The following is a 144,179-nucleotide window of genomic DNA, read 5'->3' as shown; positions in this document are numbered from 1 at the left end:
GCCACTGATTTTATCAAAATCTCTTTGCCACCTGCGGATAAGAGTTTTTCCATCCACCCCTTAACCTTATTCCATACTCTGTCTTTTAAGAACTTGAAAGCACCATTCTTGCAACTACCCACATCTGTCGGCATACCCAGGTATCTATCTGAAAGTGACTCATTTGTAATATTAAGAGCGTTCTTTACCTCGGTTTTGAGGAGGGATGGGCAGCCCTTACTGAAGAACACCGAGGACTTTGATAGATTAATCCTTTGACCAGAGGCATTACAATAATTTTCCATCAAGGAAGACATCTGGTTTGCTCCATAAGAACTGGCTTTGACAAACAGCAGGCTATCATCTGCAAAAAGCAAGTGGCTCACCGGCGGTGCCGACGGAGCAACTCGGATTCCACTGAGGCTAGATGATTCATCTTGGGTTTTTAAAAGGCACGAAAGGCCCTCCGCTGCCAGCAAAAACAGGTATGGAGAAATAGGGTCTCCCTGTCGGATTCCCCTTGAAGGGAGGAATTCCTCTAGCTTGCTACCATTGAAAATAACTGAAAATTTTACCGAAGTAACCATGCGCATGATTGTAGCCACCCATGAAGGTGCAAATCCCAACTTGGTCATAATAGCTTGAAGATAGGTCCACTCGACTCGGTCATATGCTTTCATCATGTCCAACTTAACTGCACAAAATCTGTTCTTTTGGGCTTTGTTTTGCTTCATGAAGTGTAAGCACTCGTAGGCTATTATGATATTATCTGTAATCAGTCGTCCAGGAACGAAAGCCGACTGCTCCTCTGAGATTATATCAGGTAAGATCTGTTTCAATCTGTTGGACAACACTTTTGAAGCGATCTTGTATAAGACGTTGCACAGACTAATTGGCCTGAACTGAGATAAATTAGTGGGTTCCTTCACCTTTGGAATCAACACGAGAATCATTTCATTGATTACCTCCGGGCTTTCTTCTCCTCGCAGGATGCGCAACACCACATTCGTTACCTCCTCTCCACAAAGTTCCCAGTGCCTCTGAAAAAAATGGGCCGGGTATCCATCCGGTCCCGGGGCCTTGGTAGGGTACATCTGGAAAAGGGCCTTTTTCACCTCCTCATCGGTGTAAGGCGCTGTCAGGAGCATGTTCATCGCATTAGTAACCTTCACTGGGACTGCATTCAGGACCGTATCCATCCCATCGTGCCTTCTGACGCGAACAGGTTTTTATAGAATTCATTTGTAAGTGATGCCATCTCTGTAGGATCGTGCGTAGTCGTTCCATCCAACCTCTCTAGGCTTTTTATGGTATTCTTTCGTCGACGAAGGCTAGCTCGCCGTTGAAAGAACTTGGTATTTTTGTCCCCCGCCGTAAGCCAATCCACACGCGATCTCTGTCTCTGTTTAATCTCCTCCATGTGGTAGAGCTCCACGAGCTTGTCCGCAATTTTCGTCTCTGCATGTGAGGGTGAGATCCTCTGAGGGTCGTTCTGCAAAATCGCCAGCTCCCTTTTCAGCCTTTTGATTTCCTTACCCACTTGTCCAATCGTGTCAGCACTCCATTGCCTCAGCGAGGCCGCCAAGTCTCCCAGTTTTTTACTCATCTGCGTAACTGTTTGTCCATCTGGTGACCCGGTCCACATCGCATTGAGAGACGAGCCAAAATCCTCGTTTTGTTCCCAGTACACCTCATATCTGAATAATTTCGTCTGAAGTTGGACAGGGTGAGCAGGTTCCATTTGCACCCTGATAGGACAATGGTCCGAAGATGTTGCCGTTTCGTGAGTAAGAATTGCATGCGGGAACCTTGCTGACCAGTCCATATTAGACAAAGCTCGGTCTAGGCGTACCCGGCAATACCCGCCTCCTGCAGTTTTCTTCTCAAAAGTCCATGGTTTGTCGTGATAGCCGATGTCCGCCAGAGCACACACGTCCACGGCTTCCCTGAAAGCTTGTATTAGTGCATGTCTCCGCTACCCCGTACCTACATGCTCATGTGGATGAAGTACTTCATTAAAATCTCCGATACATAACCAAGGTAGATCATTTACCGATGCAAGCGACTTAAGCAACTCCCACATTCTGTATCTCTCCCCAACTTGAGCTTCACCGTATACACATGTGAGCCTCCACTCGCCCTGATCTGAGCTAGAAACTATTGCATCAACATGGTACTCAGAGTAACCAAAAACATCAATTTTTATTCCATCATTCCAGAACAATCCAATTCCGCCACTGCAGCCTGAACTACCAACAGCATATGAGTGATTAAAACCTAAAGTACCAGCAAGATTTTCGACACGTGCCTTAGATATTTGTGTTTCTACGATACAAAGCACTGTCGGGGCAAATTGCTTCGCTAATTCACGAAGCTCACGAATTGTCGCAGCTTTGCCCGCACCACGACAATTCCAACTTATGATACTCATTGTGCCCGGCGATCCTCCACAAGGGAGGTCGCCGATTTTGCATCTTGTGGTTTCTCTTGGGCAGTGTTCTTCTTCAGGCCATTCTTGTCAAAACTAACCCGGGTTCTCTTCAGGTCCTGCTTCGAGGATGGACTTGCAGGCACCTCAGGAGGAGGCAAGGCTAGTGTGCTTGACGATTCAAGGGGGGCCGCCGACTTGGCTCCTCCATCCGATCCAGCTAAACGCTTCCTGTTATCTTCCACCTCCACCATAACCACATCAGGGTCCTCATCTCCTGACAGCTCTGGGTCTACAGCACCCGACTTGCTATGCTCAGTTCCCCGTCCAGATGAGCGTCCACCACGACGACCGCCACGGCGTCCTCGTCCACGGCCAGCCCCTGGACCTGCGCCAACACGCATATTCCAGTCCGCTCTGAGATCCTTAAAGTGCAGCACAGATGGGGGATGGATTCCATTGCCATGCTCCTTGTAGACATGTCCAAGATGCCCACATACCGCACACCAGTCCGGCAGGCGTTCATACTTCACACGATAAATCTGTCGCTTCCCATCACGGACCATGGTGACCGCGTTTTTTAGAGGCTTGTGCACATTGATCTTGACCCAGACCCGGTAGAAAATTCCCGGCAAAATCTTGCGTCATGGTTTCAGTGAACAGGACTTCGCCAACTCTTGCCGCTAGGGGCTGAACTAGATGTGCATAGAGATCAGGCAAATCATGGATCTGAATCCAGATATTGAGAGTGTCCAGGTTGACCTCGGTTGGCTTCGTGATTCCATCATATGGGGTAATGATGACCGCATGACCTCTGAAGTTCCATGGCCCTTCCTGCATCACCCGTTCCCAATCACCAAGGCATTGGAAACGCAGGGTATAGAGGTTATCCTTGAGGGGACGAAATTTGACGTCGTGAGCCAGATCCCAGGCCGCCCTCATGTTCTTGAAGAACCAGTATTGGCTGTAAGGCTTGTCTATATGAACCCTAGCCACCGCTGTCCACCTAGTTGCCTCTGGTGGCGCATCCTTCTCATCGAAGACGACATCGTCGAGATCCTCCTCACGGAGACCCAACTCAGCCATCATCTTCTCAACCTCAGACGCGGAGGACGAGCCAGACGCTCCCGTAGATCCCATCTCCGAAAAGGGGACATGATCAATAGAACCTGGCTGGATCCGGGCTAGGATAGTGGCGTCCTTTTCGAAATACTACTCCATCCCATAATGTAAGATATTAGTGTCAAAAAATGTCTGAAATTATGGGACGGAAATACTAACAAAAGGTCTGCTCATGTTGGAGATACTAACAAAAATCCGGAGAAGTTATCACGTACAAGCCACACGCAGGGTAACTTGAACGTGTGGATCTGGCTACCGATAGCTTGCAGTAGCATTGGGTTGACAGACTTCCTCGCGTCGTGGCCTCCCCTGCATGGACACATGCACCGACGGGCTACGACGACTGATTGATACGCGTGTGTGGTGAGGTCGCACTGGCACGCGACACACGGCTGAACGTAAACTGCCGTCGAGTTGGACCAACTAAGGTAGTACTACGGCAAACGGTCGGGAATCAGGGTGCGTGTTACCTCTTCCTTTTTCCCGGGCCCTCTATCTCCTCCGTATCTCTACTCCTAATGTCTCAGTTGGTAGGTCACGTTCCGGGTTTATTTTCGTCCCACCTCATCCGGTCTTTTTTGGTACTTCTTTGGTACTTCCTCCCACCTTCCTCTCAGCCGCGAAAAACCAAGGAAAACCCCGCGGTCGAGTCCCGTACAAGCCCAACCTCCCGTCTCACGCTAAGCCGCATAGAACCAAAAAAAATCTCAAGCCGAGTCCCCCGCCCGCCCCCACGCACTCCAGGCCCTAACATCCCATCGCACCAAGACAGACGAACCAAAAAAATCTACGAATAGTCCGCCGGTTATTTTTCGCTGTTTTTATTTTGCCTCACCACTTTCGTTGGTTTTATATCGCTGGTTTTATTTCGTCTCCCTCCCACCTGTCTTTTGGCTTCACCACCCACATAAACCCATCAGATTAGTTACCATAAAAAAATCGCAATCAATCAAGTATTGATGATCAGATTAGTTACCATATAAAAAAATAAATCGCAATCAATCAAGTATTGATGGGATATTTCCTTATATTCATATGATTTCCCCTTTTTTATCATCAATCGTCTCTACTGCCTAAAAAATGCGTAGCTTTCCTTTTCGCTTCACCACCCACATAAACCCATCATTAGTTACCATATAAAAAATAAATCGCAATCAATCAAGTATTGATGATCAGATTAGTTACCGTATAAAAGATAAATCGCAATCAATCAAGTATTGATGGGATATTTTCTTATATTGATGTGATTTTCCCTTTCTTATCATCAATCATCTCTACTGCCTAAAAAAATGCGTAGCTTTCCTTTTCGCTTCACCACCCACATAAACCCATCAGATTAGTTACCATATAAAAAATAAATCGCAATCAATCAAGTATTGATGATCAGATTAGTTACCATATAAAAAATAAATCGCAATCAATCAAGTATTGATGGGATATTTTCTTATATTGGTGTGATTTTGCGTAGCTTTCCTTTTCCTGCCAACCGACCGTGTCCCGTCTCCCTACATCCGCCCTCGTTGCTTTGCCTCCCGCACGAAAAAAACCCTCTCGTTTGACCTCCCACAAACCCCGCATGATGGAAAAACCCAGCCGCCTGCTTCCCCTCCTCTCGACCGCTCCATACGTCCAGATCGCGGCCCCATCCCCATCCTCCTCTCACGTCACGGCGGCCGATGGACTGCCGCCGCCACCCTCCTACTCTCTCGCCGCCGCCGTCCTCCCGCTCGCTCGCCGCCGCCGTCGCCACCAATCCCGGCGAAGGCGCCGTTGCTGCTATGTCGCCTCCTTTCCCCATCCAAGCCTGACCATGGCAACGGCGCCCTCTCATGTGTCCCGCGGTGAGGTTTGGGGAGGCGCGACCATAATCCAGTAGGGATCTCACCGCGGACCCGTCCGCTGGGATGGGTGTTGCCTCCGTTGCGAATGGGATCGAAGGGAGGGACTACTTCGTCGTCAAGGTCGGCGAGGCAGCGGCCGATTGGGAGCCCGGTTGTGAACATGGGAGTTTGTCCCCATGGAGGCGGCGGCCGTGGAGATTGGATGTGAAGCAACCCCACTTGCCGGTGGTGGAGGCGTGCCGTCCATGTGATCCTTTCTTCTCCCGGTATCCCCATTCCTTGCCTCCCATTACAAAAGCGAGCATAAATGAGAGCAGGGGCTGATTTTCATCACTTCATTTCTCATATTTTTAGTTGCTTTTTTGAAATTATACAAGATGCTCGCGATCTGTTTTGTCAAATTACTTGGATCGTCTTATGGAATTGACAGCCATCGCATTTTTCACCTCATGTTATTTCTTAATCCTTGTCCCACTAGGCATCCACTACATGTTTGGTAATGCCGTGATATTGAGGCGGCTAGGAGAAGCTCAGCATCCAGATCAAAGGCTATCGAGATGGATCTGGGAGCCAAGCAGTAGTTCTTCTGTTAAATTTTGGTTATTATCTTTTCTATTGTTACGATTGTGGGATGGTTGATTTTGATTCGGTGTAACATTTGCCTTTGTTTCCCCAGCTTGTTGGCGTAGATGCGTGGCACTGCGGCAACTAATCAAGAGCGAGGGCAGTGCACATCAGAGCTATGCTAAATGTAGCGAGCCAACCACGAATTGGGTATGTTCACACGAGGGATGGGAGAGGAGAGGAACATTAACATTTTTCATGATTTGGATGAAAATTTCAGTTCATAGTTTCTCCGTACGTGGCAACACACTAACGGTACTCATGGGCTTATGATGAAAGTAGCACCAACAGAATCAGTAGGTTGGATGGGAAGGCGGTTGTTGCCCTTGTCCCTTCGCGCTAGCCTACCGTGGTGGCCTCACTAACTTGCTCATTACGAATACGAGTTCGTGGGGTCGCGAGTTGCTGCAGATTTGTTTTTATCACTTTTTACAATATTTATTGATGTATCCCTAACTCATCGAGTCATTTTTAGCTTTGATTTCCCATATACGCCAGCCTAAATATCCCATGGTCAGTATATTTGCATGGTTAGTGGATATTGTCTCTTTTTTTAATGTTTAATATTTTATATTGCCGATAGAAATAATTTTATCCGCTTGATTTAGGAAGTGCACATAGATGGGTCAACATATTTTGTAGCTCTTTCGGATGTAAAAGCATATGTTGCATAAGAAATTATTATCTTCCAAGCATACTCACATTTCACTAACAAATAAGGGGGAGGTTCAGACTTCGGAGCAATGATAAAAAGGTTTATTCCTCACTCTTTTGTTGGAATTTTAGTTCCAAGTTAACATGATTTCTTATCCGCTTAATAAGTCATGCATCTGCTTAATTAGGTGATAAGTAGGGCTATTGTGGGGTTTGTTTAAACTCCAGCATAAGGAATTCTGGTTTAAGAAAAAAGACTTTTGGCTTCTTTAATTACAAAATGATTGCAACATCGTGTTAGTATGTGATTTCTCACATCTGGTTGTAATATTTGTGAAGACGTGCATTGCACGTGCACTTGGAAGCGGGCCCGTGGCCCGCGCCGGACGGCGTCGACGCTGACCCGGGCCACCTCCTCCGTGTATTCTTGGAGCTGTGGCTGGCCAATTTACATGAAATTAATTCCCTCAGTTCTGGTGGCAAATATAATACACATAATCGATATTGTTATGCACTAACGTGTGTGTGTGAAATAGATGGATTATGGTCCCGTACCCAATAAGATGGATATGTGTGTGTTAGAGAGAGGGAGAGGGGGAGAGAGAGTGAGGAAGAGGGAGGGAGTGTGTGTGTGAGGATTTGATGGTAAAAAAGGTCGCCAATGTCGTAATATTGAACTCTTTAAGTTAACATGGCCCCGTTGCAACGCACGGGCGTTCTTCTAGTTGGACTAGCACGGCAGGCAGGCATGCATGGTGGGCCCTCCGCCACGTCTCAAGATTCCATGCATGCATGCATTGGGTGCCCTTGTGCATGGTAGCTGATGCATCTCGGTCGGCTGCCCGCGACGCGACAGCCGATTCCTTTTCCTGTTTCGGCAAGGATTGCCCTTGCTCCCAAAATCGGCAGCGGGGCTGCCCTCCCATTTTGAGGAGCATCACGCCTCTGTCTCTTGGTGGCCCGCCTCGCTCCTCAGTTTGGTTCAGCTGCGAGTGGGATCTCCTGCTCCCGGGTGGTCCACCGCGTAGCATCTCATCTGATCTGAGGGTGGCACGCTAATCTCCGCCCATCAACGCGGCATTAATTAATTTTACATCACGACTATACTATCCTACGCTCGTTAAGCTAATCAGTGTTTCTGGCTATGGTATGTGCATTTCGGGCAAGAAGAATCATCGAAGACTAGTTTCCCACATTTCGGGCATCTCAGGGACACGTGCCTAGGCACCGAACACATCGCCTCCGAGGCTTGCTACTCTGCATTGCACCCAAAATATTGTAGGCTATCGTCTTCTCTCGCCGGGCCATGGATCATAGTCTCTCAAACTAGACCAGTTTTTTTTATACTCCTCTGTTTCTTTTTACTCCACATATAAGAATCATCCTTCACAATATGAAACTAATATCATTAGATGCATCATGAAATTAATTTATACTTCCTCCGTTCCAAAATATAGCGCGTCCGCCCTTCCCGAGGTCCAACTTTGAGCATAAATTTAACCAACGAGACCGACTGCGGCGGGAGCAAAAGTTATACCAATGAATTCATATTCAAAAGAAGTTTTCAATTATATAATTTTTTTCTCCCGCCGCAGTCGGTCTAGTTGGTTAAATTTATGGTCAAAGTTGGACCTCGAGAAGGACGGACACACTATATTTTGGAATGAAGGGAGTACTGTGTAACTTTAAGGTTGTAGATGTTGATATTTTAAACATAAATTCGATCAATTTTTACAAAGTATGACACCAGACAAATTTTATATGCGGAGGAAAAAAAACAGAGGGAGTACGTACAACTTTAACTTCAAGCATGCTTCTAAAGCGAGAAGATAAACCTCTACCCTAAGCCAAGAGGAAAAGGATCGCTTAAATTTATTTCGGATCTGTTGGAACCGACAATTTATTTGAGAGAGAGGTAGTTGTTGGAGTTGCTCTAAGATGGAACCAGACAATTCTACCTTAAATCTCTAGGGCAACTGTGGAATCTGGCAAGTGTATCTTAAATACCCGGCAAAGTACACTTAAGCGCCTACTAAAAATTATGCTAAGATCAACATTTTAAAAAGTGATTTACTATTGGACATGCTAAATCCAAGTCTTTGCAAGCAGACTGGCGCATTTGAAAAAGCCAAGTGATGGCGATGTGTTATCAACAGTCGCACTCCTGTAGCTATATCTTTCAGCGTCACGCCTATCACCATTATGAACAGTCAAAAGTAGAGTACCACAGCACTGCTTTGGCAGGGATAAGAGCTTTGTCTTCGTGCATAGTACTACGAGTGTGCTGCTTTGCTGTCCGCAGCAGCGCCAAAGACTACAGCTGCCTAGCCCAGTCCTTTCAATCCGTTGGGCGTCTCGGTGTCGCATGCTGCCTTTGATCCGCGGAAGTCACATGCGTGTATTTTTGGACGTGCTGCTGTATCGTGTGGTTTCAATCCGCCAGGCGTCCAGACGTGCACTCGATTTTTACCATTTTGTTCCCGTTTAGACCCTTTGCTGTCGTATAAAGCATGCAACGTTTTTTTTTAAAGCATGCAACGTTGCCTCTGCCCTCGCTTAAGATGTGCACGCAAATAAATCGACAGGTAACCAAGTACTCCCTCCGTCCGAAAATACTTATCGGAGAAATGGATGTATCTAGACGTATTTTAGTTTTAGATACATCCATTTTTATTCATTTCTTCGACAAGTATTTTCGGACGGAGGGGGTAATTGCAAAGTGAAAAACAAAACTGACCATTTGGGACAACATGGTTTACATCAAACTGACCATTCTCAAGTTGCAAAAGAGAACAGTAACACATTCCGAAGTTACATCCTGTTGATCATACACGATCTCATGAGCAATGTACAAGAACAAACTCATTGACATTCGCAATCTTCTCTTAATTATTTTGCACCATATACATGATTTCTACCAAAGTAGTCATCCAATAGCTTGTCGTGTCCAGCTTGCTTGTTCGGACGGAGCACAAGATGACCAAGCACTGAACCTCCCCATTACGGCTTCTTGTTTGCCATCGTGTATGCATATAAAGCCATCAGAAGCTCGATTCTTTATCTTCGTCGGAGGATGAGTCGTGGAAAAAGATTGAACAAGAGTGTTCGTCTACAATGAATAAAAAAAACTATGATCAAAGACATTGATACAAAATAATTCGAAACATAAAAAAAATTGGGTGAAGAACATCTTCGAATACCATTCCCATGTTGGGTTCTTGAGCTAGGACTTGCAGACTGCGGCTGGACCGGGGCAGCGAAGGAGGCGAAGTGGCCTCGCAGCGATGGCGCAGCGGCACACCAAGGTCATGGCAGGAGCCGACGGGGCACTCGGACCGCGCCTTCCCGGTGTGGCTACTGTCGGGGGGGGGGGGGGGCATGGCGGCACATTGGCGAGTATGGCGCATCGGCAAGGGACAATGCGGCGTCGGGGGGGGGGGGGGGTTGGCACTCGAGAGAAATTGAAGCTGATTTCACCCACTCCCCCCGCGCAACCCACAGCGCAATACCCGCCACCTTTCGTCTCACTTCAATCTGTGCGCTGCTCGTTGTCACCATCGCATCGTCTTTGTTTAACTCATGGCATCGTCTTTGTTCATCCCAAATGTTTTGTTCTTAATACAAATTTCGTGTCACTCCGGTTCTTGAATCTATAAGTTTTCATGTGCAATTTAGTGAATCTGTAATAGTCTACTTGCCTTTATTTTCCTAGAAAGAGATATGTTTTTTGTTTTTTGGTTTGGTCAGAAACCATTCGAAAATAATTTTGTGATATGAGAATTTGTCTTCATTATCTGATTTGCATTTTGGCAAAAGAGTGTAACCAACTTCTGTTGAGCAATGCGATGGCTATATAACATAGTATTATGAGAGACGGATCTTGTGCTGGCTATGGTTGGCATGGAGTGAAGCTCGGTGCCGCCAGTGCGCGCTCTGGCAGTGCCGGCACATCAAGTGACCTTCCCGGAGTGATCGATTGAATGTTGTGGCATGCCACGTTTATGTGGGTCGGTCCTGTATCAACTTTTCCTTTTTATGTTATGTTGCATTTTGATTTTATGTTTTGAATGTGAAGATAATATAAGACTGTATTCATGTATTTTTATAAAATGATCATAACATTTTAAAAATATGTTTGTGTGTTTTTTGCTAATTGTTCATAGACTCTTTAAAAATATACGTGAATGGTTCTAAAAAATCATGAAAAACTAAAATGTTATACAATCTTTATTTTTAAAAATTGTGTTAAGATCATTTAAGATTATATTCAGATATTTTTATAAAATGATCATAACATTTCAAAATTGTGTTTGTGTGTTTTTTCTAATTGTCAGTAGACTTTTTAAAAATATTTCTGAAAGTTTATAAAAAATCGTGAAAAACTAAAATGTTTTACCATCTTTTGAAAGATATTAGTGTATTTAAAAATATGTTTTTTAAAAAAGTTTCTTGTATGCAATCAGGAAAAAGTGCTCATGAATTTTGAAAAGATTTTAATAGAAATTTGAAAAAGTGTTGGCATCTTTAAATGTTCATGTGATTTTTAAAAACTATTGACCCACTTAAGAATATTTAATTTTAGAAAGTGCTCCATGTAATTTGACAAATATTCATACTTTTAATAATATATTCATGTATTTTAGAAAATGTGTGCGCGTTTAAGATATAGTCTCCTTGTAATTTAGAAAATTCTCCCTGCTTTAAAAGTTTCATGTATTTGAAAAGATGTTAAATGTACTAGTTAATATTAAATTGAAAAAATCCAGAAAACCGGGGATACAAATAAAAAATGGAGAAAGAAAAATGGGTAAGACGAAAAAGCCTAAACTCAGAGAAAACAATAATATAAACTGGAATTTCAGAAGAAAAAATGAAAAGGAGAAATCAAGAAATCAGAAAAAACCTAAAAAATAAAATTTGAACCAATCATAAAGAACCGGACGTGGCAACCAGCACGAGCGTCCCGTCCTTCCGCTGTGCGCTGCTGTATAGCGGTTGTGTTTTTTTTTTGAAACCACATATTCATCGTTACAAAAAGTTCAAAAATACAACATATGTGGACCACACTGAACAATATCAGTGAGGACAGCCATCTTGGCACATAAACAAAAAACGCCTCACATAAAAGAAAATTATAAATAGGCTTTTAAGGGAGTCGATTGCTGAACCAAATCGTCGCCATCCACCAACCACTAGCAACACCATTGACATTGCCATCAGAGGAGGAGACATGCACCGCAAACCGAAAAACTGTCAGAGCACCATCACATCACTGCTTTGTGAGCCGAAGAAAGCACTGTCGTAGATGACAGAGCACTTATCGCTGTGGCGCGTCAACCGGGGTTCAACCCCGTGCTCCTTGGGCCTTAGATCCGCCGTCTCCGGTCGACGTAGTTGATGAAGAACATCGGATCTGCCTGCCTGCAGTGTGCAACCCAATGCGTAAACAACAACCACACTGAAGAAACCATCGTCGCCTAATGAAGCAACATCCGATGGCAAACTCCTGCACAAGACGCTTCCCGCAAACTCCTCAGAGGCTTTCGAAGAAGAAGCCCTGCGATGGGACCGGAGTGAGGAACACATTATTCTCCACGGCCGCATCGTCGCCATCAGGATTAAAAACGGAATGTTCTTCCTAGTCATTTCAGGCAACAAATTTATTGTTTGTTAGACTGGATATACTTGGACAAACAAAACAATGGCATGTAGAGTGATGGCTGATGATTATATTTTAAACGACAGGGCAAGTGATGGCAAATATTCACAGGTTCTTGGTAATGTGGGAACCCGGCGCCTTTGCTTGGCTGGGTCTCTCTCACCCTCCCTCTGCTGCTGCTGCAGCAGCACCAAACAAGCGAGTAGTAGATGAAATCCACAATGGAATCCCAACTTGGTTGCCATCCTCGCAATCCCGGGTTCTCGTGGACGAACTGCACCTCTGCTGCACTCGCGCAGACAAGGCTGGCAAGCAAAGGAGGGCTAGAGTACGCCATGCACGTGACCTCAGTAACTACGCAAGGATCACGGGGCAGTAGTACTACGCGGCAGGCGTCACCACCAAGACCAACTTTTCACTTCACAGTCAAACAGGTAAAACCGGCAGAGCGGAACGAGGCTGTGTGCGCTCAGAGTAGTCACACAATAATTTTTTGCTCATGCGACTAACTTTATGTTTAACTCATGGCATCGTCTTTGTTCATCCGCAATGTTTTGTTCTTAATACAAATTTCGTGTCACTCCGGTTCTTGAATCTATAAGTTTTCATGTGCAATTTAGTGAATCTGTAATAGCCTACTTGCATTTATTTTTCTAGAAAGAGATATGTTTTTTGTTTCTTGGTTTGGTCAGAAACCATTCGATATGAGAATTTGTCTTCATTATCTGATTTGCATTTTGGCAAACGAGTGTAACCAACTTCTGCTGAGCAATGCGATGGGTATAGAACATATCATGAGAGACAGATCTTGTGCGGGCTATGGGTGTTGTGTCGTACTTCCTCCGTCCGAAAATACTTGTCGTACAAATGGATAAAATTGGATATATCTAGAATTAAAATATGTCTAGATACATACATTTCCCCGATAAGTATTTTCGGACGGAGGGAGTACGTCGAATATAAAATAAAACTACCATCGAAGCTGATGGTTAACTAGCTTGATCGATTAGCTAATTTTAAGTGGCACACTAAGACAATACTTCAAGTATACTCCCGCATCTATTCTGTTTGAGTATTTTCCTAAGAGGGGGCATCAACTCGTCATTAGATTTTCAAGGAGCCTACTAAATCCTGGTGTATGGGACATCATATAAAGCTTCCGTTATACCGATTTACTGCCAGTAAAAAAAAAATGCACCATCGGAACATATCACGATGTGAAACAGGATTCCCAGCCCCAATTAACTTTTTCGTACTACCGGGGCTATGACTAACTACCCCTTCTGTCCCAGAATATAAGACCATAGTGTCAAAACTGATCTCATATTTTAAAACGGAGGGAGTAGTTTACGTGGACGGTCTAAATGTTGCGACAGAGTCTCGCTCGTCGTGGCCTCCGCTGCATGGACGCATGCACCGACGGGCTACGGTGACTGACTGATGTGGGTGCGACGCACGCTGGCTATTTACTGACGACCTAACGTACTACTGCTTGGCCTAGGCGTGGTCCCTCTGCCCACCCGCCACGTCTCAAGATTCCATGCATGCAAATGCAGTGGATGCCCTCGGTTTGTGCGCCATGCGGTCAGTGAACCCCCCTGCCCCTCATCAATCGGCAAATTTGACAGATTTGATCTATAGACGAAATCAAATCACAAAATGAACTGTCCGTGAAACTATTTCACCTCTGTGCTGCCTGATGCATCTTGGTCGACTGAGCCGATTCCCTTCCCGGTTTCGGCAAGGATTCGCCTGCCTCCCGCATCGGTGGAGGCGCTGCCATCCCATTTTGACCGGCAGCGGCCTTTCGGCGCAGCACGCCTCTGCATCTTTCTCTGGTTCAGCTGCAGCGAGTGTGATCTCCTGTTCCCTGATGGTCCACCGCGTCACAACTGACCGGCAGCCTGCGCCGTGCTACGCTCCGTCCCTCAACGGTGCCTTAATTTTACATCACGAGTGCTGCAAACTCGTTAAACTAACCAGTGTCTGTGTCCGGCATCCCTATGTGTATTGTCGTGTGTGGAGCAGTTTCGTCAGGCAAATCATTCAAGGGTGATGCAATTACGACTAGCCATCATCAAAACAAAAAGAATGAATTGACTGCTAATTAGGCGTAGGCTTTTGTCCTAATCTTGATAGTTCTCTAGGCAAATTTGGTGTTGAAATCTTGTTCAACATCTAGGGCTAATCCTTGCTTTGGTTCCTATTTATCTCTCCACATTCAACCCTGAATCTGTGAGATCTATCTAGCTCCCATTAGTCGGGTTGCGCTTGTCGAAACACTACAAACTTGTACACGTCCACCTATCTGTCTAACTTGAACAAGAAAAACAATGGAAAAGCTAGCCATCAGGTAGCATACCATTGTTCCTTGCATGAATTTCAATCGGCAGCTACAATCCTATCATATACTCCCTCCGTTCCTAAATGTAAGTCTTTTTAGAGATTGCATTATAAACTATATAAGGATGTACATAGACATATTTTAGAGTGTGAATTCACTCATTTTGCTCCGTATGTAGTTCATAATGAAATCTCTTCAAAGACTTATATTTAGGAACGGAGGGAGTACACAATAATTAAAGGGGCTAAGATAGCTTGCCCGCCATGCATTTCAAGTGTTAGGCATGAGCTCTTGTGTGATTGACACGTGTACCTTTTTCTCAATCTGCTTCACTTCTGGTTTTGTGATGGTTTTTGTCTATATTTCCTGTTCTAGGACGGTTTTGCTGATTTTCTGTTATTTACTTTCCCGTGTCCCATGGTTAGTAAGACTCCAGGTAAATATATGACACCGCCCGCTCCATCGCTCTACACATATATAGAAAGGCTCTTTCTTTCAACCTCCTCATCGAGGGCACTCCAATTATGTCTCCCCGGATATAGCTATAGTAGAAATCACCGCCGCAAAAGATGCGTCCGGTAGTCAGTCATTGATACGTTCATTTTGCATCATGTTTTCCTACTGTTATTTATGTTGTTTTATTGTATAATAATGCTTTTTGGAGTAATTCTAATGCATTTTCTCTCATAATATGCAAGGTATGCACAAAGGGGGAGAATTCTGGTAGCTGAAAATCTGGACCTGAAAAAGCTACGTCAAGCTGCCTATTCTGCACAGCTCCAAATGAGCTCAAACTTCCCGAGGATTTTTATGAAATATTTAAGAATTATTGGAGCAAATAAGTACCAAAGGGGGGGCACCAGGTGGGCACAACCCACCTAGGCGCACCAGGAGGCCCAGGCGTGCCCTGGTGGGTGCTGCCCTCCTTGGCCCACCTCTGGTGCCTCTCTTATGGTATATAAGTCATTTTGACATAGAAAAAAATAAGGGGAGGACTTTCGGGACGAAGCGCCGCCGCCTCGAGGCGGAACTTGGGGAGGAGCACTTTTGCCCTCTGGCGGAGCGATTCCGCCGGGGGAACTTCCCTCCCAGAGGGGGAAATCATCGTCATCGTCATCACCAACAACTCTCCCATCTTGGGGAGGGCTATCTTCATCAACATCTTCAACAGCACCAACTCCTCTCAAACCCTAGTTCATCTCTTGTGTTCAATCTTTATACCAAAACTATAGATTGGTGCTTGCGGGTGACTAGTAGTATTGATTACATCTTGTAGTTGATTACTATATGGTGTATTTGGTGGAAGATTATATGTTCAAATCCATTATGCTATTTAATACCCCTCTGATCTTGAGCATGATTATCATTTGTGAGTAGTTACTTTCGTTCTTGAGGTCACGGGAGAAATCATGTTGCATGTAATCATGTGAACTTGATATGTGTTCGATATTTTGATGATATGTATGTTGTCATTCTCTTAGTGGTGTCATGTGAACGTCGACTACATGACACTTCACCATATGTGGGCCCAAGGAAATGCATTGTGGAGTAGTTATTAGATGGTGGGTTGCGAGAGTGACAGAAGCCTAAACCCCGGTTTATGCGCTATTCCGTAAGGAACCGATTGGATCCAAAAAATTAATGCTATGGTTAGAATTTATTCTTAATACTTTTCTCGTAGTTGCAGATGCTTGCGAGAGGGTTAATCATAAGTAGGAGGTTTGTTCACGTAACAACAACACCTAAGCACCGGTACATCCACATACCAAATTATCAAAGTAGCGAATACGAATTAAGCCAACATGATGAAAGTGACTAGATGAAATTCCCGTGTACCCTCAATAACACTTTGCTTATCATAAAAGACTGTTTTGGCATGTCCTTTGCCTCAAAAGGATTGGGCTACCTGGCTGCACTTTTGTTATTACTATTGTTACTTGCCCGTTACAAATTATCTTGCTATCAAACTACTCCGCTACTTATAATTTTAGCACTTGCAGACATCACCTTGCTGAAAACCACTTGTCATTTCCTTCTGCTCCTCGTTGGGTTCGACACTCTTACTTATCGAAAAGGCTACAATTAACCCCATATACTTGTGGGTCATCAGTCACCAACTGTGGCGCCTCCGGATTCCTAACATCCCTGATGACCCTCCCGCCCACACAGTGGCGCGCCTGGGTGAGCGCACAGGCTTAGGGTCATGGACAATCATGGACGCATCATTTCATGCCGAAAATATGTCAGGAGCTTGTGGTGCTGTAGCCAGGGATGAACACTGTAACTTCCTTACAGTGGCCACCAGGACATTACCACACGTTCCGTGGGCAGAATCCGCAGGAATCAAGGCCATTTGAAGTGGAATTACTCTAGCGTCTAATATCGGTTGTACCAAGGTCATAATGGAATATGATTGCATGAACGCTTTGGAGGCAATTGCGCACCCGGAAGCATATATTGGCCCTGATACACCAATCATTACAGAAGCCACTCTTGTAGATTTGGAGTTCTCTGCTATTACTTTCGTCCACTGACAGGAAAGCAAACCTAGTGGTGGATAGGTTAGCTAAGCATTGTTTTAGTATTACATTTGTCTGAACTTTGGGACGAGAATGCCCCTGACTTTATTCTTCCTCAGATTGTAAATGATATGACTATTTTTTGAGGAATAAAGTTTTGAATTGTTCAAAAAAAACACCCTATGAATAGTAAAATAAAAAATAGTAGAAAGTTAAAAAAACATTTTTTTCTTGTCCAAAGTGCTATGTGTGATGTACGTGCAATATTTCTGGGTGTTTGGACATTTGAGGAGCTTGTGGCTGCTGGAATGTCCAAACTTCGCCAAATTTTGCACGGACATCACGCACAAGAGCATCTTGCACTCCAGAATAATCTGATTTAATTATTTTTTCTATTTATTATGATTTAACTGTTCATCTCCGGGCCCTTCTGAGCCCTGGTGCAGATTAGCTGCGTCCAATATCGATAATTCAATTCCAGGCATCTATCTATCATGAGTATGTATACTGTATCATGCATGAAACATATGCCGCATGCCACAAAGCTTCATTTCTTTAGAGCACTATTTTCTGGTCAACTAAATAGTGCTCTGAGCAAATTCACTCAAATGTGTTTTTTTAGCATAACATAGTGAGGATGGCCCATACTGGTGGCCCAAATGTGCTAGCGAATATAACAAAACAACCAATATAATCAATTCAAAAGAACCTTCAAAATTCACATGAAGGAATAGACTTTTATACAAAAAATGCTTACTTTTTATTACAAACATTGGTATACCACTTGGCATTTGCTATCTGTACTATGTTTTCCATCCTTCAAGCAATGCTATGAATCTCGGCTAATTTATTTGTAGTATCTACTTTCATCTGTGTATCTTAAGCACCTGTCTTCTAGGTTGATTTGTTTATATTACAAGCAACATATTAATCCCACAATTGGGAAATATATAATTAAGTGATGATAGGTCGACTTTCTCTTTCATAACATGGTACTTTATAGTTAACATTTGTCTTGACTCCTATTAATTATGTTTTAAAAAGTTATCTCATAATCAAATATTTTATATTGTTACATGGCAGATGTTAGTCACATTTTAGCCTAAAATGGCACCAGATAATTTAGTTGTGGTATGTTCAGATTAAATATTATTGATGTTCAGCTTTTAATTGCGATCATTAGTTGGTAACAAATTATACTCCACTCTGTTTACTCCTCCTATCTAAAGGGAATTTTTTTAAAGTTTTGCCACATTTATATTTGAATTATCAACATCTACAACACCAAATAATAATATATGAAATCATGCACCTTGATGGATATTGATCTCTTATTGTGAATGTGAATACTCCCTCCGTTCCTAAATATAAGACCTTTTAGAATTCCACTATCGACTACATATGGAGCAAAATGAATGAATCTACACTCTAAAGTATGTCTATATACATCTGTATGTAGTCCATAGTGGAATCTCTAAAAGGTCTTATATTTAGGAATGAAGGGAGTATTATTTTCTAAAAAACATGAAGAATTGACTTAAGATAGAACTAACATCCGAAGAAAAAAAATGGATGGAGTATGTCGATACAGACTAAGAAAATCATATTCAAATATTATAATTCTCAGTCCATTTATAATCAACATTCTTGAAATATTTTATGAATATATTTATCTTTTATCCTTTTCTTTCATGCTCTTCCATAAAATAATGTTGAAGCATTACAATCTTACTTACTCTTACTTATCTAATTTAGCTACAAAAATTAAGACATTTTGAAAGAATTCTATAAAAATAATCTTTCAAAAAATTGTAATATAATATTTCTCTCTAATAATTTTTGAATGTCGAGAAGCCAATACAAATGTGTTCAACTGTTTCCAGGAAACATGATGACACATACTTGGCTTTCATAAGATTTAAAGGTTAGCTAGAGGCATCCATATATTTTAGGTACTGTATTCTCAATCATACTTTAGCATTTGTATTTTTTCCCTTTTCAATAGTATTTTGCTAAAGTAAGTTATTAGAGATGGATTTGGTTATGTATTGTTTACCATTTCCAATCCAAGTTACATGTCATTTCTGAATATTACCCGACAAATACTTTTCTATGTTTGATCATATATAAGGGAATAAGTACTTGCGCCTAAAACATCAAAAGGATGTCGCTATATTTATTTTGAAATATACTTCTGTAAGATATAGCTATATTATGTGACGGAATATGTTGGTTGAGAAACCAATGATCAGCATTTGATCATGAAGGATGTGCCATGTCATATAGTAATTCGATGCGATTTTTCTTTGTGAGGGTACAAATTTTATTGTATTGATGTTGTCATGTATAATGTAGCTCAAAATGAGAAGGTGATGCGATGAAATGACCAGCAACTTAGGTTATTAGTATTTCCATGCCAACAAAACTACATCGTATAAGAGGAAATTTTAAAATAAAATGAAATAATTGTGAGTGCTCCAGATGGAGACCCCTGCTATTTGTCATTTTCCATTATACTTGATTTTTTATGGCAAAAGCTAGGATGTATGCAATCAACTTACACAAAAGGGAGGAGACATGTGACACAGAGAACATTGCATTCTAAGTTGCGTGACATAGCTATTTTTCTGAAATCACATGAAATTTTAGTCATCCATCTCTTCTTGCAAAATGATAGTTTGAAAATCCATTATATTTATACTTGATGTTGAATATTTATCGCCAATAGGTGGTTCCTCTTTTGGGCATACTTAGGAAAACAACAACCATGTCTTTATTTCACAAATTATGATCTCTGGAAGAAGTGGTACCATCAAATGTGTGTATTCTATATATGTATTTAAATCTATTTAATATTTATCAACATGCAAAATCATAGAAAAAGTACATGAATATAATTATGAGAGAAGTGAAAGGCAAGATCCAAATGCATGAAGATATATTTTGGAAATGCATTGTTTTCAACTTAAATTGACCACCATTAATCCAATTCAATAACATACTATTGGTAACCTTTTCTTTTTGATATTTTAAAAATTAAACTCTAAGTGTGGAAAATTATGCTACACATCTCTATGTAATTAACAACCATTTTATGCCGCATCTCATTAAATAAAACAATTAATATTGTTGTGCACATGCGAGGATCTATCTCCACAGACCTATGCAATGTCACACACTAACCAACTCCTACCTTGGGATCTAAACTTTGATTGTTTATGTACAAATAAATCATCACACCCAAATGAATACAACCAATATTATTATCTACAAAATACTCTATTTATTTCTAAACACTCGACATGCTAAAGATGATGCCCTCACATTTGGTTCAACATTCTAAAGATGATTCCTCACATTTGCGAGGGCAACTATGCTAGTAATAAAAACAGGAATTTCAGAAGAAAAAAGAAAAGGAGAAATCAAGAAATCAGAAAGAACAAAAGATAAAAAAAGGAAAAATTGAACCAATCATAAAGAATCAGCCATTTGATGACCGACTGATGGCAGATTAAAAACGGAATGTTCTTCCTCGTCATTTATGGCAACAAATTTATAGTTTTTTTTAGGGTAACAAATTTATAGTTTGTTAGACTAGATATATGAGGCACAAACAAAACAATGACATGTATGGTGATGGCTGATGATTATATCTAAATGACAGGGCGCAATTATATTTATAGGTTCTTTTTTTGAGCTTCAATGCATTGCATTAAACAGTGTGTGAAGCCAAATCGCTCGCCACAAAGAGAGATACACACGGATCAGGTCCGTCCGTTACACAGGGAGCCATTCCAGCCATCAGCGATCCCTTGGTCGCTAGGGTGTGAGCAAGCTGATTACAAACTCTAGGGCAGTACACAGTTTTACACTCAATAAAATTACCCCTAATGAAGTCTTTCAAGCGATCGGCCACAACGCCCAGATCAGAGGAATCAACGCCCTTGTGTGGGGACCCCGACTCATAAGTCGAGATCACCGAATGCACGTGTACAGTGATCCCAGAGATCAATGCTCACTGAACACACACAGAAGCTGAATAACAAGAGACTTACATTCATACATACCGTTTTACACAAGAAGGACCATTATGGTCAAGTCTTGAGTATATCATCACAGCGGAAATCTTCAATAACAACTTGGACCCATGCCATCTGCCGTAACCCAACAGGCATTCTGACTGGGAAGCGTCCTAGCTCGCATGTACGTCACCAAGGTACTCTTCATTACATCCTGTTCTTTCATGCCTGGCCAATAAAATAACCAGTGGCAAGCCAATGAGTACTTTGAATGTACTCGCAAGCAACCCATGTTTTGGTTCAAGATACAACAATGCATGATATAGGTAAATTTTTGCAGAAAGCTAGTTTTGAGTGCAATGACATGTTCAACAACTTGTAAGACATGCATCAAGAGAATTTAAGTAACCATGAGGACAGGTTACAGGTATCAACATAAATAGAGTGGGCACCAACCCATCTCAATCACGTCAAGTCCTTTGACTTGACCCAAGTAGTTATCCAAACACACTCACTGGTTTGTAAACTCTGGACATAGTTTAAGCAGCACCACCCAACTGTCCTTGACCGTGGACACGGCTATTCGAATAGTTTTACATTCTGCAGAGGTTGCACACTTTACCCACAAGATCCGAGGAACTTCCGTGTCATCCACGACCCGCGATACCTCAAGTACCCGGGGTAAGCACCCGATCACTACCTTTCCCTAGACAACACTAACATGCAGTCCACTCGATTGGTAGTAACCCCCGTTCCCAACATTATCACATAACATTTTCGTGGAGCCACACTCCATAATCATATCACATAACAAGCATGGGGTACCAACGGTGTGTCCGGTGCCCCATAAAAATGTTCTCGGCCGCCCTACCTGGCACGACCCCGACCCGAGAGAGAGCACCAACTCTCCCCCGTCACTAGTAATGCAGGCTCCAAGCTAGTATCGGCCTAGGTAATCAATAATGCCCTTTCCCATATAAGGGTAGAGTGGTTGCGCATGTAAGGTTGGGACAGTCAACAAATCTTAAATCTAATCCGTTTTCGAAAACAACACACACTCTTGCCTCGGTACACCACTTCGTCATCAAGTGGTTACCCATCTCATCATCTCCCTCGGGCATAAGTGGCACCCGACGGGGTTTTCGAAAAAGTCTTTTGAAAATACTTTGTCTCCATCACCATGCATATTCCCGTCCCTTTTTGCGTAGCACTACTTTAGCATCCCATCTACTCCCACCGTCATAACCCTCATAATAAGGTAGGGTCATGCACAATGCTAGTATCAACGAGGAAGTACGGTGGCAAACCATCAAAGTGGATACCACCTCATCATGATTCTGTTGCAACAACAATATGGCGCTATATGACATGCATAAAAAGGGTTTCATAGACATGGTCAAAGGGCTGCTTGCCTTGGTCTTCAAAGTCTTCAAGTCCTTCTCCTTCTTCTTATCCAACTACTTCATCAAATACGGGATCTATTCGTCGCAAAAGAAATGACGGGAAAATAAGGTAATAGTAAAACAGAGAAATCAAAGTGCTCAGAAAAATGTCAACTTATTTTTGATAAATACTAGGGGGAAATCTAAGAATGGAAAAATTCCTAGTTTTGGATTTGGAGTAGCAGAATAGGAGAAATGGATTTACAAAGGTATATTTAAATGCTTAAAATCACATTTAAATATTTACATTGGAGAAAAGGTTGTGGGATTTGAATGAAAGTTGCACCATTAAATAGGTGGGATTTTTACAAGAATTTAGGATCTGGAATTATTTCATTTGGATTAATATTTAGCCCAGAGGAATTTTTGCAAGTCTGACAGAAAAGAAAAAGGGGAAGGGGCACTGTGCCTCCTGGGCCAGAACGGCCGCAGGGCAGCGGCCCAGCCAGAGAGGCGGCCCAACGCACTGGTGCACGCGCGCGCGCCAGGTTTAAACCTGACGGGCGGGGCCTAGGCGTCAGCGAGAGAGAGAGGGGCGATGGAGGGGAGAGGCTGACAGGCGGGGCCTGCCTGTCATCCCTAACCCTGCGACAGAGGGCCGACGAGCTCACCGACGACGTTTCCGGGCACGGTAGGGTGAGCTGATGGCACCGTTGGACTCCTCGTCGTCGCCGTTCGGGTGGTGCCGGAGTTGGCCGGAAGGGAGTAGTGGTTCGCCAGTGACGAGGTTCGTGGCGGAGGAGCGTTGGGCGTGGATGGCTCCGGCTGTTTCCGACTGCAAAACGAGCGGGAAAGAGGGAGGAATGGATCGGTGAGCTATGGGCGTTCCAGAGAAGCAATAAAGAGGGCCGGGGGTGGCCTGCACCGTGAGATCGATGGTGACCCGAGGCAGCGGAGCTCGAGCTCGATCTCGAGCTCGGGCGCTTCTGGAGATGAACTGGGGTGCGGGGAGGCCTAGCTGGAGTGGGATAGGACGAGTGGCGGTGAGGGAGAGGTTCGGGGAGGCCTTTAAGTAGGCGAGTCACGGCTCACCGTAGACCCGTGCGCCGGCGAGGTCATTGTCGTTGCTGTGGGTCATGGGGGCGCGCGTGGGCATGTCTCGGGTGCTCGTGGGTTCGGTCCAGAGCGAGGGAAGGAATAGAGAGGAAGCAGGAGGGGCCAGAGGCGCCGCGCGTGTGAGGCCGCTCATTGGAGCTCTCGGGCGGCTGGTGCGCGTGAGAGCAAGGGCAGAAGGAGGGAGAAGGAGGAGGTGGACAGAGGCGTGGCGTGCTGAGGACGTCGAGGAGCATCGGCTAGCGTGAGGGGGAGAGTCGAGGTGGCCGGAGGTGCTTGGCAGGGGGCGGCTACAGTGCGGGAGCGCACTGTAGCACGCTCCAGAGCATGCATATGGCTGGCATGGCCATTTTTATAGTGCTCTGGGCTTGGCCTCTAGTGTCTGGGGGCTCTAGGGGGAAGTAAAGAAGTGGGGAGGGGCATTGGATGCCCTGAATAGCCAGTAGGAGAAGAGAGAGGTAGAAGAATAGGGAGAGAGGGGCTGTCCAGGGGGGGGTAAATGAGGTGGTTTCACCCCTCAATAATTGAGCTGAGATGCAGCCATTGTTACTGGAGGTAGAGGAGGACGTGGAGGGGCTGTGGTAAAAAGTGGAGGCCATGGAGAAGAGTGGAAGTGGTCAAAACAGGGGTTTTAGTAAAATGGCAGAAGGTGTTTGTTGCTGGTTTGGGCAAGAATATGAACTCCTCTTGTCATGAGGCTTGACAGGGTGAAATGAGACATATAATTAGGGCCTTCCACCAATTTGGAGATTATTTGGGCAAAGTTGCCAATGCAACTTTTGTAAACCCTAGAAATTAGCAGAAATGAACTTGTGTAGATCTAGTTGAGAAAATCACTTCTCCTTGATGCACCACTTGGTGTAGTGGCCTCATTTGGTCATGCGAATATGCTCACCAAATTTGGGGGCAAGGAGACAAAGTTGGTAGTACAAAGTTGTTCAAATTAGATTCTGGTCAGAGAGGGTTTTGGGGCACTTTGATCAATATAACATTTTCTCTAACTTGTGCCATTTGGTCTAGATGAATTATTAGACCATTTGAGCATGTTCACAAGATTTGAGAGCATTTGGACATGTTTGGCAATGTAAGGTTGCTCAAACTTCAAAATGGCCAGAAATGGTTTTGAGGGGATTTCATGGGGTTATACTATTCTCCATGATATGATACTTGTCAAGATCATCCAACATGTCATATGTGACATTCTAGAATTTTCTTGGAATTTTTGGAGAATACTTCCTTTGTAAATATTTCAAAATCCTGAAATATCCAGAAAGGGTTTTTGAGGGATTTGACCAATATTTTGAACATGACCATGTGTTGAAACTCTTATATATGGACAATATATGTCCACTGAGTTTCCCTAACTTTTTTTCAAATATTTTTGAAACAATAAAATAATTTTTCCCTATTAAAGACCATTTCTGGCCTTAAGAAAAAGCTTTTAAATAAAATAGGTAAATGACTTTTAAAATTATATTTTTGTGGTTTATGGGAGTCCTATATCTAATAGGTCTCAAATATACTCTTTGAAATATTTTTCACACCCCAAATCCAGTACTTGCAGTGCAAACCTCAATTTAGGAGTTTTTGGCAAACTAATTTTAGAAAATACTTTTTGGCCAAATTATTTTTGTAAGAAAGTACTATATTGCTCTATACACATGGCATGATCGTTGGGCAGAAGTTTGTGGCAAGGAGATGAAGTACAGAAGGTGGAGTTGTGTTGACTTTAAAGAGCACATGAAAAACACAGACAGAAAACCAACTCAAAATAAAAAGTCAAATAATGCAAAAGTTTTTGTCAAACCATATTTTATCATGATTTATCATCTTAAGTGTTGTGCCATGAAAAACAGGGTGTGACACCTTGTCATCAATAGCATCTTTCAGTAGAAGTGCATCCGTTTCCAAGTACACCCTGCCCATTCCCAGGTCTGAAGCCAAATGAAGTGCAGTTTCAGCAACAAGCATATCTGAATGTAGAGCATTCAGCATATTAGGTAGAAAACCTGACGCACAAACCAGCACATCGCCCATATGGTCCCTGAACACTGCACCCCAGCCCCCATTTCTTTCATCTGGCCTGAATGAACCATCAATATTAATCTTAATCCACTCCTCGGGTGGTGGCATCCAACGCTGTTTGGGTAATGAACAAGCGTTCTTTTTGGTTTGCTGAAGAGTGCAGAATTCATGCGTCTGATGTTGGATAATCCATGCTAGTTCCTCGTTCAATTTGCCTTTGCCTCCTTCTCTGCGGTTATTTCGCTCACACCACCAGTTCCACACGAGTGTAGCGATGAGAGCTTGCTTCTCCATAGGGAAGGCTATCAACTTCTCCACCATTGTCATTGCCGTTCGCTGGTCCATTAATAGCAGCCTCTCCGCCTCCAGTCCACAAAGGCGCCACACCTCCTTGACTTGCTTGCATTTAAAGAGGAGATGGCTCCCGTCCTCCTTGTGAATGCGGCAAATTGGGCAGAGCGGAGAAATCTCGAGCCCTTTCTTTGAAGGTTCACGCAAAAAGCCATCGAGTTGTGCGCCAGTCTCCACATGAAGTGCCTAATTTTGCTAGGGACTGTCAGCCGCCAAATCATCTTCCATGGGGACAATCTGTTTGGCTCCTCCACCCCTAAAGCAACACCTCTTGGACCCTCCAGAGCTCTATCATGCATATGAACCCAATAAGCCGATTTAATTGCAAAAATGCCCCTTCTATCAAAATGCCATGCAGGGAGATCCTCAAGCACATTGTTTATAGGTATGGCAAGGATCCAGGATGTGTCATCCTCATGGAAAGTGGCCCTCACCAGCGGTTCATCCCACACACCCTTCACCGGATCGATCAGATCACTGACTTTTGATAGTAAGTTGGTGCCCCTTGGTGTAGCTAGCAGCCGTGTCGTTCCCCTAGGGATCCATGGGTCCCTCCATATCTTGATAGATTGGCCATTTCCCACCCACCAAATGAGGACTTTTTAAAATAACTATGCCTTTCAAGATACTCCTCCATGTGTAGGACATATTGCTTATCTCCCTTGCATTCAGCAGATTTCCACCAGGAAAGTATTTCGCCCCAAGCACCCGAGCACACAGGGACTCCGGATTCTACAGCATTCTCCAGCCTTAACGTGCGAGCATAGCCATGTTGAAGCTGTAGATGTCACGGAAGCCAAGCCCCCCCTCTCCCTTTGACTTAGTCAGCTTCTCCCATCTCAGCCAATGGATTTTATTTGTTTTATCCTGCTGGCTCCACCAATATTTGCACACCGCAGTGCTAATCTCCTCACAAATTGATTTCGTTAGATCAAAGCATGACATGGTAAAGGTGGGAATTGCCTACGCCACAACTTTAATCAATAGTTCTTTCCCTGCACGTGAAAGCATCTTCTCTTGCCAACCACTAATTTCTGTAATATTCTATCAATGATGTGTCTGAAGGTCTTGGTTCTTGACTTACCCACATGAATTGGCATGCCCAAATACCTTTCATCCAGGGCCTCCTTTGTAATTCCTAGGATGCTCATGACATCCTTCTTATCCTCAACCTTCACATTGCCACTAAAAAAAGCCGCTGGCTTATCCTTATTTACGGTTTATCCCAAGCTAGCCTCATACATTTGTAGGATACGCTGGATCTGCATTGCGCTCTCTTTGTTTGCCTTGAAAAGGATGAGGGAATCGTCCGCAAAGAACAAATGGGACACACTCGGGGAGCTCGGACACACCTTGACCCCATGAATCAGATTATCCTCTTCAGCCTTAGTCAGCAAACTAGAGAAGGCCTCCGCACACAATACAAAGGGGTAAGGGGACAAAGGGTCCCCCTGGCACAACCCTCTCCCTGGTACCACTTCCTTCGTGAGGTCCCCATTGATCTTTATCTTGTATTTGACCTTCTTCACACAGTTCATAATCAGCCCCACGAACCTCCGATGGAAACCCATTTTAATCATCATAGCTTCCAAAAAGTGTCGCTCCACCCAGTCATATGCCTTGCTCATATCCAATTTTACTGCAGCATAGGCCTCCTTGCCCCTTTTCTTGTTTCGCATGTAGTGGGTAACCTCATTGTCGGTTAGGAGTCTGCCTGGTACAAAAGCACTTTGAGTCGGAGAGATGATTTCTAGCAGCAACAGCTTTAGCCTCTTAGATAGAATCTTGGAGATGGTCTTATACACAACATTACAAAGACTTATTGGCCTCAGGTTTTTGACATTGTCCGGGTTCTTAACCTTTGGGATTAGGGTTATCAATGTGTTGTTCCAGTCAGCCGGCATAGGCCCTCCGTTTAGGAATGCTAGCACTTCCTGTGTAATTCTTGCCCCCACATCATCCCAATAGTGCTTGTAAAAGATTCCCGGCATGCCATCCTCCCCTGGGGCCTTCAGATCCCCAATTTCCTTTAGTGCCGCCTTGACCTCATCTACACTGAATTCTGCCACAAGGGCCGAGTTCATTTCCCTTGTGACTCTGCACTTTACAGATTGTAACACTGCTTCATGTTCAGTTGCGCCCTCTGACCTGAAAAGCTGCGAGAAAAAGTTAGTGATAAGCTCCTTTTTCTCCTCTTCCTTCACCGCCCAACTCCCATCTTCTCTTCTCAGCCTCTACCCTCGCCGTAAACTCCGCTACACGTTTTTACTGTTTGCGGGGGAGAGAGAGGGCGAGAAAGACCAACTCCCCACGATACTTTGCTGCTGCTGAGTTGCTTGCGCTCGTGACTTAGTTGAGTAGGAGTAGTAGTGTAGCATCCGCCTATATAAACGCTCATACAGTAGTGTAATCTCACCGCAAGCCAACAGCCTAGCACAAGCACAATGGCCACTACCTTCCGCCACATCTTCCTTAAAGCCGCTGAGGCCTTTTGCTGGTTGATTTGCACAATTTCCGGCATGCTTCTCTTAGTGCTAGCACTGACCCTTTTTGCATCCACTAGTTCCACTCATCCATCTCCTTCTTCCGCTCCCACCGCTAGTTCCACCTCCTATCACGGCACTTGCGATGAAGATGAGTTGCATCGACTCATGGCAACTCATGTGGGCTATGTAGTTTGCGCTATGGCCATTGCCATGTTGTTGATGGTCTTTGTTCGGAAGGTTGCGGACGGGGCAGCCAAGGACCACGAGCGGGTCGCCGCCTCGGAGGACGCAGCTTACAAGGCTGCGTACGATGCCGCGGAGGTGGCCAAAGAGGCTATCGGGCGCGCCGAGAAGGAGGTCAAGGAGCTCAACGACCCGCGTCGCGTCAATCTTGCCCTGGGCGTTCTCGAGGGCGACCAGGCTTTGGCCGACGCCCGGAAGAAGCTGGATGCGTGCGTCCAGGAGTATAGGCGCGCCACCGATAAGGTGGAACGCTTGAAGCCCAAGGAAGGTATTGCTCGTCTCAACAAACGGTGGAGAATTGCTGCGCGTTCCGCTTTCTCTTTGGCTATTTGTGCACATTACATAGGTTTGGGCTGTGTAGGATTTGCATTTTACTACTCCTTAGAGATAGAGACCAAGTGCATGACGAGCTTCCTGACAATCTTGCTGTTCGTGCTCACTGGAGTTGTATCCACCACCATTCATGGTCTCTTACTTTGGGTATCCTTGACCCAAAACTGATTGGTGTCGAGAGTTTGAATCCTACTTAGATTTCTGTAGTTTAGTTAAGGTTAGTGCTTCAAAACTGATGCTCGATGTATGAGAAAAGATCAGTGTTTAGATTAGTGTTGTTCGTGCTTCAAAGCTGATGCCCGTCTGTGGGCAAGATCAGTTAGATTTATGTAACTTCGATTTATGTAAGGGAATGGTTCAAACTCGGTTCAATCGAAAAACGGTATTATCCTTAGAGAAACTTTGATTATTTCACTTTTAAAATCTGTGAGATGTCGGAAAGACCCGATCCTTGATGGCAGAAGGCTGAAGGCCCCTTTTGTGTATGCAAAGACGCAGTCTCTGCTCCACCAACGCTGTCGATTGTCCAAAAAAAGGAAAAAACGCTGCCGAAATTTGCCTATATGCAGGTACTCACCCGTCCCCAGCCCCGTCTGATTGCATCCCCCCTGTCTCACTTCTACTCCTATTTTTGATTTAATGCCGAGAACGTCTATCTCTTTCTGTGCAGATTTGTTTTTACTTTTGCCTACAAGGTGTTGGGTGAAATGTCCAAGCAGCCGCTGGTGGGAAGATTAATACGTGTAGTGATTTATGCTCGATTATCTACTCAATATATTTTTCCTGAGATGTAGCTCCAGTCCTTGATAACAGGTAGAGTACTATGTGCCCTCTGTCAAAAAAAGGTGTACTATGCCTACCTGTTCCTAATTTTGCAATTCAGGCATTGAAAGAGATCAATAAGTTTCTATTCGGGTTACCTCTTGGATTCTCATTTATGTGTCTGACCTCCATTTATTCAAGGAGTTACGTCGTCATTTCTGAAGTATCTTCTTAATAATCTACCTTTATCATATTGCACATGTTAAACCTAACACATACCGTAGGTTGGACTCTTCCTTTACAAACTAAGGCTCTGTTTGGTATCTCTCCGCTCCGCGGAGCCGGGGAGCTGGGTTTTCGCTGCTCCGTTAAAATAAGCTGTAGGCTGGTCCGCTCCGGGAGCGGAGTCAGAGGAGCGGAGAGAAACCAAACAGGCTCTAAGCATCTAGTTTTGTTTCGTTGACATGATAATATGTACATTCTCTTGGATATAGGTCCAACAGAACAAATCCAGAGCATTTGTAGACTTCAAAATTGTGGTACGTGAAAAAAACAAATCATATTTTGTGATGGTTGTAGTAACTGATCGAATTTGTAACTTCTTAGGATGCTTACATGAAGAAAGCAGAGAAAGTAATTGTTTACATGCCATGGATATTGCTGCATCCTCCATTGTTTCATTATTTTTGTGCATTGCAGATTTATATTTACAATCACCCATAAAAAAACTTTTCATGATTGTGCGTGACTGTTTTGACCCGATTTGTCTTTTTTGCCGAGAGCTGTTCAGATGTCCAAATAAGTTGAATTTTGGGGCGCACCTCACGCGTCAAATTATCTACCACCACAAAAAAATTGGAATTTTTTGAATTTTTCTAGTATTTTTTTTGAATTGTTTGCTGAGAGGGAGCAGATGAGCCCGGGCACCGTTTTGAGTTTTCGCATTTTGTACAACACATTTTGTGTAAAAGCAACTTTGATGTGCATCTTTCCACTGTGAGAACAAATATTCACTTGGTTTTGCAATTATAATTAACCCTTTTCCGGTGTTAGGAACAGATGTCTATGATGGCCTTTAAAATTATGTGCTCCCTTCGTCTATGGCCACTAAAATTATGCAAGTCTTTACTTTGCTCAATTACTTCATGTACGCTCCTGCAGGGCATATTCCGAGGTGTTTCTGTGGCCTTGATCATTCTAGGTTTTACCATGATTCTGAACATGCTTTGGAAGTAAAAGGTGGTAGCTACAGAATGATTTTCAAATTATATCCATATATATTCAATTTGGTTGTATTTAGTGACTTGTCCCTTTACTTGTTTCCTTGTTCAGTTTGAAACCAGCTTTCTGGAGCAGATCAAGTCAAAATGGATTGGGAAATGTCTAATAGCTCCCGGGTGCCCCTACACCCTCATGAACAGTAAATTCATAAATAATCGAAAAATAATCAAAAGAATCTAAAACTTTCAGGGATCAAAGATTATCGAAGGTTTGATGTTCCTGAAAAGTTTCAGCAACAAATAACCTTTGTGGAGCCCTCACCAAAACAAAACAAAACCACTGCTCAAAAATGTACATAAACTTTGAACAATGATTTTGTTTTTTTATTTGAGTGCTCTTCGAATGTTATTTTTAGCTGAAACTTTGCAAAATCATCAAAAGTTTCATGATGTTCAATGTCCCAAAGTTTCAGAGTTTTTTGATATTTTTTGAATTTGTTTTGAATTTACTGTTCATAGAGGGTGTAGGAGCACCCCGGGTGGTGAAAATCCTGTCTCGCATGGATTCCTGTCTACACTATTGGAATCTGGCATTTTGCCGTCTGCCTCCTCTTTGTCGTCTGCCAGCTGACGGCAAAGAGGCTCTTTTCCGTCCGCTTCCACAAAGCGGACGTCAAAGAATGTGCAGATGGCAAAAATGCTATTTGCCGTCAGCTTCTTCATTGCCGTCGGCCAGCTGATGGCAAATAGCTAGAAGGCAGACGACAAAGAGCTAGGTGGGCCCCACAGGGCATGGCGTGGATAGGTCAGATTCTTTGCCGTTCGCTTCTTCTTTGCCGTCTGCTGGCAGACGGCAATGTTAGTCATTTGACGTCTGCTTGCGGACGGCAAGGAGGCCAGCCCTAACGGTGGCATCTTTGCCGTCTGCTAACAGACGGCAAAGAAGCCCCACTTAACGGGCTGAGCCGTTTCCCCCCTCTCTCTCTATCCCTCCCACGCGCCCGCCTCTCTCCCCTGTCGCCGCCGCCGGCCATCCCCGCCCCGTCGCCCCGTCGCCCCGCCGCGCCCCGTCGCCCCGCCGCCCGCCATGCCCCGTCACCCCACCGCGCCCCGTCGCCAGAATGGCCTGCGCCGTGCCGCCCCGGTGCCGGACCCCTCCCCGAGGTCCCTGCGCCGTCCCACCCCACCGGCCGACCTCGCCGGAGCAAAGGTAATTTTTGCTTTTTTTTTCCTGTTTTTTGTTCTCTATTTTCTTGATTTGTTTTAGGTTAGTGCTAGGTTTAATTAGGTGTACTTTTGAGTTTTTAGGTTTAGGTGTAGTTTTGATTTTTTAGGTTTAGGTTAGTGCTAAGTTTAGGTGTAGTTTTTTCCTGTTTTGTTTTAGGTTAGTGCTAGGTTTAAGAAGAGAAAAAAGGAGAAGAAGAAGAAGAAGAAGAAGAAGAAGAAGAAAAAGAAGAAGAAGAGGAGGAGGAGGAGGAGGAGGAGACAGAAGAAGAAGAAGAAGAAGAAGAAGAAGAAGAAGAAGAAGAAGAAAGAGAAAGAAGAAGAAGAAGAAGAAGAAGAAGAAGAAAAAGACACCCTAAATAGGGGGTTCCTTGGTGTCAATGGTACCCTAAATAGCAAGTATCATCAGTGCGAGGTACATGTGTCCGTCGGTGTTGAAGACTACATCCACGTCCCACAAGTGACACAGGGGTCCTGCGTCCAGCAGCAACAGTTCTCGGCGTCGATGGCGGTCGAACACCATTGCGAATTTGTCTGGCAGCCTCAGATATGACGATTGAAAGCTAAGTGTTGAAACTTGAAACACCCAAACTAACTCAAGTCGGTTTGGTTGTTTGAAATTTCAAAACTTGGCTTTAATCCTCATCGCAGGGGCTGCCAGACAAATTCGCCAAGGTGTTCGACCATCATCGGCCACCAGAACTATTGTTGCGGGACGCCGGGCACCGGCTTCACTTGTGGGATGTAGATCTAGTGTTCAACGCCGACCGCCTCATGTAACTTGCACCGATGGTAGTTCTATTTAGTTTACCCGAGGACGAGCGGGTTAGGGGGTTCCTCGGTGTCGATGGTACCGTAAATAGCAAGTATTGTCGGTGCGAGGTACTTGCTATGTTACTCATCTTTCGATTTAAATATGCAGTTATTTCGTCGCTATGAGGGTATAGTGTTCGACGAGCTCCGCCTCTGCGTTCGTTGGTGAGCACAAATGACATCTCGTCCTTCACCCTTCATTTGCTCGGTTCCGGTCTTCGTGCCGATGAAACTTGCTAGCTATAGGTGTCAATCATCAATATGCGTAACCACTATGCGTCTCCCATTCGAAAGGGTTACATCTATAAATATGCATGCATTTGCATCTTATCTTATATCTTATATATATATATATATATATATATATATATATATACACACACACACACACACTAATTGGAGGCACCATCTAAAGCACCACGTTAATCCTAGAAATTAAACAAAACTGTCCATCAGATCACCTAACTAGTTATTTATGACCGTCGGATGATGTATCTCAGAGTCCTATCTCTTTTTCCCACCTCCCAGGCGAACACCTCTTCTTTGCAGCGAACTAATCTACATATGGCAAAAGAAAACTCCGCCTCCCTGCGTCCTGCACTCCTGCCCATGGATATGTCACGTAGTTATAGCCGCCGTGTCCTCCACATGTGCTTGCATGGCCCCAAGGAAGATTTGGTCCTGCCCTCCTCTCCATCTCCTAGGCTGCTCGGGCACTTCAGCAGGTGCCTCACTGACGACGAGGGGAGTATCCAGATTCGGTAAAGAGGCAGTAGCAGGCTGCAGTGCTAGGGAATTGGAAACCCTAGCGGCCGATGCGGCGGCAATTTCACCTGAGAAGGACTAGGTGAGAGAAGAGGCCAACTTTGATCATTTATCCAATGAATTTGTCGTCGTTAAGGTTACATGCGTCTTCCTCCTCGCTGGACATAGAAGAAAGGAAATTTTGCCTGCGACAATTTTGTTTCCTGATTGCTAATCCGTTCCATTGCTTCACCCCACAGTCTCTCTCACCTATTAAGGCCATCTACAAATATAACAGATCCGTTTGGTGTCATCAACAATCGGAAATCGAGGTACGTCATGGTCGACTAATAATCATACTAGGTGAATAATGTAGGAGGCACGAGACTCCTTTTAATTATGTATCTCCTAATCGTTCTTCAATAACAGAGAGTGTTTAAACGTATTTGCTACATGCCTACAGGTCTACAACTCCGTCCTTGGCTCTGGCATTTCATCAGGAAACTGAAATACTGTAGGTTGCCAATGCACAGCCCATGTTGTGGTCGAGGTGAACTATTCCCTGTAATACCTCCATGGAAAAATTAGACAGGCTAGACGGCTACATGTAAATTCCATCGATTTCTCAGGGACGAGATCAATGAAGCAGTTTGACGAATGGTCAATCTAGCTCAGGAATAATTCAGTAGAGGTAAATATGATAAATATATACTTATAGTCTCAACCGATGACTCCACAAGCATATATATGAATGGCCCAGCAGGGAAACAACAAGAGTACCTAGCTCATCTCTTCTGCTTTTTTAAGCAATCATCATGAAACAGCCGTGATTCGTTTCTTATTTCTTTCTTAGAGTGATCCCCACATATTCCACATGGTAGCCATTGTTTCTTTCTTTGTCACTGCAAACACCATACTCGAGGGTGAACATGCATATTTGAGTACTGGCTGCATTCACTGTGTCTCTGCCACGCCTCCATTCCGACTGGTCCAAGAACCTAAACCTTTTTTAAGGGTTTAGCTGTATCATATTTTGTAATTTCCATAGATAAATATTTGTAACCTTTTGAACCTCGGATACACGTGTTAGATACATCCATTTTAAGTGTTACAGATTTGACCTGACTACTGATCATCTTTAGCACTTTACACGTGAGTCTTATATTCTGTTTGAAAGGTAGTTTTTCTTAGAATCAACATTTTGTCAGGTTAGCCCCATTTGTGCAAACCATAGGATACATAGCATGCTGATGTTTTTTCAGAATACAACACAAGAAAAAGGATAGATAGACTCAGAGGAAAACAAAATTACCACATAGCAACAAGCAGATTGTAACCACTACTGTACCACATCTATAGATACTTTATAGGTACAACACAAGAGAAACATGCTGCTATGTTAATATGAAGAACATGTACGTTGTTGTTTCCTGTACGTCACACATATGATTGGTTGGATGCTCTTTATATACTCATTCGTATCTGTGAGATAGTTTTTTTGAGTTACAAATGATATAGATCAGTGCGTATTAAAATACCAAAAGGTAGATATAAAACATTCAGTTAGTAAACCCAGTAGGAAAATTATATAGATTTATACATGTAATATAAGTACACATGTTTATCAATTGCAAACGACTTCAAGTTTCCATCTTTTTGTTTCATAAGAGAGACAGCAAACAAGGTTATTTAAAAACCACAGAAAATTGGGAAACAGTTATACAGGTCCAACTAGATGTATAGTACGCACGCACAATTTTTTTGTGGCGAATATATGAATCAATACAAAGCTACAAATTTTAATTTTGGTGTAGCCTACAAATTTAGTCTTTCTAATTTAAATTTAAAGATGTGTAGAAAGATCTATAAATTTAGGGATTCTTTTATCTTCTAAATATATGATTCAACATTTTTGAAATACAAGGCTGCAGATGTATCTTTTGAAATGAATAATAGAGCATGTGTACATTGCGACTTCTCCAGCTGCCTAATCAACCTGTTGTCATTTCCTTCATATGTGCCACACTGTTTTATATGTACTTTAGTTGTTTGTAGGTTGTTCAAACCATGACTGACAATACGTTAATATATTGGGTGAATTGCACTGCATTGATCAAGATGCATTTCAAAATGCATATAGTAGCCATTGATGGGTATCATGGTTGAAGAAAACTTAGTGAGATTTCTGCATAGTGTTAGTACCAACATTTGTGAACCGTATGCTGAAGTTTTATTGTGACAACTTTTCAAAGGTGCATGCTCATGTTTTGGAAAACTCTCACTATTTCATTAGTGTTTTCCTATATAGATAGGACTAGACCGTGCTGATGCACGGGTTGATGACTAGTATTTATAATCGTGATTCTTCCGAATTGTCCAACGTTATCCATGGACAGTCCGAGTATGTGTAGATTGGGTTTGTTTTCCCATATGCTTAGCTCCGGATCCGATGCAGAATTTCGTCAGTGCCTCCCTATTGTTCTCCGGGTACACATCATCTCTGCTTATAGCTGAGACGTGTATCAGGAGAACAACGGGGAGATGCTGCCGAAATTTTGCGTCAGATCTGGAGCAGAGCATGGGAAAACGAACCCGATCTACACATACTCAGGTGGGATTAGGACCTATCCTTACCTATTAGCGTGTAGATTGCATGGACGTAATAAAACTGACAAATTCCATTAACTGATGGATATGGTTTGCTTAATTATGTATATATTTCTTGTGTGTTCAGTAGGAAATCAATATGAGTGATCGTGTGTGGATGTACACAGGTTACACTAGTCAGTATGTTTGGACCGAGGAATGGTTAACAAAAACTAAGGGGTTTGTTAGAGCCGCATTTGCAAATGGCCGGAAATTAAGCTGGTGCCCCAGTGTTCGGTGCGACAACTATAATCAGAGGGACGAGCTTCAAATGAGTAAACACATGCAGAAGTTTGGTTTTACGCCTGGTTACACGGTCTGGACATTACATGGTGAGTCTGCCCAACGTGCCAGAGCCGAGGTGGTTCGTCGTCGCACCGACGAGCATGGTATCGGGACCGCATACATGGTGCAAGACTTTGACGATGCTCGGGACTCGGACAAGGAGATGGAGGAATCTGCAAAGGCCTTCACTGAAATGTTGGAGTCCTCAAAACGTCCTCTCCACGAGCACACTGAGCTTTGTCGGCTGGATGCCATCTCACAAATAATGGCTTTGAAGGCTCAATTCAACTTGGGCAGAGAATGCGACGACGCGATGATGACAGTTTTCGGACGATTTCTACCCGAAGGTCATGTGCTACCTCCAAACCTATACCAGTCAGACAAAATCCTCCGTGCTCTTAAGATTCCCTATGAGAAGATACATGCCTATGAGAAAGGATGTGTCTTATTTAGGCTTCAGTATGAGGACTTGAACTATTGTCCCATTTGCAATTCTTCCAGGTATGTTGTGGTAGACAACGGTATGGGTGAGAAGATGCAGAACAAAATACCCATTAATGTTCTTCGGTATATGCCAATCGTACCAAGACTTCAACGTCTTTACATGGTCGAAGAGACGGCCAGACAGATGACATGACACAAAATGGGCAAAAGAACCGAACTAGATGCAGATGGGTATGTGATGATGGTGCACGCATCAGATGGTGAAGCGTGGAGAAGCGCTTTGATGCATTACATTAGGAAAAAACGGCTGATCCAAGGCATCCTCAAGTCGCCATCAGCACAGATGGGTTCAGTGTGTTTGGTCAGATGGTAGCCCCATACAGCTGTTGGCCCGTGTTTGTCATTCCACTCAATCTCCCCCCGGCAGATTATGCAAAGAAAGAATATTTTCCTGTCGTTGATAATTCCAGGGCCCAACTATCCGGGGAAGAATATAAATATGTACATGCAGCCGCTTAAGGATGAATTGCAAGAAACTTGGCATAATGGGTTCAAGATATATGACGCCTTTAGCAAAGAGAACTTCGTAATGCGTTCCTGGTACATGTACTCGACGCATGACATGCCGGCGTATGCGCTATTCGTTGGCTGGTGTGTACATGGAAGGTTCTCGTGCCCCACATGCAAGGGAGCTCTTGAGTTTCATTGGCTGACGGCGGGGCACAAGTGTAGTTGCTTCAACTTGCATAGTCAGTTTCTAGATCCTCGCCATAAGTTCCGGAAAGACAAGAAGAACTTCATGAAAGGTAGAGTTGTCAAACACTCTGCACCATCTGCGTTGACAGGCCAACAGACCCTAGATCAGTTAAATGCTCTCGAGCCAGATCCAGAGCATCCAGGGTATTTCAAGGTATAATAAGGAACACACCTGGACTCACAAGACATGCTTCTGGGATCTGCCTTACTTCAAAGACCTCCTTTGCCCACACAACATCGACATGATGCACACTGAAAAGAATATCGCCGAAGCCATTTTTGGTACATTGTTCGGCATAGAGGGGAAATCAAAGGACAATACTAAGGCTAGAGACGATCAAGAGGAGCTCTGTGATAGACTGTTACAAAACATGCAAGAACCGAAAGGAAAGGGGAACTGGAAGAAGCCAAAGGCATGGTTCAATCTTGGAAGGCCAGCTATGAAGGAAATTATTTTGTGGGTGAAAATGCAGTTGATGTTCCCCGATGGGTATGAAGCAAATCTAAAGAGGGGAGCGGGTCTTGATGAATTGAAAATATTTGGTCTAAAAAGTCATGATTGGCACATATGGATTGAGCGGATAATGCTAGTGATGTTGCGTGGCTTCATCCCTGAGGATGAATGGCTAGTACTGGCAGAGCTGAGCTATTTCTTCTGTGTTCTTTGTGCGAAAGAACTATTGCCTGCCCTCCTAGAAGAAATGGAATAGTTGGCGCGGGAGTTGATCTGCAAGTTAGAGATGATCTTTCCGCCAAGCTTCTTTAATCAAATGCAACGCTTGATTTTGCATCTCCCGGCCGAGGCACGATTGGGGGGGCCCATGCAAAATCGTTGGTGCTACTCAACTGAGAGGATGCAGAAGACGCTTCGAGCAACATGTAAAAATAAATGTACAATAGAAGCATCGATGGCCGCGGCATTCATCACTGAGGAGGCGTCAAACTTCCTGACAGCACACTACGAAGCCAAAAATCGTCATTTGCATAATCCGAAGCCTCGGTACAATGCTGACGATCCTAAAAAGGTTCAATCCAACCTCAACCCATTCAAAGGGAATCTCGCACCATCCAGTGCTTGGAAACCAGTATCGTTGGATGTTGAAGAATGGCTGACCATTTCGTTGTATCTCTTTAACAACCTAAATAAAGTGCGGCCGTACATCGAGTAAGATCTCGCTACATTGTTTCGCAACTTCTAATTTCTTTGAACTGCTCTTATTCCTGGATATTTGATGCAGTTGATACGTTGCCATATTCTCGTATGGAGCAGTGATCCAAAAGGATTCCGTCGAAGAGTATGAGCTTCTGGCAAAGCAAGGAGGTGAATATCCCGGTTTCATCTCTTGGTTCAAAAAAATGGTAATTTCCATTAGACCCTTTCATTTCTTTGGGTAATTTGCGACTAATGCAACAATCCTTTCGTATTAAACTTGTAGGCTAATTCAGGGATTATGGATGCTGAATTGAGACAAGTAGCTAATGGTTTTTACTATAAGGTCCGTTCATTTGACAATTACGACATCAACGGGTATCGCTTTGGTACCTATGGCAAAGAGCTATCTATGGCTGACGGAAAGTCTACAAATTGTTGTGTGTCTGCTATCAGTGAAGGAGGTGTCGAGTATTATTGAAGAGTTGAAGCAATTTATGAACTTCAATTCTATGGTGAAAACCCACCAAACGTCGTAGTCTTCAGATGTTATTGGTTCCAGCCCAGGGAGACAAGAAGGACTCATGAACATATAGTGCTAGTCGAAATCAAAAAAAGCACCCATTTGGATGTTCCCGATGTCTATATTACGGCTCAACAGGCAACCCAAGTTTTCTATCTACTGTGGGCCTGTCAAAGTCATCCAAATCTCAATGGTTGGGATGTCGTTTATGAAGTGCCACCACATGTTAGACCACCTCCCCCCCCTAATGAAGAGGATTATGAATGTCACATTAACCAAGACACATATGCACTACAAGAAATATGTCAACTAGTGACCTTTTGTCAGTGACCCTGGAAGAATTGGTCATAGATCTATGACCATTTCAGACCAATTGGTCAAAAGCTGTTCGGGGGGGCTCCAAACCCTAAACCATTGTGACCATTTTGGTCAGAAAGGTCGTAATTTCCTTACATGAAATGGTCACAAAGCAAATAGTGCTAGTCCGCTGCCTTATTTCTAGTTGTTAATGACCAATATAGATGGTCATAGCCTTGTAGATTGTGGTGGGTTGTGATGACTAGGTGCCATCTCATCAGTTTTGCCTATGTGTCATGTCCATGTGGCAGTTTTTGCCCTAGGTTGTGAAGCAACCTATATTTCTGTTATTCCAAAAATTCCCAAAAAATTCTCATAAATGTTTTGGATCATATCTTCATCAAATATGTCAAAAACATTCCTTGCTTAGTTCAAAAATAATTCGAAAATATTCATTTTCCTATTTTGTTCAGAGCAGCACTTTGTGAAGGAAGTACCACTTTGGCATGTCCAAATGGTATCCATTTTCTACAGTGCTTTCCTATGCCCAAATAACCATCCTCCACCAAATTCCAGCTCAATCCATTCATTATTTTGAGCCCAGCTTCAACATTCGTATTTATGTCCAGTGTGGTACTTTGTAAAGCAAGTACCACCTAGGCTCCTCCTTTTGAGGTGAAAATTTATGAAGACGGTCTTCTTAGTAGCTGATCATCCTCAGCCAAAACTCACGCCCATTAGTCATGTGCATTTCCCGTACCGCAAATCAAACATTTGGCTGCTTATTCATGTTTGAGCATCGATCGGTCTCCTCGTGAGAATATTATGTTGTGATTTTCTTCCTATCACCTACCTGGGGAGTGCCCAACCCACTAGACATGCCTAGGCCGCCTAGAACACATGGCAACACCACGGTCACGCGGTGACCACGCGGCGGGCATGCGAGCTTACGCGCTCTAGAGTTGGGGCCCTCGGCCACCGTCCAAACCTCGATGTCTCGCCATCAAACCATGTATTTATGATTAAATAGATACTTATTTACCTAGAAATGATTTTTAGAAAAAATAAAGAGCAAACTATGAGGCAGTTGCAGTTCAAATTTGACCCGTTTCCACCTGAATCGACGGTAATTTGTCTTTTTCACCAGAGGTGGATGAAAACTTTTTTCACCCAACCATTTTGTCAATTGTGCATTATATATGGCCTAGTATTTTATAAAATTGATTTGGTCCATTTTTGCAACAATTATTTGGTAGTTCCTTCACAAAAAAAACTCCTTTTGGGCACTCGGAAAATGAAAAATGAATTTTCCGTGCAAAGAAAATGAAAACTTCCTTAGGCAACATTGTTTGGAATTCCAAGATGTACCCTCATGCACAATATGAGATCATTTGAACAAACTATGCCATGAATATGGCCATAAGATTGATCATTTGGCTTGAAAGCCATGAATCTTCACCCATGATAGCTCATTTGTGAGAACACTTTTTTAAAATAATTACTGTATTACAAGTTTATTATTTTTCCTGGAAACTTGGTCACATACAATGACACAATGCGAAGGTTTTCCAATTTTTTGATTTTTTCGAATTTTTTATGCCCGTTTCAAAATGCGGTCAAAACGGCGGGCTTGACCGTTCCTAGCTAGTGGTTGAATCTTGGAATTTTTTTGGTGTTTCTATGATGAAATAGATAATTTTGTACCTAGAAATGATTTTTGGAAAAAATAAAGAGCAAACTATGAGGTAGCTGCAGTTCAAATTTGACTCGTTTCCAACTGAATCGACGACAATTTGTCTTTTTCACCAGAGGTGGATCAAAGCTTTTTTCACCCAACCATTTTTTCAGTTGTGCATTATATATTGCCTAGTATTTTATAAAATTGATTTGGTCCATTTTTGCAACAATTATTTGGTAGTTCCTTCACAAAAAACCTCCTTTTGGGCACTCAGAAAATGAAAAATGAATTTTCCGTGCAATGAAAATGAAAACTTCCTTAGGCAACATTGTTTGGAATTCCAAGATGTATCCTTGTGCACAATATGAGATCATTTGAACAAACTATGCCATGAATTTGGCCATAAGATTGATCATTTGGCTTGAAAGCCATGAATCTTCACGCATGATAGCTCATTTTTGAGAACACTTTTTTAAAATAATTACCGTATTACAAGTTTATTATATTTCCTGGAAACTTGGTCACATATAATGACACAATGCGAAGGTTTTCCAATTTTTTGATTTTTTTTTGAATTTTTTATGCCCGTTTCAAAATGCGGTCAAAACGGCGGGCTTGACCGTTCCTAGCTAGTGGTTGAATCTTGGAAAACTTTTGGTGTTTCTATGATTAAATAGATACTTTTGTACCTAAAACTGAGTTTTGGTAAAAATAAAGAGCAAACTATGAGGCAGCTGCAGTTCAAATTTGACCCGCTTCCAACTGGACTGGCGGAAATTTGTCTTTTTCACGAGAGGTGGATCAAAGCTTTTGACACCCAACTATTTTAAACAACTGATTTTCTGAACCAATCAGAACACTTCCCACGGATTGATGACATGGCGTCCATCCATCCATCCATCTCTCCGTCCCACATCCATCCATCCATCCATCTACAGAAAAGAAAAAAAGAAATGAAAAAGAAAACCCCACCCGCAACCACCTACCCAAACCCTAACTCAGATCCTCGACCCCCTCCTCCCATCGCACTCCTCCTCCTCCCTCCCATCTCCTCGCCGCCACCACCGAAGGCGCCTGACTCCAAGACACCGATCCGCCGCCACCGTCCCTCTGATCTGTCGCCGTCCGCCTCCGCACAGCCTCCACCTCCAACCTCCATGCGTACCTCCACCTCCAGCCCCACCCTCGCCTTCCACTCCCCGCGCCGCAGCTCGCCCTCCGCAGTCGACTTCGACTCTGCCCCAACCTCAACTCCGTCGGCCCCTTCCCTCTCTTCCTAGGACGACTCGAGCTGCTCATGTCGTGGCCAGATCCGACCAGCCATGGCGGCGGCGGCTGGAGAGGCCCCGCGGGTGCTGTCGTAGAAGGAGCAGGACATACATATGATGCTCGCCGCTGACGTCCACCTCGGCAACAAGAAATGCGACTTCCAGATGGAGCGCTACGCCTACAAGTGCCGCTCCGATGGTACGTCCACGCTCAAGCCCTCTTGTCCTACCAAGCGTTTGTCCTCCTCGTGGATCTAGCTTTACCTATGCGCCCCCGATATGCCGTTGGACAGTAGAACTGCCTCGGCATCATGCGCCTGTGCTGGTCAGAGTCGATCTGCTGCGGATCGTGATGCTTGCTCTTGTAGTTGTCGCAAGTGTTCATGCTTCTATACTTCTTTGAGATGGACTATCGAATGTGATGCACTCTTTCTGGTTTGTGATTCCTAGGCATCTACATCATCAATCTGGGCAAGACGTGGGAGAAGCTCCAGCTCGCGGCAAGGGTCATCGTGGCCATCGAGAACCCCCAGGACATCATCGTCCAGTCCGCCCGCCCCTACGGCCAGCGCGCCGTCCTCAAGTTCGCGCAGCACACCAGCGCCAACGCCATCGCCGGGAGGCACACCCCTGGTACCTTCACCAACCAGATGCAGACCTCCTTCAGCGAGCCACGCCTGCTCATCCTCACTGACCCAAGGACCGACCACCAGGTGAATTTCTTTGCCATGCCAAACTACTCCAGTAGTAGGATATACTAGTAGTGTGCGTTAGATGCAGCTATGTTGATGACGGAGTTCTTGCATGATGCATCTACTGGCTCTAGGCCAGGATGGTTCTGCAGATGCCTAGAGATCGACCGTCCTTGCATGATGTACGGTTCTGTTAGTTGATATTCTGAACTTCTTCTTGCTGTGTTTTGCTGCAGGTGAATGGAGCTGCTGCTTGGGACATTGCGTCTCAGCATTTGTTCAGTGGGTTTGACACACAGTTTTAGTTAGTCCAAAGTGATTAGCTGCTTCTCTGAAGCAAAGCTTGCAGGTTTACCTTGTACTGCTATCGTATTCCTACCAACATAGAAGTGAAGTGTGTAGGATTGGTATTATGCCCCTGTATTATTTGTTCAGTCCTAACCAAGCTCATATTCATTTCTCCCTTGCACCTGGTTACTATAGATTACTCAGAACTAGCTGTTGTAGTTGACCAAGTTACTTAAAGTCAGCTGATTGAGCATGCCAAATGATATTTCTGCAATAAATTTCTCGGGACAAATCATGACAGACTGAGAGTGTACTCTTTGATGATGCTTGCTTCAGAAAAAGAAATCATGGATAGGTAGAGTAGGGAAATAGTGGGCTTCCTTTCAAGTTAAATTAACTAATCATCATTTGGCTCATCAATTTTTCATTTCTTGTGTGACATTTGTACCCTGTTAATAATCATCTGTTCCCTTCTATTTTGAATTGACTGCACATGATTGGGCTGTGCTTCCTCTGTTACATTCAGAATAGTTTGATGTTACAGTGATGATATACTAGGAGCATTGCTTTCACCTACAATAATTGTCTCAGTTTAATAAAGTATAACCAGCAGAACATCTACAATTGCACTCAAGGTTTACTACTAATAGTAGAATGTATGTGATTGCTCTGTGCTGTTAAGATCAAAGACTCTCATTTTGACATAGTGTCTTTTTTTTGTTTAAACATGCTTACTAAGTTGTTTACTAATGTTGCTAAGTTGTTTAAACATGCTTGCTGCTAGCTTTGAAGTTGATCTGAAGAACCATTTATGCATTTACACATTCATGCCCCGACCCGACCCCTTGCTCGTCTCCCATCTCGTTTCGTTCCCTTGGTGGTTGCTGCTGTTTCGTGTTGGATTTTGGTTCTGTTTGGTTTGCTGATGTTGTTTCTGTTGTGGCGGCGCAGGCTCGGGGTGAAGAAGAGCAAGGCCAAGCACCCTCCGAGCGCCTTCATCGTCTTCATGTGAGTTCCCCGATTCCATTCGTGGTTCGTCTTCATGTGCTGATAGTTTGTGTGCTCTGACTAGTAATGTTAGATCTTGCGTGTTGAATGGATGGCCGTTGTATTGTTGTTTCAGCACAATGTGTTGAAGTTAAGTAGCAGGACATGCACTTGTGCCATGCATATTCATATTATATCTGTTGTCTTGTATGAATACCTCATTTTAACATGTACTAGCTGAAATGTGTTTATCATTCTATAAAAAATTGTCCTTTACTCCTTTACTCCTTTTTTTGAATGGAATGTTCATAATATATTGGCTCCAGTTTTTCTAATTCTTCTAAGCTGATTCATGTAACAGGGTGATCATGGAAGGCATGCAGTTGTTCTGTTAGCCCAGTCCTGACTATGGCCGTCCAGTGAGTCCGGCATTTGATCTCTATCGAAGGAGCTCCATGCTGAAGAAGAAAACACTAGTAGAGCTTGTAACATTACTTGGAGAGGTTGTAAAGTACTGTAGAGCTTTGCATTTGTAGAGCTTGTAAAGCACTGTATATGTTACAGCTTGTATTAGGTGTCATTTGTAGAGCTTGTACTGAATCTGTCTATTGTTATTTGAATTATTATGTGTGTTTTCTGCTTGCCTATTTAAATACTGGTTATTTTCTTACTATCAAATTCAAATATGATGTCAAATTGAAATATGAAGAATCTGAGCCTAATAGCTGGGACCCACTTATCAGAACCTGACAAGTGGGACCTGTTTGACTAATGGACCTATTTAAAAAAAGAAAACTAAAACTATTGGTGCAAAAAGGCCATGGCCCAGACAATAAAAAGGCCGAATTGTAGGGCTTGTCCCGTGTAGTTCACCAAAATTAGTAGTGAAAAAAATACAAATGGGCTGAATTGTTGGGCTCGGCCCATGTAAAACGCCGAATCAGATCGGGCTGAATCTTGTGCCACATCAGCTTGCCATGCTAGATGCCTACGTGGCCTGGGGAGGTTGCTAGTGACCAAAACGCCACAGTGGACATATTTTGGTCATAAACGTCTTCGACCATTCCAGAAGAAAGGTCGCTATAGTCAGTTTACGACCGCCAGCTTTTGACCTTCTCTTTTTGGTCACAAAAAGGTCGCAAATGAAAAACCATGAGCTTTCAGTGACCAATAGTCAAGGTCACAAGTTGACATATTTCTTGTAGTGATGACGAAGGAGAATTCTTCCAAGAAACATGTCTTCCAAAAAAAATGTTTCAAGAAACGCTCTACTCCACCCCAGAACATTGAAGTAGACAACGATAGTGAATCCGACCCTGAGCCGGAAGAAGAAGAAGTTACTGCTGCAGATGACCTGTCAATGCTTGAACGATTACGTAAAGGTGGCGTTCCACATGACGATGCATTTATTAATGATGATGATGAGCACGCCATTACCGATAGTGATGATGATGATGCATTTATTAATGATGATGATGAGCACATCATTACCGATAGTGATTATTAGGTACTCAAATTTTTATGTTGTACTTTGTATGATTTATATAGTTGGAATGTATAATTTTGTTACTTTGTATGATTGTTTCTTATACATAGTATCATGGTCTTAATGTCCGTCCCCGTCGGCCCTCGCCGGCTTTATGATTAGGATGTGGTAAATTCTCTTTCATAACTATTTGTTGCATTTCGCATTTATGACAATTATGGCCATCAAGTTGACATAGAGATATTTTAATCTAGGAGGTATGTGAACCGGAATTTGAAACCGACCCTCTTGTCGAGAAGTTAAATTTACTTGAAAAAGAAAATGAGTATTCTAAAGAAAAATTAAAAGAATTGAAGAAGAGAAGATGATATTGGAGTTGTATGTTGCCGATGTCATCGATGATCACAAGATGAAGATGAATGAAATGCGCTTGAAGATGGATGCAATGCGCCTTAAGCTTAAGAAGATTAGAAAATATGCCATTGATAATGAGGCTTGGTATCATTATGTCGTTGGATCAATTGTTACCTTAGTTGCGATCTTCATCATATTTGTTGTGATGAGGATAAGTTTTCTCTAATCTTTTGCTTTACAAATGGATACTTAGCTTATTTTCCTTCTAAATGGCATAATACCTAAGTTAGATAAAAAAATGAGCTATACTTAGCTTATTCAGTTCATTTATGATATACTTAGCATACTTAGGTCAAAAATGGCATGATAATCTTTGTTACCTCCAAAATGATATAGACTTAGCTTATTTTCCTCGAAAATGACATAATAACCTTACTAAGCTCCAAAATGACTTATTTACCTAGCTTAGCTCTAAAATGACCTACACTTAGCATTTTTATCTAGCTTAGTAATAAAATGGCATTTTTACTTACCTTAGTTAGAAGAAGAAGAAGATAAAGAAGAGGAGAGGAGAAAAAGAAAGAGAAGAAAAATTCTTCTTCTTCTTCTTCTTCTTCTTCTTCTTCTAACTTTCATCTTTCCCAATTTGCAGATTTGCTTTACATGAGGAAGGCTTGGATTCATAGAGTGTACTATTCTTATGTGCTTCCTTGTTGTTTATGAAAACTTGTTTGGATATGTATGTCTATATGGATATGTTGTTGGAAACTTGTTTGTGGTTATGTATATATGGATATGTTGGACTTTGTTGAACTATGTTATTGGATTTGATGAAATATGTTGTTGGACATGCTGTTGGATATGTTGGATATGTTGGATATGTATGCATGTATATCTATGTTTGAAACTATGCCTAATTAATTGGATTAAAATAAAAATAGGGGATGTATAGCCTCTTTGCTGTTTGCTAGCGGACGGCAAAGAGCTTTGTCGTCCGCTAGCAGACGGCAAAGAGGACACATGGCAGTCACCTGTGCAATCTAGGAACACTGGCTGCCTATTTGGTCATTTTGACGTCTGCAAGCGGACGGCAAAGTGACCAAATAGGCCTGGCAAACATGGCCATCTATGCCGTCTGCTGGCAGACGGCATACCTGGCCATGTGGCAGCTTCCCAGTGCTGCCCTAGCTAAGCTCTTTGTCGTCCATTAGAGGACGGCAAAGAGCGCTAACTCCCTAACTGCTCTCACTCACCCCACACCGCTGTCGTCCGTCGTCGTTGCCGTCTGCTGGCCTCGGATGGCGGCGACACAATCCTTGGCCGTCCATTTCTGCGAGGCAGACGACAAAGAAGGCCTTTGCTGGCACGTGTTCAGCCGGACTGTTTGACGTCCGCTGGCTGACGACAAATGACTTTGCCGTCTGGGATCTATGCCTTTGCCGTCCACGATGGCAGACGGCTAAAAAGCTGATTCCAGTAGTGCTACTACTTCAGACTGTCCATCTCCATCTGGTAATTCGTTCTACTACTTGGAATCTTGATGTTCGATTTGCATTCCCCTTGCTGGCAACAATTAGTTCACTTAACTGATATTGCAGGAGATTCTTTTGCAAGGAGGTTGAATGGAGAACTGGTGCTACAACTGATTCTTTTGCAAGGAGGTTTCAGTGTTCAACATTATGCATTTCGATTTTCAGGATTCCACTAAAAGTTACTGCAATAGAAGAAAATCAATTAAGATCCCTTCTTTTGCCATATGTAGCAAAAATGAACGAGTAAAAGCTATAGATTCAAATGTCCAGGTTGCAATTTTTCCATGCCCATATTGTTTCCACTTATGATTTTGTTAAGAATAAGATTTCCGGCTTGGGAGGATGCCATACACAAGATATGCATTGTTTCTAATGCATTTTCATTTTAGTTGGCTTCTTGCTTCAGTTATAAAGCAGTCTTCTAGAGCAGGTCAATTTAGATTGCATTGTCAAAAGTAGGCCTAGAATATTTGAATGTTTTCATATAAATGTAATGCTGTGTTACTCTTCTATTTTGTAGCTTCCCAATATCAGGATTGATAGCTATCATATTTCGTAATTAATTCCTTTGCTTAGTAATGAAACTTTTTATGCATTTTCATTTTAATTTCTTCTTGCTCCAATTTGAAAGCAGCCTTCCAGCGCAAATCATTTCAGATGGATATATAATGTCAGGTCTGCGACCGCAGTCTCAAAAACGGGCCTGGGGTATTTGTATATTTCTGCAAGAAACGTAATGCTATTTTGTTTTAGCTTCTCATTAACAAGAACAAAAAGCTATCATACTTCGCCCTGCTTTTCAATTTCCAGGTAGGAGTATTATTTATTTCTTGCTTGTGTGATCTTTTGCTCTTTCTGAATTTTTATCTATCCATTGATGGTGCACAATTTACCTTACGCTATGCTTTTGATTTTGGGAATATAGCAAAGGACCTGCTATGAGCTGGAGATTGAATGTTAATTGATCCCTATTTTAATTCAATCTGATTCGGTTATTGATTTTGGTTAGAGATTGAGTAAGATGCGGGTGTGCTTCTTCCTTGAGATGTCAGACTCAGAAGTACCTGCCCATTCGTAGTCAACTGCTATCATCTGTCACATATTCTCCATTTTTAACTCTTATGTTGCTTGATAATTTCATATTAATGTTACGAGCAACATGCATGTTAACAGCTATTTGGAACATGGAAATTGAAGGCAATGATATCAAAATTGGTCGCACAGGCCACAAGGTGGTGATGATCAATTTGTGCTCCTTTTCTTATTCGTGCTAAATATGATTCCACTGGGTGATGTTGATTCATTCTTTTGTGGTCATATCTATCGCTATACCAGCTGGCATCGCGAGATGTAGTAATAGTGCTGGATTAGGGCGGTAAGGACGTGCTATGGCATGGAAGACAGTCCTGGCAGTGGCATGTGTCCTCAAGTAATTGCTTGCTATATGTATTCTTATATATGTCCTGTTAAGATCTATTTTATGTAAGTGTGATGTTTCTTGGGCTATGTATCTTGCCTGCTCCTCTTGTTAGTATAGTGTACATCCTTAGACTTTACCTTGTGATCACTAGCATGTGATAGTTTAATTTCATAATCTGATTAATAGGGAAATAAGTTTCCACTTATGTATGTTTTGCTATTAAGGACATAATAGATCAGACCAAAGGTTTGGAACCAAGTACTTGAGCACTGAATAAAAATCAAAACCAGATCAGTTAGATGTTTTCTTAGTCATCAGATGATTTCTTTTCCTCGATCAAACTTTTGGGACAAAATATTCTTCAAGTTTTTGCAGATCTTATTTTTATTATGATTCCTTTAGTGCATTATTTCCAGTTCTGACTACAATTCTTTTACATGGTGCTTGGAGCTTACACAAAGTGGACATGCAACCTTCGAAAATAGTTTGGTATGTCCCTTGGGAATAACTTGCATTGAAGGACTTGAGATGTAATCATACTTTTCAAGAGTTTTTCGAGGTCCGGGAACTTTGCAATGCTTATGTGGGATGTCTATTGCAGTAGCAATAGTTGCATCAGCTTGTACTAGCAGACTGAACGATACTTCTATTTTGCACTGTTCTCACTCTCTTCATTTTATACTCCCTCCGTCCCAAAATTCTTGTCTTGAATTTGTCTAAATATGGATATCAAGTCATGTTTTAGTATTAGATACGTTCGTATCTAGACGAATTTAAGACAAGATTTTGGGACGGAGGGAGTATGTAATTAGTTCCCTGACCTATTTTTGTACTAATGATTCATGTATCCTTACCTTATTCATGCATGTTTAGTTGCCGAGCTTGAAGAAATATAGCTCCAGTGCATGCATGTTAATTCATGCAGCAGGTTGCTGGTCTTTAAATATTTTATACCATTTATGAGAACATCTAATTTAAGCTTGTGTTAAAAATTGTTGGAATGTATATGAACATTGGGTGAACTGACACTAGTATAAAGCAGGGCTTTGGTTGAGGCCTGGGTAAGGGCATTAATCCCGGTTCACTCACGAACCGGGACCAAAGTGGGCATTAGTCCCAGTTCATGAGGCCAGGGAGCCGGCCGGGCCTTGAGGGCCATTGGTCCCGGTTCGTTTGACCCCTTTGGTCCCAGTTCCAGACATAAACTGGGACCAATGGGCTTCGCTCCTGGCCCACAACCTTTAGTCTCGGTTGGTGGCTAGAACCGGGACCAAATGTGGTCCTTTAGTCCTAGTTTTAGCTACCAGCCAGGACTAAAGCGAGGCCTACATATATCCCCTGCCCACGAGCAGAGCAGTGCACTGCTCTATTTTTTTGGACGGCCGTGGGAGAGCTTTGTGGTGCTCTAGCTCACCTCCTATGCACATGAGGTGTTCCATGAAATACTCGAGCCACACTTAAGCTTTCTCCTCTCGAATCTCCTTGTCCAAACTCCATTTTCCTCAAGATTTGTCTAGGTTTGGTGGTCCATCCTATCCCGTCCCCGTCCTCACCACCGTCAATCGCCTGCGCCGATCTCGTCGTCGCACCACCGTGGTGCGCCTCTTGTTCTTATCTTCTTTCTAAAAAAAAATTCTTACTTGTATGATTTAGATTGATACTTGTATAGTTTTCTTACATTTATTATTGTTTGTTAATATATAGTGCGATGGTTTTGGTATCCGCCCCCGTCAGCCCTCGTCTTGTCTATGATTCAGATATGGTATATATTATATTTTATAACTATTTGTTCCATTTAGCGACAATTATGCCGACCAACGTGACAAAGATGTTTTATCTAGGAGGTATGTGCACCGTAAATTCCAACCGACCCTCTTTTCGAGAGGTTAAATTTAGTTGAAAAAGAAAATGATTACTTGAAGAAAAAGTTAAAAATAATTGAGGAGAAGATGGCATTGGAGTTGCATGTTGCAGATATCGTCAATGATCACAAGATCAAGATGGATAAAATGCGCTTGAAGATTAGAAAGATTAAAAAATATGCCATTCATACTGAGGCTTTGTCAGGGATATACCCCGCAGCGTAACCCGGCCGGAAGTATAACCCGCCGGACTGGACGACTCACTAAGTAACCCTCCCGAGCCTGGCAACTCATGGCTGACCCAGCGAGTGGGTCAGAGGAACGAGAAGACCCGGTGGCCCAGAATATGGTTTACGGAAGGCCGAATCATGTTATGGTGGGCCGGTTTAAGAGAAAGGCATAAAGAATGTTGGGGAACGTAGCAGAAATTCAAAAAATTTCCTACGTATCACCAAGATCTATCTATGGAGAGACCAGCAACGAGTAGAAAGGAGAGTGCATCTACATACCCTTGTAGATCGCTAAGCGGAAGCGTTCAAGTGAACGGGGTTGATGGAGTCGTACTCGTCGTGATTCAAATCACCGATGATCAAGTGCCGAACGCACGACACCTCCGCGTTCAACACACGTACAGCCCGGTGACGTCTCCCAAGCCTTGATCCAGCAAGGAGAGAGGGAGAGGTTGAGGAAGACTCCATCCAACAGCAGCACAACGGCGTGGTGGTGGTGGAGGAGCGTGGCAATCCTGCAGGGCTTCGCCAAGCACCGCGAGAGAGGAGGAGCACTTGGGAGAGGGAGGGCTGCGCCAGGGGCAAGGGTGAAGCTCCCATGCGCCTCCCCACTATATATAGGGGTGGAGGGGGCTGGTTTCTTGCCCTCCAAGTCCATTGGGGCGTTGGCAAAGGTGGGAGGAAAGAAATCCCATCATTTCCTTCCCCACCGATTGCTATCCCCCCTTTTTAGGGATCTTGATCTTATCCCTTTGGGATATGATCTTATTCCTTCTAAGGGGGGATCTTGGTGCGCCTTGACCAGGGGTGTGGGGCCTTTCCCCCACTACCCACGTTCATGTGGGTCCCCCCATGCAGGTGGGCCCCACTCCGGAACCTTCTAGAACCTTCCCGGTACAATACCGAAAAATCCCGAACATTTTCCGGTGGCCAAAATAGGACTTCCCATATATAAATCTTTACCTCCGGACCATTCCGGAACTCCTCGTGACGTCCGGGATCTCATCCGGGACTCCGAACAACATTCGGTAACCACATGCAAACTTCCTTTATAACCCTAGCGTCATCGAACCTTAAGTGTGTAGACCCTACGGGTTCGGGAGACATGTAGACATGACCGAGACGTTCTCCGGTCAATAACCAACAGCGGGATCTGGATACCCATGATGGCTCCCACATGTTCCGCGATGATCTCATCGGATGAACCACGATGTCAAGGACTTAATCAATCCCGTATACAATTCCCTTTGTCTAGCGGTATTGTACTTGCCCGAGATTCGATCGTCGGTATCCTTATACCTTGTTCAATCTCGTTACCGGCAAGTCTCTTTACTCGTTCCGTAACACATCATCCCGTGATCAACTCCTTGGTCACATTGCGCATATGATGATGTCCTACCGAGTGGGCCCAGAGATACCTCTCCGCTTACACGGAGTGACAAATCCCAGTCTCGATCCGCATAAAACAATAGATACTTTCGGAGATACCTGTAGTGCACCTTTATAGTCACCCAGTTACGTTGTGACGTTTGATACACCCAAAGCACTCCTACGGTATCCAGGAGTTACACGCTCTCATGGTCGAAGGAAGAGATACTTGACATTGGCAAAGCTCTAGCAAACGAACTACACGATCTTTTGTGCTAGGCTTAGGATTGGGTCTTGTCCATCACATCATTCTCCTAATGATGTGATCCCGTTATCAACGACATCCAATGTCCATAGCCAGGAAACCATGACTATCTGTTGATCACAACGAGCTAGTCAACTAGAGGCTCACTAGGGACATATTGTGGTCTATGTATTCACACGTGTATTACGATTTCCGGATAATACAGTTATAGCATGAATAAAAGACTATTATCATGAACAAGGAAATATAATAATAACTAATTTATTATTGCCTCTAGGGCATATTTCCAACAGTCTCCCACTTGCACTAGAGTCAATAATCTAGTTCACATCGATATGTGATTAACACTCAAGGTCACATCCCCATGTGACTAACACCCAAAGAGTTTACTAGAGTCAATAATCTAGTTCACATTTACCATGTGATTAACACTCGATGAGTTCTGGGTTTGATCATGTTATGCTTGTGAGAGAGGTTATAGTCAACGGGTCTGAACCTTTTAGATCCGTGTGTGCTTTACAAATCTCTATGTCATCTCCTAGATGTAGCTACCACGCTCTATTTGGAGCTATTCCAAATAACTGTTCTACTTGGAGCTATACTAAAAGTTGCTCCATTATACGTATCCGGTATTTCTACTCAGAGCTATCCGGATAGGTGTTAAGCTTTCATCGACATAACTCTTTACGTCGAACTCTTTATCACCTCCATAATCGAGAAAATTCCTTAGTCCACTAGTTACTAAGGATAACTTTGACCGCTGTCCTGTGATCCATTCTTGGATCACTCTTGTACCCCTTGACTGACTCATGGCAAGGCACACTACAGGCGCGGTACACAGCATAGCATACTGTAGAGAGCCTATGTCTTAAGCATAGGAGACGACCTTCGTCCTTTCTCTCTATTCTGCCATGGTCGAGCTTTAAGTCTTAACTTCGTACCTTACAACTCAGGCAAGAACTTCTTCTTTGACTGATCCATCTTGAATACCTTCAAGATCATGTCAAGGTACGTGCTCATTTGAAAGTACCATTAAGCATTTTTGATCTATCCTTATAGATCTTGATGCTCAATGTTCAAGTAGCTTAATCCAGGTTTTCTATTGAAAAACAGTTTTCAAATAACCCTATATGCTTTCTAGAAATTCTACATCATTTCTGATCATCAATATGTCAACAACATATACTCATCAGAAATTCTATAGTGCTCCCACTCACTTCTTTGGAAATACAAGTTTCTCATAAACTTTGTATAAACCCAAAATCTTTGATCATCTTATCAAAGCATACATTCCAACTCCGAGATGCTCACTCCAGTCCTTGGAAGGATCGCTGGAGCTAGCATACCTTTTAGCATCCTTAGGATCGACAAAAACTTTCTGATTTGTATCACATACAACCTTTCCATACGAAGACTGGTAAGAAAACTCGTTTTGTCATCCATCTGCCAGATTTCATAAATGCAGCTAATGCTAACATGAATCCGACGGACTTAAGCATCGCTACGGATGAGAAAATCTCATCGCAGTCAACTCCTTGAACTTGTGAAAAACTCTTCGCCACAAGTCGAGCTTCATAGATGGTGACATTACCATCCACGTTCGTCTTCTTCTTAAAGATCCATTTATCTCAATGGCTTGCCGATCTTTGGGCAAGTCCACCAAAGTCCATGCTTTGTTCTGATACATGGATCCTATCTCGGATTTCATGGCTTCTAACCATTTGTCGGAACTTGGGCCCACCTCCACTTCTCCATAGCTCATAGGTTCATTGTTGTCTAGCAACATGACCTTCAAGACAGGATTACTGTACCACTCTGAAGTAGTACGTATCCTTGTCACCCTACGAGGTACGGTAGTGACTTGATCTGAAACTTCATGATCACTATCATAAGCTTCCACTTCAATTGGTGTAGGTGCCACAGGAACAACTTCCTGTGCCCTGATACACACTGGTTGAAGTGATGGTTCAATAACCTCATCAAGTCTCCACCATCCTCCCACTCAACTTTTCGAGAGAAACTTTTCCTCGAGAAAGGATCCGATTCAAGAAACAATCCTTATTGCTTTCGGATCTGATTAGGAGGTATACCCAACTGTTTTGGGTGTCCTATGAAGATGCATTTTATCCGCTTTGGGTTCGAGCTTATCAAACTGAAACCTTTTCACATAAGCGTCGCAGCCCCAAACCTTTAAGAAATGACAACTTAGGTTTTTCTAAACCATAGTTTATACGGTGTCATCTCAACGGAATTACATGGTGCCCTATTTAAAGTGAATGTGGTTGTCTCTAATGCCTAACCCATGAACAATAGTGGTAATTCGACAAGAGACATCATGGTATGCACCATATCCAATAAGGTGCAACTATGATGTTCGACACACCATCAAACTATGGTGTTCCAGGCTGTATTAGTTGCGAAACAATTTCCACAATGTCTTAATTGTGTGCCAAAACTCGTAACTCAGATATTCATCTCTATGATCATATCATAGATATTTTATCCTCCTGTCACAATGATCTTCTACTTCACTCTGAAATTACTTGAACCATTCAATAATTCAGACTTGTGTTTCATCAAGTAAATATTCTCAACATCTACTCGAATCATCTGTGAAGTAAGAATCATAACGATATTCACTGCATGCCTCAGCACTCATTGGACTGCACACATCAAGATGTGTTACTTCCAACAAGTTGCTATCTTGTTCCATCTTACTGAAAACGAGGCTTTTCAGTCATCTTGCCCATGTGGTATGATTTGCATGTCTCAAGTGATTCAAAATCAAATGAGTCCAAACGATCCATCTGCATGGAGTTTCTTCATGCATATACACCAATAGACATGGTTCGCATGTCTCAAACTTTTCAAAACGAGTGAGTCCAAAGATCCATCAACATGGAACTTCTTCATGCGTTTTACACCAATATGACTTACATGGCAGTGCCACAAGTAAGTGGTACTATCATTACTATCTTATATCTTTTTGGCATGAAAAAGTGTATCACTACGATCGAGATTCAATAAACCATTCCTTTAGGTGCAAGACCATTGAAGGTATTATTCAAATAAATAGAGTAACCATTATTCTCCTTAAATGAATAACCGTATTGCGATAGACATAATCCAATTATATCTATGCTCAACGCAAACACCAATCTCGATGGTAGAGGGAGCGTGCGATGCTTGATCACATCAACCTTGGAAATACTTCCAACACATATCGTCAGCTCACCTTTAGCTAGTCTCCGTTTATTCCGTAGCTTTTATTTCGAGTTACTAACACTTAGCAACCGAACCGGTATCTAATACCCTGGTGCTACTAGGAGTACTAGTAAAGTACACATCAACACAATGTATATCCAATATACTTCTATCGACTTTGCCAGCCTTCTCATCCACCAAGTATCTAGGGTAATTCTGCTCCAGTGGTTGTTCCCCTTATTACAGGAGCACTTAGTCTCGGGTTTGGGTTCAACCTTGGGTTTCTTCACTAGAGCAGCAGCTGATTTGCCGTTTCATGAAGTATCCCTTCTTGCCCTTGCCCTTCTTGAAACTAGTGGTTTCATCAACAATTGATGCTCCTTCTTGATTTCTACTTTCGCGGTGTCAAACATCGCGAATACCTCAAGGATCATCATATCTATCCCTGATATGTTATAGCTCATCACGAAGCTCTAGCAGCTTGGTGGTAATGACTTTGGAGAAACATCACTATCTCATCTGGAAGATCAACTCCCACTCGATTCAAGTGATTGTTGTACGCAGACAATCTGAGCACAAGCACAACAATTGAGCTTTTCTCCATTAGTTTGCAGGTTAAGAAAATCGTCGGAGGTCTTATACCTCTTGACGTGGGCACGAGCCTGAAATCCCAATTTCAGCCCTCAAAACATCTCATATGTTCCGCGACATTTCGAAAACATATTTGGTGCCTCAACTCTAAACCGTTTAACTGAACTATCACGTAGTTATCAAAACGTGTATGTCCGATGTTCGCAACATCCACAAACGTCATTTGGGGTTCGGCACACTGAGCGGTGCATTAAGGACATAAGCTTTCTACTGATTGCATAATCGCGACTGTCAACTTTCAACTATATTTTCTCTAGGAACATAACTAAATAGTAGAACTAAAGCGCGAGCTACGACATAATTTGCAAAAGGTCTTTTGACTATGTTCAAGATAATTAAGTTCATCTTATGAACTCCCACTCAGATAGACATCCCTCTGGTCATCTAAGTGATCACATGATCCGAGTCAACTAGGCCGTGTCCGATCATCACGTGAGACGGACTAGCCAACGTCGGTGAACATCTTCATGTTGATCGTATCTACTATACGACTCATGCTCGACCTTTCGGTCTCCGTGTTCCGAGGTCATGTCTGTACATGCTAGGCTCGTCAAGTTAACCCTAAGTGTATTGCTGTGTAAATCTGTCTTACACCCGTTGTATGTGAACGTAAGAATCCATCACACCCGATCATCACGTGGTGCTTAGAAGCGACGAACTGTAGCAACGGTGCACAGTTAGGGGAGAACACTTCTTGAAATTGTTGTAAGGGATCATCTTATTTACTACCGTCGTCCTAAGTAAACAAGATGCATAAACATGATAAACATCACATGCAATCAAATAGTGACATGATATGGCCAATATCATTTTGCTCCTTTTGATCTCCATCTTCGGGGCTCCATGATCATCATCGTCACCGGCATGACACCATGATCTCCATCATCATGATCTCTATCATCGTGTCTTCATGAAGTTGTCACGCCAACTTATTACTTCTACTACTATGGCTACCGGTTAGCAATGAAGTAAAGTAATTACATGGCGTTGTTCAATGACACGCAGGTCATACAATAAATAAAGACAACTCCTATGGCTCCTGCCGGTTGTCATACTCATCGACATGCAAGTCGTGAATCCTATTACAAGAACATGATCAATCTCATACATCACATATCATTCATCACATTCTTCTTGGCCATATCACATCACATAGCATACCCTGCAAAAACAAGTTAGACGTCCTCTAATTGTTGTTGCATGTTTTACGTGGCTGCTATGGGTTTCTAGCAAGAACGTTTCTTACCTACGCAAAACCACAATGTGATATGCCAATTTCTATTTACCCTTCATAAGGACCCTTTTCATTGAATCCGTTCCGACTAAAGTGGGAGAGACTGGCACCCGCTAGCCACCTTATGCACCAAGTGCATGTCAATCGGTGGAACCTGTCTCACGTAAGAGTACGTGTAAGGTCGGTCCGGGCCGCTTCATCCCACAATACCGTCGAAACAAGATTGGACTAGTAACGGTAAGCATATTGAACATCATCAACGCCCACAACTACTTTGTGTTCTACTCGTGCAAAGAATCTACGCAATAGACCTAGCTCATGATGCCACTGTTGGGGAACGTAGCAGAAATTCAAAAATTTTCCTACGTATCACCAAGATCTATCTATGGAGAGACGAGCAACGAGTAGAAAGGAGAGTGCATCTACATACCCTTGTAGATCGCTAAGCGGAAGCGTTCAAGTGAACGGGGTTGATGGAGTCGTACTCGTCGTGATTCAAATCACCGATGATCAAGTGCCGAACGCACGGCACCTCCGCGTTCAACACACGTACAGCCCGGTGACGTCTCCCAAGCCTTGATCCAGCAAGGAGAGAGGGAGAGGTTGAGGAAGACTCCATCCAACAGCAGCACAACGGCGTGGTGGTGGTGGAGGAGCGTGGCAATCCTGCAGGGCTTCACCAAGCACCGCGAGAGAGGAGGAGCACTTGGGAGAGGGAGGGCTGCGCCAGGGGCAAGGGTGAAGCTCCCATGCGCCTCCCCACTATATATAGGGGTGGAGGGGGCTGGTTTCTTGCCCTCCAAGTCCATTGGGGCGTTGGCAAAGGTGGGAGGAAAGAAATCCCATCATTTCCTTCCCCACCGATTGCTATCCCCCCTTTTTAGGGATCTTGATCTTATCCCTTTGGGATATGATCTTATTCCTTCTAAGGGGGGATCTTGGTGCGCCTTGACCAGGGGTGTGGGGCCTTTCCCCCACTACCCACGTTCATGTGGGTCCCCCCATGCAGGTGGGCCCCACTCCGGAACCTTCTAGAACCTTCCCGGTACAATACCGAAAAATCCCGAACATTTTCCGGTGGCCAAAATAGGACTTCCCATATATAAATCTTTACCTCCGGACCATTCCGGAACTCCTCGTGACGTCCGGGATCTCATCCGGGACTCCGAACAACATTCGGTAACCACATGCAAACTTCCTTTATAACCCTAGCGTCATCGAACCTTAAGTGTGTAGACCCTACGGGTTCGGGAGACATGTAGACATGACCGAGACGTTCTCCGGTCAATAACCAACAGCGGGATCTGGATACCCATGATAGCTCCCACATGTTCCGCGATGATCTCATCGGATGAACCACGATGTCAAGGACTTAATCAATCCCGTATACAATTCCCTTTTGTCTAGCGGTATTGTACTTGCCCGAGATTCGATCGTCGGTATCCTTATACCTTGTTCAATCTCGTTACCGGCAAGTCTCTTTACTCGTTCCGTAACACATCATCCCGTGATCAACTCCTTGGTCACATTGCGCATATGATGATGTCCTACCGAGTGGGCCCAGAGATACCTCTCCGCTTACACGGAGTGACAAATCCCAGTCTCGATCCGCATAAAACAATAGATACTTTCGGAGATACCTGTAGTGCACCTTTATAGTCACCCAGTTACGTTGTGACGTTTGATACACCCAAAGCACTCCTACGGTATCCAGGAGTTACACGCTCTCATGGTCGAAGGAAGAGATACTTGACATTGGCAAAGCTCTAGCAAACGAACTACACGATCTTTTGTGCTAGGCTTAGGATTGGGTCTTGTCCATCACATCATTCTCCTAATGATGTGATCCCGTTATCAACGACATCCAATGTCCATAGCCAGGAAACCATGACTATCTGTTGATCACAACGAGCTAGTCAACTAGAGGCTCACTAGGGACATATTGTGGTCTATGTATTCACACGTGTATTACGATTTCCGGATAATACAGTTATAGCATGAATAAAAGACTATTATCATGAACAAGGAAATATAATAATAACTAATTTATTATTGCCTCTAGGGCATATTTCCAACAGTCTCCCACTTGCACTAGAGTCAATAATCTAGTTCACATCGATATGTGATTAACACTCAAGGTCACATCCCCATGTGACTAACACCCAAAGAGTTTACTAGAGTCAATAATCTAGTTCACATTTACCATGTGATTAACACTCGATGAGTTTTGGGTTTGATCATGTTATGCTTGTGAGAGAGGTTATAGTCAACGGGTCTGAACCTTTTAGATCCGTGTGTGCTTTACAAATCTCTATGTCATCTCCTAGATGTAGCTACCACGCTCTATTTGGAGCTATTCCAAATAACTGTTCTACTTGGAGCTATACTAAAAGTTGCTCCATTATACGTATCCGGTATTTCTACTCAGAGCTATCCGGATAGGTGTTAAGCTTTCATCGACATAACTCTTTACGTCGAACCGGGACCCATGGGGGCATCAGTCCTGGTTTGTGTGGCCAGGGGGACGGCCGGGCCTCGTGGGCCATTGGTCCCGGTTCGTTTGGCCCCTTTGGTCTTGGTTCCAGACACGAATCGGGACCAATGGGCCTCGCTCCTGGCCCACAACCATTGGTCCCGGTTTGTGGCTTGAACCGGGACCAAATGGGGTCCTTTATCCCGGTTCCAGCCACGAACCGGGACCAATGAGATGCCTATATATAGTGCCCGCGCGCTCAGCTCAGCTCACTTTTTTGTTTTTTAGAGAGGCATGTTGTGCTCTATCTCACCTCCTATGCACATGAGGTGTTTGATGAAATGCCTGAGCCACACTTAAGCTTTCTCCTCTCGAATCTCCTTGTCCAAACTCCATTTTCCTCAAGATTTGTCTAGGTTTGGTGGTCCATCCTATCCCGTCCCCGTCCTCACCACCGTCAATCGCCTGCGCCGATCTCGTCGTCGCACCACCGTGGTGCGCCTCTTGTTCTTATCTTCTTTCTAAAAAAAAATTCTTACTTGTATGATTTAGATTGATACTTGTATAGTTTTCTTACATTTATTATTGTTTGTTAATATATAGTGCGATGGTTTTGGTATCCGCCCCCGTCAGCCCTCGTCTTGTCTATGATTCAGATATGGTATATATTATATTTATAACTATTTGTTCCATTTAGCGACAATTATGCCGACCAACGTGACAAAGATGTTTTATCTAGGAGGTATGTGAACCGTAAATTCCAACCGACCCTCTTTTCGAGAGGTTAAATTTAGTTGAAAAAGAAAATGATTACTTGAAGAAAAAGTTAAAAATAATTGAGGAGAAGATGGCATTGGAGTTGCATGTTGCAGATATCGTCAATGATCACAAGATCAAGATGGATAAAATGCGCTTGAAGATTAGAAAGATTAAAAAATATGCCATTCATACTGAGGCTTTGTCAGGGATATACCCCGCAGCGTAACCCGGCCGGAAGTATAACCCGGCCGGACTGGACGACTCACTAAGTAACCCTCCCGAGCCTGGCAACTCATGGCTGACCCAGCGAGTGGGTCAGAGGAACGAGAAGACCCGGTGGCCCAGAATATGGTTTACGGAAGGCCGAATCATGTTATGGTGGGCCGGTTTAAGAGAAAGGCATAAGGAATGTTGGGGAACGTAGCAGAAATTCAAAAAATTTCCTACGTATCACCAAGATCTATCTATGGAGAGACCAGCAACGAGTAGAAAGGAGAGTGCATCTACATACCCTTGTAGATCGCTAAGCGGAAGCGTTCAAGTGAACGGGGTTGATGGAGTCGTACTCGTCGTGATTCAAATCACCGATGATCAAGTGCCGAACGCACGGCACCTCCGCGTTCAACACACGTACAGCCCGGTGACGTCTCCCAAGCCTTGATCCAGCAAGGAGAGAGGGAGAGGTTGAGGAAGACTCCATCCAACAGCAGCACAACGGCGTGGTGGTGGTGGAGGAGCGTGGCAATCCTGCAGGGCTTCGCCAAGCACCGCGAGAGAGGAGGAGCACTTGGGAGAGGGAGGGCTGCGCCAGGGGCAAGGGTGAAGCTCCCATGCGCCTCCCCACTATATATAGGGGTGGAGGGGGCTGGTTTCTTGCCCTCCAAGTCCATTGGGGCGTTGGCAAAGGTGGGAGGAAAGAAATCCCATCATTTCCTTCCCCACCGATTGCTATCCCCCCTTTTTAGGGATCTTGATCTTATCCCTTTGGGATATGATCTTATTCCTTCTAAGGGGGGATCTTGGTGCGCCTTGACCAGGGGTGTGGGGCCTTTCCCCCACTACCCACGTTCATGTGGGCCCCCCCATGCAGGTGGGCCCCACTCCGGAACCTTCTAGAACCTTCCCGGTACAATACCGAAAAATCCCGAACATTTTCCTGGCCAAAATAGGACTTCCCATATATAAATCTTTACCTCCGGACCATTCCGGAACTCCTCGTGACGTCCGGGATCTCATCCGGGACTCCGAACAACATTCGGTAACCACATGCAAACTTCCTTTATAACCCTAGCGTCATCGAACCTTAAGTGTGTAGACCCTACGGGTTCGGGAGACATGTAGACATGACCGAGACGTTCTCCGGTCAATAACCAACAGCGGGATCTGGATACCCATGATGGCTCCCACATGTTCCGCGATGATCTCATCGGATGAACCACGATGTCAAGGACTTAATCAATCCCGTATACAATTCCCTTTGTCTAGCGGTATTGTACTTGCCCGAGATTCGATCGTCGGTATCCTTATACCTTGTTCAATCTCGTTACCGGCAAGTCTCTTTACTCGTTCCGTAACACATCATCCCGTGATCAACTCCTTGGTCACATTGCGCATATGATGATGTCCTACCGAGTGGGCCCAGAGATACCTCTCCGCTTACACGGAGTGACAAATCCCAGTCTCGATCCGCATAAAACAATAGATACTTTCGGAGATACCTGTAGTGCACCTTTATAGTCACCCAGTTACGTTGTGACGTTTGATACACCCAAAGCACTCCTACGGTATCCAGGAGTTACACGCTCTCATGGTCGAAGGAAGAGATACTTGACATTGGCAAAGCTCTAGCAAACGAACTACACGATCTTTTGTGCTAGGCTTAGGATTGGGTCTTGTCCATCACATCATTCTCCTAATGATGTGATCCCGTTATCAACGACATCCAATGTCCATAGCCAGGAAACCATGACTATCTGTTGATCACAACGAGCTAGTCAACTAGAGGCTCACTAGGGACATATTGTGGTCTATGTATTCACACGTGTATTATGATTTCCGGATAATACAGTTATAGCATGAATAAAAGACTATTATCATGAACAAGGAAATATAATAATAACTAATTTATTATTGCCTCTAGGGCATATTTCCAACAGTCTCCCACTTGCACTAGAGTCAATAATCTAGTTCACATCGATATGTGATTAACACTCAAGGTCACATCCCCATGTGACTAACACCCAAAGAGTTTACTAGAGTCAATAATCTAGTTCACATTTACCATGTGATTAACACTCGATGAGTTCTGGGTTTGATCATGTTATGCTTGTGAGAGAGGTTATAGTCAACGGGTCTGAACCTTTTAGATCCGTGTGTGCTTTACAAATCTCTATGTCATCTCCTAGATGTAGCTACCACGCTCTATTTGGAGCTATTCCAAATAACTGTTCTACTTGGAGCTATACTAAAAGTTGCTCCATTATACGTATCCGGTATTTCTACTCAGAGCTATCCGGATAGGTGTTAAGCTTTCATCGACATAACTCTTTACGTCGAACCGGGACCCATGGGGGCATCAGTCCTGGTTTGTGTGGCCAGGGGGACGGCCGGGCCTCGTGGGCCATTGGTCCCGGTTCGTTTGGCCCCTTTGGTCTTGGTTCCAGACACGAATCGGGACCAATGGGCCTCGCTCCTGGCCCACAACCATTGGTCCCGGTTTGTGGCTTGAACCGGGACCAAATGGGGTCCTTTATCCCGGTTCCAGCCACGAACCGGGACCAATGAGATGCCTATATATAGTGCCCGCGCGCTCAGCTCAGCTCACTTTTTTGTTTTTTAGAGAGGCATGTTGTGCTCTATCTCACCTCCTATGCACATGAGGTGTTTGATGAAATGCCTGAGCCACACTTAAGCTTTCTCCTCTTTAAGCTCCTTGTCCAAGTTCCATTTTCCTCAAGATTTGTCTAGGTTAGGTTGCCTGTCCTATCCCGTCCCTGTCCTCACCGTTGTCGATCGCCCGTGCCGATCTCGTCGCCGGCACCATCGTGGTGAGCCTCGTCTTCTTTACCTTCTTTCTGAAAGACAAAATTTCTTACTTGTATGATTTAGATAGATACTTGTGTAATTTTCTTACTTATTATTGTTTGTTATTATATAGTGCGATGGTATCCACCTCCGTCAGCCCTCGTCCTGTCTATGATTCGGATGTGGTATATATATATATATATATATATATATATATAAAATCTTTTATAACTATTAGTTTTTTTAGTGTTTATGACAATTATGCCGACCAATGTGACATAGATTCTTTTATCTAGGAGGTATGTGAGCTGGAAATTCCAACCGACCCTATTGTCGAGAGGTTAAATTGAGTTAAAGAAGAAAACAATTACTTGAAGGAAAAATTGAAAAAAAACTGAGGAGAAGAATATGATACTGGAGTTGCATGTTGCGGATGTCGTTGATGATCACAAGATCAAGATGGATGCAATGGGCTTGAATATTAGAAAGATTAGAAAATATGCCATTCATACTGAGGCTTGGTATCATTATCTCCTTGGATCAATTGTTACCTTAGTTGCGATTATGATCGCATTTGTTGTTGCATTGAAATGTTTTAGATAGTTTCAATGTATGGTTTAATTAGATGCTTTGGTGAGCTATATGTTGTTCAATGAGAACTATGTATTTACTTTGGTTTTAATGTGATGATGAACTTCTATTAATTTGGTAACTAGTCTATTCAGGATGTTCTGTAATGGTTTTTGACACACTTAATTATATGTAATGCACACAGATGAACCGGCAATGGATGTATGGTGACAGACGCACCTCCGAGTACATTAAGGGCGTGCATAATTTTCTCGGAGTGGCTGAGGCAAACAAGAAGAATGGTTTTATGTGTTGTCCATGCCCTACCTGTGAGAATAGAAAGTCTTACTCTAACCGGAAACCCCTTCACACCCACCTGCTTTATAAGGGTTTCATGCCACACTATAATGTTTGGACCAAGCACGGAGAAAGAGGCGTTATAATGGAAGACATCAAAGAAGAGAATGATGACAACTATGTGCCCCCTGAATACGGTGATGCTGCAGCGGGGGAAGCTGAAGATCAAGAGGAACCAGACGATGTGCCCGATGATGATCTTCTCCTGGTCATTGTTGATGCAAAGAGAAAGAGCGAAACTATAAAGGAGATGCTGAAGTTCGATCGCATGTCAGAGGATCACAAAAAAGGGTTGTACCCCAATTCTAAAGATGGCAACACAAAGCTCGGTACCACACTGGAATTGCTGCAATGGAAGGCAGAGAATGGTGTACCTGACAAAGGATTTGAGAAGCTACTGAAAATATTCAAGAAGAAGCTTCCAAAGGATAACGAATTGCCCGACAGTACGTATGCAGCAAAGAAGGTTGTATGCCCTCTAGGACAAGAGGTGAAGAAGATACATGCATGCACTAATGACTGCATCCTGTAGCGCGGTGCGTACGAGGATTTGAACGCATGCCCGGTATGCAGTGCATTGCGATATAAGATCAGACGAGATGACCCTGGTGATGTTGACGGTGAGCGCCCCAGGAAGAGGGTTCCTGCGAAGGTGATGTGGTATGCTCCTATAATACCACGGTTGAAACGTCTGTTCAGAAACAAAGAGCATGCTAAGTTGATGAGATGGCACATAGAGGACCGTAAGAAAGACGGGAAGTTGAGAGCACCCGCTGACGGGTCGCAATGGAGAAAATCGAGAGAAAGTACTGGGAGGACTTTGCAGGTGATGCAAGGAACGTATGGTTTGGTTTATGCGCGGATGGCATTAATCCTTTTGGGGAGCAGAGCAACAATCACAGCACCTGGCATGTGACTCTATGTATCTATAACCTTCCTCCTTGGTTGTGCATGAAATTTTCACTCTTCGTCTGCTCTACCTTCTTCAAACTTCCATGCAACCTAAGAAGTTCCTTACGCACCTCCTCATAGGTCCTTTCAGGCCACCCAGACCTACATAATGCGTGAGCCAACTCATTTAGTATGGTGTCACTACCGATGAGTTCGTCTCGTGGAACTATCCTATTGTCCATCCTGAAATCGGTGGTTAGCCTCAGAAGACATTTGCTCATACCAGGGTGAAAACTACATTCAAAAGGATAATAGGACATCTCGACTACACTAAACTGGACTGCTTATCCACCTCCGTGTGAAGGGGGTTTTATAGGTAGAGAGGAGAAAATGCCGGGAAAGAACGACTGCAGTGTGGAGGGAAAGGGTTGGCGGGAACTTATGGCGGGAAACGCGTGGCGGGAACATATGGAGGGAAAGAGTTGGCGGGGAAATATTGAGGGAAAAGGTTGCGCAAAATATATTTTTTCAATGTCTAAGATGGGCAATGGTTGCATAACATTCATAAGTCAAAATTAAAACAAACATTTCAGCCTAACATAAGCCGAAGAGCGCACCAATGCAGCTTTGGCCTCCCGTTCACGCGAAATGGTGGGGCCCAGAGACTCTTTGGCCTACTGCTGACCAAAGAGTACTCTTCGGCCTACTGTTGACCAAAGAGTCCTTTTCGGCCCAGCTACGGATCTCTTCGGCCAATGCGTGACTGAAATGCCCTCTTCGGCCAACTACCGACCAAAAACACCCTCTTCGGCCCACACGAGGCCGATGGGGTCATAGTTTTGAATTTTTTTCACATTAGGTGCTATAGTTTCCGAATTTGCTATAAAAATGTGATACTTTTGAAAAAAATCAACAATCTATGCAGAAAAAATTGTCCAGGACAATATAGAGTGAATGGTAAATCTAATATAGTGTTGATTTTGTATTTTTAACCAACAATACAATGAAAGACATTTCGTCCCAAAATTTTAATAACAGTGCAAAACTTGAACAAGTTTTTTGCTAACAAATTTTATGATTTTGACCATTTTTTAAATAACTTTTTTTAAACTGGTGCGCCTAGCCCATGTTCCATTAGTTCCCCTACTTTAGGGCCTTCCATTTTATGATTTCCCATTGGAGTTCAGTTTAGCAGACGTCGCAGCTTGGGTCACGAGTCTACCCAAGGGCAGCATCCACCATGACATTTCCCATTGAATGACTTCTTTTGAATCCAGTCCTATTATAAGCGCTTGTATTCACAAATACTAATGCTTGATCTCGTCTTTAGCTCGACTGTGTGTCCTATCATATATGATGCATGTGAAAAAATATGCCTGCATATAAAATTTATTGATACATATTGGTATGAAAAGAAATCAAAATACACATGAAAAAGTGGAGTGGATGCAGGGAAAATACCCTAATACAATTGGCTGTATATGCACGTGATCGGATAAATCCGTGATTTCTTTTGACCAATTCAGGAAAATTAAATGTTCTTTTAAACTTTTTTGGCAACAAATTTGACCTACTAATGTACTCGTATAACAATTTCAACAAAAAAAACTACCAAAAAATATCTGAAATACAAACAAATATCCATGAAAGTATAGAGTGAATAGCACCTCTAATATAGCGCTGATTTTGTTTTTTACAAACAACACCACATAAGTCATTTCATCCCCAAACATTTACACTAGTGTAACGATTTATCAAGTTTTTCATCAACAATACCAAAAAAGTCATTTTGCCCCAATTTTTTTAACAAGAGTGTATCCATTTCATAAATTTGTGGCCAACAAATTGCATGATTTTTTTGTCATTTTGGAAATTACCTTTTCTCGAAAAAAAGGGTGCACCTACCTCTTGTTACATCCATTCCCCTCCTATGGGGCCTTCAATTTTATGATTCCCGATGGACAACTTAGCAAACTGAGCAAAAGCTTCAGTCACGAGTCTACTCGAGGGCAACATCTGCCATGACATGACCTTGGGGAGGCTTGTGAAGGACCTTTTTAAAAACCAATCATATTATTACTTTTTGTATTCACTAATACTAATGCATGCTCTTCTCTCTAGCCCGACTCCATGTCCGATCAAGATATGTTCATATATGAAGCACGTGAAAAAAATGAATTGATACATATATAAAAGCTGTTGATACATGTCATGAAAACATCAAAATACACACGAAGGAATGGAGTGCACACAGGGAAAATACCATGATACACGTGGTTGTATATCCAACTGATAAAGTTTCTTGAATTTTCTTTAACAATTGAAGAAAAAGTTATAAATCTTTGAAACTTTTGTGGAAACAAACTTGACCTACTTATGTACTCGTATACAAATTTTGACAAAGAAAAACTACTGTAAAAAATCTGAGCATAAAAAACAAATTGTCCAAGACAATACAATGTGAATAGTAACTCAAATATAGTGTAAAATTACTTCCGTTTTGAAAATGGGTGCACCAACCCCATGTTCCATTTGTTCCCCTCCTTTGGGGCCGTCCATTTTATGATTTTCGTTGGAGTTCAACTTAACAATCAAAGCAAAGATTGGGTCACGAGTCTATCCGAGGGAAGCATTAATTTGTCATTGCATGACCTTCGGAAGTCTCAAGCTGACTTTTTTTTCGAAACCAATCCTAGCATTAGTTTTTGAGATCACTAATATCAATGCATGATCTCCTGTGCAGGGAAAATGCCATGATACACCTGATTGTATGCACCGGACAGAAAATATCCTCGAGTTCTTTTTTCAATTCTGGAAAAGTCAAAAATCTTTCAAACTTTATTTGGTAACAATCTTGACCAACTTGCGTACTTATACAATAATTTCAACAAAGAAAACTACCGTGAAAATTGGAGAAAAAATTCAAATTTTCTAGGAAAAATATAGAGTGAATAGTACCTCTAATGTAGTGCTGATTTTGTTTTTCACAAACAATACCACAAAATTCATTTCATCCCCAAAATTTGTACACGAGTGTGACGCTTTATCAAGTTTTTCTCCAACTAATTTCAAGATTTTTTGACCATTTTGGAACTACCATTGGTTCCCCTTCTTTGCAGCGTTCCAATTTATGATCCATGTTGGAGCTCTCCTTAGCAGACCGAGGTAAGCTTGGCTCACTAGTTTTCCTGAGGCAGCATGTGCCATGGGCATGATTCTGGGAAGGTTTGGGAAGGATTTTTTTTAAAATCATTCCTATTATTAGTTTTTTGTATGAACTAATACTAATGCTTGATCTCCTCCGTAGCTAGACTTTGTATACTATTAAGGTATGTACAAATAGGAAGCAGGTGAGAAAAGTGAGCTTGTACATATAAGCTATAGGGAAAATACACACGAAGGAATGGAGTGCGCGTAAGGAAAATACGCGGATAAATCTGGTTTAATATGCACCTGATAAAAAAATCTCGAATGCTTTTTACAAATTCAGGAAAATGATAAAAATCTGGGAAACTTTTTTGGCAACAAACTTGACCTACTGTCGTACTCGTATAAAAATTTCGACAAAGAAAGCTACCCTAAAAACTCAGAGCATAGATTTTTTTTCCAGGTAAATATATAGTGAATAGCACGAGTATTATATTGCTGATTTGTTTTTTTTCACCAACAATACCACAAAAGTCATTTCGTCCCCATATTTTTACAAGAGTGTAATGCTTTAATAAGTTTTTTGCCAAAAACTTTTCAGAATTGTTGACCATTTTTTAAATTACTTTCACAATGAAAAACGGGTGCAACTACCCCATGTTCCATTCATTCCCCTCCTTTGTGGCCTTCCATTTTATGATTCATGTTGCAGTTCAACTTATCAGACTAAGCAAAGATTGGGTCACGGGTCTACCCAAGCACAGCATCTGCCATGTCATGACCTTGGGTAGGCTCGAGAAGGACTTTTTTCAAACCAGTCGTATTGTTAGTTTTTGTATACACTAATACCAATGCATGATATCTTATGTAGCTCATGTGAAAAATAAGCTTGTACATAAAGGTTGTTGATACATGCCAGTATAAAAACATCAAAATACACATGAAGGAATTGAGTGCACGCACGGAAAATACCATGACACATTTAGTTGTATATCCATCTGATAAAAAAAACCATGAATTTATTTTGGAAATTCAGGAAAAAGTGAAAAATAATTGAAACTTTTTTGGCAACAAACTTGACCTAGTGACGTACTCATATAAAAAAGAAAAACTACCATAAAAATGTGAGCATAGAAAAGTTGCCCTAGACTATATAGAGTTAATAGTACGTCTAATATAGTGTTTATTTTGTTTTTTCTCTTCACAAACTGTACCACAAAAGTCATTTTGGCCGCCAAAAATTTACATGATCGTAATGATTTATCAAGTTTGTTTCCATCAAATTTCATGATTTTTTGAATATTTTGAAATTCCTATTTTTTTGAAAAATGGTTGCACCTACCCTTGTGTTCCATTTGTTAGAGTCCTTTGGCGGCTTCCACGTTATGATCCACATATGTGTTCCTCTTAGTAGACTAAGCAAAGCTTGGGTCATAAGTCTGCCCAAGGGCAGCATCTACCTGGGGCATGACCTTGGGAAGGCTTGAGAAGGACTTTTTTCTTCTTCTTAAACCAGTCCTATTATTAGTTTGTGTATTCACTAATACCAATGCATGATCTCTTATATATCTCAAGTGAAAAATGAGCTTGTACATAAAAGATGTTGATACATGTCAGTATAAAAACATAAAAATACACACGAAGGAATGGAGTGCGCGCAAGGGAAATACCATCATACACCTAGTTGTATATCCATCTGATAAAATCCGTGAATTTTCTTTAGCAATTCAGGAAAAGGTGAAAAATATTTGAAACTTTTGGCAACAAACTTGACCTAGTGATGTACTCGTATATAAAACGAAAAGTACCGTCAAACATGTGAGCATAAAAACAAATTGTCCTAGAAATATAGAGTGAATAGTACATCTAATAAAATGTCGATTTTGTTTCTTTTTCTTCACAAACAGTACCACGAAAGACATTTGGGCCCCCAAAATTTACATGATCGTAATGCTTTAGCAAGTTTGGTGCCATCAGATTTCATGATATTTCGACCATTTTTTAAATTCCTTTTTTAAATGGTTGCACCTATACCCTTGTGTTCCATTTGTCTTTACATGATAGTAATGCTTTAGCAAGTTTGATGCCATCAAATTTCATGATTTTTCGACCATTTTTGAAATTCCTTTTTTTAAATGGTTGCACCTACCCTTGTGTTCCATTTGTCCCCCCTCCTGGCACCTTCCATGTTATGATCCCAATTAGAGTTCCTCTTAGCAGACTGAGCACATCTTGGGTCATGAGTCTGCCCAAGGGTAGCATCCGCCTGGGGCATGACCTTGGGAAGTCTTGCGAAGGACTTCTTTTGAAACCAGTACTACTATTAGTTTTGTATTCACTAATACTAATGCATGATCTCCTGTGCAGGGAAAATAGCATGATACACGAGATTGTATATGCACCGTATAAAACGAATCCTTGATTTTTTTTGCAATTCAGGAAAAAGTCAAAATCTTTCAAACTTTTTTAGTAACAATCTTGACCTACTAATGTACTTATACAACAATTTCAACAAAGAAAACTACTTTAAAAAAGTGGGAGGATAAAAAACAATTGACTAGGAAAATATAGAGTGAAGAGTACCTCTAATATAGTCCTGATTTTGGTTTTTCACAAGCAATACCAAAAAAGTCATTTCACCCCAAAGTTTTACGCGAGTGTAACGCTTTATCAAGTTTGTTGCCAACCAATTCCAAGATTTTTTTTACCATTTTGGAACTACTATAATTGTTTTTAAAAAAATGAATGCACCAACCCCCGTGTCCATTTGTTCCCCTCCTTTGGGGCCTTCCATTTTATGATCTACACTGGAGTTCTCCCTAGCAAACTTAGCTAAGCTTGGCTCACTAGTTTGCCCGAGGCAGCATCTGCCATGGGCATGATTTTGGGGAGGCTTCAGAAGGACTTTTTTAAAACCATTCCTATTATTAGTTTCTGAATGTATTAATAGTAACGCTTGATCTCCTCCGTAGCCAGACTCTGTGTCCTATTAAGATATGTGCAAATATGAAGCACATGAAAAATGAGCTTGTACATTAAAGCTACTGACACATGTAGGTTTCAAAAACTTCAAAATACACATGGAGGAATGGAGCACGCGAGGGGAAAATATGCAAATAAATCCGGTTTTATATGAACTAATCTCTGAATAGTTTTTTAAAAATTCAGGAAAATACTAACATCTTGGAAACTTTTTTGGCAACCTACTGGACCTATTGTCGTGCTCGTATAAAAATTTCTACAAAGAAAAGCTACCCTAGAAAATCAGAGCACATATTTTTTTCGAGGAAAATACATAGTGAATAGTACCTCTATTATAGTGCTGATTTTGTTTTTTCACCAACAATAACGGAAAAGTCATTTCAACCCTAAATTTTTTACAAGAGTATAACGAAGTAAGAACTTTGTTGCCAACAAATTTCATGATTTTTTAAACCATTCTGCAAATACTATTGTTACGAATAACGGGTGCACCTACCCCATGTTCCATTCGTTCCCCACCTTTGGGACCTTCCATTCTATGATTCATGTTGGAGTTCAACTTATCGCAATGCGCAAAGATTTGGTGATGAGTCAACTCGAGGACAGCATCTGCCATTTCATGATCTTGGGAAGGCTTGAGAAGGATTTTTTTAAACCATCCCTATTATTAGTTTTTGTATTCACTAATGCCAATGCATGATCCCTTTTGTAGCGCATGTGAATAATTAGCTTGTACATAAAAGTTGTTGATACATGTCGTTTTAGAAACATCAAAATACACATGAAGGAATGGAGTGGGCGCACAGAAAATACCATGATACACCTGGTTGTATATCCATCTGATATAAAATTCAGTGCATTTGCTTTAGAAATTCAGGAAAAGATGAAAAAAAATTGAATTTTTTTGGGAACAAACTTGACCTAGTGACGTACTCATATACAAATTTAGGCAAAGGAAAACTACCGTAAAAATGTGAGCATAAAAATAAATTGTCCTAGACAATATTGAGTGAATAGTACGTCTAATATAGTGTTTGTTTTTCTTTTCTTCACAAACAGTACCACTAATCATTTGGGCCCCCAAAATTTACATGAGCGTAGCGCTTTATCAAGTTTGCTGCCATCCAATTTCATGATGTTTCGACCATTTTTGAATTTCCATTTTTTTTTGAAAAATTGGCTGCACCTACCCTTGTGTACCATTTGTTACCCTCCTTTGGCACCTTCCATGTTATGATCCGCATTGGAGTTCCTCTTGCAGACTGAGAAAAGCTTGGCTCATGAGTCTGCCCAGGGGCAGCATCTGCCTAGGGCATGACCTTGGGAAGGCTTGAGAAGGACTTCTTTTTTGAATTAGTTTTTTTATTCATTAACACTAATGCTTGATCTCCTTTGTAGCTAGACATCGTGTCCTATCAAGATACTTGCAGACAATGAGCGCGTGAAAAAATGACCTTGTGCTGAGGGGCGGACGCACATTAGAGGTTGTGGGGGCAGCTGCCCCCACTCGATTTTCTCATCCACATACACTTGATCGTGCGTATACTTGTCTGCCCCCACTTGGGCCAGTACCCTTCCCCCACTCAGCCCATTTTCTCGTGTATTTTTATTTTTTAGGAGCACATGGAATCTAACTAAACTCTGAGGAATCAGACGACCAAAGAATAAGAATTGCTACAGCCCATGGCTTGTGCACGTTTCGCACATTGCCTTCTCGATCGCAGATTTTTGTTAGCCTATTTGACTCATTGCATCCCTAACTTGTATACACACGCACGCCCCCGCCACGCAGGAGGCAGAAGCCCTGGCTCCGCCCACCTCGCCGCCCACGCGGTCGTCAGCTTGCCGCCGATAATTGCCGACTTGTCGTCCTTCATCTTTCCTGGTCTTGCATGAAGGCGCCGCAGCACATCTTCCATCTCTAAATCCTGAATATGCAATTCCCTAATTTTAATTGACATCAAGGTAAGCCGTATACGTCATGTAATTTCTTCTCTTTTCATTTTTTTTGTTTGTGTGATTTCTATATTAGAAATCATGTTAATCTCACCAATTCATATGTATAATTTATTGATTGGGGTGAATAACCAGTTGGAACATTTTTCTTGAAACATACAAATTTTGTACAAACAACATTTTAGTGACGAGTAAAATAGGCTAGTCCTGCCAGAGCAACTGCAATTCAATTGGGATGATCTATTAATATTTCCTAGTCCCTAAGACGATTCAACTTCATGTATGATGTGTTGTAATTTTAGGAATTCATTTAACATTTCACTTTTTGGCACAGCCATACACTACTAGCGAAAAGCCTAGCAGCAGCGCGGGTTTTGGGTGTATCAGTAGCGCGGGTGCCCGCGCTACTGATACGGCGCCACAGCTAACTTGTAGCAGTAGCGCGTGTTGACACACGCTACTGCTATACATGGTTAGCTGTAGCGTGCGTTGCAAACAGCGCTACTGCTAATTAGCTGTAGCGGGTCTTATACCCCGCGCTACTGCTATTACTTTCAAAAACAAAAACAAAATCTCGATCCCGTGCGTGCTGTCAATGGCAGCAATGGTAAGACCTAGGGATGATTGGTGTCGCCGGAGGCATGAACGGACAGCGGAAGACCAGATCCAGCAGTGGCTGTTGGAGAGGGCCCGTTTCTATGGCAGAGCCAGGCCGTGGTGTGGGGATCCTCTCTTCGACCATGCCAGATAGCTCCGGGTCATCCATGGCGACGACCTGCACGGGCATGGACATGGGAGGGTGAGTCAAACCAGAGGGAGAGAGAGAAAAGGAAAACCGAGGGAGAGAGGAAGGTGAGGTAGGGAGCAGTGGAGCTAGTCACCGGTGGCGAGGTGCTCCGGTGTGGTGGCGCGGGGAGGCGGCCTCCTAGACATCGGTGGAAGACCGGCGAGCTCCTAGACGCCGTTGGCGCGAGGCGGCGGCCTCTTTCGGCGCCATGGAGGAGGATGGGTGCATGGGCAAGGGGTCCATGTGAGAGCGTATGGAAAGTGAGAGGAGAGAGTGATGGAAGAGAGGAGGGATTTGGGGGAGGAGATGGGGATTCGGTCGAGGATATGGCGACTTCACCTACCTCGTACTTAGTAGTAGCGAGGGGTATAAAACCGCGCTACTACTATCAACTTAGTAGTAGCACGGGTTTATACCCCTCGCTACTACTATGGCATGTGTCGGGGGGCACGGTAGAGACCGCTTAGTAGTAGCGAGGGTTAAAAACCCGCGCTACTACTATCAACTTAGTAGTAGCGAGGGATAAAAACCCGCGCTACTGCTAATTAGCAGTAGCGCTTCTTTTTGTGCCGCGCTGCTGCTAAGATTCTGTGTATAAGGTTTTTCCTAGTAGTGATAGTGGGCTTTTTTTAATCCGAAAACTAACAACTAGCAAGATTTTTTTAGAAAAGGAGGATGACCCCCGGCCTCTGCATCTGGAAGATGCATACGGCCACTTTATTGATTATTCTCGAGGACCATACAAAGTATTACACCAATGTGCCTGAATCCACCATCTTGGCAACATATGCCACTACTCCTATCCAAAATGATGAAGGGGTGCTAGCCGGGCCACTACCCAGACCACTCACGTAAACCTAATATCAAAAGCCGGAAGCCGAAACACATTCGGAAGCCCCAGCCGAGCCACATACCGGGTCTGGGGCATAATCCGGTCAGACGCACTCGTGTGTCGTCGCCGCCATCTTCCACAGTCCGTCTTCAGATCAAATTGAGGCTTCTACCATGTCTGGCCACTCCGCCATTGACGCCACCATGACGCCAAGCAGCAACCTCCTCCTGCGCGAGTCCATCTCCGTGCATCGGACGTCGAGCCTCCACAGCGCAATGCCGCCGACATCCGCCGCCATCAATGTGTGAGATGGAGCACCACTCCACCATCCCCCCAGCCAACACTTACTCCAAAACGACGCCCCCAGGAGAACCGGAACGCATCAGAGGAAAAGCGGAGGCTTGGGCGAAGAAGGGCACGCCGTCGGCAGCTGTCACCGACCCCAAACAGCGCCCGCCACCACCCAGCCCTCAAGGCGGCGCCTTCAAGAAGGTCGCAGCGCCAAAGACGCCGCCGCCGCCCACCGAAGTTAGGTTTTCACCCGAGAAGCTAGGTGGTGGGGAGTGGAAGACTGGAAGGGCAGACCTTGACAGACGTCTCCATGAAGAAATCGGCGCGGGCGTCGTCGTCGTCGCGGCCGGCCGGAGCCGACCCGGATTTCCCTCGATCTGGATCCCGACCACCAAAATCGCCCGCATCCCATAGGCAGGCCATCCAGCACACCCAGGGACCTTCGCAGGAGAAGCGCACCGAGCAGGGAAGAAGGCCAGCAGCCAGATCTGGCGCCGCCAGCCGCCAAGGCAGCCACGCGAGGCCCCAGGCCACTGGAGATCCGTCGGCCACCCGATCACCGGCACCACGCCCACCCCACTGCCCGCCGCAGGAGACAGGGAGCCTCGCCAGGGGCCGCCGCCCGGATCCGAGACCCTCCGATGCAGATCGGAACGGAGCCGCCCCCGCCGCCGCAGTCCCAGACCGTGCCCCAGGCATGGCCCGGCGCCAGCCTCGTGCGGCGGCGAGGAGAGATGGAGAGAGAGGGAGGTTACGCCGGCGGGAGGGGAATCACCCCCCGAGACGCCCGCTAGGGGCGGCGCGGGGGCGGGGGGGCGCTTCTTGCATGTATCTGAGCTCTCTAGAGTGACTTTATTTATAAAGTCGGATGTGCTTTTTCTCTAAAAAAAACAATCTTTCTGGAGTTCCGTTTAAAAGGAGAAGGATTGCATATTACAATCCCAATCAGCATGATGATATAAGAAGAAAATACTTGATGTAGGGGTCGCCACTCGCGAGCCTCATCCTATAACGTCTAAACCAATGATGGTTTGGAAGATCGATCCACATTTTAATGGCGATTAGCATGATCAATACGTGGTAATTGGTTGGGGTACAACGAGGCAGAGGACGTTGCATTGAGTTGCATTGTATGATAGCGGTATATGTGGTACTAGTTCACATGGGTGCTTATTTTGTTGGTATATCGCCATACATTCTTGCCCCCTCTCAAGTTTTATCTGGGTCCGCCCCTGCTTGTGCATAAAAATTATTGATTCAAGTGGGTATGAAAAGCATCAAAATACACACGAAGGAATGGAACACGTGCTGGGAAAATACCCTGATACACCTGAATAGTATATGCACCTGATAAAACCAATCCTTGATCTTTTTTGAGCAATTCGTGAAAAGGTCAAAAATGTTTGATTTTTTTTTGGTAACAATTTTGACCTACTGACGTACCTGTATAACAATTTGAACAAGGAAAAACTACCGTAGGAAATCTGAGAATAAGAATAAAATTGTCTAGGACAATTTAGAGTGAATATACGTCCAACATGTTGCTGATTTTGTATTTTCAACAGTAAATAGTACTCCCTCCGTTCGGAATTACTTGTCTTAAAAATGGATGTATCTAGGACTAAAATACATCTAGATACACTCATTTCTACGACAGGTAATTCCGAACGGAGGGAGTACTACGAAAGTCGTTCGTTCCGCAAATTGTTTACGCGAATTTAACGCTTTATCAAGTTTCTCACCAACAAGATTTTCTGACCACTTTTTCTTTGCAAAATGGGTGCAACTACCGGATGTTCCATTGTTTCCCCTCCGTGCGCGCAGATATACTGTATTACCCAAAACTGATTGCCATGCTAATATGCATTCCTTCAATCCGTTGGGCATCTTGGCGTCGCATGCTGCCTTCGACATGTCTGAGTGCATGCTAGCACCGTGGTTGGCCTTCCACCCGTGGCGAGCCATATGCGTCTGGATGCGTTGCTATGTCGTATGGTGCCCAGACGTGCTCCCGAGACACCACCCTTGTGTTAAAAAAAGATGGAAGCTTTCCGCAACCATGTGGCCTCACTCTCCACCATGCATGGCTTTGGCGAGTGCAGTGATAAGCTCTGGCGTCACGCTCGGCTGTAGCTGTGCTTGCTTTTTTTTTTTCTGACCCGACTGTAGCTGTACTGCTAGTACGCTAAAGCTAGCTGCCCTACCCCTGCTGCTACGTCCGTGTATGTACTAGTGGTTGCATAAATCAATCAATGGCAAATTTGACGGTCCATCCAACTGACGTCGCCCGTCCATTCTAAGGAGGAATCCAATGGCCGATACTAAGTAGGGCTCATGGGTAATTAATAACAGGAAGAGCATATGCATGTATGGAAACAAAAGCTGCACGCGGTCCAGACTCCAGACATGAATAAGAGGAGCGGAGAGAATGACCCTTAAGTTTAGACGTACAAGCATACGCTTATATTAGCACATTCATATGTGAATGAATGTCTGCCGTTGTTTACCTTCCATAAGTTTAACGTTTCTCTATGATTACACAGTGTTTGCAGGTGCACGGTGCAAAAATACGGAGCCATCCGCATCACTTGGGAGCACTGCACCCTCTGCACTCTACGACCCACACAACAGGCAGCTGTCGGCGACCCACGCAACGGGCAGCTCTTTAGTTGGGCCCGCGCTGAATCTTTCACGAAAATGGAAACAATCAGGTCTGCGCCGTCAAAATCGCCAATTACCACATGCCCTCAAGGGAAGAGCAGAGCAGATGACAGAACGAACCAGCTTTCGCGTGGGCGCCGGTATCACGGGCCATCCCCGGCAGCTCCCTTGGTCAAATCATCCATCCAGCTCACCTAGCCCGGTGCATAAACAGAGCCCTCCTTCCCTTCCCCTCTCCTCTCCTCTTCAAACGGCTGCACTTCAAATCACCTAGTCCTCTATATAAGAGCAGCTCTCCCTCTGGAATCGCATCCATCCCAAGCCATTTTTCACCGTGTCCATCCCAAGGTTTTGGTTACCGAATGAGGCAATTTTACCGAGGGGGACGGGTAAATGTGGTTACCACGGTTACCGACAAATATCGAGAAATACCGAGAATATTTCGAGCGAATTTTATAGTTGAATTTTGAATTCAAATAAGTGAATGTACGAATATTCGAACCAGAGACCTCTCAAAACAGGAACTAGGTTGCTACGAACATGCCAGAACCAACTCTAATGGCATTAATTATATCCTACGTACTTTACTGTAAATTGAGTGTTTAAATTCAAAAATTTCAAAAAACTGGTATTTTTTGCTCGGTATGGCGATTTATCGAGGGGCACGGAAATACGCGGTAACCATGGGAAATCTTGAAATTTCGACTGGTAACCAAAACCTTGGTCCATCCACGAGCCAACAAAATGAGTGCGCAGTGGGTTCGCAAGGCTCCGAGTTTTTCTGCGGATTTGTTAGCGCCACCTTTCGCGTCAGTGCCCTAGTGTTAGCCCTTAGTACCTTCAGCACTAGTTCATCTTCCACAGCGTCCACATGTAGCTCAGCTCCCCCTCCCGCTCATAGCAATGGCTGCAACCCAGATGCGTTGCATGCTCTCATCGCTGTCTTAGTGCGGTGCCTAGCCAGCGCCCAGACCTGCTCGTTCCTTCTCATCCTCTTCGTCCGGGCTGTGGTGGAGCGTGCACACGCGGTCCACGAGCGGGTCGCCGAGGACGAGGACGCGGCGTACAAAGCCGCATGCGACGCGCTGGCGGCGGCCGGCAAGGAGCTCGGCAAGCTCCGCCGGAGGCTCGACGACTGCAGCGAGAAGGTCCGCGAACGGATGGACGACGACGCTCGCTGGGCGGCTTTGGCCACCGAGCAGCAGGAGGAGGAGAGGCTCATGGCCGAGGTGGAGCGCACCAGGCAGGTCGTCGACAGGAAGAAGCCGAAGGAAGGTATGAAGCGTATCACCGGCCGGTGGGGAACGGCGGTCCGCGTCAGTTTCTTTCTGTCCGTCTTCTTCTCCCAACTGGGCGGAGTGATTGCCGGATTTGCCTTTTACTACTGGCTGCAGACACAGGAGAGTTGTAAGTTTGGTGGTTTTCTTGAGATCATTGACTTCGCACTTGCTCTTGGTTTCTCGCTGCCGTTCCATGGTTTCTTTGGGTGGATCTCCATGTCCCAAAACTGATTGTAGGCTTGATGAGTATGAAACAGGTTATTAGTTCTTGGAATTAGTTTCATTTATGCTTTCTTCAAAGTTGATGTCCATGTGCGGACAAGATCAATGTTTTATGGTTCCATGTTTTAGTTTTCAAAAGCTGTGCCCCGTGGGCAAGGGCAGCACTAGGCTAAGGTGATGTCGGTGTGTGGTGGTTAGTTTAATGCAATGTAACCGGTTCAACTCATCTTTAATATTATTAAATTTTAATGTAATCCTCTGTATGTACTCCCTCCATTTCGAATTACTTGTCGCACGTATGGACGTATCTTGATGAGCGACAAGTAATTTGAAACGGAGGGAGTACTAAGTAAGAGTACCATGGGCGCGATGGTAGAGGGATGAATGTCTGTGTATTTATTTACTCGTTATACCATGGCCACGAGGGTGATGGATGAATGTTTGTGTATTGTTGGAATACTGACGGCGGAAGGATGAGTGTTTGTGTATATATTGAATGATGGCGGAAGTCTCCGGAAAATTAAAAAAGAATGATAGCCGAAGGACCTGCTTTTCATCACGCGGAGCGATGGCAGAAGGAAAACTGTTTTGTGTGTGTCTATTTCTTTTTGAGATGGGACTGTTTGAGTATTTTAGTGGTGGATTAGTAAGAATATTTAACAGAGCGCTGCTACACGGACGATAATTTTGTGCCCGACACCTGCACGAGTACATGGCAGCACCAACATCGTTTAGGCAATTGTTTTTTATTCAAAAGCTGAAGCTAGCGCAGTTGGGAAGGAAATATCGGCTGCAGATCGTGCATGTGGTGTCGTCCGTGAAGCAATTTCGTATTTAACATGCCATAGCGATAGCGGAATGGAGTCACGTATTTATAGGAGTATTTATTATTTTCATCACATGGCGCGATGGCGAAAGGGAGTCGCGTATATTTATTAGTTCCATCATCACATGGCCCGACAGCCACTCTACCGGTTCGAGGTGAGGGATAAAATTGCTTGTAGAGTGGAATGAAGGCCAATTTTACTTGCGTTCTGCACCTTGGTAGATAGGATATTAAATACCCAATTAAATTAGGTATGCATTAATTATGTGTTAATTATGTGGTTCGAATTGACATTTACATCACGTATGATATTAATTGTGTGCTACACATGTCGGGTGCTCAACACGTCAATCTAGGTCATTAAATTGATCTGGTTTGATGGCTGTGATTAGTTGGATCCGTTGAGGCGTTCACTACTCCCTTTGGGTCTTATATTGATATATATAATTTCCGAATTCATAAATATTTGTTAATTCACAAATAAATTTATATATTCATGAATATTTTAAAAATTCCATTTAAATCAACTTTTCAAAATATAGGAACTTTTATTTCAAATTCATGAACATTTTCTTAAATGAGTGATTTTTTACATATTATTGAATATTTTTATAATTCCTGAATAATATTTTAAATGTGTTGAAACTAATTAATCTGTTTTGAAATTTGCATTTCATTGAATGTATATTTTCAAATTCATGAGTTTTGTTCTCTAAGATAATATATATTTATGCATGATAGGAAAGTTTAAAATAAAAAATATGAAAAAAAAATTAAAAATCTAAATGAAAAATGAAGTAATAATGCCAAGAAAAAGTTAATGTAATGTGATAACCGTGTCAGCCCATAGTCGTGCGCTATGGGAGTTCTTCTTCTTCTTCTTCTTCTTCTTCTTCTTCTTCTTCTTCTTCTTCTTCTTCTTCTTCTTCTTTTCTTTTGCATCTTTTTTACCTCCATAGCATTCTTCAAATCATCATCTCCTTTCTTCTTCTTCTTCTTCTTCTTCTTCTTCTTCTTCTTCTCTTTTCTTTTCTTTTGCATCGTTTTTACCTTCATTTGTTCTTTTTGGCTTGGAGTAGGCAGTTGATCGCTCGTGCGCAAATCTCTAGCGCGCGGGACCGAGTGCACAAAATAAGCGGCGCGCGATGCCGTTTTCCTTCGCGCGCATGATTATTGTGTGGCTGCTGGAGCGCGGCTCCGCATGTGCAAAAAAGCAGTTATTTCCAGCACGCGACTAAGATAGCGCACCTGTTGGAGATGCTCTTAGGTGAACCTTGAAGAAGACGCAACAGGCAACAAAGCGGCGGTGCCTCCTAGGAAGCTTGTCGAGATCCAACGCCGTCGTGGAGCCGCAGCCACGGCCACTGGTCGCCATGGCCGAATCCCACACGTTCACTATGTGCAGCATCTCCGAGCTCAGGGCGGCGCTCCTGAACGGGGTAGTCCACGCACTTCGCCGCAGGCGGGAGCATATAGTACCTCAAATTCTGCCCCAGACGGCACACATGGGCCTTCCTCCACCTCATCCGCGCGAGCAACGGGGACGAGATGACGCCCACGATGGCGGAGCTCGGCTTTGAGCTCGAGGGGGAGGTGAACTTCCAATCCCGGAAGATGAGGCACACGTTCAGCGATGCCGACCCGAAACACATACTATTTCACTACCAACCAATTGTCACGGCCACGCACGATGACCGCCTCGTTGTTCGGTTTTACCTCGCCCTTATCATGGTGGAGGAGGAGACTCCCCTGGTCGTCCCAACATGCAACAAATCACTGCTGACTCCTCTACTCAGCTCCATGCATGGCTAGCTAGTTTGGGTCACAGAAGGCAGTCCCGCTCAAAACTAGCTATAGCCCATACATAGTTAGACTAAAGTGCTAGCTAGATCTGTATTTTACTTTTGCCTTAAATTTGAACTCTTTGTGATCCAATATAGGTCGTCCAAATAAAATCACAAATAGTTTCCCATTTACCTACAACTAGTTAAATGCCCGTGCGTTGCCACGGGTCAACAAATGAATCTATGGTGAGGCCTGGGCTACAGCTCTGGTCGTTGCACTGTCCGTTTGTTATGTTGTCATCCCTGCTCCGAATCCGTCAGGGTTTAAAAGATATGGATATTTTTTTAAAGCATTGAATCTGCCCCAAAAAATATTTTCTAGATAGACTGCGGGTTGATTAGCCAAAATATCAGGAGGTTTTCTGCAAAAAAAACAACCTCTTGATTCACTTAAAATATAAACGGGTTTTGTAAAAAAATCTTGATTCCCTTAAGGAAAATTCTTCCAATTTCTAAACTAAAAAATTAAAAGGAGAAAATAAAATAAAAAACACATACAAATGTTACGCACATTAAAAAAATGAAAATTAAAAAAGCAATTGGAAGAAAAAGATGGTAAAACCTTTAAAAAGCTGGTTCAGGTTCTAGAACCAAAAGACACTGAAAAACCATGTAAATGACCGGGGGGGGGGGGGGGGGGGTAGCATGTGTACGCTGGTGGCGCTAAATAGGACCTGCCTTCTCTCTGGAACCTCCTTTTTAACACTACTAGCAAAAAAGTCGTGTGTTGCAAGGGAAGAAAAAATAGCACACGTCTCACAAGAAAAACACATTAAAATTCTATATAGTAGAAAAATCTATCAAATAATAACTCAAAAAGATACAACACATATTTTATATTGGAAAATATACCACTCAACAACAATGTTATCTTGAACAATCTTAAGCAGGAGGAAGATTATCTGTTGAGCCAAAAAGTCAAATCAAACAACCAGATAAGAGCCAAGCTCAAGCATATATAACACATTTATTTCTAAGTATATGCTAAACAATGACATAAAATAAAAATTATACTTTTTCAGAATATTTTTATATATCTTTAATCAAACTTGAATAACTTGATTAGGAGAAAGATAGAAATTCACATTATTTGGGATTGAACGGAAGAAGCAGTAGATAGATAGATGCTTTGTTCAGCTAGAATCCATAGAGAAATTTGAAAATATCAGGGCCTTAAGTGTTTAGATAAAGAAAAAAATGCATACATAAATTAACTCTCATTCAGTCGCCTCCTTTCGTGAATGAAGATAATGCATTTACTACTTATTAGTTTCTAAAAAACTGAACTCCTATATGAAGCTTGGGATGCTGCGGCTGTTGCCCATGGAAAGAGCATGGGGGTTGACCAGTGCGGGCGGGAGCCCCTTCCATTTCTGCTGCCGCTTGGGTTAGATAGCATCGAGTTCGAGACGGGGATGCCGCAGCATGGCCACAAATGTTCAGACAGTATATCGCTAGAGGTGAGGCATCATGTTGTGGCTAAGGAAATCGCTTCGAGGAGGAAGAGGAACAATGTGCCCCAGGCGGTTGAAGGTGAAAGACCTCCGTTAGCTAGATTTCAATCCAATGGCTTGGGCAAAATCTACAAAAAGAAACTTTTTTCAGGCAACTGAGGAATTTTTTTGTCCCAACGGAGAATTGCCGGTACAAGGCAAACTATCCATGATCCTTTTCTGCAAGGCCTATTTGGGTCACAAGAGCTCAAATTTAAGTCAAATAAGCATGGCCTATATATAGCTAGTTTTGCGTCGGACTATTGGCTATTGTAATCCGAACTAGCTAGCCAGCAGAGCTTCCTGCATTGAGAAAACAACCTGCTAGTTCAACGTGATGGAACTGCTACTCCCTCCGTTCCCAAATACTTGTCTTTCTAGGCATTTTAAATGAACTCAACATACGGATGTATGTAGACATATTTCAAAGTGTAGATTCACTCATTTTGTGCCGTATGTAGTCATTTGTTAAAATCTCTAGAAAGACAAGTATTTAGGAGCGGAGGAAGTAGTTTGCATGCATGACAGACTTCATGAACATGACATGAGAAAAAAGGCTGCTTATAAGAATGGTATAGGAATATACGAGAAGGTGTAGCTGGTTTTATGCAGGATGGCAGGTGAGTAATTATTTAGTAAAGAGAAGAATCAACATTTCAACCCCGAACTAACCATTTAGTTTGATTTACAACCTTGAACTACGAAACCGGTCGAAATACACCTCCAACTAACCACAAGGTTGAAACTCAACCCTAATCTCGGTTTTTTCTCGGTCAACCGGTTTTAACTATGTTCGCTGTTGACTGGGCATCGTCTGCGTAAGCTTTGTGTGAGAAAAAAAGAAAGAAAGAACTACCTCCTCTCCTTCCCTCCTCGCTTGCTGTAGCCCGCTAGCTAGCCGTGCATGGCGCTGAGTAGAGGAGTGAGCACTGATTCGCTGCTGCACATTGGGACGGCGGTCGGAGTCTCCTCCGGCACGACAACGGTGAGGCAGCACCGAACAACGAGGCGGTCGTCCTGCGTGGGCGACGTTCTTCTAATTTGCTCTAGATCATAGAAGAAGTCATCGTTGTCACGGTGGAACGTGTGTGTCATCTTGTGGGACTGGTGGTTCACCACCCCTTTGAGCTCGAAGCTGAACTCCGCCTTCGTTGGCGTCTCGCCCTTGCCCGAGTGGCTGTGGCCGAGGCACACGAAGGACCGTCCGTGGTATTGGGGGCAGAATTTGAGGTACCATCTGCTCCCCCCTATGGCGAAGTGCTTGGAGTAGATACCCTCCCCTTTGGTCCATAGCGATGCCCTGAGCTTGGAGAAGCTGTGGATGGTGAGCGCGTACGACCCGTCCATGGTGACCTCCGGCGGCTCCAGGACCGTGTTGGGTTTCAACAAGATACCGAGGAGGCGCAACCGTCTTGTTGCCTCCTGCTTCTTCTCCAGGGTGCACCTGATGGTGAATGTGTCGCGGCGGGCACACACGCACGATGACGCCTCCAGCTCCCTCCTGTGCACGAACATGCTAAGCCTGTAGAAAACTTCGTCTTCTTGGTCGCTGTTTTTATGGAAGACGGTGTGCTGGCCGGTCGCGTCCAGGATTTTGAGGGAGACGTGGGTGCCGGCGAACGATCTGAGGTGACGACCCGACATGACGCTGACTGAGACGATCAAGACGTTCGCTACGCGGTCCTTGTCGAAACACGTCGACTGCACTTCGACGTCGCAGACGAGGCCGTCGAAGAAGATTTTTCCCACATTCAGCACGTGACGCGAGCGCAACAGCTTGGAGTACCAGAAGACCGGCATGTCGTCGGACGTCATGGGCGCCGATCGGCTGGCGGTAGAACCCATTGTCGACGTACCAAGGCTCTCACGTGATCGAGTATGTGCGCGCACGCACCTGTGTATATGTAAGCCGGCCGGGGCCGGAATCCGAGATCAACTCCAAAGATGCAAAGCCGTAACCTGATTCTGGGCCCTATCCAAAGTTTTGCATAATTACGTATTTTTGGAGGTGTTTTTTTTAACGATGGGACCTAATTGCGTTAGTTTTTGTTTGGTTAACTTTGCCGTAATCAAATCCCGTGTAATCGGATAACGTCCCTGGCCAAATCTGATTCCGCCCAGCTCGCTTCCTAAACCGTTTCCTTTCTCAACCGAATTCATCGCCGCTGATCTCTCTCTCTCTCTCTCTCTCTCTCTCTCTCTCTGTTCAGGAAGCTGTCCAGCACGAACCCGCCCTGTTCAGGAAGCTGTCCAGCACGAACCCGCCCTGCCAGGCGGTACGAACCCGCCCTTGAGCAGAGTCTCCGTCTCCAGCCCGCTGTTGCCGCCGACCACCGTGATCAGTGTCGCCCGCGCGGGCGCCTGCTGCTGCTGCTCGTGCGCCTTCATGTGATGCTCCGAGGTGCTCCAGCCGATGAAGCTCCCGGCTCTCTTCTTTCCAAAACCTGTGATTCGCTGCATTCAACAGCCAAATTCGTTCGCTGCATGCGGCCGCCAAGCTGATCCACCTGATTCCATTCTTGAGATGAATCAAACATGTTTTCAATTCCTCCCGTTCCCTTTACGTTGCCAGTGTAATCTGATACCCATTAGGTTTGCGTTAACAGTGGCAAGCCAAACACCTTTGTGCAAGTTGTGTCACGCGGCGTCATTTTCCCCACGCCTATCTATACAGATTTTATCATGCATGATTCGTGTATCGGAGTAATGCGATGGGAACCCGATTGTATTGTACTCCCTCCGTTCCTAAATAATTGTCTTTCTAGAGATTTCAACAAGTGACTACATACGGAGCAAAATGAGTGAATCTACACTTTAAAACATGTCTACATACATCCGTATGTTGTAGTCCATTTGAGATGACTAGAAAGACAATTATTTAGGAACGGAGGGAGTACTATTCAGACATTTGGAGGACACGTAAGTTCGTCGGGCATGCAGAGATGGCGAAGCCGCGTGCGCGTGGGCCCTCAAACCCCCGCATGCATTCAGCCCCGTTGGCTGACAGTTGCGGTCCCCGCAGGATAGAATGTTTTTTCTAGGGGATAGAGTGTTAACTAATCAAGTCGTTGTACAGTACTCCCTCCTCCTGAAAATGTTTGTCCATCAAATAGATGTATCTAACACAAGTCATAGATGTATCATCATCAATAGCTTCTTTGTCGACATTTTCTTGCGTTGAAGTCTTGTTGCCACCAAAGCCACCTCCCATGTTTCCATCAAATGCATCATTCATGGCACCTCCCATTCCTCCTCCCGTGGGACCTCCCATTCCTCCTCCCATCATGCTTCTCATGAGCATTTGCTTCTTCATGAGCATTTCATCGCGACAAAGTTCGACATACGCCTTTGCCTTGGCATCAAGAGTAGATGTGTCCATGAACATAAACTTGAGTGCCTTCTTCTCGACCATCTTCATCTCCTCGGCCGCCGCCTTTCTCTCCTCAATTTCAACCTTTCTCTCCTCGGCTGCCCCCAACCTCTCTTCGGCCGCCGCCCTCCGTCACTCGGCTTCACTCCTCTCCTTCATTTCTTTGAGCTTAAACAATTTTTTTATTCCGCATACTCTTTCCTCGCCATGACGATGGCATCAAATCCTTCCTTGAGATCATTGTCTCCGGCCTTGGTTCCCTTCACTTTCTTAATTCCATCGGCCTTATACGATTTAGTCGCCAAGTGAGGGGTGGGGCTCCTTCTCTCATCACTTTACATGTCGATGATCTTGGCTTCATCTTAATTATTATTTCGTTGTTCAAATGAAACAAAACCAATATCATAAATCCCAAGAGTAACTACAGTCTACAGGTTTTGAAATTTTAATTACTCCCATTGGGAATTCCTTTAAAAAGATACTCTACCAACAAATGTAATCCCACTATTTGCTTTGCTCTAATCACAATTCACTACTGGCAAAATACTAGAAGACATTCTACAATAGAACTACAAAAATTGCAAAAAAGATCCAATATACATAATCTTGAAAATTTTGTTCAAGATATATATGGTCAAGGAACGAAAGCACCTTAATGTGGATTGTTGGATCGAATATAAGAAACGTACGAGTCCATGAAAACTTCAGCCTGTAACATCTGAAAAATGTCTTCCAAATATAAGAGACATATTACCTCCAAAAGATAAGTATGTCTAAAGTTAAAATAGTGCTATGAAAATTCTCACCATGAATTGACATTATGGTTTAACATTGAATCATAGAACTAAGGAATCGGATTACTAGAAAGAAGAACCCATTACAATCTCTCAATCATATGGGTATGGAGTAGAATGAACGGATGAAGAAGAGCTAATTTGGGACCGAAATTGTGCCATTTTCCTCCGTTAATGGTTGGTCGCGACCTCAAAATTAGAAAGGCATGGGAGAGGCGGCGCTGTTCTTGGAGACTGAGATAGGAAATTTGGGAAGAGGAGGAGACACCGCCGTGGAGAGAGATCCTATCCAAGAAACCATTGATTAATTCCTACATGTGACTTCCCTCCATGTCCAACAGCGTGGTGGGCTTTCCTTACTAGCTGTACTTTGGGCCCTCTTTTTTTTACCTCTGTATTTTCTGGGTCTAAGACTAAACAGAAAACTACACCTGGGCCGGGGCCCCTAATTCCCGTGGGCCCAGGGAGGGCGCCCCGTTTGCCCGGCCTATGGGCCGGGCCTGCTAGTTTTCCACTTCTCATCTTTGAGCTCTTTGAAGCAATGATGAAAAGTGAAAGCTCTTCATTTCCTCTTCCTCTTCTCTCCTTTGTTGTTCCTCTATCGAAATAAGCCTTACGCAATCATTTTCTACAAAAAAACAACAACCAACGTGTCATCATCAAACTAGTCAACATTTCAACAATTGCGGAATGTAGAGAAAACACACATAAAGAGCAAATGATTATTACCAAGTCACTATCACCGCAAGCACTCGGATTCATGCGATCAACATTGCCAAGCAACCGACCCACTTTTGACATTCAGCGTTGATGTTGCCCCAGCGTTGACGAATGGAGTCACTTGTGTGATAGTGGCCGCTAGTGTTGCACCCATCGAAGTACTCCTTGATGCATTGCCAATAAGTGTTGGCGGATTGGTCAGTCCCAACGTTTGCATCTTGAGAGACTTTATTCCATGCAATGCAAATCAACACATCTTCGGCGTTGGTATAATTTGCGGTGTGTCCCTTCATAACGAAGCCCTCGTCATCCATGTCAAGATTGTCATCGCCATATTGTTGAGTTTCATATTCTTGTGATGAATACTCATGTGAATAATCATCATTTGTCACATTTGTCGTGCACATGAAAGCTTCATCATCAAGACTATAAATGGACATACACGTAATCAACCTAACATTCTATTGGAATTGACAATTGAAACAACAAACAAATGGACAAACGAACTTTTTTACCTTTGAGACATATCATCGAACACCTTGGATGCGGTTGCCGTCGGCAGCGGCGGCGAAGGTAGATGAGGAGCTGTGTGGCCGGAGGAGGACGCCAAGGTCGGCGGCGATTGCAAATCGCCCGCTGTAGCCGCGTCCGGCTTCGAGTTTTTGGCCGGCCGAGGTTGGTTCCCCACCGGGTTGCGGCCCCGCACTGCCGACTGCTTCACGCCTCCATTGTGTGGCATGTCGGCCCGCTGTTTCTTTGTAGGCTCCGGCGTGATGGCGACCAATCGGGATGGGGCAAATCATGGGCTGTGTGGTGGTGGCGGCATGGAAGCGAAGGCCGCATTGGGGAAAGTTGGCGCGGAGGTGGCGGCCGCGGCGAGGTGGGTAAGGGCACCGGTGGCGGAGTCGGAGAAGGCGGCGGGGTCATCGGCGGCGGCCATGGCGGCGGCGGGCGGCGGGCGAGAGGCGGACGGGCAGGAATCCCGTGACGGCTAGTCGCGCGGAAGAGAATGGAACGGTAGTTTGGCAGTTGGCGGGCGGTTGCATTTTTACATCTCTATATGGTGGAGTTGCAAATTTGCACCGCGAGGTTTTGTATTTCACATCTCCGGGAGGCAAAGATGTAATATTTTTGAATCTACATCATCTGTTGGAGGGGTATTTTTTGGCCTTGAAGATGCAAAAGATAGTTATTTTTGCATCTACATCTTCTATTGGAGACGCTCTTATTTTGTATAATATTTGAAGATGTGAAGGTAGGTGTTGTATAATTTACATCTTAAAAAATAATTTTTACATCTCTAAAAAAGTCACAACTTCAGCAGATGATGTATATTTGGTGATGTAAAACTACTACTCCAATAGATGATGTATTTGAAGATTTAAAATGCGGTGCAAATCAACATATCTTCAGCGCTTGTATAATTTGTGGTTCTTCCCTCGGCAATAAAGCCATCATCGTCCATGTCAAGATTATCATTATCAAATTGAATATCATATGTTGCGCCACGTCTGGGATAGCGCCCACCGACCCCTCATATGATGCGTCGTACATCCACATACCTCAAATTTCGATCCTCAAATACATGTAATCCACGCACGTCGATCATATGATACAAATTGATCGAATTCAACATTTTGAAAGAAAGCAAAGCAAATCATAGTTGAACAAACCGGACATGCCAAAATGAAATCAATGTCCGAGCATGACGGGTGGCTTGGGATCACTGGCCGGGCGCCTGTTCTGAGCGAAATGCGTCGTTCTCGAGGCGGAATGCATCCTACTAGTCGTACTCCGCCTGCATCTGGGCTGCTTGATCCGCCTGCATCCGGTCTGCCTCCACCGCCTGCATCCGGGCCGTAGCCGCCCTCGCCGTATCGTACTCTCTACGGTCGTTGGTCTGCTTCTTCTTGTCCACAAGCCACTTCTTCACATGCTCATCCAAGAGGGTTTTGTCCGCCAACATGATCCTCGCATCCTTTCGCCCCATGCGAGTTGCATCCTCTCCTTTTCAAGCTCTATGGCGTCAAATGTCTTGGCCTTCTCGAGTTCCCATTTGATCGCCGCCTCTTGCTTCTCCAACTCGATCTTCTCCCTCTCAATTTCGAGCTTCTTCTCCGCCCTCTTCTGGTCCCACTCCATCCTCTCCTTTTGCACATCCAACATGAGCTTGTACCTTTCCTCCTTCTTGTTCTCCCTCGACAAAAAAATGCCCGTCCATGTGGATGACATTTTTGTAGCCGCGGTGTCGCGGGAGGCACGTGCCTTCTCCCACTTGTTTCCCATGACTGGGCGATTATCCTTTGGCACGGTGGCTTTTCCATTCTTCACAACAACATCGTCCTATTTATCGTCCAACCCAATTGATTGGTTGGAGCTTGAGCCATCATTCCTCTTCTTGTCGGACTTGAGATCGGCCACAAGTTGGTTCCACTTCGCCTTGTCATTCAATATGATCCAACAATGGCTAAAAGCAAACGGCTTCTTCTCCACCTCGTGATACAAAGTGGCCACCACCACCGTCTAGCAAACAACATATGTATGAGCACGAGAATGCAAACACAAGAAGCATATGCAAATGACGACAAGATGAGGCAACTGAGCTTACGTAAGTTGCCACTCCTATCCCACTTTGAGGGCGTTTGGTCACTTGCGAGTAGTAGTCAACTCGTACTTGTTCACTTCCCCATGAATGATCCCCCAACAATGTTGGAGGGATGCCACATTGCAGGTGGTCACGATAGGATGCGGCTCCACATACTCCTTTTGTTCATGATACTCCTTTCAAATTTTCTCTCAATATTTGTTTCCCTTTTGCTCAGTGCCGCATATTGGATCCATCGTTGTGGCCAACCAAGCTTTGACGAACAAGATGTCCACAAATCTTGAGAATGCCGGACCTCTTGCCTTCACCGTTTTAGTCTTCTTCTTCTTCTTGCTCGGATGCTTGCGAGGGAGTTAATCATAAGTAGGAGGTTTGTTCAAGTAAGAACAGGACCTAAACACTGGTCCACCCACATATCAAATTATCAAAGTAGCGAACACAAATCAAACCAACATGATGAAAGTGACTGGATGAAATTCCCATGTACCCTCAAGAGCACTTTGCTTATCATAAGAGACTGTTTTGGCCTGTCCTTTGCCTCAAAAGGATTGGGCTACCTTGCTGCACTTTATTTACCGTTAACGTTACTTGCTAGTTACAAATTACCTTGTTATCAAACTACTCATTACTTATAATTTCAGTGCTTGCAGACATTACCTTGCTGAAAACCGCTTGTCATTTTCTTCTGCTCCTCGTTGGGTTCGACACTCTTACTTATCAAAAGGACTACGATTGATCCCCTATAATTGTGGGTCATCACTTAACAATACCATAGGCTTGTTTATTAAGTCTTCTAAACTCCGGAAGCAACGGGTAGAGTCCTCGAACACATCTACCTTGATATAGAGTTTTCCTCGTGGCCTGATCCTTAATCAAGAAGAAAAAGGGATGAAATTCAATGAACACATGGTTGTCAAGTGCAATTCTATGAACGAAAAGGAGGTTTTTGTTGGCACTAGGAACATGCAAAATTTTCCTAAGAAATTTTACAACGAGGGGTATGTATAACTGAATAACCAATGTAACTGATTCTCATACCTGCACCATCGGCGGTGTGAATCTGATCCTTGTCGTGGTACTTCTAACGGAGAGTCGCCTTTTCGAGCTCACTAGTGAGATGATTGGTGGCGCCACTGTCGAGGTACCAGTTGGTGTCGACGCCGTAGGAGCCATCAGCCGCCGCAGCAACCTTTTCATCGTCTTGAGAATTGTCCTCTTCTTCATCATAGCGGTACCAGCAGTCTTTGGCAGTGTGGCCCGGCTTGCCACAAATCTGACAGCGTAGGGTGTCCGGGCGGTTTCTGCCAGAGCCGCCGCCACGGCGACCCCTGTTGCCAAAACGCCCGCCACTGGTCCCGCCACCGCTGCTGGTCCTGGCGCCACCAGACCTCCCCTTACCATGGGAAGGACCACGGTAGCGAGAGCTGCCGCCACGACCGCGGTAGTGATGTTTGCGGAGGACTTGAAGCCGCCGCCCGAGCTGTGGAACTACGCCATGTGCTGGTCAAAGTTGCTAAGCATGGACAAGATTTCGTCGAGGAAGGCGGGGCCGACACGGGCGTCGAGGGCGGAGACGAGGGGCTGGTACTCCAGATCCAGCCCGTGGAGGACGTACGAGATGAGTTCGTCATCCTGGATAGGTTTGCCCGCCGCGGCCAGCTCGTCCGCGAGACCGCGCATGGAGGCGAAGTAGGCGGCGGCGGACTGTTTGCCCTTCTGCACATTGATGAGCGAGGTACGGATGTTGTTGACACGGCTCAGCGACTGCGACGAGTACATGCCTGCCAGCGTCGTCCAGAGCGCCTGCACCGTGGTGACCGTGGTCACCTTGATGAGCGCCGCCTTGGAGAGGTTGCTCAGCAGGTAGCCGAGCACCTGCTGGTCCTCCCGGACCCAGATGGGGTTGAGAGGGTTGGGCTCGAAGGTCTCCTTGCCGTCCTTGTCCTTGGCGGCGAGGAGCTTGGTTGGCTCCGGCGAGGTGCCATCGACATAACTGAAGACACCGGCACCACGCAGCTGTGGAGTGATCTGTGCGCGCCATAGCACGTAGTTCGTGCGGGAGAGTTTCTCAATGACCTGTCCATTGAGGCTAGGGGGAGAGACGCCGGAGGAGGAAGACATGGTTTTGGGCACGATTGGAATCGAGAGAAAACTAGATGGGAAGTAGGATGGCTCTGATTACCATGCGTGAGATGCGGAAACGTCTTGACCTCGGTGCGAGGGGACGCGTTGCATGTTATAGGCAGGGGCGCAATCTCCCTGAAGAGCATACAAGTCGGAAGTTGAGATAGTACAGGGGACTTGGAGGAGAAGAGATAGAATAGGTTACAAAGGATAGATATTGAACTAACTACCTAGCTTATCTCTACCAATATCTTGGGACCCCTAGTGCGGCTCAATACTCCTCCTCTGGTGCGTCCAGTGTAACGTGATAAGTTGCTTGAGAGGTTGCTTAATAGGGCATACACAGAGAGCGCTGTCGTTCCGTCATTGTGGCGGTCCAGGAGCACAACGGGGTTATGGGCGACATGTGTGCCGAGGGCAGCCGTCGGGATGGTCGAGCCACGACGCGACCTGTTGGCGCCGGACCCACAACAGCGTCCCCATAGCCGACACATCCATCCCCGCTGCCACGTGTTGTCGTCCACCTCCTTCCCCGCCGATTCATTAGTTTGATCTCCTCAACATAGTTGTGGAGCGAGTGCTGAAGCGTCCACTCCGGTACAGTAGAGAATGCGCACAGCAAGACCCATGTTGAAGGCGATCAGTAAGGAGGAAAGGAAGGGCATGTGGTGGGAGGCGTCACGAGAGATTGTCGCAGCCTCGGTGGGACTTCCCTGGTGATTGTTGCGAGAAGCACAATTAGGCGGCTGGGTGAGACCGTGGGAGCGGGTGTTGGTTGCTATGTTGTCCGGTGAGAATAGTGCGAGCCGAGTGAGGAGAATTGAGTGACGGAGTAGATTGGTCGGTGAGAGAAAAAAATTAGGGGAGGTTGGTGAGAAAATGGGCTACTACCCAGTACAAATCCAGGTAAAGCCCAGTCCAGTTTACCAGTTGAGGCAGACTGTATCGATGGATGAAGCCGCATAAGCAAGTGCGACCCATACAACTAGGTCAATTGCTTGTTTGCTAAATCTCATTAAGTATAATTTCAAAAAGGAATCTCTTACATATCGCGGGTAGAGCCGCAACCACTAGATCTTATCGAAGTGGCAAAACTATTGGAGAAAGAAATGCAGCGGTACTCATGTATGTATTATGTTGATCCGTTCTAATTCTTATTTTCCTTTTCACAGTATATGGGCTACCAATGCTAGCAGGGTAGGTTTTTCCATACTCCATACCATAAAAAATTATATAGTACTTGCTTTGCCAGTCATTATAATGCATATGTCTCGGGATCGATCAGATCTCTTGATGTCTTGTTTAGTATAGGCATGAAACCCAAGTAATTATTGAGTAGTTGAGGAACATAGTACATTTTTTTTAGAAAATATGGCTCAGACACATCATACGATTGGCCAAGATATTCCGATTGAAACTCAGAATTGTGGAATGTAACTGACATATCATAAATTAATATGTATGTTGGTTTTTGGGTCATGGTTTACATTTTTTAGTCCGAATCATGATATATTCACTTGGGTTATAATGTGAGTTATATCAATTTTCCAGGTTAGCAACTCTTGTATGAAGTTTGGATGACCAAACCTTAGTAGTATTTCCGAATGTGTGGCTCTTTATACTTTTTCACATACAATCATGTGCCTATATGATGATCTTATCATCGAGTGTTGTTTCTTTTTCATTCAGGAAGTGTTTGGCTTCCAAGTTTGGTTGAAGAACCCATGTTAGTTGAGGCGTGCTTTGTTCTCGGTTATTTTAGCTCCATGAGTAACATCTTAATTTTTTAAAGCATGTGGCAGCGTGCGCCTTTGTCACATACGGTCATGTGCCTATGTGATGATCATATCAATCGAGTGTTGTTTCTTTTCATTCAGAGAGTACTTGGCTTCCAAGTTTGGTTGAAGAAGTTAGGTGAGAACCGAGGATGTAAGATGTGTGTTAGTTTAGATGTGCAATATTCTCAGTTATTTTAGCTCCATGAGTAGCATCTTATTTATTTTAAAGCCCGTGGCAATGCATGGACATTCTACTAGTTCTGGCTAAATTTTGTATTTTGACCCTTTTTCGAAACTTGATCGAGATCTGATCCTGCCTTGCAAAAAAATTAGGATCTGGCCCTTTTCTTACCGCCAGGGACCATGTCGGCAGGGTTGTACACCCTACCGAAATTTTTTCCTAAGTATGGAACATAGTGCATGCTCGCACCTATCGCCGAGCACCTTGGCGGTAGGGTTGTACACCCTGCCGAAAAAATTTCTTAAGTATGGAACACAGTGCATGCTCGCACCTATCGTCGGGCACCTTGGCGGTAGGGTTGTACAGACTACCGCCAGCCTGGTTGGCGGTAGGGGCGTTTCCCATTGCCAAGGTCCCTGGCGGTAGGCTGTTACACCCTATCGCCATGGACCCTGGTGATAGCAAAAGGTTCAGAACTCGAAATTTTTACAAACTGGGGTCAGATCTTAATTAACTTTTAGAAAAAGGTCAAAACACGAAAATTTACCGCTCATCTTCCGTGACTCGCTGCATGCGTACGTTCTGTTAGGGGGCCCGGGGCGGCCGCCCCCCCCCCCCCCCCTCCCCAGGGCCGGCCCTGGCAACATTGGCTAGCCAGTTGAGCGACATGTGAATCATGTAGAGTAGTGATATTTTTTTGCGGGGTATGTAGAGTAGTGATATAACCACAACATAGACCTATTTCCTGTATCGTTTGCATTCAGGAGAACACAAAAAGGTAGCGTACCTTTTTTTTAGAAAAATCTTGAAGCGGTTTTCCTGATACGTATTCTATTGATTTCCTTTCTAATTTATTTACCAGGTTTGTGTTAATTTTAAATTTTCATTTTTATATCAATAATACGGTTATTGCACATTTTAAATCTTTGTTCTTTTTCGTTCTTTAGTAACTTGAAGAGGTAGACATGGATGTAATTCTTACTTCTCTGTTCTTTACACTACCTTGACAATTGATGAATAGATTTGATGTTTTATCGCAAAAAAAGATGAAGAAGAGGTAAACATCAACTTTTTCTAAAATTTATGTGGATTAAAAAAAGAAACATAAGAATATTTTATGTGTTTTCATTCAGGACCACAAGCACGCAAAATTATTGTGCATCATCATTGTATTTTTCAAATACACAACTTTAAATTTTTTTGACAACATGTATTTTGAATAATTTTTAAATTGGTTATATTCTTGCCCAATTATGTGCTCTACTACCAGTTAAATTATTGTTTTCCACCAAGTTCATATTTATTTTTCCCCGAGTTTAAATTTTCAAAATTATCAATCTTCATTCAGGACCACAAACACTCATAATTACTGCTTATATTCATTGTACTTTTTATACACACGGTTACTTAAAAAGTTGACAACATATATTAAAATTTATTGTGTAATTTTTATAAATTCTAGAAATTTATTAAAAATTGTTCAACTTGTATTAAAAAATTAACATGTTTATTGATACACGTCGAACATTTTTTTTTGAAATACACATTGTAATTTTTTTAATGTATGATGAACATTTAAAAAGAACATACATTGAATTTTTTTTAATAGGCGTTAAACTTTTTCCAAAAACTTCTTGAACATTTTTCGCAAATGCACAAACACTTTATTTACCTTCCATGGTATTAATTTTTTTCTTACATTTACTTTTTCAAATGGGAGAAAATAAAAATAAACGTGAACTTGAAAAAAAAATTGATTGTGATAGTCTCTTGGAGAGGTACATGGAAGCGCACCATGTAAAAGTCTTGCTCAGAAATAATAAAATCGGAGCACACTTTTGCTTCGTGGTTAGCTTATCCGCGGTTTGCAATCGGCCCACAGGTCTCAGGTTCGAACCTTGATTTTGCTATTTCTTCTCTCTTCTGTACTGACATGTGGGTCCCATGCTTCTTCCGCTGACGTGCCACCGGCATACCGTGAGATGTAGTCAGGACCATATTCGAGCATATCCTCGTATTTGAGGACCACAGTGAAGCATTTCATGAGTTTGAGGACCGTTATGTTACAGGCCAAAAAGTAGAGGGACTGTATGTGTAAGTATCTCTAAATAAATAGATGACTTTTCCGTTTAATGCATTCTCCAAGGAGCAAATTTTAATTGGTAGTGCATAAATACAGATTAGGTAATCAAGAAATAGATACAAAATCATGCATGTTCAAATTTATTGGCACAATTTTGTAACAAATTCAAAACATAGTTTCAGAAATTAGTGGTCGAAGACAGAGATTTTGACTATATATTTCATAGGACACTCTGGAACCAAGGTAATTAGTTTCAAAGAATAATAAAAGAATGCCACTTTTTCTGTGAATAATAAGGTCATTCGAAATTTTAGTGTTTTCTACTTGATAAGATATAATTTTAACACTTATATTACCTCTATATAATTTTTTAATGTCCATAATTAAACTGATGTTATTATATGTAGGGCCTAATTTGAAATTTTGCACAGGGGCTCCATTTAGGCCCTAAGTAAAAAACAACAAGTATAATTCCATGATAACAAAATTCAGGGCGTTATCTCTGCCCATCACACATAGCATAAGCAAACAAGAATCCGATCTTCCTCCTCTACAGAGAATCAATTGTTGGTGCCCTCCGTTTCAAAAAAAAATGTTGGTGCCCTCAAAATTTTATTTTCTTTGAGAACCACCTCCTGGAATTTATTCATTCAAGCGGAGCATCTCTGACCCTTTTCTTACCGCTAGGGTCCATGCCGGTAGGGTTGTACACCCTACCAGAAAATTTTCCTAAGTATGAAACATAGTGCATGCTCGCACCCATCGCCGGGCACCTTGACGATAGGGTTCTACACCCTACCGAAATTTTTTCCTAAGTACGAAACACAGTGGATGCTCGCGCCTATCGTCGGGCACCTTGGCGGTAGGGTTGTACAGGCTACCGCTAGCCTGGTTGGCGGTAGGGGCGTTTCCTACTGCCAAGGTCCCTGGCGGTAGGCTGTTACACCCTACCGCCATGGACCGTGGCGGTAGCAAAAGGTTCAGAACTCGATTTTTTTACAAATTGGATCAGATCTCAATTAACTTTCAAAAAAAGGTCAAAACACGAAAATTTGCCGCTCATCTTCCGTGACTCGCTGCATGCGTACGTTCTGTTAGGCCATAGGCCATAGCCTACGTGTATACCGGGGAGGGGCCACTCGATTTTGGGGGCCCGGGGCGGCCGCCCCCCCGCCCCTCCCCAGGGCCTGCCCTGGCAACATTGGCTAGCCAGTTGAGCGACATGTGAATCATGTAGAGTAGTGATATTTTTTCGCGGGGGTATGTAGAGTAGTGATATAACCACAACATAGACCTATTTCCTGTATCGTTTGCGTTCAGGAGAACACAAAAAGGTAGCCTTCCTTTTTTTTAGAAAAATCTTGAAGCGATTTTCCTGATACGTACCAGGTTTGTGTTAATTTTGAATTTTCATTTTTATATCAATAATACAGTTATTGTACATTATAAATCTTTGTTCTTTTTTGTTCTTTAGTAACCTGAAGAGGTAGATATGGATGTAATTCTTACTTCTGGTTTTCTTTATACTGCCTTGACAATTGATGAATAGATTGGAAGTTTTCTCGCAAAAAAAGAAGAAGAAGAGGTAAACATCAACTTTTTCTAAAATTTATGTGGATTAAAAAAAAGAAACAGAAGAAAATTTTATGTGTTTTCATTCAGGACCACAAGCACGCAAAATTATTGTGCATCATCATTGTATTTTTCAAATACACAACTTTAATTTTTTTTGACAACATGTATTTTGAATAATTTTTAAATTGGTTTTAGAAATTGGTTATATTCTTGCCCAATTATGTGCTCAACTACCAGTTCAATTATTGTTTTCCACCAAGTTCATGTTTATTTTTACCCGAGTTTAAATTTTCAAAATTATCTATCTTCATTCAGGACCACAAACACTCACAATTACTGCTTATATTCATTGTATTTTTTATACACACGGTTACTTAAAAAGTTGACAACATATATTAAAAATTATTGTGTAATTTTTATAAATTCTAGAAATTTATTAAAAATTGCTCAACTTGTATTAAAAAATTAACATGTTTCTTGATACACGTCGAACATCTTTTTTGAAATACACATTGTAATTTTTTTAATGTATGATGAACATTTAAAAAGAACGTACATTGACAATTTTTTAATATGCATTAAACATTTTCCAAAAACTTTTTGAACATTTTTTGCAAATGCACAAACACTTTATTTACCTTTCATGGTAATTGTAATTTTTTTCTTACATTTACTTTTTCAAATGGGAGAAAATAAAAAATAAACGTGAACTTGAGAAAAAAAAACTATTTGGTTGTGATAGTCTCTTGGAGAGGTACATGGAAGCGCACTATGTAAGAGTCTTGCTCAGAAATAATAAAATCTAAGCACACTTTTGCTTGGTGGTTTGCTTATGCGCGGTTTGCAATCAGCCCACAGGTCTCAGGTTCGAACCTTGATTTTGCTATTTCTTCTCCCTTCTGTATTGACATGAGGGTCCCATGCTTCTTCCGTACGCTGACGTGCCACCGGCATACCGTGAGATGTAGTCAGGACCGTATTCGAGCATATCCTCATATTTGAGGATTACAGTGAAGCATTTCATGAGTTTGAGGACCGTTATGTTACAGGCCGAAGAGTAGAGGGACTGTATGTGTAAGTATCTCTAAATAAATAGATTACTTTTTTGTTTAATGCATTCTCCATGGGGCAAATTTTAATTGGTAGTGCATAAATACAGATTAGGTAATCATGAAATAGATACAAAATCCCGCATGTTCAAATCGATTGGAACAATTTTGTAACAAATTCAAAACATAGTTTCAGAAATTAGTGGTCGAAGAAAGAGATTTTGACTATATATTTCGTAGGACACTCTGGAACCAAGGTAATTAGTTTCAAAGAATAATAAAAGAATGCCACTTTTTCTGTGAATAATAAGGTCATTCGAAATTTTAGTGTTTTCTACTTGATAAGATATTATTTTAACACTTATATTACCTCTATATAATTTTTTAATTTCCATAATTAAACTGATGTTATTATATGTAGGGCCTAATTTGACATTTTGCACAGGGGCTCCAATTAGGCCCTAAGTAAAAACAACAAGTATATATGCCATGATAACAAAATTCATGGCGTTATCTCTGCCCATCACACATAGCATAAGCAAACAAGAATCCGATCTTCCTCCTCTACAGAGAATCAATTGTGGTGCCCTCCATCCCCAAAAAAAAATTGTTGGTGCCCTCAAATTTTTATTTTCTTTGAGAACCACCTCCTGGAATTTATTCATTCAAGCGGAACATCTCCGATTGAACAAGCTCAATCAGGAAATCAGGGGTAACATGCATCCAAATTACAGAAATTAATGACGGATAAAGCATGCCTATCACATTGGTGCCCTCGAATTAAATACACAAAGGAATTACTCTCGTTTCCTAAAGAGAAATTACTAGTATAGGTTCTCTCTGCCATACCACTGGTTTAAGAAAATATAATACATTGGAAGAACCTTTCCGCCATTAGCAGGGTCCTTCCAGCATCGCACCCATATAGCATACATAAGGAAATAATTAATTTGAAACAGTGAAGTAGTACATAGTTACTCGATACTCGAACATACAAAGGATTACAAGGAGGACTACATGAGTTTGAACTGGTACAAATTAACTACTAGCACACACACGGAATACGCTTAAACTAATGCTGATCTTGTCCAAGGGGGCATCAGCTTTGAAGACCTATTACAACGAGGGATACAATGAGTTTGAACCGGCACAACTTAACTACTACTAGCAGACATGGAATCCGCTTAATAAACTAAACTAAGTGCTGATCTTGCCCACGGGGGACATCAGCTTTGAAGACCTAAGCTAACAAACAGACCGATTTCAAACTCATCATCGACATGATCAGTTCCCGACCAGTGATATCAGGAGAAGGAAAATGTGGTACGGCAGCGAAACGACTCCGATCAACACGAAAGGCAGGATCTCAAGAGGACCGTTGGCACAGTGCGACTCTATCTGCCGGGAATAGTAGAACGCTGCTGCCGCAAACCCGCAAGAAATCTGGGAGCAAAGAACCGCAAAGAAGAACAACCCACGGATCACAGTTAACCGCCATCCCTCTATCCGCTCCAAGCCTTGCTTAGGCACTAACCTGTCCCTCTCCCTTTCGGCGCGCTTCTTGGCCTTGACGAGGGCGTCCTCCTTGTCCTGCGAGGCCTTCAAAGCCGCCGTACGGAGCTGCAGCTCCTCGGCCGCGGGATCGCGGGCGTTGGTGTGGTGGTAGGCCAGGGTGGACTTGTATTTGTCGAGGTTGCTGCAGGCCAGCGTGTAGGCGTCGCGCGCGGCGTTGTACGCCGCCTCCTCCTCCTTGGCGACCCATTGGTGGGCCTCGTGTGCACTCTCGATGAGGATCCGAACCAGGTTGATGGAGATCATGGAGAGAACGATGAAGCACGCTAGCCATCGCTCACACATGATGATCTGCCCACGCATCTTGTCTCGGTCGCAGCCAGGGACGCTTGGGGGGCTAGGAGCAGGGCTGGAGGCTGTGGAGGAGGAGTTGGAGGTGAAGGTGGTAATGGCCATGGCGAAGACGAAGATACCAAACATGTTGTTCACTAGGCCAGTGTGGATTTCAACACTCTTTCGCGCAAGCTGGATAAACATGAGGGGTTTCTTGTTGTTGTTGGGTGTCGACATTGTGGGCTGCGGGCTAGTTGCTGTGGAGTGCTACAAGCTCATCCATGAGCTCTTCTTATACAGAGGAAGTGAGCGACGGGACGGGGGTGAGGGGCTTCCAGTAGCGCAACAATAGCTACCCGGCGTGGTGGTACTACTACTCCACAGCTACAGTGCAGTTGCAGCCCCGTGGTACTAGTCCCCTAGCAACTGGACCGCTAGGAGGTGTAGCCCCGTGGTACTACTACTAGGCCTGCTAGCTACTATCCGACAGCTGCAAAGCCTGCCTCACCACGGCGAGACAGAGAATCAAATCAAAGGACAAAATTACTGTTCTGACCCTTTAGCCAAAGTAAACCCCGATTTGACCTCGGTTCAAAAAAAAATTCGTTTCTGACCTTTTTCGGTGACGCCAAGGTCCCTGGCGTCTGGGTTACGAAGCAGACGCCAGGGTCCCTGGCGTCTGGCCCCTGGCCCGCGCTGCCCGCCTGCCCGTTGACCTGCTGACGTGGCAAAGGGGCCAGACGCCAGGGACCGTGGCGTCTGGCCCCGGTAAGTGGATAACCCCCGCGGGCCGAGCCCACCCACCCACCCTTCTGTTTCTTCCTCCCTGCGGCGCACGAACAGAGGAGGTTTCTCCCCTTCGCCCCTCTTCCCCCTCACACCAATCCCCCCTTGATCTACCTAATCCTCCACCCAAAGTTGTGGATCTGAGCCCCCCAAGCTTCTTTGAGGTATTCTCCCTCATTCCCTCCAATTTGTTTTGCTTTTCCCCTCTTTTGTTGGATGCATTATTTCACATTAGGTGATGTTAGATTAGTAGATGGTTTCTTTGATTTAGGAAATAGTTTGTAGTTGATAGATGATTTGGTAGGTAGTGTAGTTGCTAGATGTTTGTAGTTGATAGATGAATTTTTTTTTGAATTATAGATGATATATGCATATGCTAGTAAATTAGCTATATGTTGAATATATAGGCATAATCTTTGTTTGAATCTGAGAAGACAACTTTGGCAAGCAAATATATTTAGATAAAATATTATATGTGTGAAGTGGTATGAAAATATAGTTGAATATATAGATGGCAATTTTTTTTGTGCAAAAGAGATGATGAAATGGCGGATGATGATTATGAAATTTATTTGATGGTGAAATTTGGTTCTCTAGATGATATGTGTGCATATGTAGAAGAAAGAAATGATGTGGTTATTTTTGATAAGAATGGTGTTTCATATGGCATAAACTTGGAGAAGCAAATTGTTTGATATTGTTTATGTATTAATAGATGTTTGTGATTTGTTTTGTAGGATGGCGGATAATGAGGGACCTTGGTATGACGGATTAATCGATGAGTGGGATAAGGAGCATCGTGCTCGTGCCATTGAGAACGGCAATGTAAGAAGCAAGACTTATAAATTTTCGTTCTTTCTCATTTGTGTTCTTGTATTGATTAAAACATCACTTTATTTGCAGGTTGTAGTTGCTATGCGCATGAGGGGTCATTCCGCTGATGACTTTGATTACGACCCGCGGTATGAGCCTTACATTCGGAGATTGGGTCTTCTCCCATTCGTGTTGCAGTTTAAGCGACGCGCCCCGCCGGTGAACCACGCGGCGCTGACCGCACTTGTGGATCGTTGGAGGCCGGAGACTCACTCCTTCCACCTTCCATGTGGCGAGATGACGATGACCCTACAGGACATGGCTATGATAAGCGGCCTTCCTATCAACGGACAAGCTGTTACCGGTCGTGTCAGCGTGGGTAATTGGCGAGAACGGACTGCCGATTTAATTGGCGTTCAGCCCGAGGGCCCTCAGGAAGGCAAGGCCGATACCGCGAAAGTGAGGCATTCTTGGCTAAAACTGGTCAGAGGAAACACCAACCCGTGCCCTCAGGATGCCAATGACGTGGTTGTGCAGCAGTACGCGCGGGCCTATCTTTGGTATGTACTAACCAAGGTAGTCTTCTCAGATGCAACTGGGAACTCAGCCCTTTGGATGTTCTTGGAGCCACTTAACAACTGGGATACCCAGTATAGCTGGGGTTCGGCCGCACTAGCATATTTGTATCGTCAGGTAAGAGATATTTGCAACCATTTATCTTGGATTTGTCATGCGCCTCCATATCTAACATGTTTGTTTGATTGCAGCTTGACTTGGCGTGTCGGAGGAAGGGAGGTACATCCTCATTGTGTGGGTTTGTTTGGAGCCTATCCGTGTGGATGTGGGAGCGTATCCCGGTTGGACGGCCCGATTTGAAGAACCCCCTCATGGCAAACCCACGGGGTAATCATGATGGGTCGCATGATGATGATCCATATCGGCGCCCTACGCTTGCTTACTATTGGGAACAAGTGACAATGTACACAGGAAGCTCGCATGTGCGATACAAGTGCTATATGAACGAGCTGGACACCTTGACTGCTGAGCAGGTTATGAGAAGTTCGATGAGATAAAATTTAGTCAAGAATGAAACTTATGTATGTAGCTAACAATGTATCTCTTTGTTTTGCAGGTACATTGGTTGCCTTATGTGGAAGATCGTGACTTTGATCTTAATGAGATGTGCACGCGTGATAGCCATCTTTGGCGGGCGAGGTGCCCAATGATATGTTTCTTCGCAGTCGAGTGGCACTTTGTAGACCGTGTGGCAAGACAATTTGGAAAAAGACAAGGTATTCCAATTGAGGAGAGCAAGGAGGAAATGCTATCTCTGCATCGGTAAGCAAGCATGCCTTGAGTATGTAGTAGAGCATTGAATAAGTCAATGTTTGCTAATGCTTTGTCCCGTGCATCATTTGTAGGTTCGATCGAAGGAACAATCAGGATATATCGGATTGGGCAAACAAACACCGTGCGTGGATAGAAATTTGGAATCAAAGAGACACGTTAGTGCAATCAGAGAATAGACCTCACAATCAGTCAGCATATCAGAAGTATCAAGTGTGGTATGCGGATCGTTACCGGTTAAAGCTGAAGCCAGGTTGGACTCACGAGGAGTGGTCGGAGTTGGTGTCTGAAGACCCGGAGACTGCAGAAGGTTATCATACCTTCAACACGGCTGTGAGAGACACCAGAGGGGCTCATGTTGACTACGCACCGATGCATGACGAAATGGTAGTCTGTTTGACCTATTCTAACATACTTGCATCATGTTGTCTTCTTTCAAATACATAAGTTTGGTGTGTTCATGAATTGCAGGGCAGAGAGTTGCTTCTGTGCGTCAACGATGCCAATGTTGCACTGAGTCATCCACCTGGTGGTGCATTATCTGAGAGGACTCTTAGGAGCACGATGGAGGTTAGTCGCAATATATTATAAAAGTTTTTTTCGCGGATTAGTTATTTGCATCTCATATCATATCATCTTTTGTGTTGTCGCAGAAGTTCAAGAAGCGGTTCCATAAGATGGCAGCTATGCTTTCTTGCCATGGTGCTCAGTCCAGTGACGTGTATGCACCAGGTAGCCGCGCCGCCAGAGCTAATAAATGGCGTTATGTCCAGAACGAAGAGGACATAGAGGAGGAGGTCAATGAGGAGGAGCCAGCACATCAAGAGGAGCCAACACATCATGATGAGCATGAGTATGATGCAACACATCAAGAGGATCATGAGTATGATGTTGATGCTCCACAACCATCACAGGTTACACAACCGACACAAGGCAATGCCCGCTCTAAAAAAGGCAAAGCAATAGCTAAGACACCGGGCCAGAAAGGTAGAAAGAAGATATGGAACACTCAATTCCATAGTCCGGAGTATCCTCATCAATTTATGCCTGCGGGAATGCAAAGATATAAGTCCAACATTGATGCAGAGGCGGAGGAGGCTAGCGAAGAGGAGGAGCATGAGGCTAGCGAAGAGGAGGAGCATACACTTGCAGAACTTGCAAAGAGAGGAAGGAAGAAGTGAACTTGTTGTAGTTTGTTTCAATGAGTTTGTTCTAGTTTGTTTTCATATGAACTTGTTGTCATTTCTTTTCATGAACTTGTTGCCGTTCGAATTAAGTTGCACCGGAGTCGTGAAGTTGCTATGAATGTTTGACATGAATGAATGATGTGATTTATGGTAATTGTTGTTTCCTGTGATTTAGTCATTTAAATGAATGTTTATATGAATGTTTGACATGAATGATGAAATCTGTATTTAGTCATTTCATATGCACAGGGAGCCAGACGCCAGGGTCCTTGGCGTCTGGCTGTATGTCAGGGGACCAGACGCGAGGGTCCTTGGCGTCTGGTTGTATGTCAGGGGACCAAACGCCAGGGTCCTTGGCGTCTGGCTGTCTACTGACACCAGAAACAGGGTAAAGCAGGGGAGCCAGACGCCAGGGTCCTTGGCGTCTGGTCCTGGTGCAGACAATTCTTGCTTTTTCACTTGTAGTTTCGAATAACACACATACATAAGCATTGCATAGTCTTTTCATACCATTATAGTTGACAAATGACAAACTTAGTGAAATGAGAGTGATGGTCTACAATACAATGTCTCGAATGACATAGCAAATTACAAACATTGTTCAAATTACACAAATAGTCTCGAATGAGAAGTTCATCATACAATGTCTAGAATGACATAACTAGTTCATGACCACGATGGTTGAAACGACATGAACATCACATATAACTCGGTTTCCTGTAGCAATGCAAGTCAACAACCCTTTTCCACTTCCATTCTTCCAGCATTTCTTGAATCTTGTCATCATCAGTTATCTCAACCAATTTTCTTTCCCCGGGGCCATCTGACTTCCTCCTGCTGACGTAGTACACAAAATCCTCTTCCTTCAACCCTTGCTTCAACATGAATTTAGTCTTCAACCAATCGAAAGTTAGTTCCCCTTGACTAACTTCCACAATACATGGAGACAAGCCATGCACATGAACAACAGGGCTGAGCACCCACTGAGTTTCGTTAGCCATCTACAACACACAAATCTCTTAGTATCTAACCTCTATGATACATTAAACAAACTAGGGTTTTCACAAAGGTATGATAAATTAAACCAACCAAAAAATGGGGGTGGAGTTGATTTACCTTGTAGTCTCGAAATACTGAAGATCCAACGGTGAAACCGGACCGATTTGTGAGAGATCTGAGGGGGGGTGCTGGACGAGGGAGTCACGTTGGCAGGGCTAGAGGTGAGAGTGGGTGGATATGAGTGAAATGAGAGGGGTAGAGGTGGAGATGAATGGATGAGGTGGGCCCAAAATCTTATCCACTCGAATCTTATCCATCAGACAAGAATGCATTCTGGACACCAGACGCCAGGGACCTTGGCGTCTGGGTGTGGGTCAGACACACCAGACAGCTTGTCTGGTGACCTGCGTGAGCATAACAAGCCAGACGCCAGGGTCCTTGGCGTCTGGTTATTGACACCCAGACGCCATGGACCTTGGCGTCTGGCTCACGTCTGCTAACCTGCACGACACACCAGACGGCCTGTCTGGTCATCTGCGCGAGCAAACCTGTCCAGACGCCATGGACCCTGGCGTCTGGGTGTGGAAGGCAGACGCCACGCACTCTGGCGTCTGGCTGTCCATCAGACACACCAGATGGCCTGTCTGGTCACCTGCGCGAGCAAACCAAGCCAGACGACAGGGTTCCTGGCGTCTGGGTGTGGGAGGCAGACGCCAGGGTCCTTGGCGTCTGGCTGTCCATCAGACACACCAGACGGCCTGTCTGGTCACCTGCGTGATGAAAGCCAACCAGACGCCAGGGACCATGGCGTCTGGGTGTGGGCCTGTTGTTTTTGCACAAGGCTTGTTAAAGTTTTTGCTTAGCAACAATTAGCAAACACTGTTAAATATGAACAAAGCATGCTACTGTCAACCAAAAATATGAACAAAGCATACTAACTAGTCTCGAATCACGAACATAGTTTGCACATAATCTCAAACAGTCTCGAATGACAGAAATAGTTCATGACCACACAAGGTCTCTAATAATAAGTTCATACATTAAACAAAGTCTCGACAGTTCATCATCGACGCCGGTGCCTTTCCATTTGTCTACTGAGTACTACGGGGCCACTTTCCCTTCTTGTCACGTGCCTCGTCCTCCTCTCGTGCATCGCAAGCCCTTGCAAGTTTTCTTGCCCTCTCTTCCTGACGAGCCGCCTTCTCTTTGCGTGCCCTCTCTTCCTCACGCTTCTTGCGCTCACGAGCCTCCTTCTCACGACGCTCCCGCTCCAATCCCCGTGCAAATGACTCCTCGAATCGGCGCTGCCTCCGTAACCAATCTGCACGTTGGTCCTCTTGGACATCTTTTGGTACCTCGTGATCTATCCAAGTGAAGTACTTGCAAAGTGGAGGAGGGGACTACATATAAACCATGATTTTGTTAGACATATGAGTGACAACTTGTTGATGTTTTTTATATGTACACCTAACATACCGGTGGTATGTCATATGCGTTAGTTGGCCTTCGACGATCATGTGCATAGTTGGGACACACGAAAAACCTTCTACCTTCTGTCCATGACTTGTTGCGGTCAGTGGACACCTTCAGCTTGCAAACATCACCACACCAACATGGTGGTGTGGGCACATCCTTCTCCTTCTCCTTGTCCAAACTGGCCTCCAACCACGTCTTCGGCATGTCCTCTTGGTCCGCGCACGGCGGCCTCGTCCTGGAACCGGATGAAGCCATGCCTACAAAAAAGAACAATTGTTAGCACAAGACATAAAGAGAGCAAATGCATAAATACAGTAAATGAATAAATGTTAGGAATTGTATGAACAAATAATATACCATTATTATTAGATCAACCATCTGGATTAAGCAAATAACCGAAGGCCGATCCATTATCAACCATTCCTCTACGACCACCTCTAGCACTTGTGCTTCCTCTTCGACGGCCACCACCTCTAGCACTTGTGCTCCCTCGACCACCACCTCTAGCACTTGTGCTCCCTCTACGAACACTAGCACCTCTAGCACTTGTGCTCCCTCTACGACCACCACTACCACCTCTGACACTCGTGCTTCCTCGACCACCACCACCGTCACCTCTTCCACCTCTTTCACCATCGGTGCCGCCTCCACGACTTGTTTTTCTTTTTTTGGTTTTCTTATTTTTGCATGTCCGCTCATTGTGAACCCCTTCACCGCACACCCCACAGTTGACAATGTCAGGAGCCTCCATGAAATGACCGCTACCAAATTGTTTCATGCCAGTGTATCCAGCCAAGTCATCCATATCACCCCTGAACCTCTTAGTTCTCCTTCTACCCTTCGTCTCCACCTTCAGAAGAGGGTCTGGCCTAATATGAGGGCCATGGTACTCAGGCCACTGTGATTGGTCCAAGAAAGGGTGAAATCTTGGCGCCCATGTCAACCTAGTAGCTTCCACATGGAACTCTTGCATCCTCACGGTTTTTCCATCATTAACATGTATGTTTCTCGCCTTCGCCGCCGTTATCAAATGCGAGCATGGCCAATGATACTTACTAGGCCTCTTGCACTGACACCACCGAGTCTTCAGTTTCACCTCAAATGCAGCACCACCATATTGTCTACCATCTCGTGTTGTGCCACCTGGCTCATCAATTTGATAGATCATTTCAAGTCTATCGAATACGATAACTTGTTGCCGTGAAGACTTGCTTGCTTGTAACTGCAACCATTCATCAACCTTTTCCGGATAATCCTTTTTTTCACCTATCCATTTTGCAGTCTCTTCAGAATGCCTCTGAAAGTACTCATTAAGCTTGAAGAAGGTGTACTCCACTATTGCAGTCACCGGCAAAGCACGAGCACCCTTCAACACATTGTTGAAACATTCTACGAGATTGCTCGTCATGTCGCCATATCGCCAACCACCATCGTCATGAGCGCGTGCCCACTTGTGCTTCTCGCTTAAATTCCTAGTTAAGAAGTCTTTTCCCCCTTCGTTCACCGTTGCAAAGAGTTTGTTGTACCGAGCATCGAAACCTTGGGTGGTGAAGGCCACACATACATGGGTAAGGTCTTTGCTGAGCTCCTTGCTCTTACATGCCCGGTAAAAGTTGGCCACGAAATGCCTCATGCACCATCTGTGGTGAAGCTTTGGAAATCCTGGAATAACAATGTCCATTGCCTTGAGTATGCCATGATGTCGGTCCGATATGATGCATACCTCCCTAGCCCCAATCACGTTGTGCCTAACATGACCCACGAACCACTCCCAGTTGTCTTGCTGCTCGGAAGGCACCAAAGCAAATGCACACGGCAACACGTTGTCGTTTGATGAGTGCGCCATTGCTACCATTAGTGTGCCCTTATATCTACCGGTCAAGAACGTGCCATCTATAGACAAGACCGGACGACAATGCTGAAACGCCTCCACACATTATCCATAACTCCAGAAGGCACGGTGGAACACTCCCTCGTGATCCTCAACCACATGAAACATGCCCGGGTTCCTATGTGCAATGGCAGCCAACAACCTTGGGAGCTGGTTGTATGCTTCTTCATAACCACCGTACAACATCCTAATAGCATTTGCCTTTGCCTTCCATGCCTTCCCATACTTGACTTCATAACCAAATTGTTTTTTCACCGTCCGCATGAGAAACCTCACTTTCACAGTGGGATCAAAGGCTATGTCTTTCATCCATTTGTATCCAAGATACTCAGATGTGAGTTGACGGTGTGTCTTTCTAAGTCGTTTCGATGGCGGTTTGCATCTATGAGTGGTATCACAACTTGTTAACACCCATTCTTCGGTTTCTTTAAGCTTTCTTGCACGAACCTTCCATGTGCATTCCTTTTGCTCACACACCACGGTGTAGCGCAACTTCATGTCGGAGTGCTCAACATAAATTGGCCTATGGTTTCGAATGGCATAGTCAGCCAACCAAAACTTCAGCATAGGCAAGCTCAGAAACTTCAATCCTTTCTTCAAATAAGCATTCTCGTCCTCATTCTCCACCCTTGGTTCTCCTGGATCCGGGCATGGTGTTGGCTCAATCGCCGTCATTCTCATTCCACCGTCAACAACAGCTTTATGGGCAAGGCTGAGATCTTTAAACAAGTGAGTTCTTTTTTGTAAACCCGTCAGCTCAAAGTGGATTTGGTTCTCCTCCTTTGTGAATCCATCCTCGTCCAACTGTTCAACTGGACCCTCGTCATCCGAGTCATATGCATATTGACGCCTAAAAGGCAAGTCACGATCCATGTCCTTTTGCGCTATGTACACATCCAAGTCACCAACATCATTGCCATGAAACCCTTCCTCTTGCTCTTCGTCATCATCATAAGCATCTTCATCCTCTTGAATTACTCCCTCACTAGCAATCACCTCAACTTCATTTGCTTGGCTAGTTGGTGGTTGGCTAGAAGCATTGGGGACATACAACTCAACCTCATTTGCTTGGCTAGTTGGTGGTTGGCTAGAAGCATTGGGGGCATACAACTCAACCTCATTTGCTTTGATAGTTGGTACACGGGGACGTGGTGGGGGATAAACATTGGGGGCATCAACCACAACCCTATGCTCAACAAGTGGCACCATTGTCCTCTCGCTCATGTCATCCATTGGGGAAGAGACATGCCGGTTCAAATCAAAGGTAAACCGAGGAGATTCAACCTTGGTGGCAAACAATTCAAGTGACTTGTCTTCCGATTGGGATACTTTTTCCTTGTATACATCCCAATGCAAATCCGAGGTGATAGGCATACTTTTCAAGCGAGATTTGGCTCCAACTCCAACATCATACCTTCCTATTAACTTAACATCAACATTGGTGTCCATCCACTTCAAGACTTGTCTCACTTTTGCAACAACATCCTCATAGCTAGGGCTTCTATCAAAAACCAATGGTTCCTCACCCGTGTCGGCATTGTTACTCAAGAATGCCTCCTTGTCAATGTAATGAACATTAACAAGTCTCTCCATCTAAAAATAACATGAATGCATTTAAGACTTCAATGAGAATTGGTGTTTATACAAATACATCTTATTATATCCAAATCATATCAACACTAAATTATTGGTGATGTCCACAAAAGTATCACTAATCACTAATTAACACACTAAGCAAAGTTAACCCTAATCACTAACTAACCCTAACCCCAAATATTTCTACTCAACAAACATATATTCCTACTACAAACCATGCATAGCACTATATTATCAAAGTTAACCAAGCCATTCACACTAACATAAGGGGGAGAAAACATGAACTAGGGTTCCACCAACATGTATAAAATGCAACCAAAATACAAAGACTTAACAAAAAATAATTGGATGATTTGAGGGAGATTACCACAAGCAACAAAGTGATGGAAAGATCCACCTAAGGGAAGCACCTTTTGGAGAGGATTTGAGGGGGGAGCTTGAGGAGTGAGAGAGAGTGGGGGGGGGGGCAGAACCTGTTCTTCAAGCACGGGCTGGATTGGGGAAAGTGTGTGGGGTGGGACCCACACACTCTCCCGGTGGGGTTATCCACTTACCGGGGCCAGACGCCACGGTCCCTGGCGTCTGGCCCCTTTGCCACGTCAGCAGGTCAACGGGCAGGCGGGCAGCGCGGGCCAGGGGCCAGACGCCAGGGACCCTGGCGTCTGCTTCGTAACCCAGACGCCAGGGACCTTGGCGTCACCGAAAAAGGTCAGAAACGAATTTTTTTTTGAACCGAGGTCAAATCGGGATTTAGTTTGCCTTAAGGGTTAGAACAGTAATTTTGTCCCAAATCAAACAACGAGTACTCCACGCAAACGCAGCCTGAAACCTTTCCCAGATGGCAGGGGTGGAGGCAGCTGCCCACACTTTTTTTTTTGGCCAATACTTTTCAGCAGTGCTTTTGTACTCCTACTCAGAAGTGTAGCGCACAAAAAATAATAAAGTTGCTCCAGCGTGCAGCCTGCCGTCTGTACCGTGGCTAGCGGCTCGCTCCAGATTTCATTTCGTTGTGCTCACATGCACGGACGAGACAGCCCAAGCCCTGACCTCGCCGGTCGAGCACTGCCTCATGGCCGAACCTTGGTTTTCTAATTCAAATTGACATGAGGGTAACCCGTATATATCTACACCTTTTGTTTAATAAAAACATGTTTGCTCGTAATTTTTTGGTAGAAACCATGTTAGCCTTATTAATGTATGCATATAATTTACCGATTTGGATGATAAGGTCACTTCATACGTTCAAGCAAAAAAATTTGTGACATATAGATGCAACATTTCCTTGCGGGTAAATTTAGAGAGTCCAGACCGACTGACTCCACTTTTATGCAGATTATTATCTACTAGAAGTTTGGGCGCGCTTTGATGCACCATTGGTGTTGTTGGATTTTCATAATTTCTTTGCCCCCCTGTTCAAAATATGAGGTGTATTAGTTTTTTGAAAAGTCAAACCTCTTTAAATTTGTTCAAATTGGTATCATTAGATTCATCATGAAATGAATTTTCATATTTTATTTAGTATTTTGGATATTGATATTTTTGGCTCTGACCTTGGTCGAAGTTAGATATTTTTCTTTCCAAAAAAATAAATAACACACCTCATATTTTGGAACTGGGATAGTGTTTGGTTTGGCGAGTGAGGGAGATGATGGAGTGTGTTTTTACATTTATTTACAACGCGATGTTTTGGTGGGCCTCTAACGGTGTGATTCTGTATTATCTGCTAAGTCACTCATATTTATGTGGAAAAAAAATATTATGCGTCGGTGTCTGCATGTACTATGTTGGTGCTACAATGTCACATTTTGACGCTTCTTTTCCTTGGTGGTGAGGATCTGCGGGATTGATGTGTGTTTATAGGCCGGTTGCTCCTGATAGATTTGAAAATCGTTGACCAAGTCAAAATCATGAACCAAATACAAAATTGAATACCTGAATCGGATGGAAAAGGTACAAAGTTAACAAGCATAGTGAATTAAAGAATTGAATGAGTGAGCTTCTAGAGAAATTGTTGACCCAGTCAATATTGGATGACCCGACTTTAATTTGAAGACCTCAATTAATTGTAAGACCTTAAAAATTAGGGAGCATAGTCTATTTACTGGAAGGGTTGGACGCGCTTTGCTGCGCCGTTGTTGTTGTTGGGTTTCTTCAAAAAAATAATCACTTTGTTTTGAAAATATAAGGTGTATTACTCTTTTGAAAAGTCACCTTTTAAGTTTGATCAAATTTGTAGACAGATATATCAAAATCCTTAATATCAGATCAGTATTTTTAAATTCATCACTAAATGAATTTCCATACTTTTTTTGTTCTATATTGTGGATGTCGATATTTGTGCTCTGAAGTTGGTCAAAGTTAAAGAAATTTGACTTTCTGCAAAACTAATACCCCTTACATTTTAGAACTGATGGAATATTTAGTTTAGCCAATGGGGTAGATGATAGAGTGTGTTTTATCTTTATTTATAATGTGGTGATTTGATGGGTCTTTCGTGGTCTGATTATGTGTGATTCGCTAACCAACCTCTATTTATGTGGGAAATTTTATGTGTCGGCGGTCACATGTACTACTATATTCATGCTACAATATCATATGGTGGGAGGGTGCGCGGGATTGATATGTTTTTATAGTCCGGTTACTGCTTATTGATTTGAAGAATCATTGGCCCGATCAAAATTGTAAACCAAATCCAAAATTAAACACCTCAATTAAATGAAAGAGATTCAAAATTAGGTAACATGGTGAATTAAAAGGATTGAATGGGAGAGCTTGAGAAAGTGTTGACCCGGTTAAAATTGGTTGATCTAATTCTAAATTGAATACCTCAATTAATTGTGACGCATTAAAAATTAGGAAGCATAGTGTATAGTGTAGAATAATTGAATGAGATAGCTTTGAGAAATTGTTCACCGGTCAAAATCGGGTGACCCAATTTTAATTGAAGACCTCAATTGAACATGAGCTCTTTAAATCTATGGAGCTTAGTGTTATAGAGCACCAGAAGGGTTGAGCGCGCATTGCTGCATCGTTGGTGGTGTTGAGTTTCTTAAAAAAGATTACTCACACTATTACAAAAGTATAAGGTCTATTACATTCTTGAAAAGTCAAACCATTTAAGTTTGATCAAAATTTGTAGAGAAATATATCAAAACCCATAGTATCAAATCGGTATGATTAGATTCATCATGAAATGAATTTTGATAATTTATCTGTTCAATATTGTCGATGTCCGATATTTTTTTGCTTTGAACTTGGTCAAAGTTAAAGAAATTTGACTTTCCAAAAAGCTAATACCCCTTATATTCTGGAACTGATGGATTATTTAGTTTGGCCAAGGGAGGGGGATATGATGGAGTGTGTTTTACTTTAATTTATAATGCGGTGATTTGTTGGGCCTTTCGTGGTGTGGTTTTCTGTTATATGCTAACCAATGTATATTATGTGGGAAAATTTCGATGATGATGGGTGCATGTACTATATTGGTGCTACGGTATCACATGGTGGCGCTTCTTTTTCTAGGTGGTGGGAGGGTGTGCGGGATTGATCTGTTTTCCTAGACGGTTACTGCTGGTTGATTTGAAGAACTGTTGGCCCGGTCAAAATCATAAACCATATTCAAAATTGAGTACCTCAATTGAATGAAATAGGTTCAAAATTTGGGTACACTGGGAATTATATGAATTGAATGGGAGAGCTCCTTGAGAAATTGTTGACCCAGTCAAAATCGGGTAACCCAATTCTAAATTGAACACATCAGTTAGTTGTGAGGCCTTGAAAATTAGAAAGCATAGTGTATGGTATCAAAGTATTGGATAAGAGAGCTTTAAAAAATTGTTGACCCGGTCGAAATTGGGTGACCCTATTCCAATTGAAGACCTCGATTGAATGTGGGATTTTTAAAACTAGGGATCATAGTGTTATAGAGGATAGATTACTACATCTTTGAATCCTGGCACACTTCTTTAACTGAATCTTAGCACACATTATCTTCATGAATAATATATGCCAACTTAACAATTAGTCTAATGTTTCAGTTTCAACGCTTGAAGTTGCGCCCAAGCTAATGGGGATGTATTGTATTCATGCAGTGAAATCAAGGATTGGGTTGGCCTGCTGAATCTTGATCTTTAACGGGCAGCGATAGAGCACTCAACTAAAATTTGGTAGATCAACATATCAAGCAACAACATTTCTAGTAATGGGATGCCCTCTCTCACTGTCACTGTGCTCATCAATTGGTTCATTTGGACCGAGCGAAATGCTCCAGTCTTTCGTGAGAAATCAGTGCCCACTCCAATCGTTGTTGCAAACTTCATGAGCGAAGCCACGCTTTGTATGCATATACGATGGCAAACAAGAAGCCGTAATGGAGAGGTTTAGTGCTTGGTCATCTTGTGCTCCGTCCGAACAAGCAAGCTGGTCACGACAAGGTACTAGACGACTACTTTGGTAAAAATCCGGTATATGGTGCAAAAAAGTTAGGAGAAGATTCTGAATGCCAATGAGTTTGTTCTTGTGCATTGCTCATGCCATCGTGTATGATCAACACAATGTAACTTCGGAATGTGTTATTGTTCTCTTTTGCAACTTCGGAATGGTCAGTTTGATGTAAACCATTTTGTCCCAAATGGTCACTTTTTTTTTCACTTTGCAATTACTTGGTTACCTGTCGATTGATTTGCGGCAAGGGGAGGAGTACACGAGGACAGACGTGCATCAATTTAGCTATACATCAGTCGGCTGGAAATTTCTTTTTGGGTCAATCGATTTTGTGGCTGTCCGATTCCACTTTGAGATGTGTGCTGTTTTCTTTTTTTTTCTGTGTCATTTTGGTGGTGAGTTGAGCTGTGTGGAATCGATTGACCCCTATTTTGGGTCAGTCGAATTGCTTCTTGGGCTTATTTTTGCTCTTCTGAGTCATGTTTTTCTTTTTCCTTTTTTACTTCCTTTGTTGGTTATTTTTTTGTTTTTGTGGTTCATGGTTGAGTGTAATTATCTACATACAAATACTATATAATATGTGCCAAATTTCCATGATTATTTTTTCATATTACGATAAAGTGCGATTTCGGTGCAAAGTTGTGTGCAAATTTTTTATTTTCTTTCTTCTTAAAGGAAATACCAACGCTACTAATTCATTTTTTCAGGAAAATCATTATTTTGATATTGTCGTAGTCTTTACTTCATTTTCATTCTACTTTAAGATCAATACCAATTCCACTATTCATTTGTTCTCAGATTTTGTTTTTGCAAATGTTCCATTTTTATATGCTTATTCTTGCATATTTTTAAAAAGCGTAATCTTTATGTATATTTCCTGCAAATTTTGTCAGTGTTTATTGTTGCATATTTTTAAAAGACGTAAATGCTAATATCAATGCCACTAATTCATTCTTCCTTAGGAAAATTTAATTCTTTCTATTGTGGGTATTTTTGCTTTTTTATGTTTCTATGCGTTTCTATTTTTCCCTAATGCTTTACGTTATTGGTTATTTTTTATTTAGTGGGTTTTTGGCTGAGTGTAATTATATATAAACAAATACTATATAATATGTGCCAAAATTTCATGATTACATGATTATTTTTGCATATTACGATAAAGTGCGATCTAGGTGCAAAGTTGTGCGCAAATTTTTTATTTTCTTTCTTCTTAAAGGAAATACCAACGTTACTAATTCATTTTTTTCCAGGAAAATCATTATTTTGATATTGTTGTAGTCTTTACTTCATTTTCATTCTACTTTAAGATTAATACCAATTCCACTATTCATTTGTTCTCAGATTTTGTTTTTGCAAATGTTCCACTTTTATATGCTTATTCTTGCATATTTTTAAAAATCGTAATTTTTATCTATATTTCCTGCAAATTTTGTCAGTGTTTATTCTTGCATATTTTTAAAAGACGTAAATGCTAATATCAATGCCACTAATTCATTCTTCCTTTGGAAAATTTAATTCTTTCTATTGTGGGTATTTTTGCTTTTTTATGTTTCTATGCGTTTCTATTTTCCCCTATTGCTTTACATTATTGGTTATTTTTGATTTTGTGGGTTTTTGGCTGAGTGTAATTATATATAAACAAATACTATATAATATGTGCCAAAATTTCATGATTATATGATTATTTTTGTATATTACGATAAAATGCGATTTTGGTGCAAAGTTGTGTGCAAGTTTTGTTTTCTTTCTTCTTAAAGGAAAATAAATTATTTCAGTTACACTATGTGTATATTATAGTAGAATGCGAAAAATGCACTATTATATGCTTATTCTTTGCGTATTTCAAAAGGTGCAATTCCCGTGCAAATCGTGTGCAAGTTTTGAAAGTTTTTTCTTCTTCATTTTCTTTCTTCTTAAAAGGGCTTCATTCTTTCTTAGAAAACTTCATTGTTTTGAATGTGTTTTATTTTTTCTGTAAGTGTAATACCAATGCCACGAATTCATTCTTACATAGAAAACATCATTTTTTTTAATTCTCTTTAGTTTTCATTTCATTTTTTGAGTTTTTTTAGTTTTCATTTCTTTTCTTTTGTAAGGGCAATACCGATGTCAGCAATCCATTACTTTTTAGAAAACACTTATTTTGCGGAAATCTCACTATAATATACTTAGTTATGCTTTATTTTTTATTTATGTTTTCTGTTTCTATGCGTTTTTCTTTTCCCTTTTTTTGCTTTATTTGTTATTTTTGTTTTTGTGAGTTTTTGGCTGAGTGTAATTATATACAAACAAGTACTGTATAATGTGAGCCAAAATTTCATGATTATATGATTATTTTTGCATATTATGATAAAGTGCAATTTCGGTGCAAAATTTTACGCTAGCTGTTTTTATTTTTCCTTCTTCTTAAAGGAAATATATTATTTCATTTACACTATCTGTAAACAGGAGTAGAATGCGACAAATGCACTATTATATTATTCTTTGCATATTTCAGAAAGTGCAATTTCAATGCAAATTGTGTGCAAGTTTTGAAAGCTTTTTCTTTTTCAGTGCACATATAGTCACCAATGATTGCATATAACACATTGTCTTGCTGTTCGGATAATGGCTGTGATGGCTGGTTTTCCTTGTAATTAATTAAGCGCTAATGACCGGTGCTTAATGAACTAAATATTGCTCATGAGATTGTGCGGTTATGTGCATGCATGCATCGCATGGAAGTGAACCCAGCCACACGTGAGCAGCACTACAGATCATGCATGGATGGACTCTCAAGATCGACTCATACATTGACTATATTGCTACAGATCATGCATGAGATTTGCAACTACCCTCCATTTCCACTTGGAGCAAATCGACTGAAACAAACTTGGGTCGGTCGACTGACCCAAATTTCGTTTTCAGCTGATTGATCTCTAGCCGGTCCCGACGTGCATACCCTAAGCGAGTGCAGAGGCAACGTTGCATGCTTTATACGACAGCAAAGGGTCTAAACGGGAACAAAATGGTAAAAATCGAGTGCACGTCTGGACGCCTGGCGGATTGAAACCACACGATACAGCAGCACGTCCAAAAATACACGCATGTGACTTCCGCGGATCAAAGGCAGCATGCGACACCGAGACGCCCAACGGATTGAAAGGACTGGGCTAGGCAGCTGTAGTCTTTGGCGCTGCTGCGGACAGCAAAGCAGCACACTCGTAGTACTATGCACGAAGACAAAGCTCTTATCCCTGCCAAAGCAGTGCTGTGGTACTCTACTTTTGACTGTTCATAATGGTGATAGGCGTGACGCTGAAAGATATAGCTACAGGAGTGCGACTGTTGATAACACATCGCCATCACTTGGCTTTTTCAAATGCGCCAGTCTGCTTGCAAAGACTTGGATTTAGCATGTCCAATAGTAAATCACTTTTTAAAATGTTGATCTTAGCATAATTTTTAGTAGGCGCTTAAGTGTACTTTGCCGGGTATTTAAGATACACTTGCCAGATTCCACAGTTGCCCTAGAGATTTAAGGTAGAATTGTCTGGTTCCATCTTAGAGCAACTCCAACAACTAGCTCTCTCTAAAATAAATTGTCGGTTCCCACAGATCCCGTAGATCCGAAATAAATTTAAGCAGTCCTTTTCCTCTCAAACTTCTTTTGAATATGAATTCATTGGTATAACTTTTGCTCCCGCCGCAGTCGGTATCGTTGGTTAAATTTATCTATCCTTTTAAGTCTATCTATCCTTTTTGTTTTGATTGATGGCCGGTCGTAATTACATAGGATTTGATGATTCTTCTTGCCCGAAATGCACGTACCAAAGCCAGAAACACTGATTAGCTTAACGAGCGTAGGATAGTAGTCGTGATGTAAAATTAATCAATGCCGCGTTGATGGACGGAGATTAGCCTGCCACCCTCAGATCAGATCATATCAGATGCTACGCGGCGGACCACCCGGGAGCAGGAGATCCCACTTGCTGCAGCTGAACCAAACTGAGGAGCGAGGCGGGCCACTATCCCAGCCCGGATGATAACTTCTCCGGATTTTGGTTAGTATCTCCAACATGAGTGAACATTTTTAAAAGTACTTCCTCTGTCCTATAATGTTAAGACGTTTTTTTGACACTAATGACTTACATTATAGGATGGAGTAGTATTTTGAAAAGGGCGCCACTATCCCAGCCCGGATGCCGCCAGGTTCTATTGATCATGTCCCCTTTTCAGAAGTTGTATCTTGTCTTGAGGCGTCTTTCTTTGGCTTTACAACCAAGCTAGACGCAGTGCCCTGTTGCTTTTTTTTTAAAGATCAAGATTGGCTGGCTTCATTTGATTTAGCAGAAAGCATACGGGAGACAAAATGTTGATCTAGAGATCAGGGGTAAAAACAAGACAAAATTGAAGAGAAAGAAAATGGAAGGGGCGACAAGCCGCCCCCAAAACCCTAAATTTTTAACTCACATCTTGATCCCAGAATGAGGTCTCTATGGCCAAACGCCAGTGCTCCATGCTACGCCCTATCACCGCGATGATGTCCAATGAATTGACCGGTTTCGCCCTTTCGCATTGTCAACACCTTTTCTTAGGGGTGCATTATGTACACCTGAAAATCTTATATTTACTAATTGGAGGCACCATTCGAGGTTTTACGTTAATCCACATCATCAAGATTAATTCAGCCGTTAGATTTAAAATTTAATGGTCAAGATCTATTAAAAGTCCCTGGCTTATATAAAGACACGACGTACATAAAGAAGTAAACCAACACGTACATAGAAGAGACACACAACCTTGAAAAAGAAAATCAAATAAAAAAAGAGTCCGTGTGCTATAAGAAAAGAGTCACCGTGATTTAAAAAAGGCATCATCAGACATGGCACGTACATAGAAGAGACAAACAACCTTGAAAAGGAAATCACATTAAAAAAAGTCTGCATGCTATAAGAACAGAGTCATCATGGTTAAAAAAAGACATCATTACACACGTCCAAGTCAAAAGATATACATACATGCATTCTTTGTTCTGGAAAAAAAGAAAAAAAAAGGATACATACAAACAATCAGGTGCGTTCTTCCTTTCTTAAAATAACAAATAACAAAAAGGATACATACCAAATTGGATGGTCAAGATATACTAGATGTCCTGATTTATAAAAAAGACACCATGTACTTCAAGAATTGAACACATACAAAAAAGAGGAGACTGACTTAAAATATAAAAGAAAAACATCATCTAATGAAAAAAAAGTAGCACGTACATAAGAAGGAGACGCAGCCTTCAAAAAGGAGATCACGTAGAAAAAAGAGTCCTTATGTTATTAGAAAAGAGTCATCATGATTTTAAAAAAGAAGCATCATCACACACGTCCAAGTTCCAAAATGTATGTGTCGTTTTCTAAGAAATAAGGAAAATTCGCATATGTTCTCCCTGTACTGAAAAAAAAAGAAAAAGGATACACATGAAATTTGATGGTCAAGATCAATTTACTGTCTTGGCTTATAAAAAGACACCACGTATTTGAAGAATCAAATGAACGTACAGAAAAGATGAGCTGCCTTATATAATATATAAAAGAAAAACAATACGTAAAGAAAAAAGAGTAGTCCATACAAAAAAAAAGAAACACAGCCTTAAAAAAGGACATCACATAAAAAAGAGTCCTCATTTGATAATAAAAGAATCATCATAATTTTTAAAAAAGGCATCATCACGGACATCCAAGTCCGAAAATATATGTGCCATCTCCATTTAAAAAAAGGAAAATTGATATGTACGAATAATCAGTGTTCTCCGTTTCTCAAAAAAGGAAAAGGATGTGTATCATATTTGATTGTCAAAATCTATCAGATGTCCTGGCTTATAAAAAAAGCATGTACACGTACAGAAAAGAGGACACTATCTTATAATATAAACCCACACATCCTATCGTGATTGAAAGATACTACCATCACACATGTCCATGATCAAAATACCATGTGCCCTCTCCTGTTTGCAAAAAGTGGAAAAACAGATACGTAATAATAATCACATGGCTGCTCCCTTTATGAAGAAAGAACACACATACCAATTCCCGCAAAAAACAAAACCACTTGCATGTTTTGCTTGAAAGATCAAAAAGAAAATTAAAATAGGAGTCCACAAGCCTCACGTTAGAAACAAAGTTTATGCTTGATTGAAAAAGAAACTTCAATTCGCACGTACAAAATGTGGATTGAAATTATATGCATATAATTTTGTAATTTAGGACGACACATTCCTTCCGTATTGCTCAAATTAATAACTATTTTCTACATCCTTTAGTGGGTGACATAAAATTCACGAGGAGGTGCAACTTCCAATGAAAAGTTAATTTAGACAAATGACAACAGTTTGTGGAACAATAATTGATGGTAAAACCAATGCACTCCAGCCAATAATGAAGCCTATAATAGATGTGATTATTATTTGCTGTCATTGTTCCAACAACTTAGCATTTGTACTCCCTCCGTTTTTATTTAGTTCGCATATTAGCTTTGGTCAAAGTCAAGCTTTACCAACTTTGACCAAGTTTATAAACAAAAATATTCAGATATACAATAACAAATCAACAACATTAGATTTATTAATGAATGTACTTTCACATCGTATAGATTTATTATGATAAATGTCTATATTGTTTTCTATAGACTTGGTCAAACTTTACGAAGTTTGACTTCAGTCAACTCTAATATGCATAGTAAATAAAAACGGAGGGAGTACAGTATTATGATATCTTAAATTGGACCTCCTACACTATGCAAGTTAACATTATTTTGTCAATAATTATGTATTCAAATAACATCTAGCCCGTGCAGGTGCACGGTTTGATGACTAGTGTATTTAGTTTTAGTCGATTTTCCTTTTTACTATGCCTATAGCAGCCCACTTAACAATACTGGGCCGAAGCCAATCCAGGTACAAAGCCTAGTTAGCTGAGGCATGCAAACGTTTTTTTTTTGAGGATCGAGGCATGCAAACGTTGGTGTGTATGTACCTGATTGTATGTGTTCTGTGCATGCGTGCACAGGTGTCTGCATGTCTTGTGTGTGCGCGCGTGTTGACAGTTTGTTGCGTGTATTGATGTGTACTGTCCGCATGCGCGTGTATACATGTCTGAGTGTGCATGCACGAGCATGCATACAGAAAACAGAGACAAATATGAGGAGGGGGATACTATCGATATGAAATGCAATCCACTTTCAATGTATCAAGAGACAACTAGTCTTGTTATTCTGTGGTTTGAGCGGTGAGTATAACATCGACATACATATGTGCAAGTTATATTTTTTATATAATTGTTCTTCCATATTATGGATCAGCGTAAGTTCTACCCTTTGATATGTAAGCTTTTGCCCATTATTGTTTTTAACCTTTTTAATCTTCTTTGGGATAACACCAATGCCTTTAATTCATTGTTCCTTAGAATATACTAGTCGTCAACCCATGCACTTGCACAGGCTACTATTGGATAAAAATCGGTACATGAATCACGCTATGTAGTCTACATTCCGATAGTTAGACTTTTGACCTAGTTTGAAAATGCAATGCTTAACAAACATGATTATGACATAACAAAGGAAAATCAAGCACACATCATATTGTATATAATTAATCTAGATCGCCGAAAATGTTGCATTTTTTTAGTTGGACCAAAAATGTCATTAAAACAATAAGATTGATGGCAAATGAAGAATGCATTCAAAGAAAAATGTTGAGATAATTGAATAGAAAACACATCTCTAGAACACTTAGAGTAATAACTACGTATCCATCTAAATTCTATGTAAAGCTCCTTGCAAATAAACTATTAAATTAGATTTCAAAATATACCCCTGAATTCATTGCAAAGGAAATCCTTTCACTTCCCATCTACTTATATACTAGTTATATGCCCATGCATTTCTACGGGCGACAATGCAGACAATCTATGTTCCTCGCTGACAATGCAGACAATACATAGACCATGAAAGTGACCGTCATGAGTTGTATTCTTTCTCGTATCTCCACCCAAATAGTTCTTTCTAACATAGTCTCGCCAATTTTCTACATTTCTATGATTGCTTGGGTTGAATTGTGCAAAGAAATGCTATGGCATATAACTGCGTTGGCCATCCCTCTAAACCTTGCCACCATCTCCACCACCCAAGACCACTCGTATCCCGCATTTGAATCTGTTAATCCCCGCCACTTCTCCACCAGCAACGACCAGCCTCCGCTACTGGTCCTTATCTTAATCCCGTCGCTGCTTATTTTTTCTTTGTCCACCCGCCCACCTCTCCCTTCTTAATCCCGCCGCAGCTTGAGCAAAAGGTCTCCTGTAAGAAGCTCGCGGGAATGGAATACACTCGCAGACGAAATATAAGAGTGGTGGAATATGAGGCGAGATTACCAAGTCCCCCTTTAGGAGTAGCGATTCTATGCTCACATCAGTCAGGAGAAACAAATTAAACCCACATGATGTAAAAACAAATTGAACCCACACTTCTTTGGGGTTGTTCTTTGGTGGTAGAATGTTTGCAGGAATTTATTCCAAATAGACACAAATGTATATTAGTCTTTGTTGAATTGGTCTAAGGCCGAGATACCATCAAGCACACATTTGCAATGTAGATTAACATTCATTGCCGCTTAAAATATATTGTGTATAATATGAATGGGAAGACCACTAAGGATGGAAGGCCTTCAGTATTAAAGTGGAATAATGGGCTTAAAAATGACTTCAAATCAGAAAAATTTCTCTTGGCAAGCTCGCATCCTCCAAATGGCTTCCCTTTTGAATGGTAGAAATAGTAGGAAAGAAGCTCTTTTCAGCCAAGGTAGAGTCAAGAGTTAACAACTCACCTAGTTCAAAGCCACGATACAACACAACTTATAGCTATTTCCTTCCCACTATTTCCGTTAACTTCTATTCATGTTAATATCTTATGGTAAATTCTCTTCTCTCGATCAATTAATCCTTGTTTGATCGAAAGAATATTAGGCTTCCACTTAATCCCATGGAGGAATTGATTTTCATTTGCTTGGAATAGGGAACTGCGGCAGCTACGTATACCAAATGACTATCCTGATTTTTGTTAGAAATGAAATAGTGAAACATTGGACCTTTGATTTTGTGTAAGGTCTTCACATCAAAATAAATAAGGTGCATCCACACATGAGAAGGTAACGCCTCAATTTAATTATTCACATGCCTACTATATAGATTAAATTTAGAGGTTATACCTACTGTAATGTGCTAAGGAATTTAGGATCTTTTTTCACTTGTTCCCAAACATAATTGCATAAGTAAGATAGCGAGGTGGTAGTTGTATCTTGATTTTTTACCATGCAAACCTATGAAATAAACACTGGAAACAACAAGTTCTAAGATAATTCTTAGAAAACTCAAAAAAGGATTGTTAGTCAAGGCGAATTGTTTACTGACCAAACCAGAGACTGTGCAGGGTGACAGATGCTAGGAATGTATAATACGAGGATCCAGCATCCAACTACTGCGAGCAAGCGGCTACGATGGGGGAAGATTGCAGTAGAAGAGGATCTGATGAGGTAGAGGAGATGGTGGAAGATCCATGAAAAAAAACGTGTTTTTTTCGTTTCTGAGAGACATGGCCGTGCCTCTCTTGAATGCACAACCGTGCGTCTCACCGAAGCAAAACCGTGCCTCTCGTGAAAGAAAAAAAATAGAGAATGCGTTTTTTTCGTTTCCGAGAGGCATGACCGTGCCTCTCGCGAAAGCACAACCATGCCTCTCAGAGAAGCACAACTGTGAGATCTTCTATTTGACGCTTATTGTGTCAAATTGGAGGGCAAAAGCACACAGCGCAGTCTATGGGCCTGCCCAATTGGCGCTTGAGACTATATCCACTTGAACAAAGCTACTGGAGCGAGCAATTTTCTTCATATTCTTGTTTCTATGTTATGTATTCTATTTATTTGTAAAATATATATGAATTATTTACTTATTTTGAAAATTTAACTTTTCTTAAGTTTGAGAAGCTTTTGTTTTAAAAAAATGTGAGCATTTACAAAAGGAATAATGATTATGTGAACATTTTTAAAAGACCACAATTTTTTTAAAACATTAAACGTTGTCCAATTTTTTGTATATTTTTTAAAAAATTGGACTTTTTTTTAAATTAAATGAATATTTTTATGAACATATTTGAAAATTCATAAACATTTTTATATTATATATCAACATTTTTCTTAAAATGCAATGAAAAACAATATGAAACAAATAAAAAACTTAAATAAAAACTACAGAATAAAAGCGGTAAAGAGAACAGCCAAAAAGAAAGGAAACTTAAAGACCAGACGAGAATGCAACCTATCTTTTTTTTATTTTTGAGAAAAATTGTAGACCTTTTTTAAGCAATGTTCATAGGTGTACATACAGATGATATCGGGCACGACAGAAAGGAGGACAAGACGTCAAATCATTTGCTACTTGAGTGTTCTTTCTCCCGCGAAGTTTGGTACAACGTGCTCATGGGGCGACGTCTGCATCGGTTCACGCCATAGCCCGGTGCTCTCCTGAGTGATTGGTGGCCTCAGGTGGGCAATGCAGTAAGGCCTTCGATCGGAAAGAGATGAATGCACTTATATGTTGCACGACGCACTTGATCTGGCTAGAGTGAAACAGTCGGGTCTTTGATAGGGTTGTGGCTTTGCCTTTGCTAGTCACAAAGTGCATTGAGGATGGATTCGAGTTGTCGAGGGCTGCGAGAGCGAGCCCAGGTGGCTTCGTGGCGGTGGATGATATGAGAATCATGTAGTTTCTTGTCCCGGTGGAGGGATGTGTACACTGTTGCCACATTTCCTGTCCTTGTTATTCTCTGTAAAATTCTGTTATTCCCTCTTGGCTTCGGCCTCTTAATACAAAAGACACACAACTTGTTTTTTTTACCTTTACTATTGTTTTTTTTACCTTTCCTTTATTTTTTATTATGTCAATTGATCTGGTGATCTCAGCTATTCCATTTCTATTTTCTTTGTGTGTTTCCCTTTTTTGTAATATTTTCTTATACTGCGGCAAAGTAACATGGTCTGTTCGACCGCAACACCACATGTTGAATAGTCTCCTGGCAGCTTTCAGAATATGCCTCGCATCTCATCGACTTGCTGGCTTTCTTGCTGCGCCTCCTCAGTAATCTTTTGTTTGCCCGGCAATCAATCTGAATGAGATGAGATGGGTATGTCAGGGAATTACTTGTGTAAATCTTATCAACAGGAAATCCTAGGACCGTCTCGTGACAAAGAAAATCCTCACTCTCCGCGGGTTAGCATGGAGCGCGTGCTACTCGAGTAGTACCATTTGGATTGCGGCTGTACTGTTCCACAAGTCTATCCATTCTGTCCACGACGGAGGGGATACGCTCGGGTGCATGTGTCCATGCAGGCAGGGGAGGCCACGACGCGCGGGACTCTGTCCACCCAATGCGACTGCAACAATTTGACAGTCCTTCTCCTTGTTAGCTGCTACTAGTAGTAGCAAATCGCAGCAAGATGGACCTGTCAATCAAGAATTAAAAGTTCTTTTTGGAAAGAATCAAGAGTTAAGAGTTAAGCACGTGGCGAGGAGGTCCTGATCGAGGGCAGTCTGTTGCGGAGGTGTTGTATTGTAGTAGCTGCCAAGGGTTAGGAAAGAAAGTGCAAGAGAACATTTTTTTTACTTGGTTCTTTGTTTCTTTATCCAATCAGACTTTTTACATCTGGCCTGACAAGTAGACCGACCTACAACGGAAAAGAGTGTCGTTTGGAATTACGATTACAGCGAGCTTGCAGTATGGCATTGTCATTTCGATTCACTAGCTGGAGAATCGGCACCGGAACTGAGCTGTTAATAGCGAATCTTTTGTTTGCTTCACATGTCCGAGAGACAGTGCAGTAGATTAAAATCACTTTCCGAGTGCCCATTTGCTGCCTTTTTCGTGCGCTGGACGAGTCAAAGATGGGAAAGGCTAGAGTTGCAGCCTATGTAGCAGGTACCCTACTGCGTACTGGATACTAGCCCACGCAAAAGATATGTACTCCCTCCGTTCTAAAATAGATGACTCAACTTATATAAAGTTGAGTCATCTATTTTAGAACGGAGGGAGTACCAAGGAGCCATAACCCTGGTAGTACGAAAACGTTAATTGGAGCTGGAAATCCCCTTTCACCTCGTGATATGTTTCGATGGTGCATTTTTTACTGGCAAAAAATCGGTACTGTATAACAGAAGCTTATACGCTGTCCCATACACCGGAATAGGAAAATACTCACACAGAATAGACACGGTCCTCTCACACGGCGTCCTTTATATTTGATGCCCTATATATAAAAGAAGGTGTACTCCAAGTCTTGTCCTCTTGACCTGCTATTTTGTGTGCAAGTGTGCCACTTAAAATTGGTTAATCGATCAAGCTGGTTAACCATCAGCTTCGGTGGTAGTTCCTTCCAACTCAAAAAAAAAAAAAACTTCGGTGGTAGTTTTATATTCCATGTACAACACGCCACTCATAGCCAGCACAAGGTCGGTCCCTCATAATATGTTGTAAACAAAAGTTGATTACACTCGTTTGCCAAAGTACAAAAGTCATAATTACAAAAGTCATATAATTAAATATATATTTTTCTGGGAAAAACATATAATTACAAAAGTCATAAGAAATTGGAAAGTTGCTGCCATGAGTTAAACATGAAATTAGGAGGTCACATGAACAAAATTACTGTGTGACATCGTTCGGCTCTGCCGGTTCTACCTGTTGGACTGTGAAATGAAAAGTTGATTTTGGGGGTGCCCGTGGTCCTTGCCTAGTTAATGAGGTCTCGTCCAAGGCGTACGCTGCTACCCCTCTTTTGCAGCAAAGGTGCAGCCCGTCCACGAGACCCCGGGATTGCGCTAATGGCCGGACGAAAGACAAAGCCATTGTGTTGGGCTGGTGTTCCCAACGTCTTTCTCCATACCAAGTTGGGCTGGTGTTCCATTGTGTGTGGTCACATTGCATTGGATTCCATTTTCTGTACTCTATTCGCTTATGTTATTTGCTGTGCAGCTGCTGCAGCAGGGGGAGGGGGAGAGAGACCCAGCCAAGGCAAGGCGCCGGGTTCCCACGTTACCAAAAACCTATAAATATAATTGTGCCCTGTCATTTAAATAGAATCATCAGTCATCACCATACATGTCAATGTTTTGTTTGTGCCTCATATATCTAGTCTAACAAACTATAAATTTGTTACCCTAAAAGAACTATAAATTTGTTGCCATGAATGACGAGGAAGAACATTCCGTTTTTAATCGGCCATCAGTCGGTCATCGAATGGCTGATTCTTTATGATTGGTTCAATAATTTCCTTTTTTTTCCTCTTTTGTTCTTTCTGATTTCTTGATTTCTCCTTTTCTTTTTTCTTCTGAAATTCCTGTTTTTATTACTAGCATAGTTGCCCTCGCAAATGCGTGGGCATCATCTTTAGAATGTTGAACCAAATGTGAGGGCATCATCTTTAGCATGTCGAGTGTTTAGAAATAAACAGAGTATTTTGTAGATAATAATATTGGTTGTATTCATTTGAGTGTGATGATTTATTTGTACATAAACAATCAAAGTTTAGATCCCAAGGTAGGAGTTAGTTAGTGTGTGACATTGCATAGGTCTGTGGAGATAGATCCTCGCATGTGCACAGCAATATTAATTGTTTTATTTAATGAGATGCAGCATAAAATGGTTGTTAATTACATATAGATGTGTAGCATAATTTTCCACATTTAGAGTTTAATTTTAAAAATATCAAAAAGAAAAGGTTGCCAATAGTATGATATTGAATTGGATTAATGGTGGTCAACTTAAGTTGAAAATAATGCATTTCCAAAATATATCTTCACGCATTCGGATCTTGCCTTTCACTTCTCTCATAATTATATTCATGTACTTTTTCTATGATTTTGCATGTTGATAAATATTAAATAGATGTAAATATATATGCAGAATACACACATTTGATGGTACTTCTTCCAGGGATCATAATTTATGAAATAAAGACATGGTTGTTGTTTTCCTAAGTATGCCCAAAAGAGGAACCACCTATTGGCGATAAATATTCATCATCAAGTATAAATGTAATGGATTTTCAAACTATCATTTTACAAGAAGAGATATATGACTAAAATTTCATGTGATTTCAAAAAAAAAGTTATGTCACGCAACTTAGAATGCAATGTTCTCTGTGTCACATGTCTCCTCCCTTTTGTGTAAGTTGGTTGCATACATCCTAGCTTTTGCCATAAAAAATCAAGTATAATGGAAAATGAGAAATAGCAGGGGTCTCCATCTGGAGCACTCACAATTATTTCATTTCATTTTAAAATTTCCTCTTATACGACGTAGTTTTGTTGGCATGGAAATACTAACAACCTAATTTGCTGGTCATTTCATCGCATCATCTTCTAATTTTGAGCTACATTATACATGACAACATCAATACAATAAAATTTGTACCCTCACAAAGAAAAATCACATCGAATTACTATATGACATGGCATATTCTTCATGATCAAATGTTGATCATCATTTTCTCAACCAACATGTTTTGTCACACAATATAGCTATATCTTAAAGAAGTATATTTCAAAATAAGTACAGCGACATCCTTTTGATGTTTTAGGCGCAAGTACTTATTTCCTTATATATGATCAAACATAGAAAATTATTTGTCGGGTAATATTCAGAAATGACATGTAATGGTAAACAATACATAACCAAATCCATCTCTAATAACTTACTTTAGCAAAATACTATTGAAAAGGGAAAAAAATATAAATGCTAAAGTATGATTGAGAATACAATACCTAAAATATATGGATGCCTCTAGCTAACCTTTAAATCTTATGAAAGCCAAGTATGTGTCATCATGTTTCCTGGAAACAGTTGAACACATCTGTATTGGCTTCTTGACATTCAAAAATTATTAGAGAGAAATATTATATTACAATTTTTCAAAAGATTATTTTTATAGAATTCTTTCAAAATGTCTTAATTTTTGTTGCTAAATTAGATAAGTAAGAGTAAGTAAGATTGTAATGCTTCAACATTATTTTATGGAAGAGCATGAAAGAAAAGGATAAAAGATAAATATATTCATAAAATATTTCAAGAATGTTAATTAGAAATGGACTGAGAATTATAATATTTGAATATGATTTTCTTAGTCTATATCGACATACTCCATCCGTTTTTTTTCTTCGGATGTTAGTTCTATCTTAAGTCAATTTTCATGTTTTTTAGAAAATAATACTACCTTCGTTCCTGACCTTTTAGAGATTCCACTAGGACTACATACAGATGTATATAGACATACTTTAGAGTGTAGATTCACTCATTTTGCTCCATATGTAGTCTATAGTGTAATCTCTAAAAGGTCTTATATTTAGGAACGGAGGGAGTATTCACATTCACAATAAGAGATCAATATCCATGAAGGTACATGATTTCATATAGTATTATTTGGTGTTGTAGATGTTAATAATTCAACTATCCCTTTAGATAGGAGGAGTAAACAGAGTGGAGTATAATTTGTTACCAACTCATTCAAACATTTAACTTGAAGAACTGACTAATGATCGCAATAAAAAAACTGAACATCAATTATATATAATTTGAACATACCACAACTAAATTATTCGTTGCCATTTTAGGCTAAAATGTGACTAACATCTGCCATGTAACAATACAAAATATTTGATTATGAGATAACTTTTTAAAACATAATTAGTAGGAGTCGAGACAAATGTTAACTATAAAGTACCATGTTATGAAAGAGACAGTAGACCTATATATCATTACTTAATTATATATTTCCCAATCGTGGGATTAATATGTTGCTTGTAATATAAACAAATCAACTTAGAAGACATGTGCTTAAGATACATAGATGAAAGTAGATACTACAAATAAATTAGCCGAGATTCATACCATTGCTTGACGGATGGAAAACATAGTACAGATAGCAAATGCCAAGTGGTATACCAATGTTTGTAATAAAAATTAAGCATTTTTTGTATAAAAGTCTATTCCTTCATGTATATTTTGAAGGTTCTTTTGAATTGATTATATTGGTTGTTTTGTTATATTCGCTAGCACATTTGGGCCACCAGTATGGGCCATCCTCACTATGTTATGCTAAAAAAACACATTTGAGTGAATTTGCTGAGAGCACTATTTAGTTGACCAGAAAATAGTGCTCTAAAGAAATGAAGCTTTGTGGCGTGCGGCATATGTTTCATGCATGATACAGTATATACATACTCATGATAGATAGATGCCTGGAATTGAATTACCGATATTGGACGCAGCTAATCTGCACCAGGGCACAGAAGGGCCCGGAGATGAACAGTAAAATCATAATAAATAGGAAAAACAATTAAAAATCAGATTATTCTGGAGTGCAAGATGCTCTTGTGTGTGATGTCCGTGCAAAATTTGGTGAAGTTTGGACATTCCAGGAGCCACAAGCTCCTCAAATGTCCAAACACCCCGAAATATTGCACGTACATCACACATCTGAGCACCATGGACGAGAAAAAAATGTTTTTTTAACTTTCTACTATTTTTTATTTTACTATTCACATGGTGTTTTCTTTTGAACAATTCAAAACTTTATTCCTCAAAAAATAGCCATATCATTTACATTCCGAGGAAGAACAAAGTCAGGGGCATTCTCGTCCCAAAATTCAGACAAATGTAATACTAAGACAATGCTTAGCTAACCTATCCACCACTAGGTTTGCTTTCCTGTAACAGTGGACGAAAGTAATAGCAGGGAACTCCAAATCTACAAGAGTGGCTTCTGTAATGATTGGTATATCAGGTCCCAGATATGCTTCCGGGTGCGCAATTGCCTCCAAAGCGTTCATGCAATCATATTCCATTATGACCTTGGTACAACCGATATTAGATGCTAGAGTAATTCCACTTCGAATGGCCCTGATTTCTGCGGATTCTGCCAACGAAACGTGCAGTAATGTCCAGGAGGCCACCGTAAGGAAGTTACCATGTTCATCCCTGGCTACAACACCGCAAGCTCCCGACATATTTTCGGCATGAAATGATGCGTCCATGACCCTAAGCCTGCGCGCTCACTCAGACGCGCCACTGTGTGGGCCGGAGGGTCATCAGGGATGTTAGGAATCCGGAGGCGCCATAGTTGGTGACTAACTACCGGACGCATCTTTTGCGGCTGTGATTTCTACTATAGCTATATCCGGGGAGACATAATTGAAGTGCCCTCGATGAGGAGGCCGAAAGAAAGAGCCTTTCTATATATGTGTAGAGCGATGGAGCGGGCGGTGTCATATATATATATATATATATATATATATATATATATATATATATATATATATATATATATATATATATTTACCCGGAGTCTTACTAACCATGGGACACGGGAAAGTAACTAATAGAAAATCAGCAAAACCGTCCTAGAACAGGAAATATAGACAAAAACCATCACTAAACCAGAAGTGAAGGAGATTGAGAAAAAGGTACACGTGTCAGTCACACAAGAGCTCATGCCCAACACTTGAAATGCATGTAGGTAGGATTATAGCTGCCGATTGAAATCCATGTAAGGAACAATGGTATGCTACCTGCTGGCTAGCTTTTCCATTGTTTTTCTTGTTCAAGTTAGACAGATAGGTAGACGTGTACAAGTTTGTAGTGTTTCTACAAGCGCAACCCGACAAATGGGAGCTAGATAGATCTCACAGATTCAGGGTTGAATGTGGAGAGATAAATAGGAACCAAAGCAAGGATTAGCCCTAGATGTTGAACAAGATTTCAACACCAAATTTGCCTAGAGAATTACAAGAGATTAGGACAAAAGCCTACGCCTAATTAGCAGTCAATTCATTCTTTTTTGTTTTGATGATGGCTAGTCGTAATTGCATCACCCTTGAATGATTTGCCTGACGAAACTGCTCCACACACGACAATGCACATAGGGATGCCGGACACAGACACTGGTTAGTTTAACGAGTTTGCAGCACTCGTGATGTAAAATTAAGGCACCGTTGAGGGACGGAGCGTAGCACGGCGCAGGCTGCCGGTCAGTTGTGACGCGGTGGACCATTAGGGAACAGGAGATCACACTCGCTGCAGCTGGACCAGAGAGGCAGGACGAGCCGACCAAGATGCAGAGGCGTGCTGCCGCTCAAAACGGGATGGCAGCGCCTCCGCCGATGCGGGAGGCAGGCGAATCCTTGCCGAAACCGGAAAGGGAATCGGCTCAGTCGACCAAGATGCATCAGGCAGCACAGAGGCCAGCACTCGGTTGGGTTCGGCTGCATGGCAGGGGGGTTCACTGACCGCATGGCGCTCCACTGCATCTGTGACGTGGAATCCACTGCATCTGCATGCATGGAATCTTGAGACGTGGCGGGTGGGCAGAGGGACCACGCCTAGGCCAAGCAGTAGTACGTTAGGTCGTCAGTAAATAGCCAGCGTGCGTCGCACCCACATCAGTCAGTCACCGTAGCCCGTCGGTGCATGCGTCCATGCAGCGGAGGCCACGACGAGCGAGACTCTGTCGCAACATTTAGACCGTCCACGTAAACTACTCCCTCCGTTTTAAAATATGAGATCAGTTTTGACACTATGGTCTTATATTCTGGGACAGAAGGGGTAGTTAGTCATAGCCCCGGTAGTACGAAAAAGTTAATTGGGGCTGGGAATCCTGTTTCACATCGTGATATGTTCCGATGGTGCATTTTTTTTTTACTGGCAGTAAATCGGTATAACGGAAGCTTTATATGATGTCCCATACACCAGGATTTAGTAGGCTCCTTGAAAATCTAATGACGAGTTGATGCCCCCTCTTAGGAAAATACTCAAACAGAATAGATGCGGGAGTATACTTGAAGTATTGTCTTAGTGTGCCACTTAAAATTAGCTACTCGATCAAGCTAGTTAACCATCAGCTTCGATGGTAGTTTTATTTTATATTCGATGTACTCGCTTCGTCCGGAAATACTTGTTGGGAAAATGGATGTATCTAGACATATTTTAATTCTAGATATATCCAATTTTATTCATTTGTATGACAAGTATTTTCGGACGGAGGAAGTACGACACGCCACCCATAGCCCACACAAGATCGGTTTCTCATGATACGTTCTATAGCCATCGCATTGCTCAACAGAAGTTGGTTACGCTCGTTTGCCAAAATGCAAATCAGATAATGAAGACAAATTCTCATATCGAATGGTTTCTGACCAAACCAAGAAACAAAAAACATATCTCTTTCTAGGAAAATAAAGGCAAGTAGACTATTACAGATTCACTAAATTGCACATGAAAACTTATAGATTCAAGAACCGGAGTGACACGAAAGTTGTATTAAGAACAAAACATTTCGGATGAACAAAGACGATGCCATGAGTTAAACATAAAGTTAGTCGCATGAGCAAAAAATTATTGTGTGACTACTCTGAGCGCACACAGCCTCGTTCCGCTCTGCCGGTTTTACCTGTTTGACTGTGAAGTGAAAAGTTGGTCTTGGTGGTGTCGCCTGCCGCGTAGTACTACTGCCCCGTGATCCTTGCGTAGTTACTGAGGTCACCAAAAAAAGAGTGCAGCAGAGGTGCAGCCCATTGTGGATTTCATCTACTCGCTTATGTTGTTTGGTGCTGCTGCAGCGGAAGCAGATGGAGGGTGAGAGAGACACAGCCAAGCAAAGGCGCCGGGTGTAAAGTCTGATATGAATTGGGGCTGCTATATCTTGCACGCCTCCTCTCTTCATTATGTCATATATATATACACAAGTACAGGGCAATCAACTTGAGTTACAAGTTTAGGTCGGATACAAACCGACGTGATCTATATTAGGAACTCTAGCTATAGCAGCCGGACTAGGACTCTCCAACACGCCCCCGCAGTCTGAACTGGGAAGAGCAGCAACGTGAAGATTGGATCTAAACTCACGAAAGAGTGCAGACGGTAACCCTTTCGTGAAAATATCAGCATACTTTGACGAAGATGGAACATGTAAAACACGGACGTCTCCGACAGCAACCTTCTCACGGACGAAATGAATGTCAAGCTCGATGTGTTTGATCCGGCGATGTTGTACTGGATTATGAGCAAGATAAACAGCACTAACATTGTCGCAAAACACAACTGTGGCGCTGGTGACTGGGCGTTGAAGTTCCTGTAGTAATTGACGAACCCAACAAGACTCGGCTACTGCAGTAGCAACAGCGCGATATTCAGCTTCCGCACTGGAGCGGGAAACGGTAGTCTGTCGTCGAGAAGACCATGAGATCAAATTATCACCAAAAAACATGCAAAACCCGGAAGTGGAGCGTCTGGTGTCGGGGCAACCAGCCCAGTCGGCATCTGAATAGGCAATGAGTTTAGGAGAGGAAGAGATATGAAGTGTCAAACCAAGGTCAAGTGTGCCTTTTAGATATCGGAGAATACGTTTAAGAAAAAGAAGATGGGGTTCGCGAGGATCATGCATATGAAGACACACTTGTTGAACAGCATAGGCAATGTCTGGTCGAGTGAGGGTGGCATACTGAAGAGCACCAGCAAGACTACGATAGAGTGAAGGATCAGAAACAGAGGAACCATTGGTGGATGAGAGTTTGGCATTAGTGTCAACTGGAGTAGAAACAGGATTACAGTCACGCATGCCGGCCCGGGAGAGAATGTCGAGAAAGTACTGTCGTTGGCAGAGATGTAAGCCACTAGATGTGCGAGAGACAGAAATGCCGAGAAAGTGATGAAGAGATCCAAGATCTTTCATAGCAAATTCTTTAGCAAAAGAAGTGATAATCGATGAGAGAGAAGTAGGAGAGGAGGCAGTAAGGATGATGTCATCGACATAGAGAAGTAAATATGCAGTGATGTTTCCCTTGTGAAGAATAAACAAGGAAGCGTCAGACTTGGACTCAACGAAACCAACAGAACGAGCATAGGTTGCAAACCGCTGAAACCACGCTCGAGGAGCTTGTTTAAGACCGTACAAGGATTTATGCAAGCGACAGACATAGTCAGGATAGCAAGGATCAATGAAACCAGAGGGCTGTTGACTATAGACGACCTCATCAAGATGACCATGAAGAAAGGCATTTTTGACGTCTAGTTGATGAATGGGCCAAGAAGAAGAGAGAGCGATAGAGAGAACCAATCGTATAGTGGTTGGCTTGACAACAGGGCTAAAGGTCTCATCATAGTCAACCCCGGGTTGCTGAGAAAAACCACGGACTACCCAACGGGCTTTGTGACGAGCAAGTGAGCCATCAGAATGATATTTATGTCGAAAAATCCATTTACCACTGACGATATTTGCACCGGGAGGAGAAGGAACAAGGGACCAGGTGTTGTTTAGAGTGAGAGCATCAAATTCTTCTTGCATCGCGTGGCGCCATGATGGGTCACGAAGAGCTATGAGATAATTATGAGGTATGGGCGAGGAGACGACGGCAGAAAGATTGAGGCGATCAATCGGTGGCGGTAAACGACCGGTCATTGAGCGGGTCCGATGAATATGTGGCGGCTCAGGTGCCGGGAACATAGGTGGTGGGCTGGCGGGGCCTGGGGAGGAAGACGCGACAGTGTAGTCAGGCTGGCTGGTGGGAGTGAGCGAGCCCGCGGGACTAGGCGGGCTATCAGGCGTCGGTGGAACCGACGAAGGTGTGGCGGGACTAGGCGGGCTATCAGGCGTAGATGGTACGGACGAATGGGTGGCGGGTGCATGCATAGCAGGTGATGGATGTGAAACTAGGAGAGGAGGGTCAAGGGAAGTGGTGGCTTCTATTGATGATGTGGAAACTGGAGGTTGGGCTGGTGGGGTGTAGGGAAATGTTGTTTCATCGAAAACAACATGGCGAGAGATGATAATCCGTCGTGTGTCTAAGTCAAGACAACGATAGCCTCTGTGCCGTGGAGGGTATCCAAGAAAGACACATTTTACAGATCGAGGAGAGAGTTTGTTAGATGTAGTAGAGGAGGTGTTTGGATAGCAAAGACAACCAAAAACACGAAGATCATTATAGAGTGGTGTGGTGCCGAAAAGAGTTATGTATGGTACGGAGAATTTTGTGGCTGCGGTAGGACGAATGTTTATGAGATATGTGGCGGTATAGAGAGCTTCAGCCCAAAAAGAGGCTGGAAGTGAGGCCTGAAGCAATAGTGTACGAATAACATCATTGGTAGTGCGAATGGCACGTTCGGCCTTGCCATTTTGTTGAGAAGTATGGGGACAGGAAAAACGAAGAAGAATTCCATGTTGAGCACAGAGGGTGTCGAGACGAGTATTGAGAAACTCTCCACCATTATCGCATTGGATAGCTAAGATGGGTAGGTTAAATTGTGTATGAACATAGGCATGAAAAGCAATGAGTGTCGCATAAACATCAGATTTCTTACGAAGCGAGAAACTCCAGAAGTAGTGAGAGAAATCATCCACAACAATGAGATAGTAGCAAAAACCAGATGTACTAGGAACAGGGGATGTCCACAGGTCACAATGTAAAAGTTGAAACGGACGAATTGTATATGTTTGAGAATCATAAAACGGAAGCCTAACATGTTTTCCTAACTGACAAGCATGACAGAGTGGCGGCCCATCTTTATTGTATGAAATACACTTGGAGTGTTGAAGACGTGACATGGTGTGACAACCAGGATGGCCGAGGCGGCGATGCCAGAGTGATGACGAAGTGGTTGTGATGAGAGCTTCATCTTGTCGGGGACGGCAGACGGGATACAGGGGCCCGGGACTATTGCAGCGAAGGATCACGGCCCTGGAAGGAAACGCCTTCACCGAGAATCCAAAAGGATCAAATTCAACGGAACAAAAATTGTCAGTAGTGAGTTGGCGAACAGAGATAAATTTTTAATAATGTGAGGAACGACAAGAATATTACGAAGAGAGAGGGATTGGGCTGAAGATGGAAGTGTAGATTGACCAACATGAGTAGCAGGAACGGTTTGTCCATTACCTACTGTGACAGTTTGAGTGGAAGGCTTTAGAGAGGAGATAGTACCGTGATTAGATGCCATGTGGGAGGAAGCTCCTGTGTCCATGTACCACTCCTGGTTTCCGGGAAGATGCATGTTGTTGAGTGCGTTCAGAAGTGCTGGCTCGAGTTGTTGCTGATGCCCGTTGTAGGTGGGAGTTGTCGGAGCTGGGCCGTATGCTGCGTACGCCTGCGGGGAAGCAGCCGCAGGTCGTGGACCAAGGACGCCAGGAGCACGCCATGGCTGTGATTGCCACGGTGCTGGAACAGGGTGTTGATAAAGTTGTGCACGCGTTGGAAGGCCAGTCCAAGGATTGTACATCCAGGGCTCGGAGCGGCCCCGTCCTCGACCGCCGCGGCCGCGGCTGCGATTGTTGCTGAAGGTGCCGCGGCCGCCGCTGTTGGATGAGCTGGAAGAGGGACCGACAGGACGCTGAGCACCGTAGCTGTGTCCGCCCCCGGACAATGGAGCACGTTCGCCGCCCGCGCTTGGCAATATACTGTTTCCGCTGGCCCAGAGCGCAGTAGCAGCAGCGTTCTTTGCATCCGTCTTCTTCTGTGCTTCTTCAAGAACGAGGGCCGAGCGCGTCTGGAGGAAAGATGGAAACGGCACCTGAAACGGAAGGAAGGACCGCAGGTGGCTGAATTGCTCGTTGAGGCCGCGGAGCACCGTTAGGACGAGCGTCTCATCAGAGATGGTTATGCCGACATAGCCGAGAGCGTCGGAGAGAGACTTGAGCTTCGCGCAGTAGTCATGGATGGACATGTCTCCTTGCGGTGTGTTGCGGAACTCGGCGTCGAGGGCGAGGGCGCGGCTTTTCTTGTTGTCGTGGAAGAGGTTGGCGATGGAGTCCCACACCTGCCGCGTCGTGGAGCCCGGAGCCATGATGATGCCGAACAGCTCGATGGAAATCGAGCCGTAAATCCAGGAGAGCACCGTATAGTCATCACGTCCCCAATCGGAGGTGGGCGATGTGTCGGAGGGGGTGGCGGCGGCGTCGCCGATGACGTGGCTGGAGAGGCCATAGCGTCCAAGAGCTACGAGAAAAAGCTCGCGCCACTTGGAGTAGTTAGAGTCCTGAAGATCGAGGGTGATGGGCACATAGGTTTTGATTGAAGCAACGTAGGAGGAGGGTGCAGGGATGGTGGCAGGAGAGGGTGCGACGGCAGCCTTGCCTTGCTCCGCGGCAAGGCGCTTGAGTTCTTCTTCGCGCGTCCTGATGATGGACTCGCGGTTCTTGAGCTCCTCTTCGAGCTTCTGCAACTCGTCGGCGTTCATGGTGGTGGGGAAGAAAGAGGTGGTGTTGGGCGTTGGTGTTTAGAGAGAGAGGATCGATCTGCTCGATACCATGTAAAGTCTGATATGAATTGGGGCTGCTATATCTTGCACGCCTCCTCTCTTCATTATTTCATATATATATACACAAGTACAGGGCAATCAACTTGAGTTACAAGTTTAGGTCGGATACAAACCGACGTGATCTATATTACGAACTCTAGCTATAGCAGCCGGACTAGGACTCTCCAACACCGGGTTCCCACGTTACAAAATACCAAGAACATGTGAATATTTGCCATCACTTGCCCTGTCGTTTAAAATATAATCATCAGCCATCACTCTACATGCCATTGTTTTGTTTGTCCTCGTATATCCAGTCTAACAAACAATAAATTTGTTGCCTGAAATGACTAGGAAGAACATTCCATTTTTAATCCTGATGGCGACGATGCGGCCGTGGTGTTCTTCGTTGACTACGTCGACCAGAGACGGCGGATCTAAGGGCATCTCCAGCCGTTGGCCCTCCAGGAGGGCTAAAAAGTCGCCCCCGGGGGCGCACCGGCGCTAACGGCGCACTGGGGGCGTGATGCCCCCCAGTCGCGGCGCCCACGGTATTTAAAAAATTTGAAGACGGCACAAACACGGCGCAAACACGACATAAACATAGCAAACTTCGGCGAGTTCGTTCAAACATAAACCTCCTATTTTACAAAAAAAGAAAAGAAACCCGGCGGGCTAATCCCGCCGTCTCCCTCGCCGCCTGCCTCGCCGCCCGCCCAACGCGTCTACATGCCGAGGAGGCTGTAGAACCGCGTGTAGTCGTCGCCGTCGTCGTCGTCGTCGTCGTCGTCGTCGCCGCCGCTGCCGCCCCCGCCTCCGCCGTCCCTGCTGCACCCCTCCCCCGGTTGGCGCGGCGGATTGGAAGGCCCGGGGGCGTCGTCGTCGTCGTCGCTGTCGAGGATCACGACGCCGCGTCCTCGCGCCCGCGCTTGCGGGCGGCGATTTCCTCCAGGGCCCGGCACTGCCGGACCGTCTCCTCGCGGAGGTAGTCGTCCCGCGCCCACCGCATGGCGTCCTCGTCGGAGAAGCCGCGCCGGGCTATCTCCTCGTACTCCGCGGGGAGGCTGGGCTCCTTCTTGGGCTCGACGAGGCCGGGCTCCGGCTTGGGCTCGACGAGGACAAAGCGGCCGGCCGGGCTCCGGCTTGACGGGGCGCCGATACGGACGCCGGAACTCCGGGTGCGCGCGGCCACAGGCGTGTCCTGGGGCTCCGGCTTGACGGGGCGAAGGCAGGGCGAGCCGCCGGACGAAGAGGAGGACCCGCCGGTCTCCATGCGCCTCGGGGTCCAGGAACTTCCCCGGCGGCGTGAGAAGGAGGGGGGGGGGGCTGGGTAGTCGAGGCGCGGCGTGTTGCCGCCCTCGATGTACTCGAGGACGGCGTCCAGCGTGCGCCCTGGCACGCCCCACCATCGACGCCGGCCGGCGGAGTTTTGCCTGCCGGAGGGCACGACGCCGTTGGTGGCCTCGAGCTGCTGGGCGTGACGACGACGGAAGTAGGGCTCCCATAGCGAGCTGTCGGGGGCGTACCGCGGCGAATCCCTCGCCGCAGGGGGCAGATTCGACCTGATGCGGGCGATCTCCGCACGCCGCACCGCGCCGGAGGGTACCGGAGGCACCGGCACGCCGCCGGCGCTGATCCTCCACGCCCCGGGCACCCGCATATCCGGCGGGACCGGGTACTCGGTCTCGTACAGGAGGCGAGCCTCGTCTTCATGGAGATGGCGGCGGCCGAAGCCGTTCGCCGCCGCGCCGTCGCCTGGGAAACGTTCGGCCATTGGAGGAGAGGAGAGGGAGGAAGGAGCGACTGCGGAGGGGAAGGAGCGACGGCGGAGGGGGAGTGTGAGCGGCCGAGAGCGCCGGGGCGCGGCATATATAGGCCGACGCGCCGCCCACACGCGTGGCACCGTGCGTACGCGTGGCGGGCGAGGCGAGGGCGAGGGGACGCGCGTCGTCCGGTTTCACTGCGCCGCCCGTGAGCATCAATGGCGCAGGCTGACCGGCGCGGCAGCGCGGCAGCTTTGGCATTGATTCGCCGCGGGAAACGAGGCGATGAGGACGACGAAGGGCCGAGAAGGAAACTAGTCGCTGACGCGTCGGGCCCGCGGTTTCTTCGCGCCAAAAAACTTCGCCCGGCGCCCCCGAGCGCCCCCCAGCGCGCCGGGTTCGGGCTGGGTCCGCCGGCGCTGTTTTCGGCCCAAGCCGGCGAAAATCGGGTTCCTAGGGGCGCGACTGGGCCGTTTTTTCGGCGCCGGCGCGAAAAAAAC

General features: G+C 43.4%; 1 protein-coding gene across 1 annotated transcript; it reads right to left on the bottom strand.

Moving 5' to 3' along the window:
• Positions 1–140,087: 140,087 nt before the first annotated feature.
• On the bottom strand, positions 140,088–141,950 carry LOC123160628 (uncharacterized). Its single transcript, XM_044578446.1, has 2 exons — positions 140,605–141,950; positions 140,088–140,375 (listed from the first exon to the last, which is right to left on the bottom strand). Exons 1-2 carry the CDS (start codon positions 141,854–141,856, stop codon positions 140,338–140,340), a joined length of 1,290 nt encoding a protein of 429 aa, XP_044434381.1. The 5' UTR covers positions 141,857–141,950; the 3' UTR covers positions 140,088–140,337.
• Between the last annotated feature and the right edge of the window lie 2,229 nt (positions 141,951–144,179).

The sequence above is a fragment of the Triticum aestivum genome, chromosome 7B (assembly GCF_018294505.1).
Source record: "Triticum aestivum cultivar Chinese Spring chromosome 7B, IWGSC CS RefSeq v2.1, whole genome shotgun sequence".
Lineage (NCBI taxonomy): Eukaryota > Viridiplantae > Streptophyta > Magnoliopsida > Poales > Poaceae > Triticum > Triticum aestivum.
The sequence above is the reverse complement of the archived record's forward strand: the minus strand, read 5'-3'. Positions and strand labels throughout refer to the sequence as shown.

Coding starts and splice junctions, on each gene's coding strand:
- LOC123160628 (XM_044578446.1), bottom strand. CDS start 141,856: ATGAACGCCGACGAGTTGCAGAAGCTCGAAGAGGAGCTCAAGAACCGC. Junction 140,376..140,604: donor CCACATGGCATCTAATCACG/GTACTATCTCCT, acceptor TTCTCGGTGAAG/GCGTTTCCTTCCAGGGCCGT.